The sequence below is a fragment of the Hesperophylax consimilis genome, chromosome 16 (assembly GCF_061612785.1).
Source record: "Hesperophylax consimilis isolate HC1 chromosome 16, BYU_Hcon_1.0, whole genome shotgun sequence".
In the NCBI taxonomy this organism is placed as follows: Eukaryota; Metazoa; Arthropoda; class Insecta; order Trichoptera; family Limnephilidae; genus Hesperophylax; species Hesperophylax consimilis.
This window is the reverse complement of record NC_142851.1, coordinates 2,964,023-3,108,201: the sequence shown is the minus strand read 5'-3', so window position 1 is coordinate 3,108,201 and position 144,179 is coordinate 2,964,023. Positions and strand designations below refer to the sequence as shown.

At 35.3% G+C, this 144,179-nt stretch overlaps 10 protein-coding genes across 12 annotated transcripts; 6 read left to right on the top strand and 4 right to left on the bottom strand.

The window, feature by feature from the left end:
* The first annotated feature begins 13,814 nt into the window (after window positions 1-13,814).
* On the top strand, window positions 13,815-22,824 carry LOC149416562 (uncharacterized). Its single transcript, XM_089641405.1, has 4 exons — window positions 13,815-13,934; window positions 14,071-16,279; window positions 16,980-17,177; window positions 19,266-22,824. Exons 2-4 carry the CDS (start codon window positions 14,096-14,098, stop codon window positions 19,344-19,346), a joined length of 2,463 nt encoding a protein of 820 aa, XP_089497531.1. The 5' UTR covers window positions 13,815-13,934; window positions 14,071-14,095; the 3' UTR covers window positions 19,347-22,824.
* Window positions 22,825-24,296: 1,472 nt separating this feature from the next.
* barc (RRM1_TatSF1_like and RRM2_TatSF1_like domain-containing protein barc) lies at window positions 24,297-26,401 on the bottom strand. Its single transcript, XM_089641404.1, has one exon. It carries the CDS (start codon window positions 26,257-26,259, stop codon window positions 24,460-24,462), a length of 1,800 nt encoding a protein of 599 aa, XP_089497530.1. The 5' UTR covers window positions 26,260-26,401; the 3' UTR covers window positions 24,297-24,459.
* A 148-nt stretch (window positions 26,402-26,549) lies between these two features.
* On the top strand, window positions 26,550-35,764 carry LOC149416560 (uridine diphosphate glucose pyrophosphatase NUDT14-like). The gene is made up of 4 exons (XM_089641403.1): window positions 26,550-26,979; window positions 27,655-27,865; window positions 28,418-28,494; window positions 32,889-35,764. The coding sequence occupies exons 1-4, from the start codon at window positions 26,790-26,792 to the stop codon at window positions 33,050-33,052; spliced, it is 642 nt and encodes a 213-aa protein (XP_089497529.1). The 5' UTR covers window positions 26,550-26,789; the 3' UTR covers window positions 33,053-35,764.
* Window positions 35,765-36,728: 964 nt separating this feature from the next.
* pic (DNA damage-binding protein pic) lies at window positions 36,729-74,021 on the bottom strand. Of its 2 annotated transcripts, none has more exons than XM_089641401.1 (22): window positions 73,886-74,021; window positions 73,078-73,226; window positions 70,311-70,576; window positions 68,176-68,275; window positions 67,142-67,247; window positions 66,949-67,031; window positions 65,875-66,040; window positions 57,981-58,202; window positions 56,240-56,402; window positions 55,997-56,105; window positions 55,452-55,633; window positions 48,605-48,768; window positions 48,067-48,238; window positions 47,659-47,802; window positions 46,010-46,335; window positions 44,247-44,380; window positions 43,710-43,835; window positions 42,964-43,113; window positions 41,678-41,808; window positions 40,807-40,979; window positions 39,823-40,049; window positions 36,729-38,083 (listed from the first exon to the last, which is right to left on the bottom strand). In XM_089641401.1, exons 1-22 carry the CDS (start codon window positions 73,953-73,955, stop codon window positions 38,000-38,002), a joined length of 3,447 nt encoding a protein of 1,148 aa, XP_089497527.1. In that variant the 5' UTR covers window positions 73,956-74,021; the 3' UTR covers window positions 36,729-37,999. The 2 variants fall into 2 exon arrangements, with proteins under 2 accessions (XP_089497527.1, XP_089497528.1); XM_089641402.1 differs by having other exon boundaries at window positions 65,887-66,040.
* A 10,373-nt stretch (window positions 74,022-84,394) lies between these two features.
* On the top strand, window positions 84,395-112,556 carry Srr (Serine racemase). The gene is made up of 10 exons (XM_089640816.1): window positions 84,395-84,578; window positions 87,616-87,736; window positions 92,007-92,077; window positions 92,900-93,187; window positions 94,983-95,145; window positions 103,180-103,335; window positions 104,552-104,688; window positions 106,023-106,248; window positions 111,095-111,248; window positions 112,010-112,556. Exons 1-9 carry the CDS (start codon window positions 84,541-84,543, stop codon window positions 111,200-111,202), a joined length of 1,308 nt encoding a protein of 435 aa, XP_089496942.1. The 5' UTR covers window positions 84,395-84,540; the 3' UTR covers window positions 111,203-111,248; window positions 112,010-112,556.
* An 11-nt stretch (window positions 112,557-112,567) lies between these two features.
* Pcd (pterin-4a-carbinolamine dehydratase) lies at window positions 112,568-115,799 on the bottom strand. The gene is made up of 3 exons (XM_089640817.1): window positions 115,514-115,799; window positions 113,544-113,753; window positions 112,568-112,986 (listed from the first exon to the last, which is right to left on the bottom strand). The coding sequence occupies exons 1-3, from the start codon at window positions 115,655-115,657 to the stop codon at window positions 112,897-112,899; spliced, it is 444 nt and encodes a 147-aa protein (XP_089496943.1). The 5' UTR covers window positions 115,658-115,799; the 3' UTR covers window positions 112,568-112,896.
* Window positions 115,800-115,947: 148 nt separating this feature from the next.
* Ocrl (Oculocerebrorenal syndrome of Lowe) lies at window positions 115,948-119,088 on the top strand. Of its 2 annotated transcripts, none has more exons than XM_089640813.1 (2): window positions 115,948-116,148; window positions 116,397-119,088. In XM_089640813.1, exon 2 carries the CDS (start codon window positions 116,481-116,483, stop codon window positions 119,031-119,033), a length of 2,553 nt encoding a protein of 850 aa, XP_089496939.1. In that variant the 5' UTR covers window positions 115,948-116,148; window positions 116,397-116,480; the 3' UTR covers window positions 119,034-119,088. The 2 variants fall into 2 exon arrangements, with proteins under 2 accessions (XP_089496939.1, XP_089496940.1); XM_089640814.1 differs by lacking the exon at window positions 115,948-116,148 and adding an exon at window positions 116,235-116,310.
* A 5,687-nt stretch (window positions 119,089-124,775) lies between these two features.
* Fntb (Farnesyl transferase beta subunit) lies at window positions 124,776-133,893 on the top strand. The gene is made up of 5 exons (XM_089641400.1): window positions 124,776-125,010; window positions 125,151-125,757; window positions 126,423-126,632; window positions 131,052-131,160; window positions 132,489-133,893. Exons 1-5 carry the CDS (start codon window positions 124,936-124,938, stop codon window positions 132,691-132,693), a joined length of 1,206 nt encoding a protein of 401 aa, XP_089497526.1. The 5' UTR covers window positions 124,776-124,935; the 3' UTR covers window positions 132,694-133,893.
* A 3,747-nt stretch (window positions 133,894-137,640) lies between these two features.
* On the bottom strand, window positions 137,641-141,278 carry Atg4b (Autophagy-related 4b). The gene has a single exon (XM_089641398.1). The coding sequence runs from the start codon at window positions 141,160-141,162 to the stop codon at window positions 139,642-139,644; it is 1,521 nt and encodes a 506-aa protein (XP_089497524.1). The 5' UTR covers window positions 141,163-141,278; the 3' UTR covers window positions 137,641-139,641.
* Window positions 141,279-141,447: 169 nt separating this feature from the next.
* On the top strand, window positions 141,448-143,900 carry LOC149416553 (uncharacterized). Its single transcript, XM_089641397.1, has 2 exons — window positions 141,448-141,728; window positions 143,138-143,900. Exons 1-2 carry the CDS (start codon window positions 141,573-141,575, stop codon window positions 143,183-143,185), a joined length of 204 nt encoding a protein of 67 aa, XP_089497523.1. The 5' UTR covers window positions 141,448-141,572; the 3' UTR covers window positions 143,186-143,900.
* The last annotated feature ends 279 nt before the right edge of the window (window positions 143,901-144,179 follow it).

Below are 144,179 nucleotides of genomic sequence, written 5' to 3'. Positions count from 1 at the left end.
TCCTCAGGCTGAGATGGGCTGGGCATGTACAGAGAATGCCGGATACACGCGTCCCAAAAAGAATTCTGACTGGTCACCCAGGTGGAAAGAGAAAAGTGGGAAGACCGAGACAGAGGTGGGAAGATGAGGTAAGAGGGGATGCAGCACAGCTTCTCCAGGTGACAAACTGAAAGTCAGCCGCTGAGGACAGGAGGAGTTGGAGGCGACTGTTACAAAGCTCGATATGGGCTGTAGCGCCATCGAAGAGAAGTGATTCAGATACTGAGTTAGAATCTGTGTTGGACGACTCTGATAGCCTACCATCTGAAAATAAGGAAAATGCATGCGGTATATGCAATGGAGATTATTTTGACTAGCAAGGACCAAAAGTAGACTGGGTGCAATGTGTGCATTGTCATAAATGGCATCACGAAACCTGTGTAAGCAACCCAGATATTTGTGATAATTTCTTCAAAAAATAAAGCGTTCTCTCGTATTACAATACATTAGGTAATATTAGTAAGGTGGGTCGGGTCAGGTTAGGCTAGTTATTTCATGTTTATTTTTTAGGTAAATAAGGTTACATTCTAACAATAGAATAATCCTAGGTCCAATTTACAAAACCCACAGGTCCAATTTAACAAACCGGTCGGCTAATTTGGAACAAATGCCTAAATGAAGTAAAATATTTTTAATAAAATAACTGTTAACATTTAATATAAAATAATTAACGGCCTTTGTAGTCTGATAACGCACCTTTCATGTCAGTATATTTGAAGTCCTCTAATGTAATGAAATCCCAATAAATTTACTACTTTCCGAAAAGTGGTCCAATTTAACAGACTCTCCCCTACATTTTTATTTATATAGAAGAAGAAGATAGACGATGATCGTGACGACGAATTTCTAAGGTACCTACACCTAGTGCTCATTATATATTTGTAACGTATATTTTTAAAAAATCAATGATTTGTTACCTAATATCATCGTAGTAGTAAATTGTGTTGCGTTTCCTCATTCTAGCATTCGTTTCCCGACTACATCGACCCTCTCGACAGCTGACTCATTATAATGAATTTCGTGAATATAACAAAAGGCATTGTAATATTTAAATAGAATAGTAGCCTCTTTTTTCGCGATGTATAGCTTATTTAGAGCTTAAAAAGCGTAGCACTTTTACAACATTTGGTCGTTAGCGTAGAGTAGTAAAACAAAACCTTCAAGAAACAATTTAAGTCGCATACATACCTAATAATATAAAAGCTTTAATTATTTTCCTCAAGGTTTAGAAAATATCTACTGGGTGTTTTGAATGTCTTCCAGCTGTCAGCGTTGGCGGGAACCCTTTTTCCCGCGCCGTTTTCTGTAGGGCCGTGTTGATTTAGTTCTCTTCATCTTTTTGCCCCGTGTTTCCAGTTCCCCATTCCCACCTCCCGGGCTATTTAATAAGCCTGTGTTCCGTTTCACTTACCTTCCCGCGATACACCACCCGCGCGTGGAAACTCTGTACCTACCTACCCTTACCCTTCCCCGTAGGTAGTCCTAGTACCTACCCACGGGGGCAAATAAACCACGGCTCAGAAACCAGACACTGAACCATAGATAATAAATATTTTAATTTGGGTGGGTAGTAGACAGCACTTACTCTCAATAGACGGTAAAATACATAGTTGTCTATCAGTCTTGATGAAAATATTGTGGAAACACGTACCTATTGATGGAAATAAGACATTTGTCTGAAATCCCCCGTATGGAAAGTTACAGAAGCTTGGGGAGATTTTCGTGCAAAAATGTGTTAAAAGTATTCCTACAGACACACAGATGACATTATTACTCATGTATTTTTTGCCATGTTATCGTAAGTACCTATTATTTATTATTAATTTTGACAGATATAGATAAGATTATAATAAGCAATGGACGAAAACCCAATCTCATTATCAAAGGACAATGTTAAAAATCACTGATTGATGTGTGTTTTTAGAAATATTTTGATGTTTGATTATGGTTAATCAATAATATTATTATTAACCCTCTTACTTATAAACGCGGTACAAATATTACAAAACAGTAAAAAAAAACTTTTTACCATGGCGTTTGTTTGGAAAACGGTCTTAAACCAAGGCTTTACCACGACGTGTAAGAATTTAATCAGTTGGACGGTACGTATGTAGGTAGTGTAGGTACCTACAAAATCTCGTATTTTTTTGAACATTGGATTTCTTATTCATACAAATGTTATTTTAGCAGAAATATTATATTTCAACGAAAACTTTAAACTTGGCTTTCCCCTTTTAAGAGTCTTCGGATTTATATTAGATTTCTGTGAAGATGGACATCTATTTAAATTCAATAAAATGTAACCTACCTATGTATAAAATAGATATTTTCCTGGCTAGTAAAATAATTCTCAATTTGAGAAAAAAAACTTACACACAACACTACTAGCGCCATCCGACGGATGCAGTCGCAAGTAACTTACGACATACGTACACACAACCCTATGTTCATTGTGTGCTTTTAATTTTGAACGTGCAAACCGCCTCTCCGGCTCTCGTGAGGGCAAATGTTTGCGCGGGGAATATTTGCCCGCTGTATAATTCAAACAGATGCGATATTTGCGGAAGAGCAATCATTTTAATATCGTTTCTCTTAGAGTGGACCGCAGCCAGCTTCCAGTTACTTACATAGGGAGGTACTTATTATGTTGGTGCCTACTTACCTGTAATCGGTTCAGCGACTAGGAAGATTTTGGCTTATTTTTGTAGTCTAGTAAATATTATGATAACTTTAGGACATTACTAACATTTGTATAGAGATTGAAAGCACGTTTTTGTCTCCACATAATATATTAGGTATATGATTCCTACTGGATATTATGTGGACAAAAATAATACTGCTACCATAGCGTTGAGGTGAGATTAAATTCTAATTATTTTTAATGAAAAATTGGACTAAATTGGCTAACAGTGAAACATATAACACGATGATATTTATTCATAAAATAATAAACAACCTATTACCAAAATACTTTTCTAAGAATATTATAAACAAAGAGAACACTCACAAACATAATACAAGAAAGTGCAACGAAATCGGGCTACCAAAAAAAGACAAAGCCAATTTACACAAAATAGTTATAGCTATATAAAGGAATGCATTATTATAATACGTTGCCGGAAACCAAAAAGTCTACAAAGCCAATTGATAGATTCAGGCTGGATTGTAGAAACCAAATTGATTGAAAGAAAATGCAATGAATGATAAAAGTGTTATATATGATGAATGTATTTAATTAATCATAAATTAGACATTTGTAATCATCATGTGAAAATGGCTAAAACTAAATTAATAATTTAATACTCTAATTTCGTCACCACCGTAACATCTTCTAGGCAAAATAAGTCAATAACAAATCAAGTAAAATTCTTATGCGTATACATACGCGAGCCGAACTGCCGAACTGAACCTCAAATTGTGGGAAAGGAACAAAAGCACCCGCAAATGGCGCGAAACGCCGCTTGCAGTTGTTTCGTTCCTTTCCCGTAATTCGTGGCTCGGTTCGCTTTTCGGTTCGCAAATATATACGTACCATTAGATTGTAAAAGTATGTAGTACTTTACAATACGATCAAAATTTGGAAAGATTCAATACTACATGTTCCGGTCAACAAATAATAACTAGGTACTATTGTTGAACACAGGTTCTTATTTTTTTATAATTTTGTAATTACTAGAGACCGGATTATATGCAACAAAAATAGCCCAAAATATGCATGCAAATATGCAATAAAAATAGCTAAAATATGCACGAAAATCCATAAAAAGGGTCAAAATATGCAACATGAAATAATACAGGAAGTCGTATTTTTACATATTTTTTTTTTATTTTAGTAAGCTATTTAGTTCTCAAGGATAACAATTATATTTTCGAAAATATCAATTATAAAATGTATTTAACAATAAAATTTAGAATTTACCTTTAAAAACGTATATGACTAAGTACTGTTCTAAATTTTCTGTAGACAAATTGTGTCTACGATCGCTTAATATATTTTTGTAAGCGGAAAAGGAACGTTCTACGTCTACTGATGTGGCTGGACAGATTTTAAATTTGGGTGCGATTTTTGAACTTATTGTTCCGGGCAAAATTTCACCTTCCCCGTTGATGAAGTTATCAATTTGGCACAAAGGTTCAAACCCTGGGTTATTATTCAGTATGTTTTCAAATTTTTTTTTGAGTTTACTCGGGAATAGCTTTGGCAACGAGGAATTCATAAGGCGAATTTCCTTCATAACCTGAATAGATGCATTCAACGCCAATCCATGAGTTTCAAGCGTGTTTATACTTGCAGGTATGTAGGCGAAATGAGTGGTAATCATAGCTAGGTTTTTTTTTAATACTGGCGTCGTCAAACGATTCTTTGCACTGGAAAACTGCCAAAGCCTCTGCACTATAAAAGTCATTGATAACACCCTTGATGGCTTCAAAATGTTCATGGAAAAAAATCGCAGCTTCGATCCATGTACCCCAACGTGTTATTACTGGCTCAGGAGGTAAAGGGATATTTGGCAGTTTTTCTTTGTAGGCCTTTATACGAGCAGGCGCCTTAAGAAACACTTTCTTTTCTGATGAAATCAGGTTATTTACATTCGCAAACGTGGATCTCACTTCTTCGGCGAGTCTGTGAATTCCGTGAGCAAAACACGTCACATGAATCAAATTGGGATAAAATACTTGGAGGGCTTTGCCTGCTTTGATCATATAGGGGGCAGCATTTGAGAGCAACACATACACATTTTCATCCGCAGAAGATTCAGGAAATATTTTTTTTATACCCTCATTCACAAATCTGGCGATCGTAGAATGATTTGCCTTTTCAAGTTCTCTGCAGGCCACCAAATAGTAAGGTGAAGGTACAAGCTTTAATGCACCAACAATCAAATTTGTAATGTAACGGCCGCAAGTGTCGGTGGTTTCGTCAGCTGAAATCCATATGATGTTATCCTTTAGTTCATTGCGTATTTCTTCCAGCACATGTAGATAAATTGATGGTATGTAATTTTTACGTAAAGTAGATTCATCCGGTATATTTTGATTTATGCAATATTTTCTGAGAAAATCCTTCAAGGCAGGATTTGTCAGTTTGTATAGAGGGATATTGCTTGCAAGAAATGCTTCACATAGACCCATGCTAAAGTGATTTTGTTGTTTACCTTTGGAGGTTACTTCACTGTTACTGCTACTTGCCACTGTAAAAACTTGTTGTCATATGAACACTGGTTTTGACATGCTGGTCTATTTGGAACTTTTTTGTGCTAGAAATGTTTTTCTCGCAAACTCGGCAGTATAAAACTTTTCCATCGTATGTAAATATTCCAGGATATTCAGCTATCCACGTATGGGCACTTTTTTATCAGGGGGCATGGTTCACTTTCACAATGTACAACTTCGTGCAAACAAACAAAACACTAGACGAAACTCTAAAGAACGGCGCGTGCGACCAGTCAAAAACAAAATTCGCAATTCACTGAATTACCATAAAAATATACCAAATCACCCCTCATATAAATGAATGAATTGTTTTCGGCAATTAGCCGAATCGAGCCGAGTAGGCGCGAGCGCAGGCGAAGATGAGAGAGGTTCCCCCCCGCTCCGGCCGCCGGCCGTAGCGATCAGTAAGATCAGTTATTAGCTCTTCGCTCAGCTTCGCTGGCCGCGCGCCTTGCCATCTGACGTCTTTAGTGTCGCTATGTGAGGCATTTGAACGATATCAAGCGTAAATATGCAAGATCACAAATTATTTGCTAAAATATGCAACCACCGCTGAAAAGGGTCTAAATATGCATTTGCATATGCAAATATGCAAATGCATATAATCCGGTCTCTAGTAATTACCTACATTTGCCAGGTCTGCACTGTTTATGTTAGTCACTCTTCTACATAGTTTGTTTCATTTACTGTATTTTTTATAAATAAGTTTGTTTCTTCGATGTAATTGTAGTTAATGATAAAAATGTTACTAATTTAAAGAAAAAATCTGATCTTTACATGGCAAAGATCACCTTATTTAAGTTCAAATATAAGATGCACTCGAAATACATGTTTATGAATGTATATTTTAATTTCAAATACATAGCTACCCCACGAGAAGCTGTGGAGATTTTAGACGTCCGAAAGCAAATTTGTCGGGAACCCAAAATAATGATATTCAATGAACTACCGACGGATGTTAAAGAAACTATATAAGTCTCGCTGCTTTTCGTGGGTTATGCCTAAATGCTACAAAGACTAAGTTTAGGATGTATTGTAAAGTGTGATGTAATAAATAACAACTGGCGCAGCCTTTTTACTATAATCTGTGTTGTTTACGTGTGTCAACAATAATTTGTGCTGGACACGGAAGACTAAGTCACTGGAGTGACTTGCAGTTTTGGCAAATAAAAATCCATAGAGATTCCGCTCAGGATTAAGGAGAATCCTCGGAGCATTTGTTTCCGTGGCTACAGACTTTGGAGAAAAGAAGAAATTGTATTCTTTTTTTAATGATCAAGACAATAATCATCAAGGAGACAATCCGGTTGTGGATTATTGGATCTATTTTTGGACAAACTGAGGACTGTTGGATTAGGGTATTGGACTTTGGAATAACTAAGGACTATTGGATTGATGTTATCAGAGGACGAAAAATCCGATCAGGAGAAACCACGGAAGAAGGTTCCTTCCTCCGTGGGAGAAACCAAAGGAACAAGATCCGGTCGGGATCGGGAAAAATTTCAAGAGCTCCTTAAATAAGTTTTCTGTTTTTTTTTAGAGCGATTTGTTGTTCACTGTTATTGTTTATTGCCGCTGTTTTTTTTTTCGTGGGAATCATGAAATCGGGTAAAATTCCACCATTCAACCATCTCTCCGGGGACTGGGGAATTTTTCGACTCAAGATAGAGCAATTTTTTGTGATCAATGATGAGAAAGCGAGTGCGGAGAAAAAACGCGCTTTTTTATTAGAAGAATCAGAAACGTTAATCTTACTAATTAATCTGTGTTTTCCAAGTAAAGTAACGGACTTATCATTTGATAAACTTTTGACGCTGCTAGACAAACATTGCAACAAAAATCGATAAATTTTTAAGGAAAGGGAGAATTTTTTTTAGCGAGGCAAAATCAAAGTGAAGCGATTTCGCTGTCAGACTTCGTTATTTGACAACGTATTGCCAATTTGAAACGAGGCTTGAAAAAAATCTTATAGATATGTTTGCAATCAGTTTGTTATCAGGGCGCGCGAAAGAGAATTTTATTGTGGAAGGGCAAAAGTTATCTTATAACAAACTATAGGAACTTGCAGTTAATATGTCAACTTTGGATAGTGCTAGTAAGTTAGAATCAGAAGTAAATTTTATTAAATAGAGGGTTACTAACTCTGGTTTCAAGGGAGGGCAGAGTAGGGAACGATCGGCAAGTCCCACAAGTAATTTTAGATAAATAGTAAAAGAAACCCTCAGATAATGTTAAAAAACAGTGTTTTATTTGCAAAAGTAATGATCATCTATCATTTGAGTGAAAATTTGTAAATGTTTTAAATGTAATGGCGTGGGGCATTTACAGAAGTTTTGCAAGAATAATTTTATTAATCCCATTTTTGAAAATCAATTAGTTTTAGTTGCGTCAATTAGTCCTATCACTGCAGATATAGAAATTAATAATAGGAAGTTTAAAGCAATGATAGATTCAGGTTCATCTTTATGTGTTATGCCTGATAGTATTTTTAGACGCCATTTCAGTTCAATAATTTTGTCACAAGACAAGCGGATTATTTCGTGCTGGTAGTGGTTTCATGGGGGTAGTCTTTTAAACGTCGTGGGTAAGGCAGTTTTTAATGTGAAATTTAAGAATCGGAACAATAACATTACATATATCGAAGTCATTAAAAGAACAGAATTGATTGTAGGTGGGGACTTTATGGAATGTTTATCAATTAATTAATCAATTAATTCAGTTATACGCCAAGATTGAGGGATGGGGAAAAGTTTTTTCAAGAATATCCGGAAGTGTTTTCGCAAAAATTGGAAAAAATTAACAAATATAAAGTAGAGTATGTTAAGTGATGTCATAATCATGCGGATTTTTTTTATCACGGCTTCCGGTTGAAAATTCTCAAGAAGAATTTGAAGATGATCTATGGATCAGATTTTGTGTGTTATGTAGATAAATGCGAGCACATCGATGTCAAGCTCATTTCCACAGCAACAGAGACAGATATGGTTATTCAGGCAATATTAGCGTAAGGACTGGCTAAAAAAAGTTGGTCGAGACAATGTACTGTGGAGATTCTGGGTAAAGAGGAATGAATTGACTGTAGTCAAGGATTGCCTTTTCTGGCAACATAGAATTGTCATTCCGAGTTCTTTGCTAGATCAAGTGCTAGAGTTATTAAACAGATCTCACCTAGGAATAGTAAAAGATGAAGGGTCTAGCATAAGCATATTTTTGGTGGCTATCACTGAACAATGACATTAAAAAAATAGTTCTAAACTGTGATGCTTGCGCGGCATCGAGGCCGGCACCTCCTAAGAGACATTTGACAGTTTGGCCGAACCCTGGTTCAACTTGGAGTCGGGTTCATGTGGATTACTGTGGGCCTATCACAGGGAAAATGTTCCTAGTAATTTGTGACGCTTTTTCCAGGTGGATTGACTGCCTAGAAGTCCCAAAGGCGGACACGTGTAACACAAGTAAGGAGTTGAGAAAAAAATCTAATTTTGGTAACCCTGATTGCCTAGTATCGGATAATGGAACAGCATTTTCTAGAATTTAAAGAGTTTTTTAAAGAAAGTAACATAAAATTTTTAACTTCACCAGTCAAGCACCCTCAGAGTAATGGGTTAGCTGAAAATGCGGTAAAAACTGTGAAAAGTTTCTTAAAAAAATATATGGTTAGGAATAATTTTCAAGTAAATTATAAAAATAGATTAGGTAATTGATTTTTTATCCGATTATCGGAACTCGCCACATTGTACCACGGGATTAGAACCGGCAATTTTGATGTTTGATAGAAGACTGAAATCAACTTTTAGTAGTTTAATCCCTAAAACCGTTCAGGAAGATTCATCAGAGAAAAATGGCTAACAATACATAATATCAAAATGAGTCAAGATAATCAAAACAGGAATTATGGGGGAGTAAAGTCAGGTGAATAAATTTTACCGATCAGAGGTATTGTAGAGAACAAAGAGGGGAAAAAAGTTTATATCGTTAAGATCTGGGGTACTCAGTTGACTTGGAAGAGGCATATTGATCAGTTAAGGAGTTTATCTGTGAGTTGGGAAGAAGAGAGTGGAGAAAGAGGCCTACCCGTCGCGTCTGAGGTCACGAAATGTGCTCCAGACCAGCTTTGTTGAAGGGGTTAACGTGGAATTCTCCTGATTTCAGATTACCAGTGAAGGATCGAGAGCAACCTAGTATTTAACCAAGACCATGGGACGGCAGACTCCGCTCAAGGCGTCCTGAAGGTCCCTCCCAGAGAAACAGAAATACTTAAGATGAAATATTTAAAATCCTGATTTTTGTTGTTGAATTTAGAATGTAAAATCGTGTTAAATGAAGTATTTAAAAACCTATTTATTTTTTGTATGGCATCAATTGTGATAAAAATGTTTTGTAATTCATGTAGCCTAGGGTTTTAGATTAGGTCGGGGAGGGTGTGATGTATGGTAATTAGGTTGAGTATTTAATCGATAGATGGCGCTAGTCATAAAGCTTACTCCAGAGTCCGTCAGATGTCGCTAAGATATAACAGGTACTTGTAAGATTATATTGACAGAGAGTAAGCTCCTCGGGAGCCAGAGAATTACCTACCCTCGGGTAATGACCAGTGTAGTTTAATCCAGACCTTTTATTCTAACGTAATTAAACACAATTATAAAATAACCTTTTACTAATTTCAAAGAGTTCCCAACAACGAAGTCTGCATAGTAAAGGCAGATATAACCTAAAATGTGCCTAAATGTCACAGAAATAAATTGTACATGCAAGTAACTCTAAAGTTTTATACTCGATATAAAAATGTTATTTTTATAACTAAATAAAAACATACAAAAAACCTTAAATGATGAAAGCTCAATCTAAAACTAAAAAACATAGAAAAATATAATCCACCCTTTTATTCCGTTATTTAGTAAAGTTGCAAACAAAATACCCGTAAGCAATGGATGACGTCACAATATATTTATATATATATATATATATATAAATCTCAAAGTGGTAAGCAAAAAGCACGTCAATTGTACCGCCTACCACGTGTCATTTAGGTCTACCTCTGCTACCTCTAAGGGCCCGTTCCCACTTCCGTTTTCAAATCGGAGGCGGGTCCCGTTTTAAAAACGGATGCCCTAGTGGCTGTAGTGGATGTATGGAGCTGTTCACACTTGTCCGACACGATTTGAAAACGGATCCGACATTTTTTGTCGGATGGCTCGCCTACGCAGCGCGTCCGTTTTCAAATCGTGTCGGAACACGCTCGCTCATAGTGTTGTATGGAGCTGTTCACACTTGTCGTCCAGTCGTTCCGGCAGAGTCCCCGCCAAACCCCGACCCCTCCCCGCCCGCTCCCTGTCGCAAGGAAGCAGGCACGCTGCGTGCTTGTATTTGGTTATTTTGTTAAGTAAATAAATCAAAACTACAATAATGGATAAGGAAATAAATCCCGAAAATTTAATACCACTGGTCGAAGAAAGAGTATGGTAATATTTTATCTTTAACTAAATAAAAACAAAACACTTGGTGTACACAACTTTTGTACATCAAAATATTTATTTTTATTTTTTTAAGTTTACTTTTTTAAAATTTTAAAGCTTCAATGAGATGCACGGAAGAGAGTATTAGTTAAATAAACACATAATAAAAAATATTTGAGTTGTTATTGTTTTCTTATTTTAAAATATCGATAGCCTTTCTTCTTCAGGACAAATGCACTTTCTCAATTTTGTATTTTGATATGTTAAGCTCTCTGAAACTCATTCCAGTTGATGGTTAAAGGAAGTGATAGACATTCTCTTAAGCCATTAAGCGCCCTTGAGATGATTTTTCATGGTGAAAACGGCGCTATATAAATAATCCAATCATTATTATTCTAAAATAATTAAAGAACTTTAGTTCATCACTTCTCAACTCACCAATTAACACTTGGAAAATTCCTACAGAAAATCATTCGGCTATGATTGGGTGTACCCAAAATTTTCTTTTCACTTTTTTCCTTCTTTTTAATAAGTACAACATGACAACAAGAGCTTCATCGTCGTCCATTGCGCACCATTACTGAATAATGAGCAAATAACATGTTTTTGTTGAATCGACAATTATTTTTTTTCGTAGAGTATGGTCCGTTTTTAAAACGGTAGTGTGAACAGGGCCATTGGCCGTCCGTTTTTAAAACGGGACCCGCCTCCGATTTGAAAACGGAAGTGGGAACGGGCCCTTAGGGCCTGTTCCCACTTCCGTTTTAAAACGGAGGCGGGTCCCGTTTTAAAAACGGATGCCCTAGTGGCTGTAGTGGATGTATGGAGCTGTTCACACTTGTCCGACACGATTTGAAAACGGATCCGACATTTTTTGTCGGATGGATCGCCAGCGCAGCGCGTCCGTTTTCAAATCGTGTCGGAACACGCTCGCTCATAGTGTTGTATGGAGCTGTTCATACTTGTCGTCCAGTCGTTCCGGCAGAGTCCCCGCCAAACCCCGACCCCTCCCCGCCCGCTCGCAAGGAAGCAGGCACGCTGCGTGCTTGTATTTGGTTATTTTGTTAAGTAAATAAATCAAAACTACAATAATGGATAAGAAAATAAATCCCGAAAATTTAATACCACTGGTCGAAGAAATAGTATGGTAATATTTTATCTTTAACTAAATAAAAACTAAACATTTGGTGTACACAACTTTTGTACATCAAAATTTTTATTTTTATTTTTTTAAGTTTACTTTTTTGAAATTTTAAAGCTTTAATGAGATGCACGGAAGAGCGTATTAGTTAAATAAACACATAATAGAAAATATTTGAGTTGTTATTGTTTTCTTACTTTAAAATATCGATAGCCTTTCTTCAGGACAAATGCACTTTCTCAATTTTGTATTTTGATATGTTAAGCTCTCTGAAACTCATTCCAGTATATGGTTAAAGGAAATGATAGACATTCTCTTAAGCCATTAAGCGCCTTTGAGGTGATTTTTCATGGTGAAAACGGCGCTATATAAATAATCCAATCATTATTATTCTAAAATAATTAAAGAACTTTAGTTCATCACTTCTCAACTCACCAATTAACACTTGGAAAATTCCTACAGAAAATCTTTCGGCTATGATTGGGTGTACCCAAAATTTTCTTTTCACTTTTTTCTTTCTTTTTAATAAGTACCACATGACAGCAAGAGCTTCATCGTCGTCCATTGGGCACCATTACTGAAGAATGAGCAAATAACATGTTTTTGTTGAATCTACAATTATTTTTTTTCGTAGAGTATGGTCCGTTTTTAAAACGGATTCGTTTTTAAAACGGAAGTGTGAACAGGGCCATTGGCCATCCGTTTTTAAAACGGGACCCGCCTCCGATTTGAAAACGGAAGTGGGAACGGGCCCTAAGTAAAAAATTGCATCAAAAAAGTGACAAAATGCCCTCGTATAAGATGAGAAAATAATTTCATTACCCGACAAACATTAGTAACAGCCAAGGAATAATGTTTCATTTGTGCGTGCACGCGAAATAATACTGTTTTTTCCTGCCCGAAGATTGTATGCGTCATAGAGAAATTACAAGGCCGACTAGAGTACAGGTCTGGGCGCACAACAGACAAATAACGAAGTAAGTGCTGTCGCTAATTAAAATTCACTGTTTCAAATAGTAATATCACTCTTTTTATTTATATGCTTGCGGTAAAACAACACTCAATTCAGCAATAACAACGAGTATGTACAACAATCGCCGCTATTTGAAAACAGTCGTTGCTCTATTATGGTTCGGAACTAACTTAATCAGTTGACACCTTAAAATCCGTCAGGCTCCGTGGTCTGTACTCTAGTTGACTCCAGAGCCGGCCCTGTGCCCAACGACGCCTGACGCGAGTACAATTATGGCGCCCCCTTTCAAAAACCGTAGATCTCCGTTTTAATACTATGGTAATACGTTTCTAATCCTGGATTTAAAAATCTGTCAGTCACTAACACTGCGGTATTACGGCCGGTATACGCAGTACGATTAGCCTGTTTTTATCCCTCCGTATTATCTATTATAAGTAAGACGAATAATGCATTATTTGAACTGAATTATGTGTCAACGTGAGAAGAAACTGAAGAATTTCCAATAATCATTCAAATAAGCGAGGAAATTTCTTTTTTGAAAAAATTAGGAAATTGTTGAAACCATGATTTTGATTGCGAAAGTCCTTTATATATAAAAGGGTAGCAGGCTTCCTTGGATTGAATAGCAATGTTCTAATACTCTGCCCAAACATTTGGTGGATCTATGTTGGGTGGAAAAAATGTCAGATATGGTGATCAACTTAAGCTAAATCAGACATACATTTTTCGGTTTTCGAATTGCAGATATGGTCCCTGGCATGTTATGCCGGTGTCTTGTGCCGCTTTTCTAATTTATTTGCCACCAACACCGGCCAAAGAAAACCGGCCTGTAAAGCCGACGAGTATGCCACCTAAAAATGATTATTAATTTGGTTGGATTATAAAATAACTAGGTTACCTAAATACTTTTAAATTTAAACATATCAATCGTGAGAGGGACTTTAATTGTGATTCTGAATAATATTGTTTATGACTTATATGACGACAGTTCGTTGGCTGCCTGAAACTCTTCTGTTGGCTACACAAGATGGCCACTTGGCGGTTAAATTCATAGACAACTTTGTTTGATTGTTTTGCCTTGTGTTTGTCACAGTTTGTCAGTTCTCTAAATGTAAGAAATAACCGTTTAAATCTCTTGATATTCGGATTGTGACTATTATTCATGACTGTGGTGTTTATTCTGTTTCTAGTGATGTAATAAGTACGTCAATTATACGATATCACATGTTTATTATTGTTTATTACAGATGACAAATTGACCCGAATTTCAATATGCGCTCTTTGCGAAGCACTCGTAAAACTGCTGACCTTTCTAATTGTAAGCCTGCGCGTGGCGCAAAACAAGATGAGAATTCTAATGTGAAAATGTGTACAAAACAGCAAAAACCTGCGGGGAAGAATGGAACAAGAAGCAGAAGGCCGGTCCTTGCTGACAAAACTAACTCAGGTTCTGACTTGAACTCTTCTCCTCCGGCGAGTGTCACGGAAATGTCTACCAAAACGACTATTAATAGGCCTAAAAGAACTCCCAATGTACCTGCGAAGTTTAAAGACCATGTAATGAGTCCAGTTGCATCGAACCAAACAATTATTCCAGATTTTTCGAGCACTCCCCACATCAAAGCAAAACCAGCCAGAATTCCTCCTTCGAGATTAACACCTTCTGAAAGTACTACAGTATCTAAATCAATACCAAGAAAAACTTTAGAAATGCCCGAAATTTCTCCAGTCAAGACGACAAGAGCTAATACAAGGTCCAGAGTAGCAAATAAAGTGACGTCAGCTGTGACTGTTTGTGTTAAACCTGGGAAGAAAAATATTGTGCAAATCTGTGAAGTCTCTGAAGAGAAAACTATCTGTGATAAACCGGCCACGATAAGTACTGTCCAATTCGGTAAATTTACAAAGAAAACTGAAACTCCAGTAGTCCCTAAGTCACCGGTAAAGTCGAATACCCCCAACAAAGTGGAACCCAATGTAAATAAACATAATATGACACCGATTTATAAAAAGAAGATGATCCAACTAGACAAGCACGCCATCCCCACCCCGGACAGGTTGGCGCTGTATGAGTTTGACTTTGATCCCAATGAGGAACCTTCTAAACCGAAAAAGAAGAAAGTTGTCCGAAAGCCAGTGACTAGGAGGAAGAAGGCCAAACCTGCCCTCACTGACGGGGACGCCGCTCTCCAGGATCTCATTGTGCAGCTCAAGAAAATACAAGAGACACAGAAGATTAAAAATTTACTCAAGAAAAAGAAAGCTCAAAAGGCAATACAAAATATTATATTGCAACCAGCTGAACATGTTATTCAGGCGGTAAGACAAGACGAGGGTGAAAGACCAGTCCAAGATCTACCAGTTCCACATCTGGATGATGGTGCACCGTCTCCTATTTCTAAGCCGAGGTTCTGCTACTCTCCTCGACCTTCATCCCCTATGGATAACCATGATGACGATGTTGAGCCCCCGGCAGAGAACAGCAACTCTTCTAGTAACATAGCCGATATCCGCAGTATGAGCTGCTTCTCCGACTTGCCGGCAGCTAGTAGCAGCATGATCCAAGGATCGGCGCGTAAACCTGCCCCGAGCCCGTGGAGAGTTAACTACGACAATGAAGTTAGAAAATGGCCATGCAACTTCTACGTCAAAGCCTCCATGACACCGTCATACGAAAGAGATACATTCCACGTCATCGGATTGGATGACGATATTAACAAAACTGATCACAGTAACGCAAATAATGTGCCCGAACGACCGACCAAATATGTCAATGATTCTCAAAAACTTGCTAACTGGAAGCAAACAAGCATATTGTCATTTTACGAGGAGTCCATGAAGAAAACTGCCAAGAAAAGGTGTCATCCTTCCAAAAACTCTAAGGAACCGTATAATTTCGACGAACTTAATCCGCCTAGTCCTTTAAAGGATTCTTCAAACGAAGTAGTGGTGCCAGTTCAAGTTACACCGGAGAAAACTCCACCAATGGTAGTGGAGGTTGAAAATCCAACTGTTGATAATTGTTTTGGTTTCGATGACTCAGCGGAATTTGATCAAGAAAATGTATCTCCTGTAAAAAAACCAAAACTTCCGAACATTAATGCCATTCGTGGTGGAGCCAAATCTCTGAAGAACCGAGGTATATTGAAGGAAATCAATCCACCAGTCAATCTGCCGACGAGAGCCACTGTTTCCGAAGTCTTAAAAGTTATAGCCAAGAATAAAGTGATTGAAGACTTTGATGAAATTGTAGAAGCGCCTCTTGAAATAGAAAAAGAGGTTGAGCCGGTTATTGAATCGTTGGCCAATGATAGTGATAGCGACTCCAGCAATGTGGAAGAGAATACAACAGCCATGGACAGTGTGGAGACCTCCCAAGTGAGCCTTGAGAATGAGATGGCTCTGTTTGAAGATCCCGTTGATGCCAATGAGCCTAAACTAGTACACTTCAATAAGGTAAGCAGATTGTTTCTTATGATAAAGCAGATACAGTTTACAGATAGTTCCTGTGAGCACTCCCCTTGTGCTATTTCCCATTTTATCTCCTTTAACAGTAACCCGGTCCCTTTGATAAATTTCATCAGGGTTGTCATTGGATATGTGGCTACATCTCATGGTTCCACAATGTGTCTTCCCAGGTATCTGAGCCTTGTTCCCATCAGGGCGGGACATTGGCACCATAGGTCAATTGAAGTATCTTCATCCTCTTCACATTTCCTGCATCTATTAGTCTTTTCCATTCCCAACAACTGCATGTGTCTTCTGAGTATTCCGTTATCAGTCCTACCAGTTCCCTCAGTGACTTTCTGTCCACATTAAGTAGTTTCGTGGTTCGTCTAGGGTTTGGTTCGTTCGAGTACCTTGGATTGTCTCATTCCGGGTGCCCTCTCTCGTTTGTGTGGCAAGCTGTCACTCCTACAGCCGACTCCGATCTCGCGAGTGGTGTTTTCTCCCCTTTCCTTACTGGTCCGTTAGCCCGCTATTGATGGTAGCAAGTTCTTCAAAAATACTCCTGCATAAATAGTAGATTGAATGATTTTTGTTTTTATCGCTGCATTAGTAAAAATGTCATCCTTTTTATCGTAACCAAATGATAACAAATTATGAGCAATTCTGTTGGCTCCTGTATATACATATCATTTAATTCTTTTTCTAGCCATCCCGCAAAAGTTATGAGAAAAAGAAAAAGCCCATGGTGACTTTCCTAAAGCCGAGTGTCACAATAGCTCACTCGAAGATCAGCGACGACGAGGAGTCAGACTACAATTCTGATTCCTCATCAGCCAGCAAGGAGAAGGCAAAGAGACAGGTGAAAAAGAAGAAGAAGAAGCAAACAGCAAAGAGCAAAAAAGAGGTGCGTTAATATTTCCTGAAAATAATAAATAATATCATATTTCACTAGTTTGCTACTATGTACATATTACATTACACTTTTAAATATTACGCTAATAATAAGTGAAACTGTTTTATTATTTTTATGCAACTCGAACCTGCGTAAGCTGCTAAATTTACACTTTGGACTATTCTTTATTTTAATTGTGCAATAAGACACAATAAATCCATAATGCGCCCTACGAATACTGTCGAATTTGGCAGCCATCTCTGGTCCGGAGCCCCTAAATACCTGAAAAAAACCCTTGACTCTGTGCAGAAACGGGCGGTCCGTTTGATAGATTCCCCAATCTTAACAAACGGACTGCAATCTTTTGAGCACAGGCGTCAGGTAGGTATGCTGTCCTTGTTCTATCGGTATTACAATGGAAGATGCTCTGAGGAACTAGCGTCATTGATCCTTTCGGCACCGGTGCGTTGTCGGAATACACGCCAAAAGCGCGCCCAACATTTGTACACGGTTGACATTTGTCACATGAGAATGGGTCGCTTCTACGATTCGTTCTTAAGTTCAACAGCTCGGCTGTGGAACGAACTGCCGGCCTCTGTGTTTCCTCCCTCCTACAACATGGGACTCTTCAAGACCCATGTTCACTCCTTCCTCTCCACAAAAAGACCCTCCACACAGCATCCCCAAAGATGACATAGGCCCTGAGGGAAATTATTTTCTTCAGGGCCTCCTGTGTGGAGTTAATAAAAAAATAATGTAGAAATTTAATCTAATTTAGTTGTCAGTCTGTCTGTGCAGATAAAGAAACAATAGCGCGTGTTGCTTTTACATCCAACAAATGGCACTGTTTTTAAAAAAAGCATGTTTTACATGGCACATATAGATATAAACATGCATATTCAAATGCAACGTTGCGTCAAAATTTCAAAGCAATCTGTTAGGAACTTTCGGAGATTTAAGATTTTGAACAAACGAAAGGAAAATAATTCAAAATACATCTTTTTACCCAAATCAACAGCTAAAAAGAATGACAAAGGAAATAGCTTGTCAGATGAATCTCTGGTCACATTCACGTTGGACTTACAGCAGCATCATATTGATTATTGAAAGTTTATTTACATCCAGTAGTTAACATCAATAATAATAATAAAAATAATATTTGGCTAATTTACATAGCCCCGTTTTCGTGAGAAATCATCTCAAGGGCGCTGTACAAATATATTTCTTAAATAGTTAATACTAGAACTACTGACTTAAAACTAGTGACTTACCTCTGAGACTTACATCTAGTGACTTACGACTAAGGCCTATAACTACTTTCTTAATAAAATATATATTTACATATGTAGAGACTTATAACTAAAATTAACATTAACAATCTATTTTTACAATCGCCAGAAGAAGGAGGAAGTTCTATTATATTATAGTGTTTTTAAAATTAGTTTTTATTATTAGCTGGAAATATATCTTGAATGAATGAAGTGAATGAATGAAATTAATCGTCATCGATGATTCATCTGCCAATAATTAAACCAATTGACGTGTTATGTTTCCGCTGTTGACTTTATCATAAGTAGTTGAACGCAATCGCTAGAAAATATATGCGTGTGAATCATAAATTACAGTATAACAAAAGGAAAAAAATGAAATATTTGGATAGAATGATGGATTTATGGAAATGAGTTTTTAATTTGGATCTAAATTCTGTTGAGCTGGTTATTACATCTCAATTCCATCGGAAGTTTATTCCAAGCCTTAGGGCCGGATACTCCGAATGCACGATCACCAAACATAGTGTTTGGATTTATACATATGTCGTGTATTGTAGTTCAACATTTGGGTAAAAGGATATTAAGTGTGTACCCCGGATGTTGTAGTTTATTCAAAGCATTCTCGAACCCTTCGGGTGCCAAAAATGTGGTCACGTGATTTGCCTCCAGCTTGTCGAAATGATACCCAGATTTTATGTTGGGCAAGTCTATTAATTTGGATGTCTACGAGTTTCACTGAATAACAATATGTGGAAAACCTCATTTTGCTCGTGTCACCGAATATTTATTTATGTAAATGTTAATACATTGTGATTTTTTATACTTTCAGGAAAAGGAAGTAGATGAATGGGCAGCAGGTTTCAACTCCATGCTGGAGGAAGCAGATGAATTTGATTTGTGTGTTGAGTAATCAGCTCATCTACGTAAATTATAGTACTATATTTTAATATAATCTCAAGCCATCGAATCAAAATCCATGTATGTACCTCTTTTTGGACAGAGTTCTGGCCATAAGTATTTGTGTCATGTATCTTGTGTGTGTTTTATACTATCGATATATTTTAATTGTGATCATTTTTATTTTCCCATTTGAAAAGAATTGGGCTGGCCATTTTGTGGTGCCGTAAAATGTATAATTACTTTCGGTGTAATGATTGACAAATGTACCTGAAAACTCATAGCTTTTGTGAAAGTTTGTAGGTTGATAATTGGACTTATTTTTAACAAGTGACAAATTTAACAATTTTCACAACTGAAAAAAATTTATACAAGGTGTATCAGGACCTTCTTTACTTTGACTTCTTGACTTTAACCAATCCAACAATTCCTGAGCTTATTTAGACTTATAAAAGTCAATTTGTTCTGTGACTAGTCACATTTCTTCCGTTAAAAACAACAAATCAGTTGAATTCATTTCACGAGGCGATTTGCCATAGAATGTTAATACACAGACTACTAAAGTTTTAATCTGCATTCTTTAATTAAACTCATGATTTGCCATTTTCTTTAAAATACCTGATAAATAATTATTTTTACTTCATTAATTTTAACACTTCAGTCTAATTTGTTCGCTTTTGGTAACAACTCATATGGTCTTATAGAAATCATTGTATCTCCCTCTTATTGTCATGGTGAGAAATATGATCTAAACATTGTTAGAAAGAGAAAAGACCACACTTTATATTGAAATCTATAAGTTAACCATAGAAGAATTAAAATGTGCACCTTTATGAAACAAAAGGTTCGGAACGCAATTTGAAAAAAAAAAAAAAGAATTTTGAACTTTGAATTTTTTATTAATTATTTTTATATGAAACTACAAAAAACCGAGGTAGCCATTAAGTTTGTAATACATTTGTCTTATAAAATGTGTTTGTTTTTATATATTTTTTCATTATCAGTAATTTTAGTAACAAAAAACATAAGCGTAAACAGATTTAAAAAAAAAATTATGTTCGCCTTCAAAATTTGAATATATCAAAAATTATACTTTTATTTATAATAATATAATGTGAAAACATATTTCATCACTTTTCAAAAGCAGTTTTTAGATTTTAGATATGTTTAGAAATACTCAATTTTTTTTGGAGTTTATTGACTTTCTGTCTAAATATGTCAGAGGCCTGAGGAGTTAATAACAAATGAAAGACGCTCATAATTCTGGACATTAATTTTGTTTAACTTTAACATTTTACATTATAACGATCAAAATAATAACAATGAGAACAAAGATTTTATTTGCAGTCATTTTTTAATATTTGTAGGTACTTACTCATTTTGTAAAAAACATAATGTATTTTTAATAGCATACCTCAATATTGATACAAACCAAAATATGTTTTTATGAATACTTGTACAGTGAATGTTAATATAAACATACTATTATATACTGAATAACATATTTTTAGTACAAAAATTAAGTATGTATCACTAATGGAAATCAGTACAAATCATTTAATGTTTTATCAACTACATATCCTTTTGCCATAAATAGTCATCACACGTTAATTAAGAATAATTTACTCTGTAATTTGTCTAATTTACTAATAATTGAGTGCCAGTGAAATAATAACACATGTTTTTTTTAAATACGTAGTAATTTATAGAATTATGTGAATTGAATATCCTCTTGGAAGCCATGAAAACATTTGTCACATGTAATTTCCTCTTAGAAGCCATGGAAACATTTGCCACATGTAATTTCCTGTTAGAAGCCATGAAAACATTTGCCACATGTAATTTCCTGTTAGAAGCCATGAAAACATTTGCCACATGTAATTTCCTCTTAAGCCATGAAAATATTTGCCACATGTAATTTCCTCTTAGAAGCCATGAAAACATTAGCCACATGTAATTTCCTCTTAGAAGACACAAAAACATTTCCCATATGTAATTTCCTCTTAGAAGCCATGAAAACATTTTCAACATGTAATTTGCTCTTAGAAGCCATGACAATATTTGCCGCGTGTAATTTCCTCTTAGAGGCCATGAAAACATTTTTCAAATGTAATTTCCTCTTAGGGGCCATGAAAACATTTACCACTTGTAATTTCCTCTTAGAGGCCATGAAAACATTTTTCACATGTAATTTCCTCTTAGAAGCCATGAAAACATTTGCCACATGTATTTTTTTTAATCTCTTATAAATCTCACAAGTACATTTATTACTACATAATACTCGTTTTGATTGGGCTATTATGTGAGAGAAAAGATGTATGACAAATGCCATATTTGTATTAGTTGATTCAAATATGATTAGATTATTGAAGTATTGTAATTTCCATGCTTTGGAACTGCCATATTGTTTCATAACAGTTTTTTACACTGATTTATTGCAACATTTTTACACCAATTATTTTTGCACCATTTTCTAAATAACTGCCATTTTTTGAAAGTGTACAGTATCTTTTTAAAATACTAAGTTCCCACCAGAGTTAGAGTTAAACGCTTCTGTTGTCGCCAAATATTGAAATATATATCATGGCCCAAGGGTTGTGGCGCCAATCGGCATCTATATTTTAAAAATAGACCATTGCTTCTTGCTTGGTAGTGCACTTATGTCATAGAGCAGGGAGTGGGGCAGATAAGAGCCTCGAATTTATCGAACACTTTGCTCCCGAACAAAGAATCAGTCATAATTCCGCAACAGAAAGTATGAGATATTCGTGCTTCGTCTTGTAGATATTGGGGTGCTCCAAAAAACAGCTGAGCAGAAAAACATAAATTATCCCCATAGATGAACGAAAGACATTTTCACGTAAAAAGTAACGGCAGTGTAAAGATACTGCCCACCCCAATTTTTTTGAATCTCGATTCTCATTACGGCCATTTTAAATTATTTTATTCTTCCAAAATACTTTATTTAAGCCTGTGCTCATAAAAGACTTATAATATTTGTGTTGGTTTGCTCTCTTTCTGATCTTTATTTCTTATTGTTAAAATAATTATTAAATTAGTTCATTAATGTATTTTCCCTGATCCTCGTTTCTCATTGTCTTTAATTTTTCAAATTGTCATAATGGTCCATAATCAACGTAAATAACTAGGTTTTATGTATTTTTTAATCTTTTGTAAATACTCTCGCCTACTTACCAAGTTAAGCTATGTTTTTTTATTATTTTATTTTAGGTACTTATCGTATCATTTCGAATAATTTTACTCTTAGAGATTATAGATTTTTAATACTTTTTTTACTGCTTATCTTAAATTATTTTCATGTACCTAAGTTTAGTATGCAATAAAAACAACAATTCGGACTGGAATACTTCATTTTTCAATATATGGAGTATTATGACAAAAATATGCCAATATGATTGAGCCATATATTGAATCTGTCATCTTTTAGCCTTACCAATTAAGTTTCTGCTTTCTGTTAGATTTAAGCCTTATCTTGGTTTTTTATATTGTATGTTTTTTATTTGTTATATTTCTAAGATTGTATATTTCATATATTATTTTTCAATAAATATATATATTTATACTAGTGTTTTTTAACCAGTAAGCTATATAACCCGACTCCCGAGAGATTAACCGTGGTGAAATGCAGCGATCACACGAGGATAGAACAATACTGTTTTTTCCCAGCTCCTGATGCACTGTCCTAGTGTGAAGAGTAGTTTGGAAGACAGGACAGTGAATGAAGACACTGTCCCAGAGATAGACAGGCAAGCTATCTCCGCAGGATAGTGTCTTACCCCTACCACCGCACCAGTCCCTGTTGTATGCGTTTAAACGCGTTTTTACAAGACAGTAGAACAATAGCCGGTCGCTCCTGCGCATTTTTTTGGCTTAAAAACGTTGCGTAAATTGACAACGATATATAGTGAACACAAATGTTTATGGAGCATTGATATTCCATATTATAGGGACAATAATAATGTAATGCAATTTGGAGATACCATCACAAACTTCAGGTTCTGGTTTTAACACTAAATGTATTTTGCAGCCATCAGAAGCTCATACCCGTCACTAAAAACGTTATTGTTATTTGCAGTTTGACCAGAGCAGGTATGCTTTCTCTCATTGTATTTTCGCATTGAATTTTTGGAAAAACGAGGTTTAGTAGCAATCAAAGTGCTCTGGTAACATTCTCATGCACATTTTAAACTCGTGAGGATCTTCCACTTATAATTCTTTTAGGATCAGTGAACACAATCCTAGTATCGATCTGCGCCCCATTTAATACCTAATCCACGGTTTTTTTCTTTTTATTTACTTCGTCTTCCAACAATTACCTAATTTTGCGAACTCGCTTGTAACGCGTGTCTTGTATCCATTTTGACATTGTCCTGCCCTGCGCGGTTGAGGCTGTTCACAGAGTAGGGACTTAACACTATTGTATTGTCTCCTGTTATGTCCTTGTGTGATCCCGGCATTAGAAATAGGTTTAAAAATGTTAACCAAATACATCTGCAATTCTTGATTTTGCCAGTCTATCAAACTTATCCGACTTTATCAAATTAATATAATTATTTTTCCAGTTTTATTATTTACTAACTGCACCCCGCCAAGTGTTGCTGTGGCTCAGTCAATCTCTGCAGATAGAAAAACAATAGCGCATGTTACTTTTACGTTCAACAGATGGCGCTGTTGAAAAAAAAAAAGCATGTTTGTCCAACAGATTATGCTGCTTTTTAAAAAAGCATTATTTTACCTCTCGCATGTGACATCTACATAATATAAGTTTATAAAAACACATACATATTCGAATGCAACATTGTGTTAAAATTTCAAAGCAATCGGCGAAAAACTTTTGGAGATTTAAGATTTTGAACAAACAAACATTTTTATTTGTATAGATAATATAAAATAGACATTACAAAAATAAATCATAGGTAAGGAGGTAAGTGTATAAAAAGAATTTACATTAAAATAGTGTGAATTTAATGCAGAAATGTAAATAAAAAAAATTGACAAATAATCTTCATAAATTTCATGTCACTAAATTATCAATGTGGCAGTTTTTCTAATAAAGAATTTATTGCCAATATTGAAAAGCATCAGTGATAAGTACATTTTTGTATTCACACTGTGTCATCAGATGCCTCGGAAGCATCTTGAGGGCCGTCTGTTTGTAGGTTTGTCTGTGATTTATCCTCGGCATCTGGAATATTTTGCGCTACTTCCTCGCTTTCTACTTCCGGTGTGACAAAAACTGCTTGTTCTTTCTTCTCCGCCTCTTCAGCCTCCCTCTTCTTCTTGGCTTCCGGCTCCTCCAAGAAGTCCACCCAGTTGCCCAGCCGCTTGTTCAAGTCTGCGTCTGTCTCTTCCATCTTGTACCTGGTCTTGCCATCCCAGATCTCTGCCGTAAGTTGCCGTTTCCCGAACCATCTTCCGTTGATCAGTTTGACAACCTCGTCGGCTTCTTCTGGTTCCTTCATGCTGACCTGCGCCACTCCCTCGGGATGGCGGTCGTACAGCACCACCTTCTTCACCTCTCCGCACTTGGCGCACTCTTCCCTCAGGTCCTGCTGGTACTCTAGAATCAATTGAACTTCTGCGTCGAATAAAGACGGTTCAAAGACATTTTTAATGATCACAACCTTTTCGTGTTTGGAGCGTTCTCCCCGGAACTTCTCGGGCCTCCAGTCAAACAGTTTTTCTTGCATTTTCTTGATCTTTTCTTTGTCCTTCCTTCTCTTCTTTTTGGGTTTTAAGGTCGGATCATAATCTCCTTTCATTTGAAACTGGGCTTTTTGCACTTGAAGTCTGTGATTTCGCAGTGTGTAGCCATCTATAATATTCAACGCTAATTCGACGGATTCTATTTTGATATATGTGCACAGTGCATCACCTTTCAGTTGGTTGGAGTTAGGTTTTGTGTACAATTTTATTTTCATTTTTTGTGTAGCGGGATCCCTCATCACGAGGCCACATTTTTGCATCACGTCCACAAACTCTTCTTCTGTTATATCTAAGGGTAAATTGGAAACATAGACATTAGTGTTTTGTTCCTCAGATACATCAAACCACTTAGGCGGCTCGGGGGGACCTTTTTTCTTCAAAGCTTTAGCCTCGCTTTCCTCCGCAGCTTTTTCTGCTTCTTTTACAACATCCTTATCAGGGGTTGTGTTGTCTATAAAACCGTACGACATTTGATAGTTAGCGAGGAACTCATCATCAACCTTAGGAAACCATGCCTTTTTTTCATTATCCCACACATAAACGGAACCTTCCTGATCTGTGTAAGTATGTGTATCATTTTCAAAACCACGGTTGCCTGAGTTCTCGTTATCTTGCAAACTTTGTTCCGCATTATCTGATTCATTCGGAACATCTTTATATCTCGAAGTCCATTCGTTATTAGGTGTTGACCAAATGAATTCGTGTTTTGTTACGGGATCGGTATACACAGCTACTTCTCCATCATAATGAATGTGTTCAGCATAACTGTCTGTTGGCTTAGAATTATCAGAAGTCTGCTCACTATCACTCTCTTCCAGTGAATCGGGTTCATTGGGTATTTTTACTGCTACATCTGTATTTTCTGATGGTTTAGGATTATCAGAAATATCTTCACTGTCACTATCTTCTATAGAATCGAGTTCATTGCGATTTTTTTCTTTTACATTGGGATGTCCTGACGGCGTAGATTCAACTTCCATCAAATTTAAACTGTGCGGAACGGGTGAACCCTTTGGTAAGGACTCATCTTCTTCTGGTTTATCTTGAGACAGCAATGTTCCCTTTGCCGAATCCGCTACAGTTGAAGATGTTACAGCTTCCTTTCGAATTGCATTTTCGGTTTCTTCTTTTTTCAGTTTTTCCGATGTTTCGCTACTGAGCTTGATTTTAAAACCAATTTTCGCCGGTCGTCCTGCCATGTTACAAGAAACTAGTTTTTCCCATACTTTATTAAGTTAACATTGATGGACAACGAGTATAAAATGAAAACATAACCACAAAATACTGACGTATCATTTTGCAGCGGCAACGGCTTGTCAAAATATACCGTAGCATAAACAATATAAACATCATACTCTTTGAAACTTGAAACCATAAATATACCACTCTCTTGAAACACATTTACTATATTTTCTACGAAAATTTGCAGCTCCGAAATTTACATCATTATCTATATAATAAGTCTATGGTATTATACGTCAAAAATATGTGACAGTGTTAGAATCATAGTTAGAATTTTGTTCAACGTTCTTTTCAATAAATTGTTTTAGTTTCATTGCAGTAATTCTTATTTCAAGCCGTACAGGAAGATTACTTTGAAATATTTTCCACGTAGACGATTTTTGTATTGAAGTGGAAGGTACTTGAGTTAATCAAGATAATACCAAGATACTAAGTGCCGCTTTGTCATAGTAATAAATCGAATTGTACACAAGTACACAAATTTAAAATGCAGGACGTTAAAGACGTGTTTGTTTCTCCACTCCCCGATTCACCTTACGTGAAACCTTTTAGGTTAAATTACACTCAAAATGGTATGGTCAAGTCTTGGGACCTCCTGGAAGTGCATGATAGCGTAGCTATTATCATCTACAATATAACCCGTAAAGCACTTGTGATGGTTAAACAGTTTCGACCAGGTAAGAATAATTACACTAGTTTTTTAGGGCTAAAATATGAACTTCTTTATAGTGTGGTAAAATTCTCATTCTCCCCTGAATTATTGAAAACACCTCATTTCAACTTAAATACTACAAGAAACAGAGGTAATCTTAAGATAGCTGGACATGCTTAGTACAAATATATTTTTTTAAATAAAACTTAAAAACTATAAACGACGACTATTTACATTGGGAGAAATGGAAAATAGTGCATTTAAGTTCCATTTTTTTTGTCAGTCACAGTTTCAAAAATTCATGCGTTTTGACTGTTTGACCATGTTTTTTTTCTTGTTTGACGTATTGTGCATTTCCAGCGATTCTAAAAGTTTCCATTGTTTCTTGTAGTAATTAAGTTGAAAAGAAGTGTTAATTTATTAATTTGTGCATATTAAGATTGAAGAGAATTTTACCAATGATCGATTTTAATTTTCGATAATTTACTTATGTGCCTTTGTTTCCTTACTTTGTAATACTCAATAAAAAGCTTACGTAAAACATTGTTTTTTATATGTTGCTTCCCAACTTTTCCTGGGACGGCCAACAGGATGTCTTCTCTCTGGAATTGCCACCAGTATTTAGATGGAAGACCGTCTTCTAGTAAAACCCACCTCATATTACTCCCGCCATGTGATCAGTTTTATTATAATTTTTCAGCCATTTACTACAACTCTGTGCCGAAAGAAGTCCGCGCGACCGGCAAGATTGATACTTCCAAGTACCCCGCTTCCCTCGGCATCGCCTTGGAGTTCTGTGCCGGGATAATAGATAAGAACCTGTCCTGGGATGAGATCGCCAGAGAGGAAGTTCTGGAGGAGTGTGGATACAATGTATCCATAGAAGCTCTGGAGTTGATAATGAAATACAGGTAAAATCAACAACACCTTTCTACTAATATGATCTAGCTGTTAAATTCTGGTTTATTAGTTAGGTACCAAAACATTTGATAACTAAACTGTTCAACGAATTCTGCACATTGCTCTACACATTAGAACTGTGTGTAGATTGCACTGCATCCCAATGGCATAAGCTAAAAGTCACCTAACACAATGCTTATCGACAACTATTCCGTCTACCGAGTTACTGCAGCGCCATGGAAATATTACTGGAGGGACGAGTGTGCTATTTCAGAGCACTTCTCCACCACTGGATGATAAGCTTATTATGCAGACTACGCCAAACTAAGAATACTAATAGAATCGCCTTCTGGAGACGCAAATATCCTTCATAAATGACTATTTGCATAATTTATATTTTTCCACTTCTTTTCTGTTTTTTTATATTAGCTGTTTTTATTATTGCTATTTTGTTTTACTCTGAATTATTATGGAATGTATTGATTGCATTGCACTACCCCTGCATACTTTCTGGAATACATTATTATTATTAAAATCAAATGTTGTAATTCCTTTATCTGCAGATCAGGTGTTGGCACCACGGGATCCATGCAGGCGCTGTATTACTGTGAAGTTTCGGATGGTATGAAAGTTAACCAAGGTATTTTACTTAATACATTTCATTCTGATGAAAAGAAGGGTCCCATTTAGGAAAATGGACTTTGTTTTATACAGCTATATCTTTGAAAATAATACATTATAATGAATTTTTTTGCATCGTCTCATCACACCCCGACTATAAAATTAAAATTAAACTCTGCTTTTGTAATACGACTCCATAAAGTGAAGTTAATTGTTGGACCATTTAGTGATGTTTTATTTGTAAAAAATGTACATTATTATTTTTCTTTTGACACAATCCATTACAAAACAAAAACTTCCGCATCTTCGGTGCGATAAGTGCAAGGATGTTATTACCCTATCTACAGGTTTAAATAATAATTTCTTTTGTATAAAATATTCTTCCACACAAAAGATGAGAATTTGAAGATGGGGAAGACTTGGTTCACATTTTTAAATAAAGAAAAGCACTCTTTTTAGGGTGAATTGCCTTATTAAAAAATATCATTTTTTTAATACGTATACAGTCGAACTTGGTTATAACGATCACGGCTATAGCGAGTTCACGCCTATAATGAGCAATTACAAAACAATATTTTAGTTCAGGCTTATCTTCATATTATTGTTGGCTGTTATAACGAGATCGATTCACTGATATACCGTGCAAATAATTTTATACACACAATTTCTGAATACTTGAATGGGTTGTTTGGTCTGGAAAAAAAACGAATAATTGAGAACTATTCTCGAAGTTAGTAACAAACAAAGGGGGGTATAGCGCGGCGGTTTGCTGCCCGGCGCACAACGGCGGCTGGCGGGATTTCCTATCCCGTTAATTACGGATTCATATTTTTATGACACCACCTGTGCAATATTGTCGGCAATGTGAAACATTGCTATCCATCGGACACTATGTAAAATTGTCATGAAATTTGCGAAAGTCATGCGAAATTTAAGGTTCGCAAATTTGTTCCCTTTTTACATCTTTTTTTGTATTACAAGTCATGGTCAATTTTGTTTTAAAAACCAATAAAGGTACCTAGTTACGAGTACCTACATTCCTGCACGGGGTAAATTTATGATAGTGATGAACAACTTTTTCATTACAGGGGCCGCTTTGCCATTCCCCGCGACCTACTTGTATGGATTTTTTTTGTTCTCGTTTGACAGCGAAATTCAAGATTTAGGGTTTCTGTTGATTTTTTAGAATTTGGTGTTACGCAAAGCGGTTCTTCAAATTTAGTTTCATTTAGGTCATGCAGCGTAAATTAACCAAAACTCTATAAAAAAATGTTCTCAGCCAGGGTTTTCCGAAATTACTCCAAACGTTTCGATTTTTCTCTATAGCTAAGTGGGCCGTATGAAATTGAAATGCGGCCTGCTAGAATTGAACTGCGGGTTGTGCATCACTGGTTTGTGATAAGAAAAATTTTACAGCTGAAAACCATAACAATACGCACAAGCTAGTACGATAATACGATAACAATTTAGTGAGATTTTTCTTGGAAGTCTTGAACCAGGTGATGATCGTTACAATGAGTTGATGGTTTTTTTATTTGTATTTCCGTAAGCCAGAAGTTCAATTTTTTACTTATTTCTGACCCTGTCTAGCACAGTGAAATCGATAACTTTACAATATCGAATCGATAGGCATAACTACCGATGATTTTATACCGCTCTCCTGAGCATGGTTGCGCTGTTGATAGCCAAACTGATATTGATAATACTTTAATTTTGAAAATAAACTGTATATTACTAACTTTAGCAAGGCATTTGACAAAGTGTGTCACAAAATATTAATCAATAAATTAGCTAAACTTGGAATTTACTAAATTGGTTTACTAGTTATTTGTTCAAAAGAAGTCTTTGTGTGAAAATAGATGGCACAAATTCATACGAATTTATGTCGTCAAGTGGAGTGCCGCAAGGCTCTCATCTAGGGCCCATTTTGTTTATAATATTCATAAACGACATTGTTGATGTATTTACTGACATAAACGTTCTACTGTTTGCCGATGACATGAAACTATATAAAGAGATTAACCACATTAATGATTGTATTACACTTCAAACTAACTTGAGATATCTTTTTGAATGGTGCTCAATCAACAAATTAGCATTAAACATAAATAAATGTCAGTTCATTTTTCCAAAATAAATAATCCTATATTTTTTCAGTATTCAAAAATTATTGATCTAGGCATTATGTTCGACAGTAAACTCACCTTTGTATGTCATATTAATAATATTATCAACAAGGCCCTAAAGACTCTTGGCTTTGTTTTGAGAGCTGCAAAAGATTTCAATAATTAAGGAACATTTATTATGTTATATAAAACCCTTGTCAGATGCCAACTTGAGTATAACTCTACGTTATGGTCTCCATTTTTCAATATTCATTCATATAACATTGAAAAGATTCAACGGAAGTTTCTAAAGTTTATAAACTATAAATTGCATATTCCTATACAAAACATTGATTACAATTACCTCCCGGATAAAATGTCTATATTGAAACTTTCAGAAAGAAGAATAAGCATAGATTTAATACTGTTACAAAGAATACTACATTTTAAAATTGACTGTCCTGAATTCAATTTATCAATATCCATGTTCCCAAAAAATCATGCCGACATTTCTTACCTTTTTACTTCAATAACACCAGGACACTAGCTTACTAGACTTCACAGTCTCGGAAACAAATATTCTGATCTGGGTGATATATTTCATCTTAAAACTAATCAGTATAAATGTTGTATATTCTATCACTTTTATTCTTCTAGACACAAATAGACCTATGTACCCATATAACTTCTTCGCTCCTACTATTTTGTTTTGTTGAATCTTTTAAATTCAATTATATGTGTGAAGATTCTTAGTTCCTGTTCATATTTTTAACTATGAATTTTGTTCTGTGTTTTTTGCAACCTTTTTTGTCATTATTCATATGTATTTTGTTCTGTGTTTTTTTTTGTTGCATCCTTTTTTGTCATTATCTTTACATTTTCCTTTATTGTATTAATTTTTAAGTGTTTACTTTGAGTTTGATACAAATAGCTTGTAATTTTGTTTTTAAGAAAAGCCCACTAGGGCGCGTAATAAATAAATATATTGATAGTAGAGGTAGGAAGGTAGGTACATATGACTTTAAAAAAAAACCTATTTTGGATATAATGAGTAATGGCTATAAGAAGCAAATTTAGTCAGTCCCCTCATGCTCGTTATAACCAAATTTGACTGTACATATAGTTGGGACCCTTACAAAGAGATAGATATAAAATATTTGTGTAAAATTATTGGACTGCTGGAAGTGTGTTAACCCTTAAATGCATGATTTATTTATTTTTCTGGAAAAAAATATATTTTGTAGATATTTACACGCGCAAGGAAATATAAAGAATTATTTTTTTGTAATTTTTTAATGATATTTGATTAAAAAAACAATTTTTGCAGATTTACAACACCATGTATTTAATAGAAATTAATATGAACAATTTACGTACGACAAAAAAATAAAAAACCTAAAACAATTTCTCAAAACTAATAAGTGTACCGGAAAAAATACGAGTTATTACATATAAGTATTATTTTATTGTATCTACTTACCTAAGAAAATCTAAATAATAACAGCAAAACAAAACTGTAATTCTAACCTCCAACCAATTTTCGAGAATCTTCACTTTGTTAAAGAAAAAGTGACATTTGACATTCTCGCGAAAGAAAAAAAAGGTGATGCCACTCGATAAAATATATTACCGTGAACTTGATAATTCTAAAACGGCATGCATTAAGTATACACCAAAGAGTTAAAGGTGGTTTGAACGGTATGTTGCAGTTTTGCAACAGTATGCATTTAAGGGTTAATATGTATTATGTTTTTTCAAATTATTATAAGCATTAATTACTCACCTGAAATATCCATACAAATTGAAAATATCTCCTGAGTAAAAATAAATGCCGCCAAACGAGAAAATAACCCGCACCTTCTGATGTCCGGTCAGGTGCTTTGGACCACTCTGGACATCAGAAGGTACGGGTTCAATTCCCATCGGCGGCATTTATTTTCACTCTATTTTCATAGAGTGAAAGAGGGGAGATATTTTCAATTTGTATGGATATTAATTTCAAGCGAGTAATAAATGCTTGTAATAATTTGTTATCATTTGTGCTGTGCATAAAAACCTTATCTTATAAACATTAGTTTATTATAAAAAAAAAATCATGTTTATAATAAAAATCTAAAAAATTAAAACTAAAAACTATGTGGAAGTAACACGCATTATAAGCCTTTCTTTTTATTTTTGCGGGTCAAACATCTGAATGAACTATGATTTTATTTTCAAATTATTATTGCCGTAGTAATTAAAAATTAGTGTACCTGATAAAATTTCTTTATTGTTAAATTGTACTCAACTTAACTTTGTCTGTTTCCAGGTGGTGGCGTTGACGACGAACTGATCGACGTGATAGAGATGCCCATAGCGGAAGCAGCCAAGATCCTCGGGTCCAAGGGTCCACACAGCTGCCCTCCCAGCTTCCTGTTTGCTCTGTCCTGGTTCATGTCCAACAAGGCTCCCAAACTCATCTCTGAATTATGATAAACTTCGTAACTAGTCCATTTAAAACTTCCTACGTTATACCGTAGGCTAGTAAATAATACGTAATAAAAGGTATTAAATACGTAATAAAAATAATTTCCTAAACTCTTCTCTGAATTATGATAAACTCCGTAACTAGTCCATTTAAAACTTTCCATGTTACCGTAGGCTAATAAATGTATTAAATACATAATAAAAATAATCAATCTAAAATCACATTTGTTTCCAGTGGTTTTTTCTGTTTTAAAAAAAATAAATATTTAGAAATAAAAAAAAAAATTTCAAGAAATTACATTATGCTCCATATGGGGTCGATAGGCATAACTACCGATGATTTTATACCGCTTTCCCGAGCACGGTCGCACTGTTGATAGCTATACCGATATTGATAATACAATAAATAAGAAATCGATATACGCTGGCAACAATTGACATTCCTAAATGTCAGACGGCTACGTTAATTTAAAAATACTAATAAATTTTCAATTTCGAATTCAAATAATAACTTTAATACAAATTGGCAGTCAGCATGTACTTTTGACACTAAAAAGGGAGTTAATTAGTTAATGATGTCTTTAGTCAAAATTAACAACTTTTGTTTTTCCAAACTGGAACAGAATCATGAATTTATTAAGTCTATGGATTGTGTATATGATTTCTTTCAATTCTAAGAGCTTAGTTAGTACGAAATTATCCAAAATATGCATATTGACAGCTTATCTGACACCTTGGAGTCTACGCTAATAGCAGCTGCTTTTGTCTACCGACTGTCGTAATCATATTCTGATCGTGCTTGCAAATATTGCTAACCGACCATAGATGACGGGTTTCGTTAATATCGTGTTGATAGAGTGTTTTATCGTTCGACTATGCTAGATACACTGGTTTGATTAGAAATGACAAATCAAATAACTTAACTACGGTTAGATTTTAGGAATTAATAATAATCTGCCTTATTTACTGGCTGGGAAATAATTGTTCAACTTTATACACGGTGTCCGGAAACTAGTGGTACAAGCGGGAAATTCGTGAATCTGAATGTGAGTTGTATCCGAGTAAGATTGTCCCTTATGCAGAATATTCCACAATCTTGTAGAGTTATTAATTGTGATGATTATAACGGTGCTATTGAAATTATAATATTCATTATTTCTTGCCATTCCAAATACAGTTGAACTTGGTTATAACGATCACGACAATAGCGAGATCACGGCTATAAAGAGCAATTACAAAACAATATTTTCGTTCAGGCTTATCTTCACACAATTGTTGGTTATTATAACGAGGTTCATTCACTGATATACCGTGAAAATAATTTTGTCAACATAATTTCTGAATACTTAAATGGGTCGTTGGGTCTGAGAAAAAAGGGAATAATTGGGAATTATTCTCGAAGTTAGTAGTAACAAACAAAGGGGCGGTATAGCGCTGCGAACACCAGCTGTTTCCTATCCCGTTAAGGACACACTCATATTTTTATGGCACTACCTATATTGTTATAAAATCTGCGAAAGTCATGTGAAATTTGAGCTTTGCAAATTTGTTCCATTTTTACGTCTTTTGTATTACAACTCATGGTCAATTTTGTTTTAAAAACCAATAAATATGTTTATGAAGGTACCTAGTTATGAGTACCTACATCATAACTATGCATATTTTTTTTTGTAGAGGGGTTACTTTGCCTATTTTTTCAATAACCCGAAACCTAGATGTGCATTTTTTTGTTTTCTCTAGGGGGAGGGGGTTGACAGTGAAATTCAAAATTTAGGGTTTTTGTTGATTGTTTAGAATTTAGTTTCATTTAGGTCATACAGCGTAAATTAACCAAAACTATGAAAAAATGTTCTCAGCCAGGGTTTTCGAGAATTACCCCAAACATTTTGATTTTTCTCTAAAGAGAAGTGAGCCGTATGAAATTGACATGCTGGCTTGTGACAAGTAAAATTTTACAGCCGAAAACTATAGCAATCCAACAAGCTAGTTATTTATGACAAGTGAGATTTTACAAGCGGTACGATACGCACAAGCTAGTGATAATAAGATAGATAATTTAATTATATTTTTCTTGGAAGCCTTGAAACAGGTGATGATAGTTATAATGCGTTAATTATTTTGAGGAGAAAATTGATAAGCATGAAAGCGAAATCTTTATTGATTATAAATGTGATTAATAAAAGTGAATTTTTCTCATTTATATTTTTAGTAATTAATACTTACTCGTATTTTGAAAATATACTGTACATTTGCGAGTATATTGATAGTAGAGGTAGGTACATATGACTTAAAAAACCTATTTTGGATATAATGATTAATGGCTATAAGGAGCAATTTTAGTCAGTCCCTCGTGTTCGTTATAACCAAGTTTGACTGTAGTTGAATATTAAATGTAACTAATATTCATGAGATTGACTCAAAATGATTCAATTCCTGGATCGCCTATCAAATCTGTATTCTTTGCCTTGAAAAAGCATTCTAATAGATTAATGTGATAATGTTAAATAAATATTTATTATTGTTCAAGCACATCTAAAGCTAAAAGTGTATAAATAGTTCAGTCTATGTTTCTGCTTGACATAATGAAGCAATAAAACTATACAATGTACAGTTTCTATAATCAGAATTGTGTGTATTTTTCAATTTATCAACAAAATCAAACATGTTTACACAAATCTCTTGTTGTTCTTTACATAAAGCTTATTCAACATTCAAATTTTGCACATAGTTAATAATAATTGATGCAATAAATTAATTTAAAAAAAATAAATTGTTTTGATTTTTATATACATAGTTGCATAGAAAACCTACCAGCAGTACAAGGTGAGAGATTTTTTATATACAGGGTATACAGCAAACATAATCAAGGGGCCCTTGGGGGGGGGGGGAGTGCGAGTTTTTTGTAAAAGAAATTCACATAAGAGGAATGCTAGTGCGGCCTTTTTCATACAAAAGTTAATTTTAAACCTCATCAAATTTTTAATATTTTTTATTGAAGGGGTTCTTATGCAAGACAGTGCTCTAACACCCAATCGTAAGTTGGAGATTTACGAGCCTTTAAAAGTAAAAATAATTCATATATTGAGGTTTTTTTTAGGGAAAGGAAGGAGAGAAAGTTCTGAGAAGGAAAAAGGTAAGAGGGGTGGGGTAAATGAATCCATCCCTTCCACTGTGGTGCAAGGCGATGGGTCGAGAGAGAGGTCAAAACGTCTCTACCTTAACCAGTTTCTCCCGATCTGATCCGACCCACCACGCAGTAGATGGGTAAACGCATCTGCTGCCAAGACTTAGGCAAACCTCACCCCACAAACCCGGGCACCCCTGCTAAGTCACCAAACGTATTGATCCACTTGGGGTGACCTTTAGCAGGGGTGTTGGTTATCCAATAAATGGTTCCCGGGGCAGGGGTACGCATACCCACCTCCCGAATTGGAATTGGTTGACGCAGATGGGTTATGAACTCATTGGAGTTTAAGATCACAGGGGCCCATCTAGAAAAACGTATGCTCATAAGCCCAACTGTATCTCATAAACTACGAAATAGAGCTTTGTGTCATTAGTAAATATGATTATGGCATTACCGAAACAAAGCTTAACTCAAAGCACCAGTTTTTGTATTTAGGCCCCTGTGATCCTAAGCCCACAAACAGAACGTATGTTTTTTATAAATAATACAATATAATTTTGAATAGGTTTATTTATTTATTATTGGGTATTGGAGAAATGGGTCACATGCGTATTCAATATTTGGGTTTAAATAAACACTTATAGAAAAAGGAGTAAATAATACTAAAGGCATCCTCTCCTGCTACATGAGCTATCCTTTCAAAGGGATCATTGGCCACACATGTAATGCCAAATCTCATAAACTGACAATAAACTTAGTGATGGGTAAATTCCCGGGAATTTATGTTTGGGGAATATTCCCATTATTTTGAAAATTCTCAAAATGAGGAATATGTATTGCAGGAATTTTCATCAAAATGTTGACAGCATGAATGTCACCCTACAATGAAATTTCAGGTTATTTACAATGTATCATTTTAAGTAGAGCATACTAAGAATAACAGAAATTTTCAAGTTTTTTAAAATTTTGATATTTGCGGCCAGCCGATAAGCGTGTGACATCACGAGACACAATTGTATATGTTTTACAAAAGTTCTCTTTGAAACTTCATAACTTCGAAAGATCATTTTTGGAAATATCGAAAAACTAATTTTTAATATCGTTATTAACTTGTTAAATATAATAATTTTTTATAAAAAAAGACAACACCACTCAGAATAACTTTCTTAGCAAAAAAAAAAAAATTCCCGACTTTGGGGAATTCAAATTAGATCAGGGAATAATTCCAGGTGTATATTCACTAGGAACAACAATTGAAAAAAATATACAATTAGTTTTATAAAACTAGAAATACTAAAAACTCAAATTATCTAGCATTCAGTTTAATTGACTAATTTAATTTTTTTGTTTTCTATCTAAAATAAATCACAACTGAATTCAGCGTAAAGCGTACTTGAGGTGAACCTTCACAAAACAGGACTATATAAATGAACTGTTATTATTTAGAACAAAAATTCAATTAAAAAGAAGAGTACCCGGTATTTGCCGGATAACTACGCCGCCAACGAGCAAGTGTTAGCGCTTACAACTGCTGCTTGCTGTTACATATTTCCTTTATGTGTGTGCAAATTTTATTTTATTAATATCAACCACTGTTTCGTACGAAATTCGTGTCAGAATTTACTTAGTTTGCAGCCAGATTATTATTAGGAACTCCTCGCAAAAAATAACACATTATTCGTATGTACGCTGACTGCAAACAACTCATCCCTGAAGTTGTTAGCAGTTTGCTACGAAACGTGTGTCAAGGCTGGTTGAGATCAAACCTACAGAATTGTGACTAACTGTGTATAGCCAGGAGAGGATGTTTAATGTGCAGTACGTTATTAATGTATTCTAGTAAGGTCCTCCACTATTTTTATAAGATCATCCACTGTCGCTTCCCGCTTTACGCCATTCCCGCTGTCCATCTGAAATAAAACGGTTGTTTTTAATACTATTTTGCTCAAATCTTAAAAAATAATAAAACACCTTTTGCACCCAATCCTAAGAAACGCTCCCTTGCAAATAGAGTAGTGAACGCATGGAACAAACTTCCACAACAAATCATCCATGCTACTAATATAATTTTTTTTTTTTCATTATACTTTTTTTATTTAAAATTAGCTGAACCCCGCCGCGCATTGCTGTGGCTTAGTCTGTCTGTGCAGATCGAAAACAGATGGCGATGTTTTTACCTGTCACAGCTATTATATCTATATAATATAGGTATATAAAAACACATGCGTATTCTAATGCAAAGCTGTGTCAAAAATTTAAAGCAAATCGGTGACAAACTTTCGGAAATTTATAATTTTGAAAAAACGAAAAATGACATTTTTACTATAATAAATAAACAAATTAAAATAAACAAAGGAAAACGCCAATCTATACCTGCTTTCTAGATCTAAGCAAAGCATTTGATCGTGTTTGTCACAATAAACTCTGAGAAAAACTCAGGAAAAGAGCAGTTTCGGAAGATATAATAGCAATTCTTCCAATTTGGCGTACGCAGCAAGAAAATGTGGTGAAATGGTCTGGTGAGTTTTCCAACCCATTTTATTTGAAAAGTGACGTAAGGCAAGGAGGAAGCATGTCTCCAGCACTGTTTAATATATATACTGATGAACTAATTCAAAGACTTAATAACAGTAAGATAGGTTGCCATGTTCAAGGAGTATGTGTAAACAATATTAACTACGCAGATGATATGGTTCTTCTAGCACCGTCACTTAGCGCACTGATGAAACTACTCCAAATATGTGAAGATTTTTCAAAAAATCATAACCTTGTATATAATACGTCCAAATCAATAGTTATGGTTTTCAAATGCAAAAACGAAAACATGCTAACACCTTCAGTATGGCTAGATGGAAGGAAAATGGACGTTAGTCGTAGCGTCAAATACCTAGGACATATTATCACAGACGACCTGAAATACATCGAGGATATGGAAAGGCAAAGAAGAGCGATATTCGTTAGAGCAGGTATGCTGTCAAGGCGTTTTCACTTTTGCAGTACAAACGTGAAAAAAATACTTTTCAACGCATTTTGCACTTCGTTGTACATGTCAGAACTGTGGGTGGATTACACTGCATCCCAATGGCATAAGCTACAAGTCGCTTACAATAATGCTTATCGTCAACTATTCCGCCTACCGAGATATTGCAGCGCCATGAAAATGTTCCTGGAGGGACGAGTACACTCTTTCAGAGCGCTTCTCCGCCATCGTATGGGAAGCTTATGGCTCAGACTACGCCAATCTAGTAACAAAATCATCACTGCCATGGTTGCCTGGATGGAGTCCCCTCTGATGGCCCTCTGGAGACGGGAGATGTGAAAATACCCCCCATAAACGGCTGTTCACACTCATTTTTGTGTTTATATTTTATCTTTTTTCACATAAATTCTGCTTTTTTGTGCCTGTCAGAATCACCTATGTTATTACCTACCTTATTATTATTTTTATTACTTATTATGTATATTATTTCAAATATGGAATGTATTGCATTGCACTACCCCTGCATACATTCTGGAATAAATTCTTATTATTTTTATTAATTATATAGATATAAATAGATGAGCAGGCAGCATTCTGCTGATGCGATCATATCTGATTTCACAATAAGTTTGTCAGTAATAGAGTTATGAGTGATTAAATGTTGGTCACCTGCAAGCCCTGCACCGTGTCTATCATGGTCTCTCGGCTGAGGTCGAGGAAGCTTTCGATGAGGTCCCCATCAATGAAGCCCTCGGCGGGCTCCGTCTTCACATCCGTGTTGAAGCTGCGCCAGAACGAGTGGTTGATCTTGCCCACGCTCTTGATGGTGTGCGTGAGACGCTCTTCCAGCTGGTGCAGGAACTCGTACAAGTCCTGCGGGATCTGCGCCACCAGACCTGCACACATAACATTGTCATTTTGTTAATAAAATAAACTATAAACAAACAGGCAACTAGTAAATCTAAAAAAGGACATGAAATGATCCACCACTTTTTAAATATTGATTACAATTCACAATAAAACCACAAACTGCTTCGCATACAATATTACGACTGCAGGCCTTTTTAGGGCAGAAGATGTCTTCCAAATTCAATTGAAGAAAAAATAATTCATTACTATATTATATATAATATCTAAGGACGGGTTGTTTCGGAGAATTTGAACAATTCATCAAATTTCAACGTTCATTTTCCAGTTCTGTGAAAGATTTTTTCAAGTTCTGTTTTAATTTCAGTTTTGTCAAGCAACTAGCCTATAATGATATAATAACAGAACTTGAATAGGACTTTCACAGAACCCGGAAATGAACGTTGAAATTTGATGAATTGTTCAAATTCTCCGAAACAACCCGTCCTAAATCAATCAGTGCACAAGTACCGGATAGATCAAAAAAACAATTCAATAATTATTTTGTTTTGTTTTTGTGCAGAAAGCTGAAGTATGAAAAATAAAACATAACAAGAACAGTGTCGAATTGAATCACAAGTTTAAATTTAAATAGAATTGATAAACGTCGCTACGCACTCAATATCTTTGGGCATTTCGGGATAAAAAACGATGTGTGCACTGAAGTAGCCCAGGACGGCAGGATGGCGACACCTAGAGGCACTTAAATGATATAAGTAAAAGCTAGATGAAAGTAAGGGTGCTTACCGATGGCCCCGGTGACGGTGGCAAAGAGCACGGTATTGGTGACGGGGGCGGTGGTGTCTGCCGAGGAGTGCTGCATGACGAGGGAGCCGTGGCGGAACACGTTGATCATGTCGCCCACGTGGAAGGCGCCCATCTCACTCATCTGCTGGCGCTCTTCATCCGATGTGGCCGCTCTGGAGACGGAGTAAATGTGTTGAATTTAGTGGCGGTACAATTTACAATTAACAATTCCATCATCACAGTGCATTTTTAATGTTTGTGTTTACGCAAACTTTAATGGCACTGTGATTTTGGGTAGAGTTAGTTAACAATGTTGTGTTATATTATAAATATACCGAGTATTCAGATTTCTTCAAAGTCTAACTACAAAACATAAAAAGACACAAGGTTGAAATAAGTATTTTGCAAAATGCCGCCTGCATTATACAAAGATGGATGAGTTTAAAACTACATAATCTAAGCTGACTTCATTTGCTTATACAGCAAAAAAATATTTTAAAGTGTAGTGGTACGCCACTACTTGACTCGAACGTTATTCTAGAAGTTTCCAAACAAGCTTCTTGGATTTTCTTTTATTTTTTTAGTATTTGTTTCTGTAGCAACTGGAATGTTCGAGAATGTTTTATTTTCCACCTAGACAAGTGACAACGTGAACGAAATGTACAGTACCAGCAACCACAACATCGAGATCGAATTATTTTGCCTACATGACGCGCTTCGGAACATTCTCGAACCTTCCTTTCGTGAATCATTTTGTTGTATTTTCTACGTTAATTTATTGTTTTCGGATATATTATTAAAAACCGCTTCAGCCAAATTTCGTAGTTACTTATAAAAAGAATACCGAACATAACTACAAAAGAAAGCTTACCCGTCTTTTTGACAAACAAAAATATTGAAACTATTCTCAGATCCAAGGAATGTATCATCATCTAATATTTCCACAGCCGTCATCCAGTTGGGGCTATAGTCTCGGGCGATCTCTTCAAAGCTTCCCTCCATCTAAAAAACAACACGGTTCATTCATTTTTTGAAAGTTGGCACGGTTGGCAAATTGGTTACAAAATTAAATTACAGTTTGTTTTTCTTCTTCAATTCATTAAAATACATCTAATAAAGGGGCATACACAGCTTTAACACGTTGAGTCCCACGGCAATTTTCAGAATTCTGGTCTCAAAAGCCAATTTCATTTAATCATATTATATTATTAAAAACTCAAATTTTTTACAGTTAAATTTTCTGTTCATTTATTAATAAATTTTCTGTTCTGTAAGCCAGCAATGATATACTACGAATTTTAACGTATTTTAGCGAAAATGGCAAGTAAACACACTACAAGTTATCTCGTAGTCGGCGTTCTAGCAAAGAATACAATCTACGAGTTATCTTGTAGTTGGCAGTCAACGTGTTAATGTACAGCTCGGTCGATAATTTTACACAACCCGCATCCCTCATGACCCACTGGCGAAGTGATCGGATCGAGAGTACCCGCTCTTTGATTGGATACTTTTACAAGTCCAAAAAATGCCATAGAGTAGAGGAGATCGACGCGCACGCTGCTTGCCACTGTAAGTCAAAAGTGTCCATCGTACTAGTTCTTTGATTGGGTATTTTCATTTGACGTAGGTAGGTAGTAGGTAAATGATAGCTTATTTTAGGTTTCAGGTGTCTGCCCAGTTCAAGATGTTCCCAGGTTCGAGATGCCCTGTCTACAAAATTCATACATCTATGGTCGCCCGCCTGGCAGGCACCCATTACGGGAAACGAGAGCTTTTGAAAAGTAACTCATTGGTGGTTTGTGAGCGGGTTACAAAGAGCGGGTAGTTGGCAATCGACCCAGGACTACTTTAAAGCCTTTATGGATTTAACGCCCCCGTTTTTTATCCCAAGAACTCAATTTAAAACCTCACAAGAGACACTCAACTAATTGAAGTCAGTAGGACTAGGACATCCCCAATTTTGGTATAATGTGAGGCTGAAGGAAGTGGGAAGGAGCTGGTGAAGGGGAAGGTCGGAAAGTACTTGGCTATTCGGATCGGATAACAAAATACGGCTAAAGCCATTTTAAGCAGTGTATCCCATTCTGGATGGTACTTTTCGCCATGGGACGATGAATTTATATTTGAAGTTTTAGAATATCACATATGTAACTTTACCTGTTTGTATTGCAAAAGTGTCATGGATCTCATAATGTCTCCCACGAGGATGAAGTCTCCCTTCACTTTTAAGTACAAGGCCATTATATTGTTGAAATGGCTGCATTCTAACCGTAGTTCCTTTTCTGACGTCCATTCAAATAACCTAACCTAAAATTAAATAAAAAGAAACATACAATTTAAAACTTCTTACATAAACTAATGTGTAGAAAGAAATCAGATTTCAGCAGTGGAACAACAAGGTTTCTATCTGACACAGCAAAGATTTGGTTTACTTGATCGTGCAATGTCTTCCTCGGGCGTCCCCGACTTCCACCATTCACATTTGCGTCATATATTTTTCTTGCACTCCTTACTTCGTTCATTCGCGCTACATGCCTAAACCATCTCGTCAAAGTATTAATCTTTCTCATCATGCTTACACCAACCTTGCATTTTTTGCGAATATCCACGGTTCTCACACAATCATACATGGTTTTACCACACATATGCCTCAGGGATCTCATTTTTACAACATTCAGTTTACTTTCACTCTTCCTCTGCCAGTTCCATGCTCCATGTTCCATTCACTGTGTGTTGGAAGGCCTAAAAATAGGTAGTTTAATGATACAGACACTGCATCTTTAGACATGGAGATCTAGAGGAGACAGTAGGAGACCAGCAGGAGTGGAGGCATTTTCAAGAGGCAACCAGAATCCTCCATGAATTATATCATTAATAATGGTGATCAATGAAAAATCACTCACGGTACTATTAATGCTGGCAAGAAGCTTGCCATTGAATTCGACCAGGGTGTAGCAGGCCCCCTTAATCTCCTTCTCCCCTATCAGCAGCAGCCGACCCTCGGTCCAGTGGAACAATAAGATACGACCCTGGAATAGACAATAAATTATCAATGAAAGATAGGAATCAGATAATTGCACGAATAGTTTGAAGAAACCCAAATAAAAAGTTTTTACAGTCAATACGGTCAAATAACAAAAAAACATGGTGTCTTTAATTCCTATTCCATTCCATTGTTATACATATATATAAATTTGAGTAAGTTATGTGTCATAATTAATTTAATTACCGGTGTTAAACTTGCGTCACAAATCGTTAACCGTCAAATCAGTCAACGGGGATCGTTCAGAGATCAAAATGTTGGCAATTATTGTAGATTTAATTACAATGTCAAATGTGCTAAGTAAAGATAGATTTGTTCAATTAATGTACATATTTGGAAGTAATATATTGCAAGTTCTTTAAACAGTTTTAAAATACTACCAATAGTCAGTTAGTACCTGTTTGGGTTCTGCCTCGTCAGGATTAATCATGGCCGTGCCCACTGCATAGTAGTGGAAGGGGTCATCTCCCAGCTTCACCGACACCATGGACATGGCATATTCTGTTGGCATCATCTGGTGGCAATGGAGAACTGGAACCCAACAACATAACCATTTATTAAAAAATGTCAACCGTGTACAGATGTTTTTCATCTTTCTCGACTAAACAACTGGTTCCTGGGCAGTCAGGGGTTTATTCAGGTATTTTGGGGCTCCAGACCAGAGGTGGTCGCAAAATTCAACTAATGATTCTGTTAATACAACAGCGTTATCAATGGTACACTGTTATATGAATTTCACAATATTTTTCTTCATTATGCCCGACTTGCAGAAAAACTATGTTGTTTATTTAAAATGATGATGAAGCTGAATACTTCTTCAGAGAGCAGTTTAGAGTGACGTACCCCACAAGGGAAGAATGGGACACGGTTCCAGGCCCTACCAACAAACAGGAACTAATCTGGTTCACAAATGAGTCCAAGATGGAGGAGGGAACAGGGGCCGGGGTCTGTTTACAGGGTTCCAAGAGGGAACTTACCTCTAGGAACATATTGCACTGTATTTCAAGCCGAGATGGAGGCCATCTTAGCTTGTGCCCAGGAGAACATACGTATCGGGTACAGGAATGAGAACATAGGCATATGCTCTGATAGCCAGACAGCCGTAATGGCACTGGAAAGTAACCTCCACTCCAGACTCCAGACTGGTGATGGAATGCAAAACCATTCTTGAAGAACTTGCTACCATCAATAAAGTAACCCTGCTCTGGGTACCAGGACATAAAGGTATTGACGGTAATGAGCAGGCTGGTGGACTAGCAAGGAAAGGGGCGAAAGCACCACTTGCGGGATCCAAGCCGGCTGTAGGAGTAGCAGCTTGCCACACTAAAATACATATTGAAAGGTGGGTCAAATCCCGGCACTGGGAGGAATGGGAAAGGGCACCCGGAATGAGGCAATCCAAAGTACTCATAAACGGACCAGACAACTACTTAATATGGACAGAAACTCACTGAGGGAACTGGTAGGACTACTAACGGGACACTGCAATCTCAAGAGGCACATGCAGTTGTTGGGAGTGGAAAACACCTACAGATGCAGGAAATTTGAAGAGGGTGAAGAAACTCCAATTCACCTTTGGTGCCAATGTCCTGCTCTGTTAGGAACAAGGCTCAGATACCTGGGAAGACACATTGTAGAACCAGAATACATAGCCACATATCCAATGACGACACTAGTGAACTTTATTGAAGAGACCGAATTACTGTTAAAGGAATTGTGTAAAATGGGAGAAAGCACAATGGGCCTATGGCCTAAGTGATCAAGGGGACCTACAGGTAAACCGTCTTCGCTTTATATAATAAACAAATTTTGCGAACCAACTTGAAAGTGAATTATCAAAAGGATTTCACCAATTTTTTAAAATTAGGGTCTACATACTTTCTTAGTTATGATCGGTACAGAGGTGCAGGAAGTGAAATGAAGCATCCATATTGGCTTAATGAAATGAAATTCATATAATGTTGGTTGTAAACAAAATTTCCACATTACAACACATGATTTAAAAAAAAAAAACTTTTTTATTGCAAGCATTTTTATACAGTCTGTCCCACCACACGACACGTTTTGACACAATGGACGTGTCTCGATAGCCGTCGACGCATCACATACGCGTTAAGTAGATAAAGTTATCAGTGGGGCGGAGGGAATTGTTAGACATACCCTCGAAGGTGTGGTGGTCGATGATAAGTAGGTTGTGCACCTCCTGCTCCGTGCCGGGCTGCAGCGGCTTGGGGCATGGGGGCAGCAGGCCAGCGCCACCCCCGGAGGAAGATGCCGACAGGCTCGAGGCCGAGGCTCGCGGCACACTGGAGCCCCCACCCCCATCCAGTATGTCGAGCCGCATGGTGATCACACCAAATGTCTGCGTTGCCTCCTGGTAGGTTATCCTTCGAGGGGACTCGCCCAGCGGTACGGTCCTGATGTGCAGTTTCTGGATTTCGTCTATTGTGCCGATGGTTACTGTGCTGTCGGTCGCCAGCGCCAAACTAAATCAAAACATTAAATAATAAAATACATGTATCTCTTTATTTCTATAAGGATGAACCTTAACCTTCCTGTTGCTAAATTAAATTACTATCCTCCAAGTATCAGCATAAATAGTGAATTTATTGTATTGGTATTTTTGTATTGTACTAGCCTTATAATGAAAACAAGGGTGGGGTTCTCATTGGCTCCTCATGGTCATATAATTTTTGTTTTCCATCTTTTGGCATTTTGAAGTTTAAGAAAACAAAATTATTGTATTATCCTAAGACCCGCACATAATGTTGTTGAGCGCGCAATACCATACCTCCAATGCGATTTTTTAAAAATTTACAGGAGTGTGAAAAAATGCATTTTTAAGCAGGAAATGAAGGAAGACTCCTATTTTTTATTATGTATATTAATAATCATTATTAATCCTTTGCACCCAAAAGTTTTTTGGTATGTGCATACAGCCAACTCAAAGCCGTTTTTGAGAAAAATAAATCATTTGAATTGTAATTAAATTTATATATATAAAAACTTAAATTTTATTTAATTGTAGTAATATGATTCTGGTTAAATTATATTAAAAAAGTAAGCAATATATTAAAAATATTGAGATATAAGACTTTATTTTCTTGTCGCCATAGCGGCAGCACTCGAGTAATACGGCAAACCATTCAAGCCGCCCCTATGGAGGCACTCGATTGCTAAGGGTTAATGTAAATATTATTTGAATGTCCACCTTTATTTTCCAGTTTCAAAATAGTTTTTTTCACTCGTGTTATTTTTTTTTTTTTTTCCACATTGGAAGTATTACTTGCCCGGTGACGATAATTATCACAATCTAGAGAAAATGTAGAACAATACATAAATATATCGGGGGTAAAGTTTTGAAACTATGTTAAGAAAAGCAGACCTGCCAAAATGAGAGAAGATTTGGATGCAAACTAAGCCGTGTCCAAAAACAAAAGGTTACACGAACACCTTCGGAAGCATGTATACCAGAAGAACTACCATAAAAAATTAAACAACACCCTAAATATTGAGGGAATCTAGTATCTTTTATTAGCCAATCACTGTACATTTGCTGCTGAATGAGGACCCAACATTTTAACATCTGAAATTCATGACCAAGTGGTTGGTTAAGTGGAAGTGATCAAGAGTCACACCGAGGAAGAGGTGGATAGACTGCATGGAAGAGGTTTGGAGCAGGACGGGAAGGACTGAGGACTGGAGGCGAAAGGCAAGGAACAGCAGCCCTGTGATAATGCTGAATCAGCCTACCGCATAATAATGATAATATATAATTTGGTTGGTTGGAATGATTGCAGATTGATTACCTGTCAGGATAGGCTTGCGCATTGAGAGAGCACATGTGCGTGACCTCCTTGAGGTTGACGTTGGAGAACACCAGCTTGTGATTGGATGAATATATAACGGTGGGGCGGTCGGAGCAGGCAAACACGTTGGTTGTCCATAGAGACCTGGAAATTATTTACATTCAATCTTCAGAAAAAAGTAACAAAAAATTATTTTTACTAAATGAAAATTTACAAGACTACAAAAACGATACATAGAATAATTGGATAATTTTATGTTACTATCAACATTTTTTTCTTTGTATATTATATTAATATTTTGATATTTTAAAGCTATAATAGTTGTGTTCGCATATAGGTAAGCTATAAGTAGGATAGAAAAAGCAGTACATTTTATCTCTGTAAGGACAATTGGTACAACTGTCTCACCTGAAAGTCCTCAGTACGGTGGGCTGCGTGCCCAGGGTGACCTTTTTCTTCTGCGACAGTATGCCACTCTTGAGATTTAGGGTGAAGTAGAACATGGAGCCGTCTCCAAGAGCGCACAGCAGGTAGCAGCACCCCTCCAGCACGCAGATTAGCAGGGAGCGTGGGATTATCTCTGGAAGGACAAATATAATATCAGAAAATATTCACATTAAGCTCTTTCAATGTTTCTCAGAGCAGATTTTGAAAAATGCTGATGCCTTGACAGTCTAGTCTAGTCTAGTCAAGGCATCAGCATATCAAATTGATAACTAATAGCATGATCAAATTGATAACTTAACAATATCGGATCGATATACTCAACTTCCGACGATAGACTTAATATCCCGAGCGCGGTTGCGCTGTTGATACCCGAACCGATATTGACACGAAATAAATAAATATCCCCTATGGGGTTTTATCGATCGACAGTGTTACATACACTGGTTAAATAATATATACAGAACAAATCTTTCTTTCTTCTTCTGACAGCCTTTCTTACCTCCGAGCAGCTTTTCGGTGTGCGTGTGCTCCAGATGGGGCAGACTCAACACCCGCACAGAGATGTCAGTCCACAAGCCCACGCCCACCAGCGAGGCCTGACCCGTCTCCTCGTCCGGGGGGCTCAGGTCAATGCAGGCCACCTCTTCATCCATGCATACATGCCTGCAATCCAACAATATAAACAATAATTATTAATAATTGAATCATAGAGAAAACAATTATAATATTTTTGGTGATAAGTTTTGTTTTTGAATCTTTATTTAGATGTATGGAAACTTCTTCATACATCCAGTAGGAAAAATTCCAAAAAAATATTTAAATAAATAAATTTAGTTATATTGATTTAAAAATACAGTTAAATTGGTTTAAGAGTAACTAAAATAATCTTGATAGGTGAAGGTACTCACACAAATCATAATATTTTTTCACATTCATATATAGCACATATCATACGAAAAGTGCCAAGACTTGTGGCTTCCTTTAGATGTGATAAACCTCACAAGAGCGCCCCTGTCTATACAGCGTGTGGGCAGGGGAGCTATGTCGCCATCTGGTTGGACAGCGTTGTGACGGGGATTAAAGTAGGGGCTGTAGAAAGGGATTTATTATTTTTGTAAGTATTGTCGCGACAGAAGACCGTATCGCATCGCTATGTCGTGTAACTCATGTAATATAATTATAAACGAGTGTCTTACGTTCATTCAAAACAAGGCAGACACTCTGGATGAGATTGCAATTACACAATTATGCATCTCTACTTACTCCGAAGAGGAAATAAAGGAGGCGAAAACTATCCTGTTTGAAAAGCTTCCGGATAAACGTACTTTGCGGAAAGGAGATGGCAGAATCAGCCGAGACCTCCAGGACATCCTGAGAGCATTGAAGGAAACCGATCCTGATAAACTACCAGTGTTCGCTGCTAAACAATTGCATAAATTGCCTCCCATCAACTTCGACAGCATAGATGTGTCCAAACTCCTTAAGGAACTCAATGCACTGAAAACGGAAATAACGCATATAAAAACCGAACTAAAAGATTCATCGACCACAAAAAATGAAGACATAAAACAAGAACTGGCACTAATAAGAGAACAAATTGCAAATATTCAGGTACCAAACAAACAAAGTGACTTAACTGGGAATTCGGAAGTAATTATTAACCACTCAATTGTGGGTAAGTCACGATTTTCAGATAGTAAACAAATACCGACGGGCGGCGCATCCTGCTTATCGACTGGTTCTAGTAATACAGTGTCAACCACACACACAAAGACAATGAACGAACACACTCCAAATAGTCCAGTGCAGCCGGGAATGAACTTCGCACACGCTTTAAAACAAAATAATAAACAGGTATCGCGTGACCGCGGTCCGCGGCCTCGGCCTCCTGCGGAAGATGAGAAAGGATTTACATTAGTAACTAGAAAACCCAAACGCAACTTGAGAGGAAAAGCAACCTCTACGACACTGAAGTCGGCAGATTTAATTACGTCAATTTATATTTCACGGTTTACATTGGAAACTACAGAGGACGACGTAAAGACCTACCTTACAGATAATGGTCTCGAAAATACTAAGATCGAAAAAATTAAGCCTTACCGTCCCACGCCATTTAACACCTTTAAACTTTCTGTAAAAGCAACTGAAGGGCCGAAATACCTGGTGGAAGAACTATGGCCGGAAGGAATTGTATTCCGTAAATATATAGAATCGCGTACATCAACCAAAAATCAAAATGACAACCGATAAATTAAGAATTATTTCGATTAACTGCAGATCGGTCCGTAGCTCCGAAAAATTTATTCACGATCTCTGCGAATCATATGACATTATACTAGTCCAAGAAACGTGGCTACTCCCAACCGAGATTGAATTTTTATCTAATATTCACCCGCATTTCAATAGCTTGGGCACCTCTGCCGTCAATATAGCTAACGGTCCCCTACTAGGTCGGCCGTACGGCGGAGTGGGAATAATTTACAAGCAAAACTTAAGGGTTACCACAATCCCGATGGACAATTGTCGTATGGCCGGAATCGAGGTGAGTCTAAATACTGAAAATTTAACCATCTTCACAATCTATATGCCGACTTGCTTAACTGACAACTTTGTGGAGTTTACCAACTGCCTGGCCTCCTTACAAACGATCATTGATGAAAAAGATTATATCAATTCAATTATTATCGGAGACTTCAACGCTAATCCCGACTCACTCTTTGGAATAGAGCTAAAATCTTTTTGTCAAGAATTCGAATACATTTGTGCCGACACCGAAATTTTACCTGAGAATTCTTACACATACGTCAGTGACGCGCATAGTACTACCAGGTGGTTAGACCACTGTCTAGTTACAAAAAATATTTACAAACAAATTATCGATATGAAAATACATTACAATGTTGATTGGACTGACCACCGACCCCTCGAAATAACTTTAAATACGAATGGAATAGTAACATCGGAAGTATTTTCATCTATATTAAGGGATCCAGCATTATGGAATCCGAAAAATATACGTGATATCGGAATTTACAACTCATGTTCGCAAACTTATCTAGCTAAAATCAACCCAAAAAATACATCTCTTGAGGACGGTGGCAACCCTGAACGTGCCAAAATAAAACACCTCTACGGATGTATAGTACAAGCATTACGAGACAGTGCCACTAGTATATTTAGAAATACTACTACACCAAAATATAAGCAAGTTTGTGGATGGAATGAATTTGTCGCAGACAAATACGAAAAATCAAGACAAGCGATGCTCACCTGGATTGATAATGGGAGACCGCACAATGGTCCCATCGCCGAGGATAGAATGACAAAGCGTGCCGCCTTCAAAACAGCTCTAAAACAATGCCAAAAGAATTCGACACAACTCCAGATGGATAAAATAGCAGCGGACTTAGATAATCGGGACTTCAAATCATTTTGGAACAAGTCTAATAAAATGTTGAACATGCGTTCCAAAGTTTCGTGCAACATAAACGGAGAAACAAATCCTGAAGTAATTGCCAATATTTTCAAAAAACATTTCGCGACTACTACGCCGACCATCTCCTCAAACGAAACGCATTTGAACGCCTATGATGATATTGACCCCATAGTCATTGCAAACATGGTGAAAACCGCCATTAAAAACATGAAATCCGGAACATCAGCAGGACATGACGGCTTAAGTATCGAACACGTCAAACATGCAGGGGTAGCGATTCTGAAACTACTGGCAACATTGTTTACCGATATCATAAAGAGTGGTTATCTACCCAAAGACATGACAAAGACAATCATAATACCGATAGTAAAATCTAAACTGACAGACATAACTTTACAGGAAAATTACAGACCGATATCCATCGCCACAGCGACCGCCAGAATATTTGAACGAGTTCTCTTAGACCAAGTCGGACCCCAATTGAAAACGAAAGACAATCAGATGGGTTTCAAAACAGAATGCTCCACGGACTCAGCCATATTCTGCGTAAAACGGACGCTGGAATACTACAGGAAAAGAAAAACAACAACTTACGCATGCTTTTTGGATCTTAGTAAGGCATTCGACAGAGTTTCCCACCCCCTACTATGGAAAAAACTAAAGGAAAGAGGGATACCATGGAAAGTGGTAAAAATTCTCGAATCATGGCATCGCCAACAGGAAAACCTTGTAAAGTGGAAAGATGGATTCTCAGAACCCTATTTCTTGAAAAGCGGGGTCAGACAGGGTGGATGTATGTCCCCAGTACTGTTCAACTTATACATGGACGAATTAACCCACAGGTTAAACAATGCTGGAGTGGGCTGTCACATCGGAGGTCTATGTGTTAACAATATGAGCTACGCAGATGATATGGTTCTGATGGCACCGTCAATACGGGGATTAAGAATTCTCCTGAAAATCTGTGAGGAATTTGCTCACGAAACCAACATGATCTATAATGCGAAAAAAACAGCACTGTTGGTCATAAAACACGGGGAAGGCCCAAAAAACATTCCCCCAGTCTTTTTGAATGGTGAGATTCTGAAAACAGTAGAAACCACAAAATATCTAGGACATATCATCAACAACAAGTTAACGGATGATGAAGATATTGACAGGCAGAGGCGTGTACTGAGTATAAAATGTAACATGCTCAGTAGAAGATTCCGGCTCTGTAGTCCACGAGTGAAAAGGACGCTCTTCTTAGCCTTTTGCACCACCCTGTACACATGCGAGCTCTGGGCTAATTTCAAGAAAAGAACAATGGAAAGGCTTCGGGTTCAATATAATAACGCTTACCGATTGATGTTCGGACTCCCCAGGCACTGCAGTGCCTCCTCGATGTTAACAGAAGGGCGAGTTCCAGGATTTACAGCTCTGTTAAGAACCAGGATTGCAGGACTGAGGGAAAGGATAAACCATTCCAGAAACACTATTATCATAGAATCGCGTCTGACTTCAGGATCGAGCATTGAAGACCATTGGAGAAAGATACTTGCTCCCACAATCTTAGATCCGTTGGATTCCCGTGCTTCTCTGCTTTAACTTAATTTCATTTTTAATTTTTTAATCTCTTTTTATTTATTTTATTTATGTTACTCTATGTAAATATTATTTGTACTTATCTCATCTATGGGATGTGTGGGATTGCACTAACCTCCCCACATCCTGGAATAAAGAATTTATTATTATTATTATTATTATTAATGTGGGTCTTGAAGAGGCCCGGATTATATAAAGGAGGAAAACCAGATGCCGTTAGCTCGTTCCACATACGAGCCGTCTTACACAAAAACAAGTCGAAGAAGCGGCCCGTTCTCATGAAGCCAACGTCAACTGTAAAAGGGTGCTCCGCTCGTGTATGTCGAGTTTCATGCGCATGCACCGGTGCACCAGGAATCTCAGTGCTGCTAGCTCCTTAGAGTTTTTCGTAGGTTTCTTTATAAAACACGCTGTTTTGTGTGCACATAACTTTAGTTTTGGGAAGTCTAAAATCTCGGCAACCACTCATAGGATAATTGTGAACATTTTCATGATACACAATATTAGTTTGCAGATAATTACGGAGCATGTTATTTTTGAGCTTATACGAGGGTGGTCTGAAAAGTTTCCGACATCAACGCAAAGATGGCGGTACTCGTCAATAAAAGCTAGTGAATGTAGTTGTGCATCTTTTGACAGTTACTCACCAAAGTTTCGGCCATTTTGGACGCGCAGTTTTTAGTTGACAGTCGTTTGAGTGAGTCGGTGTGTGTTTTTGTGAAAATGGATAAAATTGAGTACCGAGCAGTTATTAGATTTTTGTGTTTGAAAGGCAATACGCCTACGCAAATCAAAGATGAGTTGGACTCTAAGTATGGGGACTCTGCACCATCATTTACCACAGTGAAATTTTGGGCAGCTGAATTTAAACGTGGCCGTAAGAGCTCGGGAGACGATGAACATTTGGGACGTCCAAAAACTGCAACTACTGACGATAACATAGCTAAACTTCACCAAATAGTGTTAGACGACCGCCGAATTAAAGTGAGAGAGATAGCAGAGGTTATGAAAATGTCCAAAGAACGTGTCTGTCACATATTAAATCAAGATTTAGACATGAGAAAGCTGTCTGGCGTTGGGTGCCGCGTTTGCTCACGTTAGACCAAAAACGTGTTCGGATTAACAATTCCAACGCTCCGTTGGCACAGTTTAGGCGCAATAAATCCGATTTTTGGCGTCAATTAATTACTGTAGATGAAACTTGGATACACCATTAAATGTGGAAACAAAGATATAGTCAAAACAGTGGACTGCAAAGGGGGAACCGGCTCCAAAAAAAGGAAAAACTGTTTTCTCGGCTGGGAAAGTGATGGCGACTGTTTTTTGGGATAGTCATGGAGTTATCTTAATTGATTATCTTCAAAAAGGAAAAACTATTAAAGGAGCATACTACCCATCATTACTTGACAAGCTGAAGGCCGAAATTGCAGAAAAACGGCCACATCTGCAGAAAAAGAAAATCCTGTTTCACCAAGACAACTCGCTGTCTCACACCTCAGCGGTTGCCATGGCAAAAATCTACAAATTACGGTTTGAACTGCTTGACCATCCGCCAGAGAAAAACGCCAAGTACTATTTGGACGGGTTAGAGAGATGGAAGCATCGCTGGGAGAAGTGTGTAGAGTTACAAGGAGACTTGAAAGGACTAAAAACTAGGAGATGTAGAAAAATAAATAAAAAACTTAAGAAAAAAATTCTTGTTTCATTGTTAGGTCGGAAACTTTTCAGACCACACTCGTACATATCATTGTTAAGATATCATATATTATATGTTGTTTAGTTGTCATCATATTCAGGGATCATCATAAAGTGATGCCTGAAGTTAACAATGTTGACACAAACAGGGAAACTGGAGTGATCCAGGGATTTATATCTGATACTCAATACTCCCAACTTGGAGCCAGTAAAATGACAGCATCTCTAATGTGGGGTATTTTTTGAGGCTGACGGAAGTGAAGAGATGACTATTGGGATCTTCTCACTAAATACACTTAACTCTTTAAACGCGTGACGTTTCGATGCTAGGTGCCCCCGTATGCGGCACTACGTCATTGATACATGTTAGCAAGACAACAGTCGTGACGTCCACATTCGCGACACAGCTGCACACAACCCAACTGCTGCGACGTCCAATAACAGGTTAAAGCCATACTAACAGTATTTACCACTCCGAAAGCACTGTTAGTATTGGTTGGTAACCAGATAATACAAGACAGTGAGAAAACAGAATAGTTTAGGTTAGATTTGTTATTTATTGTTTATCTTCACTTTTCATCATGTTCTATTTTTTCATGGAACTGTATTGGTTATAATATGAAGTGGTTACTTTTTTTCTATGAGTTCCCCGTCACCGATCTCGATGTAGTAGAGATGGGGCCCTGCCGCGCACACAACCTGGTGTGAGTTGCACGCCACCACGGCCAACGAGCGTTCCGCACTCCACTCGCCGCGCGCCACCCACGCCCCTTCCGCCCCCCGACGAACCAGCCGCACGCCTACATCTGTCACCTGAGAATTACATCATAATATAGACAGATGACAAAACACGTGGACAAATCTTCAATCAGTTCTAACTGTGACAACAACAAAAAAACAAGAGACAATAAGTTCGAGTCTAGTGAAGTCAATTTACAACAAGAGATTCAAGAAATTTTGCCACCACAGTGGATGTTATATAGTCGACACATTCGCACAAGAGGTTGAGCGAAGGTTGAGTTGGTTCTTTGTAAAAGGAATATGGAAAGTTTCAGGTTTTTTAGTAGATGGTGATTGATATTGATTTTGATAATGGCCAAGAGGGAAGATTCTACATGGATATTTATAATACTTTAAAGATACTTTACCGAAAATAAATAAATATTGTGTTGTTACCTGGATCAATTGATTGTGGCAGACATTTCCAGTGTAGAAAGTTTGGTGATCTGACAAGAATCCACCAATGTCCGTCTCCTCGACTTCTTCTCCATTTAAAGTAAGAACCCTAGAGAAGAGAAAAGAAGAAATACAATCATTATTTTGGGACCATATAAAAGAGCAATAATCAGAAAAGTATGCAATATGAATGTAACTCATTTCATCTGTGTGTATTTGGCTGCTGAACCAACAGCAGCTTACCTTGTCTGTCCAACAAAAGCTAGAACCAGCGTATCGTGATAGGTAGACCCTTCTGCTAGGGTCAGGGCCCACATCCCTTTAATTCCTGGAAGGTCAATGGAGGCGTGTTCTTGAATGCCGATACCATTTCTGATGATACGAAGGGATCCCTGTTTGAATGCTCCTACAAACAATAAATAAAATGTTAAATTTTGTTTAGTAGGTAGTACATAGTGTTGTTAAATAATAGTTAATTTTTAGGTTATTATGCCTTGTTACACTTCCCCCTATAGCCAGCACAAACAAAATGTTCAGGAAGGTCAAAAGACGCAGGCCGCCACATATTCAATCATGCCTACATTAACCTTTTTATTATTATTTAACTTAACCATTACGCATTTACCCTAATTTTACAAGAATTGATTCCATTCAATTTGTAAGTAGGTACTTAAATACCTACCAACTAATTATTATATACCATATTATTTAAGTAATATTTTTTGAAATTCAAATTCAGGAATTATACAATTTGTCCAAAGAAATATCACATTCTCAAAGACAATCTTTTTTTTTTAAACGTTCTTCAGGTAGGTAGGTACCATAACGTTCAGTGATGTGCTTTACTTCCAAAAATGTTCAGTGATGTGCTTTACAAGGGCACACAAGACCATATATTTTAATTACAAAATGAAAGATACGTCACTGAAGCACATGGTGACTTGCAAGGACTTGGGAATTGTGTACGACATTCGCTTAACATTTCACGCTCATATTGAAAAGATCTGTAAATCAGCCACTAAGATGTTGGGTTTTGTCATACACAATTCGAAAGACTTGACCAACCTTGCAGTAATAAGGCTGCTTTACTTTAGCTTAGTGCGTAGCATTCTCGAGAATGGATCTCAGGTATGGGGGCCAGAGGACACTGTCTATGTACTAATGGTCGAGAAGATACAAAAAAAGTTTTTACGATACCTCTACATGAGAGAGTTTGGTTATTACCCATGGCTGTTTCCAACAGCATTTATCTCGGGAATGCTGGGTATATGCAGCCTTAGTTCCAGAAGGGATGTTGCATTACTCCTGATGGCGTATAAGCTACTAAACGGTTTAGTATCAATACCAGACATTCTGGCTAAAATAGGATTTTATGTCCCGGATAATTTCGCGCGAGGCCGCCAACACAGGCTTTTGATTCTTCCTAGGTGCAGAACTAACTTACCAATGGTGATGCCCTTGGGAAGAATCACTAGGTTAATTAACTGCCTCGCAGGAAATGTGGATATTTTCCACATGTCCTACAACGTATTTAAACGTGAAATATTATTACTCAATACTTAAAATTGTAAATCTAAATTTGAAACTTTTTTCTTTGTCCCACTTGTAAATGTACCTATTTGTTATTCACTTTTTTGTAAATGTTAATTATCGATATTGCAATGTTCTGGTTCATACTGTTTTTGCAAATAAACAATAAATAAATACTGAAAAATGCAAATAAAAAAGCTATAAATAAATAATTGAGGTAAAAAAGCACCAAGTCAAGAGAAATTTTCCAATTTTGGTTATGTAGTCAATTTTGCGCATTACTTATTTTAAAATTGGTCAGCCGAGTGTCCATCATCAGGGCTTAGGAGTCGAAAAATGTAAATTAGCAACAATAGGTTTCTTTCAAACTCATATAGATCACACTTCTAGGAATTTTCTGTTGGTTGATCTTAATGAACAAGCTTGAGAACCAACGGAACATATAAAGCCTTACCGGAGCACGTGATCAGCTGGCCCTGGCCCTGCCTCTCAAGGTCCACGATGCACATGTCCACGATGGGCGCCAGGTTGGTGAAGGACTCCATGACTTGCACATACTGCCCCCCCTCCCCCTTAGCCAAGGAAAGGCGCACCAGGGCAGAGTCCCCCACACGTGACCCCACAAACACCACCCCGTTGTCCAGGTAGGTCATGCATTCCGGAATGGGGATTTCACCTGGAATTATATCAAGTTTTATTTACATTCAAAATTTTAAAAACCTATGCAGGTTAAATAAAATCAATCGGTGTACCCACCTACCAACAAATTAAGGCGATTTAACCAGCGGACGAGAATTCAAATTTCGTTAGAAGACGATCTCGCGATCGGACGTTTTTTTAGACCGAGACAGAAATACCGAATTCATTCCGCTGCGAGCCGTCCACTCGCGCGGCAGTGAAAACTACAGCATGGTTCCGATGAAATAACAATTATTGTTGTTTAATTCTTGGTTGTAGCTTTCTTCCTTATAAGTAGTTACATACATATTTGTAAATTATACGTCGGAGTGCGTAAACATAAATAAATACAAATGCAGTTTGTTGACATGGTAGATATAAAATATGTAGGTATATAAATATACATTTAAAAAAATTTCAAATATTTGTTTAATTTGTTTTTTTTTTAAATATTTTACACGAGTTTTCCAAAGGTGAGTAAAAATCTTTTGTTTTACTTATTTATTCGTTTGTCCGAAAGGTATTACCGGTAAGTTTTATTTCTAATACTTATCTTCAAAGTATTACTTGATTTGATATGTATGACATTGAAAAGAGGGTTTATTCCTTACAACTGAAGTAGTTTATATATTAAAACTAGGTTTTATTTCCAACTATTTTCTACGGTACCTACCTACATATGTAGTTATGCGATTGCATAATATTGTATCGCTTTCATGTATTTGTTTTCATGATTAACGGAGCGACCTAACTCGTCTAATTTTCGAAATGTTATTAAATTCATGAGTAAAAATCATAGGTTTGTATGTCAAAAATAACCTTCTTTTTTTTTCCTAAAACAAGAAGCTCAATTCACAATATGACATTATGAAACTGACAAAAAGTAACACAAAAAACATTAAATATGTTGAATTATACCAATGTAATAGTGAATTGGACAATAAAATAGAAATTATGAACAAAAAAATGATTTGAATCGCACATCATGAATCGAAATTCATTTGGTTCGTGTCACTTTTTGACTACCAATCACAAACAGTTTCACGTACTTTGGCATAAGTTTTAACATTTATACATGAAAAAACGATAACAGACATAAACTCCTGTCCATAGTTGATTCTTTTCCCTGGAAATTAAACAACACAAAATTATCGCCAAATGTTATAAAAATATGTGCTTATTCTGACTGATTCTTTCGAACGACCCTGTAGCATATAAGTACGAACAATGTACACGGATAATTAAATATCACTAACCTTTGTTTTTTCTGAAAATATATCTCCCACGTACGTTTTTGATGTCGTAATTTGTGCTATCTAATAAAACTTTTTTTCGAGGGTATTTTCCTCCTCATTTTTAAGCGAGGAATTTCTTTAAAATGTTATCAAGTAGACTGGCGTGGAACAGACGTCCGCTCGCCGCCCTGTCGCAGCGGGGAATGATAAAATTTCGGCTTGCGCCGGGGCAAGACACAAACAACAAACGCGAATCGAAATTAATTACTATTATATACTTTAAGAATATATTTTTTGGTCATAAATTATTTCTAATGTTTCAATTATGTCTTGGTAAATTATTTTTCTAAAAAAATCTGAACTATACCAATTTGTAAGACCATAAATAAATAGTCCAATTGAGGGATTTTCGTCACAAAACGCGTGCTCGGATTTATTTATTAGTAATTTTATTTGAAATAAAAACAAAATTCTTATACATACATATGATAGATAATTTATTGATTGTTTATACATTATTATTCAATGATTTGAAATATTTTGCTGTATAATACAACTTCACCTTTGAAAATGCAACAAATCTGCGCATCGTCCAACGGTAACACTTTATTATGATATGAAAATAATATTATTTTTCAAAATTTTACATCTTACTTTACAAGATAAAATAACGATCTTTCGAAATCAATTTGTGTTTTTTTCTAGAAAAGTGTCCATAGGTCTAAAAGTGGCCTCAAAAATGCCAAATTTCAGGTCAAGTCTACCTATTTCGCCTTAAGATAAGTTTTTTTAACACATTTTAATATAAAAAAAAGTAGATAAATAATTTAAAAAAAATGAAAACTTGAAATAAATACTTGTTTTCATAAAAAAATATTAGTTTAATTTTAAAAGTTTTAAATTTTTACTGCGATTTTACAGCACTTATACTATTTGAGCCAAGCGAAACCAGTTTGACGAATAAATTTAAATGAAGTAGTGATTAAAAACAAAGGTTTTATATAATTTAATAATATGTCAAATCACAAAGTGTTTGCTTTCTTCGGAAAAAAATTTATTAAAACATTAAATGTAGATAGGCGGGGAATGAGCACTCAATATGTACTAAATTCTAAACTACATAACCTGCCTCACTAGGCTAGCGGCTAGCCTGTATTGAAGCAGTCATTTTAATAGTTAATTTAACTACTTGTGAGTATACCTACACTTATATTTTAATATAAACACTCATATTTTTATCAGTAGTTTCAAATTTGGGTGAGGGCCCGTTCCCACTTCCGTTTTCAAATCGGAGGCGGGTCCAGTTTTAAAAACGGATGCTCTACGGCCCTGTTCACACCTCTGTTTTAAAAACGGATCCGTTTTAAAATCGGATCATACTCTACGAAAACAAATAATTGTCAGTTCAGCCAAAACATTTTATTTGCTCATTTTTCAGCAGACGATCGCGCGCAATGGACGATGATGAAGCTCTTGTTGTCATGTGGTACTTATTAAAAAGAAGGAAAAAAATTTAAAGGAAATTTCTGGTGAAAGATTTTCTATAGGAACTTTCCAAGTGTTAATTGGTCAATTGAGAAGTGATTAACTAAAGTTCTTTAATTATTTTAGAACGTCTATCACTTCCTTTAACCATCTACTGGAACAAATTTCAGAGAGCTTAACGCATCAAAATACAAAATTGAGAGAGTGCATTTATCCTGCAGAAAGGCTATCGATATTTTTAAGGTAAGAAAACAATTACAACTCAAATATTTTTTATTATGTGTTTATTAAACTAAAAACTGATCACCAAACACTCTTAAGTGCATGGTGCAGCTCATTTAAGCTTTAAAATAAAGAAAAATAAGTAAAATTTAAAAAATAAAAAATAAATTTTGAAACATGTTGATAATTTTGATACATGTTGATAATTTTGATATAAAAAGTTGTGTACACCAAGCGTTTTGTTTTTATATAATTAAAAACAAAATATTGTAGTTTGTTGGCTACTGGGTCTTCCAGTGGCGGTCCGTGAGTTTTTCGGGCGGGGAGGGGTCGGGGTGTGGCGGGGACTCGGCCGGAACGACTAGGCGACAAGTGTGAACAGCTCCATACAAAACTATGAAAATGGACGAGCTGCACTGGCGACAAAAAATGTCGGATCCGTTTTCAAATCGTGTCGGACAAGTGTGAACAGCTCCATACATCCACTACAGCCGCTAGGGCATCCGTTTTTAAAACGGGACCCGCCTCCGTTTTTAAAATGGAAGTGGGAACAGGCCCTTAGGCCACCGGTAAAGGCCCTATTATTACTTTTTATCCAAATTATAATGTTCTTTTTGAAATTTGTTTGAGTATCACACTGTTCTCTTGAAGAATATTGTACAATCTTGTTGCAATGTACCTAAAATGTCTTTGTCTGAAAGTAGTATGCATTACAGGAATTCGGAGTAAATCTTTGTTATTATTTCGAGTACAGCGAGTATTTATAATATATCAAACTGTGATAACGAACTTTGAATATACGCATATTCTCTATGTACATATCTACACAGTCAAATCAATCAGTGTACCTACCTACCAACAGATTGAAAAGAGTTCAAATAACTTTAAGTCCACTTTCCCATATTAACACATTCTGACTTACGGCAGTTTAGAAGAGGGAGTGAGAAGAGTGTCTACTTAAATGTTTCATAAAAATTAGAAGAAAGGTTTCTGGTTGGAAAAAAAATCAGTTCAAGCACTGCCGCCGTGAGTAAAACCTTCAGTAAAGTCTTCAATGCATAAGAACTTGACACATATTTCAATTCCTGGGGTGCTACGAGTCGCCTAGGACAGTAGGATAGCAACATCAATACGTTTTTACGTGTTGTCGCTTTCATCACCTGGAATCACATTATTGTGAGGCAAAAGCTCAAGTTTTTACGTGTTGTCGCTTTCATCACCTGGAATCACATTATTGTGAGGCAAAAGCTCAAATTGAAGCCATTTTATGCCAAATTCTAAAACTCATTTTTTCTAAAATAACTTTAATCCTGAAAATAGCATCAAGCGGAATGGCTGTGCTACCTTTTTCATGTAAAAATACCTAACAAAACTGAATAATTTAAAAAAAATAGATTACGATAATACTAATAAATCATGAAACAGAACAAGACACAGAAAATAAAGATAATGGTATCAAGAATCGATCCCAGGATCTCTGTCTTACCGGGATGTCTTTAACCACTTGACCATTATGATCTAATTATTATTATTATTTTTTTTTTTTTTTTTAAAAGAAAGACAAACATTCCCGGGTCACGAATAACCCAACAATGTTTGAAAATCTCCTACTACCACCACAGAAAGCCGAAAATGTTGCTTGTGTTGTGATGGAGGACTTAGCCAGCCGAGGAATCGAACACGCGACGCTCGGGTGAGACCCAAGCGCTGTGCCCACTCAACCACTGACCGGTCGAATACGTCATTTTGTCATTCTCATATTTCAAATTAAGAATTAACAATATTATTTTGCAAGTAATTTTTTCCATATTTTTGGCAGCTATTTTTTTGAACAATTAGAAATTTTAAAGAATTGGTTTGTAACCTAGATAGTGTCTCAGATAAACATATCCGATTTTATTTATATGGGATACCCTATTAACTTGTTCTAAAAGTATAAATGAATATTCAATATTTTATTAGAATATCATTGTAGAAGAAGATAATACTAATAAATCTAAACATGAAACCGAACAAGAAAGAGAAAAATAAAAAGATAACGGTCTTAATTGGGATTCGAACCTTGGATTTTTTAATTATATTTGCGTTTCCAATTATAGAATACAGGCCATTAAAATTTTAGAGAGGTAATAGTAATTTTTTATTTTAATAATCTTACCCAACCCAAGTTTTAATATAATGAAATATAAAAATCGGAAAAACTGCGTTTTTTTTGGTCGAAATATTAATTTAAATAGGCTGTTAAAAGTGTTTTTTTTTTTTTTTCAAAGTATTAAATGTTAAAAAGTCAAGGTAAACCACAAAGGCGGTGCCTGTGTGTGGGTAATATATAAAAAATAATAACCAGCCTTTGCTAGACTATCAACACTCTTTAAGAGATGAATGATTTATTGAAAAAGTATTGAAGGTACTATAAATTTTGAATAAAAATGTTTGTTGAGATAAACCATCATTGTTGTGCAATTTTTTGTATATCTGTTTTTTTTATTTTTATTTACATCTATTTGAATTTCACTTTCGTTTTCGTGAATGAATGCAAATATTGGAAGCGGAAATTAACCCACTTTCAGACATCCAATCGAGCTGAAACTCGGCATATAGACTCGTTGTTAATGACAATGCATTCTATCAACTTCTGGTAGCAATCAAGTACACACAATCGTATGACATTACAGCAGCTAATATGCAAAATAAATGTCAGTCCTACCCGATCGGCATTTGGCGAGGTTGGAGTTGTCGACTCCAGTTCCTTGGTAGAGATGTTCAATTGTCAGTCAAACATTGTTTTTTTTTTTAAAAGACATTTAAAAATAGATGTATTGCATTGATGTATTATATTTATATGAGACTTGAAACGAAAAAATATGTTTCTTTTTTTTACCTCCAACTCTCCCAACACTCTAACTAAAACTATCGGATCCGTTCTACGCGCACCGCTTATCGCGTTCTAATAGTGGAACAAGTTTCAACGAGATATTAGTATACAATAGCGCCTATAATTTGTAGCTCTATTATGTATTGTAGTAAACAAAAATGTTTATAAGTTGATTTGTTTATTAGGTAACCTATATTTTTCACTTAAAAACTTTAAAAACCCTTTTTTGGAATCTTTCTTCATGGAAATTTGTCTTATATCTTTATATTAAATGCATATTTCCCCCAGTCCTCCTGTGTGGAGTTAATGTAAAAACAAAAAATATTTCAAAGTTCCATTGCTTATGACGGAAATGACATTGTGAACTGGAGATAGATGTGTGAAATTTTAGACAGGAACGACTGTGAAAATTTCATTACACGAAAACCCCACAGTTGGAGAGACAATCAAAACAGATTTTCTCCTTTATCTATTTGGATATGGCGGTTTCTTCCGGTTTCAAAGACATCATCCACATTAGTATAACACGATTAAGGAAAACATTAATAAATAACATAATTTATAATAAACTACATAATATTAAATTTGTATCTTATAGAACAAGCAGGATATTATATAAATTATCCAAGTAGGATAAATAAATACAAAAATAAAGATGGGATGCTTGACCCCTCCGGCCTCTGGCTTATTCTGTCAGATGGTCCGACAGAATATTTCCGATTTACAATAAAACCCAAATAAAATTAATATTTCTGAATGCATACGAAAACTAAAACCTGTTTTTGAAGGGTGATTGAATACACTTTCAAATTTCATTATTAGAAATAAACATACAAGTTGTGAAATATAAATGCAAACATAAAAAAGGTTTAAAAAAGGCTCACCTTATGTTTTTTGTTAATAAAATTAGAGGTAATGAAAAAAATACAAACACTCACATATTTTATTAGACATGGCCATTTTTTGTACCCCCGCCACTTAGCGCTGTCCATTGACTTTGAATATTTTTTTTATAACTTAAAGTATCTTATTTTATTGAAATGATTACAGATCTGAGAAATGTATTAAATTTGTAATGTATGAAAACAGTATTTTAGTAATTTATGTAACTTTATCTTACATTTAATATTTTTTCAAATAGTTGCTTCTTTTAGTTCATAGTAAAAAAAAAAATTTAATACAATAAACTTAAATATATTTTGATTAATTTGGTAAAAAAAATAATTTAAAAACTTATACTTCATAAAATATGTTACAAAAAATAGGAGGTTCAAAAAAATTTATAATGTCCGTTATAAACATTATAGTCACCTAACTTTTTTTGTCACTTCATGTAAAAATAATTAATAAAAAATTCACAAAATTTCATTTCGTTTCATAAAAACATTTAAATTTTTCTGTGGTTAAATTTTAGGTTTGAATATAAAGCATGGTATGTTCTCTTTCTAACACCGTTTAGATCATATTTCTCACTATGACAGTGGGGGGTCAAAATTGTAATAGCATAATTACATCAATTCGTATGTTACAATATTATCAAGCAATGCACTCAAACATAGATAATAGAAACAAAAGGAGAATGGCATGGAAGCATGCCGAATGTTGACGAGCTACGACCAAACAGCATGGACTATAGTGGATATGCGATGAAAGTTATGCGTTAGAAACAAAGTAGCTCTGCGTAGTACGGGTGAACGAAGATGGTGACACTTTAGTGCGTGCATTCTCATACTAATAATGATACATCTCCCTTTTTTTCTTTTATCTATGCACTCAACCATGTAATTAGCTGACGCGTTAGACTTTTAAGCACAAAGCGCAATAACAACCATAATAGGTAGAAGGATATATACCGATAGACCCACCTAGGAGCTCCACGATGAGATCTTTAACCACCTGGGTCCCGTCGGACCGGTCGCTGAGCTCCAGGAACAGCATGAAGAGTCGGCCCGCCATATCTCCCAGGAGGTAGCGGAGACCCTTGGAGTCCACCTTGCAGTAGCAGCTAATCGTGCTGTACTGAAAGGATTAAATCAACAATATTCGATATAATAATACAGTACAAATAAACAAAACTGAGTGGAAAAGTTTTCAGAGGGCAGTGAATCAGTCAATTTCATCTTGCCAACATTTTTTGACGGCTATTTACCGAAAATAAATGGAGCCACAATCACTCAATATCTAGTTTTGAAAACAAGCCCCATAACCTCCCCTTGGCCGGCCACCCGAGCGGTGAAGATCCTTGACTATGGGTCCAGAGGTGGCGAGTATGAAATCAGGTGTAAGCAAATAAAGTTGATTTATTATTTATTGATTGTTATATTTCACACATAATTTAACTTAAAAATGTAGCAATTTACAAACGTACTTGCAATATAAGGATTGCACTAAAACAGTTAGTGAGCGGTTAACAAGTTAATCTATTGTGTATTCTTTTTTCTTGTTGTCTTAGATTAAATATAATCTTACATTTTTTCCTTTCTTTCCATATTGTACTATGATTTAATGTACTGTTAGTTTATATAATATAAAATAAATATTTGAAAAGCTCGATTGGATTCATATTTGGAGAGAAGGATTAACTTATTTGAAACAACTCAATTACTGACAAATTTATTGTGAAATCAGATATGAGCGCATCAGCAGAATGCACTGATAAATAGTATATTTGCAGTGAGTGGTAAATACATACAGTATAGAATTGAATAGACCACAATTCAGAATTGAAATGCTGCTTGAAATGGTTTTAGCCTTGTTTAGTGAGATCTGAATAGCCAGGCTCTCTTCTCCATATCTTTTCCCTACCCACCCCCTTTAGCCTCACAAAATGCCCTAATTATAGAGGATACCATAGACCCATTTGCTCTGGGCAAATACGACTCTTGCGCAGTATTCACATAAAAAAAGTTCATAGAATTGTGGATTACCTTGATTTGTGGAGGCGCTACAGCGACATAACTTTGCCCATCGTGATAAACTATAGACTCCTGACCTATTACAATTGCACCACCTAGAAAACATTAACCTGTTGTTAAAATATTTTGATAGCAATGAAAACAAAACAAAATTAATGTAATTCATCAAATTATAAATTGCAGTTTTGGTTGAAAATGAAATTACCAAAAGGACTGGGAACGGGAATAAGTAAACAGGCTTCCGTTTCAACATTGTCTTGCTTCCAGGGGATTTTCACAAATTCCTTGTCTCTTAAGCTTATTTCGTGTGTCTGTAAATAGCAAAATTGCAAGATTATTACAAACATAAATACTTCTATAATACCTTCAATAAATTGAAACAATTTTAGGGATTTATTCGAGACATACAGTGAATTCTGTCTTATTTACACCAGTTTTATATAAAACGATCAACAAAGCGTCAGGATACATCTATTATTATAATCCTATATTTTTCCTACCCCAGTGCATAAGCACTACACGATAAATGTGTAGGAATAAACAATAATGTGTTTTATTTATGACATCCTGAAATGAGTTTCATTAAATAGAACCTTTTCTATTTTTCTAAACAATGTGTAATTACAGTTTTTTTTTCCACGGTACTCTGTGGAATGTATCCCCTGTGTAAAAACATAATTAAGGCGAAACACAACCAGTTTAGTAATGCAAAATCATGTGTTTTTGGTATATTTTTTAATTAAATATTGCAAAAAGAACACATCTTGGTCTTCACCATTTTTTTGATGAATCTTTTTATAAGCCTAGACAAAAATAAAATATCAGGCCTATAAAAACTGCTTTGAAGTTCAAAATATTGTGGTTTTGTTGCATATAGAAATTTTTTAAATAGGTATGTATGCCTGATTTCGCAAAATAAAATAAAACACACTTTTCGGCGATGTTTTTAACTTTCATAAATCAAAACAAGCGGATGGTGTTGAGCGGGAATTTAAACCCTACCGACATCTCCTTAAGGAGTATTATTGTTAGCGGCCCGATTCCAAATGTTACACGACGTGGTGCATCGCCTCAAGTGTATGTAATTAACACAATCAGTAGAGCATCTGCCGGCAGGCCGACTATTCTAAGTTTGATCATGAGAATCAATAACACCCCAATCTTTGTTCTTTCTATATAATATGCTTTTCTAATTCATATTGTTTGAATCGTATTAATACTGTTTCAATAAATAATTACCTTAATATGTCTTCCATTGAGGTCTTGGTGGATAAGGATCAAAGTGGGATTAGCACAGCCGTGTAAAAACTCTACATCTTGTACATTTAATTCCTCCAGTCTGTGAAGAAAACAATATAAAAATATATAAATAGACGCAAAGAAAATAATTACAAATGTACAGTAGGTTTTCTCTTTTCTCTTAATTCATCTGGAATAAATATTAGAGTGGTTTTTAATTTGTATTTTATTTTTGCTATGTCTGTCTCACTGGCTACACTTGTTATTTTGCTATGCCCGTGTCACTGGCTACACTTGTTATTTTGCTATGCCTGTCTCACTGGCTACACTTGTTATTTTGCTATGCCTGTCTCACTGGCTACACTTGTTATTTTGCTATGCCTGTCTCACTGGCTACACTTGTTATTTTGCTATGCCTGTGTCACTGGCTACACTTGTTATTTTGCTATGCCTGTCTCACTGGCTAAACATGTTATTTTGCTATGCCTGTATCACTGGCTACACTTGTTATTTTGCTATGCCTGTCTCACTGGCTAAACTTGTTATTTTTTCATTACATTGGGTTAGGTCATTTATTGTAAAGCGCACTTGAGGTTGACCTTCACAAAACTGCGCTATATAAAATTAACTATTTTCATAATTATTACAATTTTATTATGAATAAAAATTCCAAAAAAAATCCCAATTCACTAAAAGTATTGACAAATCTAAGATCACATTAAAGATTTAAGTAAAAACAATCTAAAAAGCAATCTGCAAGCCGAGCATACTATATTAATATTTTTATTTGGATTTACAATGTTTTAAATTCTAATTTATACTAACTAACTAACCATCATGCCGTTCCGCAGGGGTAGGCGGAGAGGACAGACTGCCAAATAACTCGGTCTTGGCACACACTCCTTGCCTCATTCACATTCTTACAACATTTACATGGCCCAACTCAAAGTTCTGGTTCACTTGATCATGCCTTGTCTTATTTGTAATGATAAACTAATGTTTATAAGACAAGGTTTTATGCATAGCATAAAGGATAACAAATAATTAGTCGCCTGAAATATCAATACAAATTGAAAATATCTCCCGAGTAAAAATAAATGACTACTTATTGATTATAATTATTTGTTATCCTTTATGCTATGCATAAAACCTTGTCTTATAAACATTAGTTTATCATTAAAAATAATAATATTTGACAAGTCAAAATATTTCATCAACAAATGTAGATATAATGTCTCGACGCCATCTAGTGAGAAATTTAGCACTAACGAAGCCTTTCCTACAAAAATAAAGTTAGTTGTTTACAGGTGAAAAAATATATAATAAGCTGTAATTGTTGATTGAGGTACTAGTACATATTGAATTATTTGGCGGGTTGGAAATAAGCCGATATGGCTCAGTGGTTCAGAGCACCTGACCAGACATCAGAAGGTACGGGTTCAGTTCCCGTTGGCGGCATTTATTTTTACTCGGGAGATATTTTCAATTTGTATTGATATTTCAGGTGACTAATTATTGCTTATAATTATTTGTGCCATGTCTTCCTCGGGCGTCCCTGTCTTTTCGCATCATATATTCTCCTTACTCCTTTTTTCGTTAATTCGCTCTACATGCCGAAACCATCTAAGCGTCCCTTTCTTAATCTTACTCATTACGCTGCATCAGTCTTGTATTCTTTGCAAATCTCCACATTTCTCACAAGATCATAAATATGCATCAGGGATCTCATTTCTACAGCATTCAGTCTACTTTCGTCCTTCTTCTGCCAGTTCTACACCTCACGGTAGGTCATCAGGGTAGGTACCAGCACTCCATTGTGGACTAGTGCTTCACTTCTTTGGGTAATTTTTTGTTAGCGCCAACCGTGTTCGGTCCTTCATTAAATTTTCCTGTATTTACCCATCTTTAATATCTCTATCAGCCTTTCTAACTCTGGTAAACATACTTCCCAAATACACAACTGCTCCAAGTAGTCATCATTCACAACTATATTGCACATTGACAACATGACTTTTTATATTCGCTGAAAGCCTTAAATTGGACGTCTCAATATATCTAATTCAGTTGGCTAAGATGTTCTTTGTAAGGTATTAGGACTGTTAAGTTGAAAACAACGTTAAATTTAATATCTGTACCTCAAACTGGCGGCTTTCAATTCAGTAGAGTCCTTATCCAGGGGTATGATTTTGAAGAGTCCATCGTACAGCCTCAGTCCTATGACCCTGGCCTGAGGGTCCACCACAGCCAGGATCCCGTTCTCCGAGGGTTTGCCGATGCGGTCGGCGACATTCCCGTGCGCCCTGGTCACCACATCCAACTCTCCGTTGGCTCCGACCCTCCATTCCAGAATCATAGCATTGTAGCGCGTGGTAAGGAGAAACACCAGGTCTTTATTTTCGTGCTGTAAAAATATTATAGAAGTCATTAAGTGGGCTGTCCCAGACAAATTTGAGGAAAGTAACACCAGGGGCTGTGCGAGGAGAGGATGGACCTGTTGTGGACGGAGACTTCTGAAGTAGCATGAGACAGATGCCTGGAGGCGCCTTGTCGAAGCGATGGGTAACCCGACTAAGCAAGGGGAAGGAGGAGATAAAAAAAAACATCAATAATGCATGCTGAAAAGACAACTTTGACTGGATTGTCACTTTTTAAAATATAAACATACATTTTGAGATTGTATGTTTGATCAATGATGCTACATATAGGAGTCTTATTGATTTTAAATAATATATTAGCAATGACGATTGAGGAAAATATGATTTAAGGTCCGTCTACACCAGTCATTCCCAAAGTGGTCTATATGGACCACCAGGTCGACTTCGACTTGCAGAGAGTCCATGTCAATGAAAAAAAAATTGGTTGTACATGAGATGTAAATGGGGGTTTTAAGGGAAGGAAGGAGAGGAAGTCCCGGGAAGGAAAACGTATGAGAGGTGGATAGCAATCTAGGGATTAGTGTATCCAGGAGTGACGGATGAATGATCTATCCCTCTCGCTGCAGCGAAATGCGATGGGTCAAGAGAGACCAGTTAGAGAGGTCAAAGGGTCTCCCCAAACCAGTCTCTCCCGATCCGGTGTGCCACGCAGTTGGTGGGCAGGGGCATCCTGAACACACCTCCCCCTGCTAAATCACCAAACCACTTGGGGTAACCTACAGCAGAGGTGTTGCAATAAACGGTTCCAGGGGCTACGGTACCCAAACCCGTCTCCCAAATGGAGCATATGGATTAGTTTTCAAAGTACAACATAGTAAAGCAATTTTTGCTGATTAAAGCATTGAAATTTGATAGCAAAACAGGCTCAAACATCTCCTTTGTATTTGATTAATGATTTGTATTTTGTCTTTTAACTACTAAATAAATGTTTAACTGTAATACAACAGATATATAGTTTTTTTATTTTCAAATTTTTAACTCTATAGTAAGCCCTAACAATGTTTCAGTTCTGTGTCAAATTCAAAAACACATTTAAGTAGATGAATTTGTAAAAAAAAAAAATCAATATTAGGGAAGCAGGTCTACCCAAAACAGAAAAAATCACCACATGGTCTACGGGAGACAAAAAAAGTTTGAGGACCTCTAGTCTACACGCTCTATCAATTACTTGCACAGACTCAGCTTTGAACAAGTAATCATGTGCCTTATAACAGCTAAATACTATATATGCTATATACTGCACAAACGGATTACATAAACGTTAATTTGGACAGACAAAATTTGCTCTAATTTGCACAAGGAAAATAGTTTAAGATGGCAAAACTGTATAAAGCACACATGGCTTGCATACACTTCAAATGATTGCGATTTTTGCACAAACTGTTTACGCATGTAAGTCATTGTCGTATGGATGCCACATAGTGTACCGTGTTTTTTGTGCAAAATTTTGCACAAAACTGATTGCGCTTGCAGGTTGCTAGGTGTAGACGGACCTTTTAACGGTTTTTTTTTTTCATTCAACCTTCTATGCCATCACGAGAAGTTTCAATCAAGAAGCCTATGTTGTATTTTGTTGAAAAAATTTACTGCATTTCTGTACTTATTTTGGTAAATATTCGGGATCGCTGGCCTAAGCGTAATATGATTTTTTTTTAAATAAAACCTTTTGATTCACCTTAATTACTATAAAAGGCAGCTATCTGCATTTGGGAAATATTTAATTTTAACATTCCAATTATTAATTACGTATATTGAAAATTCGCTTCTTTGTTTGGGATGACAACCATTTCCAATCATTTCTGTCAACGATATTTTCATATGTTGATATTTCTGATACTACACGCGGGGCTAGAAGAAACGTTATTACCATTTAATTCGTACATATTAAGTAGGCAATATTTTGGCGGAACTCTAGAAAAAATTTAATTAAATTAGTTTTAATTATTTATGTTTTTTTGCAACAATTTCTTAATAATTTTGTATGTAAAAAAGCCTAACCTAACCTACCTTATATCAAACTAACCCAACCTTTAAAAAATATATACATTTAAAAAAACATGCCTAAATGCCTTCATTTAATTTTATTTTATTTCCACAGCTCGCCAAGATAGTACCTATCTAATTTGCATAGAGTAAAATGTAATAACGACTCTTCTAGCCACTCGTATAGTATCAGGAATACCAATATAAGAAAATGACACTAACAGATTATTTTAAATGGCTGTCATCCTATATAACGAAAGCGAATGTTCATTATACGCAATTGAAAATTAGAATGCTAAAATTAAAAATTTCCCAAATGCAGATGGTTTCCTTTTATGGTAATTAAGGCGAATCAAAAGGTTTTATTTAAAAATAAATTGTATTAAGTATGGCCAGCAATCCCAAATATTTACCCTTATTTTATTTGATTGACATATTCTTAATTTGTCGACAAAATTATGTCTCGCTCTTAATAAATACTTACAGGCGGTCGGAAATGTTTAATTTTGGCAATTTTTCCATATATTCCAACTTCTTTCATAGGCCGTAACCCTTCTGGCGTTACCAAGTAAACTTCTAACCTAGAGTTCTTTGCTACCAACAGATTCAAATCTGTAGGTGATGTGAAGTTTCCTAGAAAGATAATTTACAATTAAATATTAACATGTATCAGTCACACCCTGTCATGAAATTATCAGTAAAGATTTATAATAATCATTATTTTCTACCGAGAAATCAATATTTTCCCTCCAATTTGAAAAGATATATTGTTAAATAAAAAGGGGTTCGTTAAAAATCATAATATTCAAGGACTAATCGTATTTGAGTTGTGATATTTCAGTCTCGAATGTTATTGCACAATCTACTTGACAACATGCAGCTAAACATGTAGGCATGTACTAAGATGTCTGAAGCAGACTTTTTTAAATACCACGACAAAATGGTTTTTAAATTCACGTTTCTTTAGAAGAATAGCGTGTCCGCCTAATAATTGTTTACAGTGGTCAAGCAGTTTACAACAATCTAGCAAAATTTCACAAAATGCCCTACGCCAGTCATAAGAGGAACATAAGAAAAATGTTGACATTTCTCACTAAAATTAACACGATGTTGAATGAATTCAATATAAAATACAGTCTGTAAATATCGTCCTCGTATTAATATTTGAAACAAGAATAACAACTGCACGTGAAAAAAATTTGCAATTTAAATTGGTCCTAACCTCAAATAGAGCAAATGTCAATACAATAAAATACAAAATCAAATCTTTTATCATTTTTTTTTATTCATACCTGTAACACACGCAATTACCGCAGTGGGTTTTTGAGCAGTAACAACATAATTATAGGCCATATTTGACATTTATTTCGGCTTTCAATCAAGAACTAATAGCCGCCATGTCCGAAAACAATGGAAAATAGAAAACAATTATTTTATTTTCAATCTATCTCCACTCTTCTCTATGGAATTACGGTGGGTACGATAGCTTCAGACAGGGCGATTTTAGTTGATGAACTCTGTATTGAATTACACTTGAAAGCTAATCGACAGGTGTGAATACCTTTCCAGCATAGTTAATCTAGTTTTTAGTTGAGCGACGAAAGCTGAAAGCCCGACTACTTTTACTGTTCAAGTGTGAGTCATCGTTCGAATTTTACACGGAACGATACGTCTGAATACATGTTTCAACTCGCTTGTGATTTTTAGTTCCTAGAGTGGTTTATTTATGGGTTTATTTATGCTTGCGTCCCCTAGAGAAAGAAGACGTTTGTCTTTAGGAACAAGGGTGATTGGCATAGACATATGAATATTAGGTAGACCTGCCCTAAGTGATTAAAAGCGTATTATCCCCACTCCCCATACCGGTTCCATTGAGCCGGCTGGGCTCGCGTACGGCCTCAAGTGATATTTGAAAACGTGACGTCATCATTCTTGTGCGAACTATGGTCGAGGCATCATCGGTTCATTTTACGAAATAACACGGCAAAATGTTTACTTGTACTATGAAAACTGGTAAAAATAGATGCGAAAAAAGAGAATAAACCCAATTGTCGTATTACATTCCATATATAAGCATTATTTTATTTTATTTTAAGCATATTCACATCGTATAATATGGATCAGTTGTTACTATCACATCGAGAAACGTCTGGACGCGAAACACAAAGCTGGTTGGTTGCTGGGAAGTAAATTATGAACATTTATAAAAGTGTCTTAACTAAATACTCTGAAACTAACTACGACTCTGAATATAGAAGCTGCCTTACTTTGCCGAATTTGGACTTCGCAAATTTGTTCATAACGTGGCGAGTAATTTGCGCTCCCATGTAAAAATGTCTATTCATTCAAAGCAGATTTTACTTTTAAGAAGTAAATGGTGATATTATAATGCGAGATGCCTATTTACTGTCAGATTGATTTATTGACGAATCACAGTCATCTTCACTCCCTTCGTTCTTCAACAGTTGATTTTACCCCTCGCCTTTATCTTCTCGTCTATTAATTCCTATGTCTGTGGTGATTGGTTTATTTATGGAACAAGGCATCTTCGTGAAAAACTCGGATGACATAATTTCAGGTTTATTGATCTCTACCAAAGCGATGCCTGTCTTTGAGATCAAAAACAAGAAATAATTAAAAATAAAAATGAGAATAATAAAATATTATTTTCGAAGTGGGACATACAAAATAAAATTAAAACAAACATAACCATGTACAAGAAGGATTTGCGATTTGTATTTATATTTCCAGAGTGGAAGATACTCTTAGTATCACCCTGGTGTAAGGCCACCATTCAGAATTGAAATGTTGCTTGAAATGGCTTTGACCATGTTTGATGACTAGATCTGAATAGCTAGGTACTTCTCCACTTTCCTCTTCCCCATCTCCTTCCTCTTCTCACTACCTTCAGCATCACAACATACCCCAATTGGGGATGCCATAGTCTCACCAGCTCCAGACGGTTGGTAGCAATTGGGGCGCTGATGCGGTTTCACATAAAAAGTAATGAAATCCAAAAACAGTGAATAAAGAAGTAGTGAAGAGTGAAAATGAAACTCCCAGTGTCTATGAATATCTCAATGTTATTTTTAATTTACTTTTTTAAATAAAGTTTTGATGAGGGTAAAGTTGTAAAATTCCGCTGCACGCTCAGTATGCAAAATTTTAAAAAATAACCTTTAGTTTCAACTTAATTACCTACTTAGAGAAACAACTGTTTATTATTTATGGGTGATGGTAATTACAACTCCAGTTTTTATCGCGTTCTGAGTTAATTTTGAAGGTTAGGAAATACGCTTAAATTCTTTCGATTAACCAAAAAATAACCTATTATTCGAATGTATTTTCATCTCCCCCGACTTAAATTCGTAGTTTCCCTAATAATTAAGTTGATATCAAATAATTGTATTTATATATAAATGCGTATTATGCGTGCAGTGCGAATTCCAACTTTACCAACTTTTTTATCCGAATTTAGTAAATGTTTTCGATACCCTTCACTATCTTTAATATTGTAATGCTATCTCTCTCAAAACAGTATTACATGCACCTAATTCAATTCTTCTTAGAATCCATTTTCTAACTCCCACGCACATCATGAAGCACTGCAATTGCAGTGATGAAGAATTGTGTCCACGCACATCATGAAGCACTGCAATTGCAGTGATGAAGAATTGTGTCCACGCACATCATGAAGCACTGCAATTGCAGTGATGAAGAATTGTGTCCACGCACATCATGAAGCACTGCAAAAACGACGTTTTTGTGATTTTTCAATGACATGTTCTCAAGTTCGTTTCGCAAAATGTCGAATATTCACGAATAATTTCTGTTGACGCTATCTTGGTTATCAATATCGGTTCGAGTTGAACTGAAACGTCTGAATTAAATCTTGTTCAATTTTTGTCGTTCGATAAAAGTCGTTCAACTAAAATCACACCGTCTGAACCGCCATACCGGAGACCGCCCGATTCACTGATATCTGTTTTATGTACAATATGACGTAGACAATAAATTATCATTACTACACTTACAGCATCATAATAATATTATTTTAAAATAAATGTGCGAAGTACAAAGATAAGAATTTATAAACAACGATGGGAACAACCAGGGGAATATTATAATAAAATTGTGGTGGAAACATGAACCCCGCAGAAGAGATTATATACTTGTACGTATGTAAGGTATAAACCTTGTATAATGCACCCGATGACCTGATAATTTTGCGGGAAATAATAAAATCTTACTATAAATAAAATGTACCTACCTTTTTTTACAAATAACGGTCTTTGGCTTTTACATTTTATGTAGTTTCCTGTGTCTGGGGAAAAAAATCACATCTGAAATTTGAGCAGTAAAATTTGATGACATTACAGTTTATTATAAATTCCAATTCAAAAGTATTGGACTATGGTCGTGTTCGGTGACCAGAATTGAATAGACAGATACTTCCCAACCATCTCCTCCCCTTTCCCACTTCCTCCAGCCTCACAACATACGTAAATTGGGAATGCCGTAGACTCACTAACTCCGGACAGTCGCTAGTAGTTGGGATTCTTGGGCAGAGTCGACCCTGAGCCAGAGATGTGCAAAATGGGTACCCAAAACCATTTGAAATGCAAAATGGAAATGGGTCAAAATTTTTCCATTTGAAAATGAAAAATGGTTTTTAGAAAAGCATTTCAAATGCAAAATGCAAAATACCTATTTTCAAAATGCATTGAAAATGCAAAATGGTTTCTCAGGTCAAACAATTAAAATAATTATAGAATTTTTAAGGGTCATTCCGCCGTTTCGTTCAAATTTGCCTGTTTCCGCGGATTTTTTTTTTTTGCCTTTTTACTATATATTTTTATAGAAATGGGTTCCCGTACCTATCAGATGTATAAAAATGAAAAGGGCACCTTTGTGCGACACTTGGATTCGAAGAAAATTGATGGAAGGTAATGAAGGTGTGGATGGTAATGAAAAACTGTTGGATGGTAATTTAAACATTTGGATGGTAATGAAGTTTGGTAATGAAATATTAATAGATGGTAGTGAACATGTTTAAGGTTCTTAAAATGTCTGTGAATAATGAAATTTGAATAGAAATTGAATAATAAAATAGATTTCAAATCATGCTAAGTATCATTTGACGTGGTGAGCGGATTAGGAAAAAGAAGAAAAACCTATTATAGTGAAAAACTAAATGCTTTATTCAGACTTTTGAACATTGGAGACAAGAAATACATTTTTTCATACGTAATCAGTTCTGCTTACTTATGCTTTTGCAATATCTGTATGAATTGTTAAAAAATAATGGAAAAAAATATCAAAATACAAATTAAGAAGGCAGCTGGAACATCAAACCCAACACAACTAAAATTTTCCTATTATACTACTTACCCAGAAATTATAAGGAATAGTCAAATTCTTTATAATTACGTTTTATAAGTAGGTTTGTACACAAGATATACAAAATTTTCACATTCCTAAGCAAACATTGTAATATTTGAAAAATAGAAATAATAATTAAAAATAAGAAAAAATCAGAAGTCAATTGAAATGCAGTTTAAAATAAAATCAGAGATACTTAAAACAAACACAACATATGTAACTAATAAGTACAAGATAAAGGTCTTACATCTAAATAGGAACATAATATTTAAGGAACTTGAGATCATTCTTGTGAAAGTTTTTGCTGGAAAACTATTTCAAATCAAAGTTCGGCAAATTTTTGAAAGTGAATTGTCCTCTTTCATTCTCATCTGGATCTTGCAAGCGCTGAAGAATTTGTGATTCCAAAATGAAATCGTCGTCACTAATTGTTGGCCAGACAAATTTTTTGGAATTCCCTTGAGCTTTTTTCAAAAAAATTACTTTGTACTCTAGTGTGTACTCATGTTTTCCAATAATTTTCCCAATGAAATGATGTGTCGTGTTAGTTATTTTATATTGAACCATTATCCAGTCATCTAAGTAGTATTTGAATGGCGCCTCCTTATCCTCTTTGTTGGTTTCCTCGTCAATGTCCATGTGTGGGAGTTCCACAGTTTTGGGGGACTGCTGTTTTGATTCATCGAAATCAGGATATTCTACTCTTAGGGATCGGATGAACTTCTCGAACTCACATTGATCGAAAGGATTGAATTCTTGCGTACTATTTTTATAAAGGGAATAATGCTGATAGTCGAACGGGACGTTTGAGAGTATTTTCACTGTACATTTCTTTTCTATAGTTTTAGCAGGCTCTGGCGTTGAAGCAATAGTATCGTCCAAAAACATGGAGCCGTCGAATTCGCTCAATAGCATATTGTCATCAATATTATTGAAAATAGTAGGCGAGTCAATTTGTAGGCTTAAGTTTTCAATATTCATGTCAACTGTGACATCTACCCGTCTGGCTGTCTACATAGTAAAGTACTCCTGTATGAAGAGAGACTTGTCCTCGGCTGCCACCAAAATGAAAGGACTGAATTTCTTCATGGTATTTCAACCAATAGTTCTCGCTAAAATCAACATGTATGAGAACCTCCGTATCTGTCAGATTATTTTTCAATTCTCTGATAGCGGAGTACTGCATTACGATGTTTCGTGTGTGTTTTAAGAAAACATCCATGGTGGCATCTAACTTTTCGATTATTTTACGAGGGTTGTCCTCGAGCTTCTTTTTAGTTGTTATGGTTTTCATTTTCTGGATTCCATCCTTTCCCCTGTAGGTTTGTTTTTCTATTGTCCACTCATAGTAGTTAATGTTTGTGCTGTTATTAAATTCTCCGTAATTATATCATTGAATAAAAAAATCGATTTTCAAATAAAAATTCGCAGGGTAAATTTTAACAGATTGTTTTTCCATATCAGTAAATAGATAAAACGAAAATATGTATTTCACCAAAACTGAAATTGTCCGACGCTAGAACGCAAGAAACTGCTTTTATTGATAATATTAACTTTTATGAACCCCCAAACATAGTCCCAGATGCACGTAAAAATAACCCTTACAAATTTATCATTACCCTCCACACCTCTAAATTACCATCCGGCAAAAAATTTTACGATACGGAAGGTAATGAGACGGAGGGTAATGAGGTTTTGACAATCTTTCCTTAATAACTCGCTTAATAATGACATTACAAATCTTTATGTTTCAATAAAAAATAGTCCGACTAATTATAGTTTATAGGTTCATGATTCGAATTTTTAAAACATGTACTTACTTTAAAAAATGCTGGAAGGTAATGATGCCTGGTCGGTGACAAAGTCGTTTTCGAGCACGGAGATCGCAGATATTTCTTTATTCAGCGACGCACGTCCTCCTCCGTCCAGATATAGCGGTACACTGATTAGTAACGGAGGCGCGGGGTGGGGTACAGCTGACGAACAGTGACAAACACGGTCACAATTTTAATTACCGCTTTGGCGGAAGACGACAGCGATTTTTTCTGGACAAAAACAAAATCTCAATTCTTTCTATGATACAGTAACTTTAAAAATAAATTAAACACCAATAAATATGCAAAATTAGTTGTACATTCAGGTCGATTAATGAATGTAGTGATTTTACTAGTGTAAAATGTTCTTATTTATTGATCAATTTACCGGTCCCTCATTTACACGGGGAAGGTAATGAGATTTTAGCATGTTTTTTGTATACCATAAAGTTATTAAGTAACAAATGCCTAATCCGGTAAATACTACTTTTTCCTTTTTTAAATAACTACATTTTCCAATAAAACTTTCTTGAAAAACATTATTTTTCATATGACTTTTTTGCAAGAACATGCGATTTGAACGAAACGGCGGAATGACCCTTAAACAATTTTGTCATTTAACCCTCCGTCAGGCACACCTATGGGCGAACCGAAATCGGGCGCACCCGGCCTGAGAGGCCACCAATATATTTTTAGCCCCCACCTTCCACTATATTAATTCTAATACAAAATACTTGTCGGGTAGTCTTTACTAGGATCTATAGAAAGGAATTAAACCAAATATAACACAAAATAACCAGTTTATTAAACATTACCAACCATAAACTAAAATAAACAATTTTCCAAAAACAGTGTTCAAAATAACTGGTCAAACCGAGCTCCATAAAAGTAATAAAAGTTTTAAAGTAATAAAAATTTAAAGGTAAGGTAGGTGGTAGTCTCTACTGACTGCAGCCGTAGCCAGATATGGACGATGAGGTTCCCAAATCAGCAGCCGAAAAACAAGTTTGGCACAGCGCGTTTAGGTGGAGTAAACAGATCGGTTGATGACAACCTAAACATTCGTAATTCGTCATCCTCCTAAATCCTGATTCAAACACGCATATTCCACACTTTTGCCTTTTTTGAGGTGTTGTAGGGGATGTGTTTTATTGGAAGCAAGTTTGCAAATTGCAACTGAATCGGTATTCCACTTGTATTCAGACTTCGCCGAGCTAGTTGTCCGATGTCGCTCTCATCGCCTAAATCTTCAACCAAAGCTGGATCTTCAGAAGCATCATCATCGAAAAGAAACGTCACCATATCATCAGCATCATTGCGTTGAGAGAGATCATCTTTTCTAGCCATTTCGGCAGAAACATATGTTTATAAAATGCCTAAAACTGAAATTATAATTCAATCGGGCGCACTCTGCCTGAAAGGCCAGGGTCCAATACAAAACTTATTTCTCAAGATACTGATAAACTTCATACAGAACAGGCATAATTGAGTATAATGAAAAACTGCAAATAAAAATATCCTGAAAAAGGTCACCTTCAAAATTGTGATGCAATCGGGCGCAGGCGGCCTGTGAAACTGAGTGTAAGGTGTAAGTGAGCTGCGTAAAGACCGACGACTGACTGAAGACGGGCGCCATGTAAGGTTCCTAAAGTTAGGCGAGTAAAATGAAGGAAGGGCGGGAGGCCGCCTTTGAGAATTGGAGAGGGAAAAAATGTCTTTTGTTGGCCTCTGAGGCCGGCTGCGCCCGACGGAGGGTTAATAATGGACATCAATGTAGAACAAACATACTACATGACAATTGACAAATTGACAGATAATTGACAAATGTAAATTATCTCTCATAGCGAGCTTGAGGACCGACTGATATTTGGCGCTTATGAAAAAAAGATGAGTGGAGATAGTAAGAAGAATGTTGCAAAAAAGCATTTAAAATGGAAAATGCATTGAGAAAAGCATTTAAAATGCAAAATGCAAAATGGTTTTTAGAAAAGCATTTAAAATGCAAAATGCAAAATACCTATTTTGCATTTTGCATTTCCATTTGAAATGGATTTATTTGAAATAAAGCACATCTCTGCCCTGAGCCAAACGGCCCCTGGCGCTAGTAAAAACCTGAAAGGCGCTGCATTAGGTGTTGGGACTGCTCCAATTACGCCTGCACAGTACCGGCCCTACTTTTGAGATTCACATAAAATAATGTTTTTGATTAGTTTTATTTGTATTACACCGCGGACTCCTCACGACCCGGAGCAGTGCGAATTATAACGAAGGATTAACTCGTTCATTACGTGTATTACTATAAGAGATCAGTTCATTATGTATAGTGGAAAACTTAATAATAATATAAAAAAACAATGTTTTAAATAAAAATAATTACATTTACTTTAGTACCTTCAATTTCAATCTTTTCTTTGGGGTGTACTTAATTTGTTTTTTTGCACAGTAATGTTTTTGTAAATTTCACTGTTTCACCAGATATTGTGTTTTTACACATATAAAATAGTATATAATCTACCATATGTGTTTTCCTCAGAATAACTAGTTATATTCAGAAAAATTGATTTTTCAAACGTACCCTAAAAGAAAACCCTAATTTATGCAGCAAAACCTATTTCATTATTTATTACAAACTATTCATCATCGCACGTATTGATGACTCTGTTTAGTCTATTGGGGCATTTTCACGCAGAGTTTTTCGAAATCAGATGTAGATAGTGGCATTCCTTTTTGCTGTGAAGATTAAGTGTGCAACATTTTATCGATTTCGGAATAAAACTGTACATGCCAAACTGCCACAGCAGTCTTCTTTCTAATATTTTATAATCTAAATATATAAAAATTCAGCCTCCGTATGTTAGCGCTCGCAAAACTCGAAAAGTAGTGGACCGATATAGCTGAAAATTTCAAAGTTTGTTATTATTAGTGCCAGGAGTCTTTAGACAGTGATTTGAATGGTAAAATAAGTCGGGGACACCCGTGAGATACTCAACGCAATATCTCTGCCTCGGAATGAGATACGGAGTTGAAATAAAGTCGATGTAATGTTGTTTTTCAACAGTAACATTTAATATTTATTTATTTATTCGAGGAACATAAACAGTCTTAGTAAAACAATATGCATAAGAGGATAACAAAAAAACAGACCAATTATTAATGTTCACAGATTCAGAAACATAAAACTAACCTGTAAACTAGAATATTTAATAAAAATAGAAAAAAAAACAGAATAAAGAAGCAAATAAGAAAAATAATAATACGAATGTAAATTCAACAAACGATAAACCTATAATATGCCTACAATAAACAGCAATAAAATAAATGTGATTATAACTATACTTAAATAGAATTGGGTTGGAACGGGAAAGGGGAGGAGAGGGATAAGGAAAAGTTGCCACGCAAGTAATATTAAAATATTAGGTACAATCAATTTAACAGTCGTGAATATGAGTTAGAATGTGATACAATTAAATTCTGTAGTGATAGTAACTAGCAGTGAATATGTCAGCACGAGTGTCTATATTTGCAAATTTATTATTATAGTAGTTACATGTCCTTTGCATAAATTCATTTTGATTGGAATTTGTATTGCATCTATCAATGTAGAAAAGGGTATTTTGTCTGCTGTATCGAATTGGCGCATGGAAATTTATTTTGTTCAGCAACTCCGGGCAGTCAACTTTTGAGTTAATAATATTGGTGGAAGAAGTCAGAGACGAACGAGAAAGACATTAGCAATAGCGAATCATTGCGGGGTCCACTAGTTACAGATAGATAAAAAAGGCACCTACTCATATTAATATTACGATGATATACACCACACTCCACTGATTGCTAGGTAGCACAAATATCACAAAACTGCTCTATAAACAAATGTTACTTGTTATTATTACTAGCTGTACACCGCCACGCGTTGCCGTGGTTCAGTCTGTCTGTACAGATAGAGAAACAATAGTGCGTGTTGCTTTTACGTACAACAGATGAAGCTGTTTAAAAAAAAACATGTTTGTCTAACAGATGGCACTGTTTTTTTAAAGCATGTTTTACCTGTAACAGGTGACATCTACATAATATAGGTATATAAAAACATACGCGTATACGTAAGCAACGTTGTGTCAACATTTCCAAGTCATCGGTGAAGAGCTTTTGGAGATTTAAGATATTTAACAAACGAATATTTAGATTATTATTTATATATAGTATAGATTAAGTACTAAGGACCACATCTTCACTTGGAAGCTGAGATTGTAGAAATATATAACCACATAAATGCTAACTGCACGTTTTTTTAAAACATAATTTTAGTTAATAAGTACATACCAACATTGCCACTGGTAGGTACCTACCTATTTACGCTCTTACTGAAAACTTGAGCTCAAAACTAAAAGTGAATGTTAACCACCTGTAAACAATATAATGACACAGTACTTATATGTATGATAATCTGTAATGTAATGACCATTACCTACTGAAATTTATAACAAATTGAAATTGCAACATAAAACATTCTTCCGCTCCTTTAATAACGAGTTCAGTTGAACGTAATAACACCGAGATTGTAGGTTCCGCATTTTCATTTTGCCAGTAACCAGTTTCATATCGCCATTGAAATTTTTAACGGCTATCCGGGTAGTATCGTGAGACATTTACAGCTGGCTCTCGAATTAAATTATTTTATTTAGTAATACCGATAACTCCGAAGGAATAGGTCATAAAAATAAAGTATACTTTCAAAGTGCCAACTTTTCACAATAATGGAGCCAAGAAGAAGGCAATCTCTAATACCCGCAGTAAGTTTTGTGCAATACTTAAATTTACTATTAGTTAATTAATGTAAAGCAAATAAACATGCACTTATTCCATTTTGTCGTAAAAAATATTCCAAAAGGTCAAGACTAATGTCAACAACATCATTGCGATAAAGGTTTTAAATTATTGCTCATTACACATCAGACGAACGTACAATTATTTTTAATTCATGGTACTTATTTCAGACTTGATATCAATATTATTCTTTTATTGTTTTCCACAAATAATTATTAATTACTTTTCTTCTACTTTTTTAAATGTCATCATAGTAGCGAATGCAATAAGGTAATTTAATGCATTAGCGGGGTAAATGATCTAGTCTACGGGGTAATTTCGATAAAAGATTTGTAATAATATTGAAAATTGCGACAGTACCTACTTTACCTACCAAATTATCAACCTTATAAATTATTTTTTATTGCTAATACGAACATGACCGCATATTTATTGCATTTTGATCCTTGCGTATTATTTTAACATACTTTCACGTTTAATTGCATATTGCGGAAACAATCAGACACTGAAAAACTTTTCAATAGCCGGTAGATGTTAAAAAAACGCATTATAAAGTTCCACATTATGCTTAACTATCTATTTTTTGTAGGTACTTATTATAATCGAGGCGTAACTTTTTAAAATTAACAGACTAATAACCGATTTAATTAATTAAGTTATCAAAACGTAAAATGATTATTACAATCGTAAATGACCTGCGAATTTTGTTTCTAGTTTACCTTATTTTATTTGACAATCCAGGCCGTATTTAGAATCTTTAGACCCCGAGGCTGAACCTGTGGTGCGGGTTCTACCGGCAGTTCTGGGGGATAATCTGTTATCTACGGTAAAACTAATCAGCAAAAATTGCTTTTTCTGAGGAATTTTCCAACTAAAAAGCTAAAAAGAAACATTTAAAGTTTATCATAAAAATTTAAGATTTGAAGATAAGTATTCAACATGATTTATTAAGATTCCTTTGAACAAATAAATTTTTAAAAAAGTGCACATGTAGATTTTATTTGATTTATTTGTGGTATTTCACAAATTACTCATTATAATAATACATAATATATTTGCGGCACGTTCTAGAGTGGAAGATACTCTCAGTATTGCCCTGGTGTAAAAATGGCTTTGTCCGTGTTTGGTGACCAGTTTTCAATAGCCAGGTACTTTTACCACCTTCCTCTTCTCCACCTTACTACCTTCACCCTCACAACATTCCCCATTTGGGGATGACATAGTCTCACAGGCTTCAGACGGTTGGGAACAGTTGGAACTCTTGTGCGGTTTCACAGAAAAAAAAATCCCTTATTTGCAAAAACCCGTTTTTTTAAATAATTCGAAATAAAAAGCATGGAAATTAAATGATAAGATATTGTAGTCATTATATATAACTTTACTTAGAAATAGCTATTTATACTTATAATTTATAATATCTTCACAACTTAACTATACAAATTGTGGTGCGGGCCCATAGGCTGTAGCTTGATAGCCTCCGCGTAAATACGGCCCCTGTCAGATCATAACATCGATTGTATAAATTTAAGGCGAAGTTTAATGCTAAATCACTATTTTGATTAATCTTTATAACAAATTGGTGTACATTATGAATACCAAAAATATGCTTTAGATAAATAGAAGGTTTTCCTATCGTTTCGCTTGAGCTTCTAATACAAATAAAAAATAATTTACTCAATAAAAAATATAAATGTAAACTACCAAAAAAAATATTATTTCTATAGAAATGTATGGACGCGTAAAGGAAACTACTTAAGGCGATGCGCTACGTCGTGTAAAATTTTAAATTGAGCCGCTATCAATAACAACCCTTACGTAGATGGCGATAAGGTTTAAATTCCCGCTTAACGCCATCCGCCTGTTTTGATTTATGCAAGAAAAAACATGGCCAAAAAGTGCCTTTTATTTTATTTTGTGGATGTTCAGGCTTAAATATTTTTTTTTTTCAATCATTTTATAAATAACTTAATTTTCCACATTATACAATAAAATCATAACCGAAAATGGGTTCGTAAGTAGGAGATTTTGAACTTTAAAGCAGTTTTCATAGGCCTTTTACTTATACTCGATTGTTTTTATTTTTTTATGTGACACCTCACAAGAGTGTCCCTGCCTGTGCAGTTTACAGACAGGGGAACTATGTCACCACCCGGTTGGGCGGCGTTGTGAGGCGGAATAAGGTAGGGGCTGTAGGAAGGGAAAGACCAAGATGTATTCTACTCGCAGTATTTAATTAAAGCATGTGAAACATTTCTAGGTGACCAAATTTTCAAACCAAAAACACATGATTTTGCATTACTACGTATGGCATCGCCTTAAAATACAGTATTATAGCTAAGATTATCTGTGACAGTTTCACTTAATTAACTTTTTTTGCTTTCTTATAAAATTGTTTACAAAATAAATAAAAACCAGTTTTGTGCTTGAAATCGAACGGTTCTAGACTCCGTTTGCCAAGCGATTTTAAAGCCTATTACGCACAATATAAGTTATACCAAGAATATACACATTTTTGGCTTGTAGCTTCCTCTTAAACCGAAATTGATTCGATTAGTATTTCACCACCGATATTTCGATTATTCCCATCGTCAGTATTTACAGAATAAACATTGATTAATTAGCACGAATGTTATCGTAGAATTCTGGAAACGCATAAAGTATGTACCTATTTATGTTGTTATTACCCAGATAATGCTTACCTACTCCTCCCCAATCTACCCACTGTTGATTGTTGGCCAAAAACATGACATTTGCATGGTATTTTTCTCAATATGTATGTACTATGTACCCATATTATAATCATGTATACCAATGAACCCAGTGATTTGTCAGGGCTTCAATATTATGACATTCAAATCAAATAATTTCTCATTGCTTTATCGTCGTTCTGCTTGTAAAGTCGCAGGTACCTACTTTTCGTGGAAGATTCTACATTCTGTGCCCTGTTGTGTTTTATATTCTAGTTACATATATATTATTGTATTGTGTTATTTTTTTAAAATGGTTGCGGAACTATCCATCGAGGATCCAATGTGCAATGCAGATAATCCCCTGAAAATATCTTTCGAGGATGTTTCTTCGGCGGCTTTCAGGATTAAAGGAGGAGTGCGGAAAACCCTCTGCGTCGTAAGTACCTACCTATCTACTTATAATTTTTTTTTAATTGTTTAAATAATGCATGAACAATGATCACCAAATTGAAATATCAATAATTGAGCACCAGCCCGATACTATTTAAAATACATTTTAAATGGATATAAAATAATAATTGAAACTTTATATAAGTAATAATTTTAAATTAAAAAAATAGAACAACAAACGGCGATTTTGAAGATGTTTACTGTTTTATTCTACTATTTTTTTGGATTTTAACTATTACTAAGTTATTCTGTAATTAATAATTTTTTTTTTACAAATCAACGCTTAAAAAACCTCAAGTTTAACAAAATAATACATCTTTTTTAAAATGGCTTTTAAAACTTAAAAAAAAAATGGTTTGGCTGAGGATTGAACCATCCTACCCAGGGACCGTAGTCAACTGCGTATTCGAATTTAAATCTGTAAACAGTATAAAATAAAGTCGCTATTCGCGTTTGTCTGTTTGTTCGTAGTTCTTCTAAACTACGAAACGGCTTTTGATAGGGTTTCCACTATCATTTGGAGAATTTCTTCTGGGAGGTTTATGTACATAATAATTGCATATTAATATTTTAGAAGATTGCCTTTTATCTGTTGTTGGATATTTTATGCATTTGACATACTTATTTCGTATTTTAACTGCAGTAATATAATCGTCAGATTTCAGGGATATGTCCGCATGTGTGTACGTGATTTACACCAAAAGTTGATAGAATGCATTGTCATCGACAGCGAGTCAATCTGCCGAGTTTCAGCTCGATCGGAAGTCGGGAGTGGGTTCATTTCCGCTTCCAAGATTTACGTTAATTCATTATCGGCAACAAAATGAAATTCGAATATGTACCTAGGTACATGTAGAAAATTAAAAAAGCAAACGGTCTGGCCAACTCTGACCTCATAAAATCGTTTGGTACCTTAAGCTTCAAATTGCGCTCCAGATTTTTTAAAAATTTAACTGTGTGAATAAAAAAGAAGAATACACACAGACATATGAATATATAGACTAGAAATTAAAGGTGAGGGGTAAAATCAACTGTTGAAGAACGAAGGGGGTAAAGCTGACTGTGATTCGTCAATAAATCAATCTGACAGTATATAGGCATCTCGCATTATAATATCACCATTTAGTTCTTAAAAGTAAAATATGCTTTTGAATGAATAGACATTTTTACATGGGAGCCACAGACATAGGAATTAATAGACGAGAAGATAATGGCGAGGGGTAAAATCAACTGTTGAAGAACGAAGGGGGTAAAGCTGACTGTGATTCGTCAATAAATCAATCTGACAGTAAATAGGCATCTCGCATTATAATATCACCATTTAGTTCTTAAAAGTAAAATCTGCTTTTGAATGAATAGACATTTTTACATGGGAGTGCAAATTACTCGCCACGTTATGAACAAATTTGCGAAGTCCAAATTCGGCAAAAAATTTCTTCTATTTTCAGGGTCGAATATTTCGTTTAAGTATTTAGTTAAGACACTTTTATAAATATTCATAATTTACTTCCCAGCAACCAACCAGCTTTGTGTTTCGCATCCAGACGTTTCTCGATGTGATAGTTATATGTTTCTACAACTGATCCATATTATACGATGTGAATATGCTTAAAATAAAGTAAAATAATGCTTATATATGGAATGTAATACGACAATTGGGTTTATTCTCTTTTTCACATCTATTTTTACAAGTTTTCATAGCACAAGTCGACATTTTTCCGTGTTATTTCGTAAAATGAACCGATGATGCCTCGACCATAGTTCGCACAAGAATGATGACGTCACGTTTTCAAATTTCACTTGAGGCCATACGCGAGCACAGCCGGCTCCAATGGAACCGGTATGGGGAGTGGGGATAATACGCTTTTAATCACTTAGGGCAGGTCTACTAATATTCATGTCTATGATGGGAGCGCAAATTACTCGCCACGTTATGAACAAATTTGCGAAGTCCAAATTCGGCAAAAAAAAAATTCTTCTATTTTCAGAGTTGAATATTTTGTTTACGTATTTAGTTAAGACACTTTTATAAGTGTTCATAATTTACTTCCCAGTAACAACGATGCGCACACTTGAGAATCGCTACATTCGACCAATGTTGGCTCGATGTGATAGTATATGTTTCTACAACTGATTCATATTATAAGACGTGAATAAGCTTAAAATGATGCTTACATATGGAATGTAATACGACAATTGGGTTTATTCTCTTTTTCACATCTATTTTTACAAGTTTTCATATCACAAGCCACTATTTTGCCGTGTTATTTCATAAAATGCCTTGACCATAGCTCGACGCTAGTTCGAACAAGAATGATGACGTCACATTCTCAAGATTCACGGGAAGCCATACGCGAGCCCAGCCGGCTCCAATGGAACCGGTATGGGGAGTGGGGAATAATACGCTTTTAATCACTTACCTAGGGTAGGTCTACTAATATTCATATGTCTATGAGAATACATAATGTAAATACAAGATACTTGAATTTAAGTTAGACGGTAAAAATTGCAAAAAAAAGAGAAAAGTTGACAGAAACTTCCCATTTATTATCAGAACTATCTGACGTGTACCCGGTGTTGCTCGACTTTTCTCTATTTTCTATAAATGCACGTATTATAAATATGTAAACCTTCAAGAAGAAATTTTCTAAATGATAGTGAAAACCCTATCAAAATCCGATGCGTAGTTTAGAAGAACTAACCGCACAAACAGACAAACGCGGATAGCGACTCTATTTTATGCTATTTATTTACTAACTGACAGGAGATAAACATATTATACCACCGCGGAATTTTCTGTAGACCTTTTTAATATTTACAATTCCGTAGTAAATTATTTTGATGTAGCTCATAAGGTTTAGTCAGCGTTAGCAATGTAAACCCGAAAATATATTTTTACGACATGATTATAATACATCGACTACTCTCTACTTTCTATAAATATAATATGCATATATCATGTATGTAAACCTTCCGGAAGAAATTCTCTAAATGATAGTTTATACCCTATCACAATCTGTTGCGTAATTTAGAATAACTAAGCGCACAAACAGACAGACGTGGATAGCGAATTAATTTTATACTATTTAGAGATATAGATTAGATTAGAGATGCCATGATCAGAAATCAGCATTGTAGGTTTAAAAAATATATATTATATTTCCATCATTATTACAACGCAAATATTATTACAATACCAACTTTTTTATAAGTAGGTACCATTTACATTTGAATTGAGAGATGACCCACTGACCCAATAACGATATATTTTAAAAATCATACTAATTTTTATTCTGTATTTTTCGTTTATCTTACTTTTTTTAGGTCGGCTTAAAATAATAAATGTATTTGTTTATTGAAGTAAATATTTATTTATTTAATATCAACGGTACAAATATACCATACACCAAATTACACGTCACAGAATAACAATTAACTGTGGCATTTGATCATAAAAGAAAGAATAAAATTACTAAAAGGAGATACAAGTACATACAAAATATTATCAGCAAGTATGAGTAGACTTAAGTTATATTAGTGATGATTTAGAAGATATGATAAAATAGCCTTCTTGTACCTAGTTTCTGAGCAGTTAAACAGATCCGCTACATCTGAGTACAAATATACCCCAATCGTATAGAATATAGGATGAATCCACACAATGCCAATATGATCTGTTTAAAATATATTTTTAAAGGCAAAATTGTCGATGGGGACGAGAGTATATTTAGAAATTTCCAAATTACTAGTATGAAAAGGGATGAGGTTTATAAGAATTTAGGACACCCACAATCAAATAGATTAGACCATACATTAAAAAGGATATTAGGATTAAATTTCAAACTAGGATCAGGAAAATTTTAAAATGCAATCTATCTGCTAAAAATTTAGTAAAAGCAATAAATACTTGGGCAATACCTCTATTAACGTACTCATTTGGCATAATGAAATGGTCCAATACAGATTTAGATAACTTAGAAAGATTAATTAGACCTACGCTAACAAATTTTAATTGCCATCATCCAAATTCAGCTATAGAACGAATTAATTTACCTAGAAATTTAGGAGGTAGAGGTATAGTCAAAATAACTTCTTTGAAACATAATCAGGTAGAAATGCTAAGAATTTTTTTTCCATAGGAAAGATCATAGCTCAGAAATGCACAAAATAATTTGCAAGGCAGATAGAAACATTACACCTTTAAATTTATTTTCCGGTTACTAGGTACTATTTTAATTCGTTTATATTTCTTGCAGAAATCACATTTGTCTAAAGAAGCAAAAATGGACATTTATCTAAAAAATGACTACCTCCAATTCACCGGCAGGTAAGAACATTGAACTAGAAATTTTAATATTATATGCACAAATATAATATAACTACACTTTTAAGGATTCCTTGTTTACCAGAGTAGAAGGCACTTTCATAAGGACCCTGGTGAGAGACCACCATTCACAGTCGAAACAATGGCTTCAGATGCTTGGATAGGCGGGGACTTCAAAATATTCCCACTCCCAATTGGAGTATGTTGTGTAGCCCTGTCCAGGCGCAATTGGAGCAATCTGCTTAAGGCTCCGACTCGCCAAGACGCCAAGGAGCCAAGGCGCTGATAATACATAACACAGCGCCCTTGAGGTTTTTACTACCGCCAGGCGAAGTTTGGCTCAGGGACGACTTTGTGAGAGGCTGAAGGGAGGGCGGAGAGGAAAGACATGGCTAGAAGAATGCGGTGAAGTACCAGACTAATCAGATCTGGTTATTAAACACGGCTAAAGCCATTTCAAATCATTAAGCGTGAATAGTGGTCCTTCACAAGGGCGATACTGAGTGAATCTACCACTCTGATTGCGGTTCCATTATTTTACTAGCTTTGGGCAGTTGAAATCGAAGTTTAAACAGAGATATCAATTAATATATGAAAAATATTTTCAAATATGTAGCGAAATTCTCATTAAAAATTTCCTAACGTAAACCAACACATCAATAAAAATTGGAATATTTATATAGCACCGTTTTCGTAAAAAAATCATCTCAAGGCGTTTTACAACATAATTTATATAACTTACAACTTATTATCAAGGCCAATATTATCTCCTAAAATCATTTTCCTGACACCCAATCATTATGTGTATTATTTTATATGTTTTAGTTTTAAAGAAAGAGGTGCACGAAATGCCCTTATCTTGTTGTCAAAAGAGAACAAGGCCATCGGGGTCATATCAGCCTCTCTGGGGAACCACTCCCAAGCCCTGAGCTACCACGGAGACCTCCTGGGGATCCCGGTGACTGTGGTGATGCCGATCGTCGCTCCGATTATGAAGATACAGAAGTGCAAAGACTTTAACGCCACCGTCATTGTGGCCGGAGAGAGCATGACTGAGGCGAAAGCCATTGCAATCAAAATGGGGAAGGAAAAAGGGTTGACATACATTAATGGGTAAGTTAATGAGTGAGCATAATGAAGTACTGTTTTAACTTGAACATTTGGCAATGCGTCTGTCTGTAAATCTGTTTGAAACGTTCTGGTGGCCGTATTCGATACTACCTTTTTATCCCGCCAGAGTTCGCATGACCATGGTTACTACTACGGGCTGTCAAATTGGAATAACCAATATTATAATAGCTACCGGCAAATACCCTAGAATCCAAGTACTCCAGTAAATTATTGGCAGTATTTACTTGCATTGACTTGCAACTTTGGCTGCTAGAAACACTAGTGTAGCACGGCATAATCATGCATAAAATCCATTAAAATGTACGAGGCGCTAGTGTAGCACGGCATAATCATGCATAAAATCCAATAAAATGTGTGACGCGCTAGTGTAGCATACTGCCATCAGAATGTTTGGGAAATGTTAGACTCTAAATAAACCACTCACTGTTCGAGGTATTTATAACTATCCTACAGTATTTGCTACCGGCTTGAAAAAACTTTGAAAAAATAATGATCATTAAGATGGTGACATTTCTTCAGACAAATTGTACAATTCCTTATCTTCTATCTATCTTTATAAATAAAAATGTAAATGTTCAAAATCTTAAATCTCCGAAAGTTCTTCACCAATTGCTTTGAAATTTTGACAAAACGTTGCATTCGAATATGCATGTGTTTTAATATACATATGTTAAAACATGTATTTTTTAAAAAAGCAGCGCCATCTGTTGGACAAACATGTATTTTTTTCTAAGGACAGATAGACTTAGCCACAATAACGCGTGGCAGGGTACAGCAAGTTTGAAATAAAAAAAATGTTACAAAAAAGATTTATGGTTTATAATTAAGTCGGTAGATATTTAAGTACCTACTTACAAATCTCATGATTTCTGTCCAAATTTTGGTTTTGATTTATTAAGTAAGAGAAAATTAGAAATATACTGTTTGGTCGCGAGGTCTCTTGCTTGGCGAGGTATACTAATTGTTTATAGTTATATTATGTTGTAAATCTTTTCTAGGTGATGAAATGGTATTTATTACAAGTCAGTTGGTAGTACCAAGATACCATGGAGTCATGTATTATTATGTATTAATATAATTGTTTACAAAGAATGCTTCAAGATGGCAGCACTTCGGTTTGTAGTTAGCATGTGGAGCAATTTAGAGTAAACATGGTGTATTTTATTAACATGGTAATCATGGTATTAACATCTCTTTGCAATACCTAACTAAACAGAAAATCTGTTCTAAAGTACAAACCAACAGAACCAAATAATAAACATAATGTCTTATCTTAAAACCGAAAATCAGGTAGTATACAGGGTGTTAAGGGACGTACTTGACTTTAACCAGTTATTCCTAAAATTATTTGGAGTAAAAAATGTAAATTAAAAATTTTGATCTCCGGTGAAATTTAAAAACAAAAATAATAATAATAATAAGTCACCGGAGACAAAAATTTAATTCACATTTTTTAATCCAAATAATGTCAGGAATCACTGGTTAAAGTAAGCCAAGTACATCCTTTAACACCCTATATATCTTGACCAGTTAGTAGTTGAGTGAACAAATGCGTTGGGTTCCCACCCAGGCGTTGTTGGTTGAATTCAACTCCTAGCAAAGTCCTCCAACATTGCCCAAGCAACATTTAGCGCTTACAGTGATGGTAGTAGGAGTTTTTCAATAAAATCAGATTATTTGTAACACGGGAATGTTTGTCTTATGTAAAAAAAAATATTAGGATTTTCAGCTGATTAAAAACTGTAAACATATTTAAATTGACCTTATTTTTGTTTAGATATGATCACCCACACATAATGGCGGGCCAGGGCACCCTGGGCCTGGAGATCCTTGAGGACTTGCCCGACGTGAACGCAGTGCTGGTGCCCGTGGGTGGAGGGGGACTCATCGCCGGCGTGGCTACCGCCATCAAACACCTTCAACCTAATGTTAAAATATATGTAAGTATTTCATATAATATAGAACTAAAGTAAATGGGAATGAAATATGAACTCCGAAGGTAGCTTGCAACAGGTGTACAAGTAGATTTCAGAATATTTAGATTTTATGAGAGCAGAGAGAGAGAGAGCCATGCACAAACGATGCTGTAACGCAATGTGTAGAGTTGATGATTATTAAGCAAGTAAAATTTTGGATTCCCTTCTCAAAACCAGTAGATTTTGTGTAGCCGTTCTTATGAAAAATAATCTCAAGGGCGATGTTTTAGGACTGTTAGGTATAAAGTATAACAGTGCATTGACGCCCTAGCAAATTGACATCTGGAGCGAACTGGTCCAGTTGCACCTGCATAGGGCCAGCCCTGCAGTGTGACTAGCATATAAACGAGCAAGATAAATTTCCTATTATTGCCTCAGGGTAAGGTATTGGCTGTCATTATTGTAGTAATGTATAAGACAAATTCACAACACAAAAAAACGATCTCCTGCAATAACTCCACCAAACTTGGAAAAAAATTGCTGAAATAGAAATTGTAGAAAAAAGTTTATGCCAGAATAAACTTCTTTCCCAGAGCCTGTAGATACTTGCTACAGAACTGTGCTGAGCATGTGGCACGACTTACAATTGTTAGAATCGCAGTATCATCAGATGGCATCCTTGGTCAGAAAAGAGGATCAGAGGTCGCCACAGACAAGATGAGCTGATGATTAAAAGAGAACTGCACGCTTCAGATGAGTGAGAACAGCCGATAATCGGCAAATCCAGGAAGAATTGAGGCAGGCTACATGCCAGACGGTCATGAAGGAGATGAAGAAGAAGTAGCATTCTAAGTAATTAGAAATAATCACAAATTGAAAATAATTGGACATAATCCACTATACAAAAAAAATCTGTTTCTTGAAAATAAATACATTAATTTTCAAAAAATTTATATACAAATGCTCTGCGCTATGCTAACCCAAGTGAAATAAAATTAATCAATATAGAAAATTTCATTATCATGTTGACAGTGGTAGTATTACATTGTTACGGAAGCATTATCAATATAACTATGAGAGATTAGACAGGTCAATAATAATAATAATAACACGAATAACTATGACACTCTGGAACATTTGGCTAACGCGAGTAAAATAGTTAATAATACAATTTGGAGTCAAGAGGATGAAAGTTTGGTAATTCAAATCAATGTTGCACAATGGAACTATTAATAAAATAATTACCATCGATATCACAACTTACCTATCTAAATTATATTATTACATGCTATATTAATTAGTAATAAAAATAATTGCATTTGTTATCATTTTTGAAGAAAAGGTTTGTTACCCGATAGTACTTTAGCAATGACATTTTAGTGCTCTCTCATTCACAACAATTCGTTTCTGATATACATATATATAACATTTTTTTTTTTTTTTTAAACTTCCGATTTAGTTGTCCGGGTTAAGTCTTCCCCAAAGGAAAAACTTAACCCTTCCACTCACTTTTCCACAAATGATCAGCTAGTCAATCAACACTATGTAAGTGCATTATATAAGTAAAATAAATACAAAACAATACAAGAACAACAACACGTCAAATCACCAGATATCAAATGGGAAAAAAAAAAAAAAAAAAATTCACCGTCTCCAGATATTTTCATATCAGAGGGTTCGGCTCGGTAGAACTTCTAACAGGGCCTATAAATCCTACTGATCCCTCAATATAAATATTTAAAAAATCTTTTGTTATCCTACATGTATTCAAAATGACCGACTTTTGCATCTTTATATATAAATTTTTTGATAGATCTAATACGCCTAAATTTTTAATTAGAGAGCTAGGTATAATGCCAGTAGCCGAAATAACGAATGGTAATATTTTTATAGTCTGAGAATGCCAAATTCTTTTTATTTCATTTCCTAAATCTGTGTATTTTCTTATTTTTTCATTAACAGATTTTTGAATATTACAGGAATTTGGAATAGCAACATCAATGATATAAATATGATTTAAGATTTTCACGGCCAAAAGTATTTTTGTTATTTGTTTTTGGGGTGTTATGCCGTGTTGCGCTAACTCCTTCTTTAGCCAACGTTTCGGACAGCATTGCAGTGTCCATCATCAGGGCAGATGTGTTATTTGAGGTTGTGTTAAAATGTGAGCTTAAGTATGAGGTTGAGATACCGTGTTGCCAGCTCCAACCCTCTGAGCTAACATTAATGTATCATTTTTTTTTATTATTATTTAAAATGGTTTTTATTCGTTTAGCTCTGGTGTATCCGTCAATTACCGGATACCAAGAACTATTGAGCTTAGCTCCATCGTCTCTATTAATGTTTACGGGATTTTTATGAATTTCAATGGCTTCCGTAATCAGCCGTGCTCTATAAGTTTTGGGTCTCCCCAGGATTTCAGGAACAAATCCAAAATAATGCCCGGTGTCAATCAAATGCTCGGCAATTGCCGATTTGTCAGGGTGGCCAAGTTTACAAGCTCTGAAGTGTTCTGAAATCCTTTTGGAGATAGTCCGCTCTGTCTGGCCTATATAGACTTTGTCACATCCGGAACAGCTGAGTTTATACACCCCATCTGTTTCCAGAGGAAACTTAGTCTTTGCAGACCTCAGTAAGTCCTGTATTTTAGTTGTTGTTCCGAAGACAGTCTTGATATTTTCCTTTCTCAATAGCCTGGCAATTCTGTCTGTCACATTGTGCACATAAGGCAGGAAGGCACAGCCTTTCGACTCTTGTTCAATTCTGTCTTCGTTTGGTGCAGATTTGGCTCTTATGATTTGCCTAGTCTGACTTGCTGGGTAACCGTTACGCTCCAGTGCATCGGTCAGCTTCGTAAGTTCCGCTCCGATTTTATGTTCTTCACATATTCTGGTCGCTCGGGTCACCAATGTATGGATAAGTCCTCTCTTCTGCGCTGGGTGGTGGTGTGAATCAGCGTGTAAGTACCGATTCGTATGGGTTGGAGCTGGCAACACGGTATCTCAACCTCATACTTAAGCTCACATTTTAACACAACCTCAAATAACACATCTGCCCTGATGATGGACACTGCAATGCTGTCCGAAACGTTGGCTAAAGAAGGAGTTAGCGCAACACGGCATAACACCCCAAAAACAAATAACAAAAATCAATGATATAAGTTATTTTTTTAATTTTGTCATGTAAAACTATATCTGGTCTATTATGACTAATCGCTCGGTCTGTTAGTATAGTTTTATCATAATATATTTTATAAAATTCGTTTTCTAAAAATGAATTTGGTTCGTATTCATAATATGGTACTACATTACGGCAGTCAATCAAGTTATGTTTAATTACCAAATTTTGGTGAATTATTTTTAAAACTTGATTGTGCCTAAATGTATACTCGGACGGTGCTAATATAGAACATCCCGATATAATATGTTCTATAGTTTCCGGAAAAGCCAAACATTTTCTACACAAATCATCAATTTGATTTGTATCTTTGATTATATGCTTTCTATAATTTTTAGTATTAATGACTCTATCCTGAATTGCAAGCATAAATCCTTCTATTTCTGCGCTCAACTCTCCAATACTCAACCATTTGTTTGACTTAATTTTGTCAACATACGTTTGGTTGAGATAATTGAAGTGTTTTGCGTGTAAAATTTTATTTGACCAGGAATCTAATAATTCCTGGTTGGGATTTATAAAAATGTTGGCATTCTCATCGTATAAATTTAAAGGTGTAATATTTCTATCTGCCTTGCAAATTATTTTGTGCATTTCTGAGCTATGAGCTTTCCTATGGAAAAAAGTTCTTAGCATTTCTACCTGATTATGTTTCAAAGAAGTTATTTTGACTATACCTCTACCTCCTAAATTTCTAGGTAAATTAACTCGTTCTATAGCTGAATTTGGATGATGGCAATTAAACTTTGTTAGCGTAGTTAAATAAATGTTAGTTTAATAAATGCATTATTATGTCTGCCAGTTTTGTCAACAAAACTATTATGTTTATCTGTGAATGATAATTAATTATGTAAAATACTCTAGGAAGACTAGATCTTTCCACGTAAATGGAATACAATGCGATAATAAATACGATCCAGCAACTACGAAATCTTCTGCAAACTTAACATTGTGTCAATTAAACAACTCTATTCTAAAAAAATACTCCTTTATATACAAAGCACAAGAAATAACAACAAACACGCATTATTTTTTAATGATAAACTAATGTTTAAAAGACAAGGTTTTATGCATAACATCAAGGATAACAAATAATTATAAGCAATAATTAGTCGACTAATTATTTGATTTCATTTCAACTAATAATTTCAGGCGACTAATTATTTGTTATCCTTTATGCTATGCATAAAACCTTGTCTTATAAATATTACTTTATCATTAAAAAATAATAATATTTGACAAGTCAAAAATATTTCACCAATAAATGAAGATATTATATGTCTCAACGCCATCTAGTGAGAAATTTAGCACGAACAAAGCCTTTCCTACAAAAATAATGTTGGTTGTTTACAGGAAGAAAAAATTTAATAAGCAGTAATTTTTGATTGAGGTACTAGTACATATTGAATCATTTGGCGGGTTGGAAATAAGCCGACGTAGCTCAGTGGTTTTAGAGCACCTGACCGGACATCAGAAGGCACGGGTTTAAAGTCCGTTGGCGGCATTTATTTTTACTCGGGAGATATTTTCAATTTGTATTGATATTTCAGGCGACTAATTATTGCTTATAATTATTTACAAACACACATATTGCAAAAATTATATCTCAGGGTCAAAAACACATCCAACAAGCAACTATTAATACAATACGTGAATAAAAAGTTGGACAAAAAAGCTTATTTTACTATGTTACTCAACTCTACAATAAAATCCCACTCTCATTCAAAAATCAAAACAACATAGGGCGATCAAAAATAGTAAACAGCCAACACCAAACACAGACAGAAACAGAAACCACACAAGTGCACTAAAAACACTACATAATGTATTTTTAAATCTTTTAGGAACCTTATATTAGTCAAATAATTATTTTTTTATAATATGTAAACGAAATCCTCAGCCTATGAACCCAGTGAGGATATCAATCTTTACTTGTAACAAGAAAAGGAAAACAAAATATTTTTTATTAGTATTTCACAAATCAAACTTTGTAAATATTTTGAACAAACTTATGACGCAAGAATTAACAGGTTTTTACCACTTCTGAAACACGCACAAAAAAAAAACTTAATCTCAAAACCCATTAAAATATAAAGAAACGTCACGGACATCAATATACAAAACTAAATTCCAAAAGTAGTAGGCACAAACTAATATCTTCAGATATAAATATTATCATGCGTATAATACATACTTATAGAATTTGAGATAGCACAGCGGGTATCATGCATAAATAAACCCCTCACGTACCTCACGTATTTTCACAAACTGTGAATACTGTTAAAAATGTGCAGAAGATTTAATGTTAATTTTTCCTTTTACGATAGTCGTACTAAAAATGTGTAATACATATTAATATTTTTATTGAATGATGTTATTATGTTAATTATTTCTACTCTAAATATTATAAAACAAAGCCACTATCTGCGTCTGTCTGTTTGTGCGCTTGGTTCTTCTAAACTACGCAACGGAGTTTGTTAGGGTTTTCATTATCATTTAGAGAATTTCTTCCGAAAGGTTTATATATATTATACATGAATATTATATTTATTGAAAGTAGAGAAAAGTCGAGCAACGCAGGGTAGTTATTTATATGATTTTGAACCATTTAATTGCTACAAGTGGCGAAAGCACCACTTCTAGGATCCGAGCCGGCCGTAGGAGTAGCAGCTTGCCACACAAAATTACATATTGATAGGTGAGTCAAATCCCAGTACTGCAAAGAATGGGAAAGGGATCACCTGGAATGAGACAATCCAAAGTACTCATAAAAGGACCAGACCCTAGACGAACCAAGAAACTACTCAATATGGACAGAAACTCACTGAGGGAACTGGTAGGACTACTAACGGGACACTGCCATCTCAGGAGACACTTGCAGATATTGGCAGTAGAAAACACCAATAGTTGCAGGAAATGTGAAGAGGATGAAGAGACTCCAATTCACCTATGGTGCCAATGTCCTGCCCTGGTGGGAACTAGGTTCAGATACCTGGGGAGACATACAGTAGAACCAGAAGACATAGCCACATACCCAATAACAACCCTGGTGAACTTTATGAAAGGGACTGGGTTGTTGTTAAAGGATTGAGGTAAATGGACGATAGAACAATGGGCCTATGGCCTAAGTGCTCATGGGAACTAGGTACGTGTAAACCGTCTCCACCCTTAAAAAAAAGAACCATTTAATTTCTATTAATACCGCAAAAGAGTCCCAACAGCTCGGAGCCAGTGGGACTATGGCATCTCCAAATAGGGCATGTTCCGAGACTGAAGGGAGTGGGAGGAGAAGGAGATGGGAAAGAAGAAGGTAGGGAAGCACTTGCTAACAGATGCTTCGGCTGAAACAATATTACGTAATCATTTTTTTTTTAAATGCGCAAATATTTTTATAACGATAACTAAAGCTATAAAATTGTTACGACTTTATTTTGACACGACCTCCAGCAGAGATAAATTTACATTATCAACTTCAAAGAATGACAATTTTACTGTGAGAAATTTATTTTTATAACATGGGAATAATAATGTTTCTCGTGACTTTTTATCTTTTTAGAGTAAGTAATTTATTTTGAGATGATAATCCATAATCATTATTCAGTATTTATATATAATTTATTATGTCGCTGTGCATAAAGAAAACATAAATTTAAATTAAAAACAAAATTATGATGATATCATATAATATGTAGGTGGTAGGTTTGTACCTCAGTTTCTTCAAATGATTGTTAAAAATAATTATTAAAAAGGAACTATTCACAGACATCCAAATCGGGGTGACTGATAACTCATCAGAATGACAATTAAACACATCTTTAAACCTCCTAAACTCCCCCCTCTTATATATGGCCCTGTTAAATGTACATAATACTTCAAAACCGGAAGCACGACATTGATAAAAATTACGGAACGTAATTTGGTGGCAATAGCTCAATTGACAGAGACACCAGTCCCGGTAAGACTAGAGTAGTGGTTCTCTATTAGTTTTCCTGGGTACGGGTCCAAACTCGGAGTACAGTGAGTAGCCAAAATGATAAATAAAATAATATCGGACGCACCCGTCCGTACCGCAGTTGAGTGCTTTGCACAACACATATTACAATTTTCTTCCCTACAGTAGTGCAACCCCTTTGATGGCGTTCAATACCGCCACCCTTATACGTACTTACGTTGTCATACGCAAGCAACCTTACGTACCCCACGGCGGTATGCATACCACTGATTGGGAACCACTGGATTAGAGGATCTGGATTGGAATCCTAGTTGCGGCTGTTACCTTTCATTTTCTGTGTCTTTGTCTCTCTCACATTTTAATTAACACTTGTTGATATAGTCTTATTCCATAATTAAATATTATGAGGTTTTATAAGCTTCTAAAAGTTAATAAATTCAGAGATAAGCTTTATTTTATAAGTAACTCTAAGCCCGTAGGTAGTTTCTGTACTAGTTTCCGTAGGCACTAGAGTTACAGAAAGCCAAAAACATTAATAGCAAAGTCATCAACAACCAAATCAACCTAAATAAAATACCAGGTTGTTTCCTATTGACAAAGAGCACTCTTTCCAACTTCTCAACTACTCCTACGACCTCATCCACTGAGCTCAGCCCAATTTTGTGCAATACTATGTGAAAGCTTGATATATTAGTAACACATGTTACTTATAGATTTTAGTAGAGTATTGTACTGCCCTGAAGAAGTGACGGCTGTAGCGAAACCCAGTCAACATTAAGTATTAAAAATAAAAGTCGCGTTTACTAAGTTATTGTTTTATATAAAAATATTTATTGCTGCAATTTGTTTTTATACTGAATGCATCCTTCACTACTCTTCCCGTGTAAAATAATAATTTGTAAAATCATAATGAGTATTTATTTATTTAGGGGGTGGAGTCGGAGAAATGTCCCAGCATGTACGAGGCAATGAAGATGGGAGGACCAGTGACAACCCAGCTGCTGTCCACACTAGCCGATGGCTTGGCCGTGCCCACCGTGGGGTACAATGCTTATGCTACAGTCAGTCCCCTGATAGACAGAATGGTACGCATTGTCATCATTCACAAAACAATGAAATATTATTTACTCTTTGTGGCCAGCTCAATTAAAATTTATAAAAGTTCAGCTTCAACGTGTAACGTCAACGTGCAATCTTCCCAACATACCTTCCATTGATATGTTAACTCGTGTGCACCAATTCATTGATTATGCATTATGAGGATGATAGTACAGCCCATGATACCTTTTTGTTTGACAAGCCCCCAAAGGATACACAACCTACAACAGCTGAGAGGGCTTTGAAGCAGAGAATGGACAGTTACCTCAAGAGGGTTTCCTCTTGTTTCAAGGACCCAATCATGTCGGATTGCGTCTAAAAGGTATCGAATTGACTATCTAGTCTCCTTCAACGGAAACAATCTTCTCAACACACCTTCCATTGATATGCTTGGTGTAACTCCAAGTGACCAGCTCAGGCATGGGGGCTCCACCAAAGCCAGATTCAAGTTAGCCTCTCAGAAGCAGAGCGTACTTGAATAGTACACATCCGCTGACCCTGTACAAATCGGTTCCATGATAAATCAACACAATGACAGTTCAACACACTTCTAAAAAGTGATTTAAAGTCATTAGAAACGATGAAAAAAAAAATTAAACCTAACCTACTTAACCCAGTTAATAAAGTTTTTGTTTCATAGCTTTCCATGACTTTATATAATTTTTTAAAGATGTGATGAATTATCATTTTGATGATTTATCTGGTCACCGTACAAATCACGTGCGCCCCACTGTTGAACTTGGCAACACCTCGTGTCTGAAGGCCCAAAAAAACTCTTGGCTCTGAATTAAACAGAAATAAATTCTGTCAATTTGATAATCTTAACAAACTTTAGAGCAAAGCCGGGATTGCGATTCTCATTCTATCGGTATTCCAATGAAAGATGCTGATGTCATTCATCCCTTCGGCACCTGTGCGTAGTCGAGAAATACGCCAAACGCCCGCCCAACATTTGCACATGCTTCATTTGTCAAATGAGAATAGGTCGTTTTTACGACTCATTCTTGAGTTCAACAACTTGGCTGTGGAACGATTTTCAGGCCTCTATATTTCCTCCCTCCTAATTTTATTTTCGTCACTCCTTCCTCTCCTCAAAAAAATAAACCATAGCATCAAAAAAAAAAAGAATTCTTTGTAAGTAAATAAAAAAAAGTTCCAGCAGGATAGACCAACCTTTTAAATTTTTTTTATTTTTTGTTTCAGATTGTTGTCAAGGAAGAATGGATAGCCCAGGCCATTTTGAGGTTGGTGGAAAATGAGAAATGTGTTGTAGAGGGTGCAGGCGCTTCAGGAGTGGCGGCCATACTGGCTGGGTTGGTTCCGGAGTTGATTGGACAAAAGTAAAAACTTATTTATTTACATATTGCTAATAAATTTACTTGTTAAAACCACACCTCACAATAATACACGGTGCCTGGAAAGTCGTACTGCAACTGGGAAACTGGTGAATCTATATGACATTAATTTGAAGTCGATTTTGTGCATAGAATAAAGAAGATCACAAGAAATACCTTTTGGACGTGTTTCGTGATCTGAATAACTGTCCAATCGGGCCTTGAATTTCCAATGCACAACTGTGTTTACGAAATGAAAAATGGGATGGAAATCTACGATGTCAGGCGAGTGTAGACAGAATGTAAGACAGATATGTTTCTGAAGTAAGAATTAGTATGTATCTATCTGATAAATTTTAATGTAATGACCCAAGAAAACTTGGAAATAATTCGGCAACATTGCCGAAAGGCTGTGCCTACTAATTGAACGGTAAATCGATGCAATCATAAACATTAAAGCATTTATCCCTTTGGAGTTGGTATATTTCTTTAAACATTGGTGGCTATCTTGAATGAAGAATTTTTGCAGCATAAAAGTTGTTTGGTAAATCTGTGAAGAACACTCATTATTACCGTGAGCAAGGAAAAGCATTATGGAAATACAAAAAGATTTTTGTAATTTGTGCATTTTATAATTAGTTCTGGCTGTATTTTAATTATAAGTACTAAAGAGAAGTAAATTATGTGAATGGAACAACTGAGTAAAATGCTTACAAAGTTTTTTGAAATTCATAATATTAACTTGTAACTTACTAGAGTTCAAACTTTTGCATGTGTAATATGTACCAAAGATATTAGAAGAACGAGATGTGCTATGAGCAGTTCATACTGTGTGGAATTGTTTTGCCCAGTGTCGCCGGTTTTGTTCACCAATACTACTGCACACCTTCGCCTACGCTAAGGTATCCGCACTAATACATAGAACAGATTTCTGTGCGTACACGTCCCGATAGTATTCAAAGTACCTAAATTAGGTAGTACTCCGCCAACGGTCCGGCGGCCAACATAGCATATCTCGTTCTTCTAATATCTTTGTGTAAAACCTACAGAAGTAATATGTACCCAGCAGATAGAGATTGGAGATAAAAAAAATACGATTGGAGCAAAAACAGCTTGTTTTCGTTTGAGCCCATCGTCCTAGCTCGGTAATGGTAAGGAATCCACAAAAATTGGAGACCCTGCACAGAAAAGTTCCACAATGGCTGCGTTGCAAGCAGTGAACTTTGATTGAAAGTCGATTCCTTACCGTTACTGAGCCAGTGGGATGACGGGCTAAGTTGTTATTGCATCCAACTTCACAATTTCAACCATTACATTTATAATGACCTCTATGATTTCAGGGTAGTATGTCTTCTGTCTGGCGGAAACATTGACTCAACCATTCTGGGCAGGTGCCTGGAGAGAGGCCTGGCAGCTGAGAGCCGACTTGTCAAATTCAAAGTGACGGTCAGTGATAGGCCGGGCGGCATTGCAGAACTCTGTAAACTCCTTGGCTCCATTGGCGTGTCCATTAAAGACATAATGCACGAACGAGCCTGGGTTACTACAGATATTTTCAGCGTGCAAGTAAGTACTACCTTATCAATGAAAAACTAATTAAAAAATTCTACGATTACAAAACCAATTCAATTACGAAATGGTTCCGAAACCCAGGCAATGCCGAGTAGTAAATATTAGTACAATTTTAGAATAATAATGATGTCTAACTTCTGTTAAAACAAACAACATAAATAAGTAGATAATATCTACCATATTGTTTAGGGAATCCAGCATGCTTGATCGATAAAACCCCATATTGACTAAATCCGTCATCTAAACAATAACTGTAAATATACCCTACTTTTACTGGCTTATTAATGAATGGAGACAGACTAAGGAAGCTTATAGAACTGAAAGACCTTGTACAATCAATCAATCCATTTGAGCTTGGAGAAACCCAATTCAGAAAGTTGTTCAGAATATCACGAATTATGACTAAAGATCTCCATCAATTAACTCCCTTGTCGGTATCAAAAAGTACACATGGGCTGCCAATGTATATTAAAGTGAGCGTATTTCAATGCGACACTGTCAATTTATTTGTATGCTGACATACGTGTTTGATGTTTAGGAATGTTGATCCGTAGACAATACCTGCCAGGGTTGCCATCAGAAGCCAATTTCATATTTATTTCGTTATCAATATCGGCTTGGCTATCGTCATGCCAAACGAGCAAAATTGTGCTCAGGAAATGGATATAAAATCATTGTTAGTTATCGATCTGATATTTATTTATTATTTATTAACGCCCTATCGGGCTTTTACATAGTAAGTTGACAGTTTATGTATTTAAGTGTAACATGTACATGGATAAAATAGCTAAATATAATTTACTCATAAGGTATTTAGAAAATAATATGGTTTAGTAAATCAAAGTATGAAAACAAGATCTTTTTTAAAGCTAATAAATATTACAAGTTAATAACTAGCAAAAAGGTCTAAAATTAGTTGCCTTTTGAAACTCTCAAAGTTATTAACACCAAATATGTCGATAAGTTTACAATATTTGTTTGCAAGGTGATGAATTCTTGGAATTGGTGAGTACAAAGAGTAGTTAGTATTGAGGTTATTGTTACATTTAAAAGTGTCTATGCTTCGAGTTTGTCTGGCAGGTACATTCATATAAATTAATTCCAATAATTCAGGGCTGTCAATGAGATATTTGATAATTTTGAATAAAAATAATATATCAGTTAGAACTCTTCTATCCGATAGTTTGAGAAGTCTGGTTTCGGTACGTAAGTTATTATAATTTATAAATTCGATGGGAATATTCATTTTAAAATTGATGTACCGAAGAAATTTATTTTGTACCTTTTCTAAGGCTTGAGAATGGACTTTGTAGAACGGTGACCATACTGTTGAATTATATTCTATTTTACTTCGTACTAATGAGCAATATAAATGTTTTAAAGTTAACACATTTTTAAACTTTGCCCCCATCCTCAAAATAAAACCGAGCATTCTCATTGCATCGCTAGTAGTTTCATCGATGTGTAAGTTAAACTGTAGACTTTCGTGGAATAAGATACCGAGATCTAGAATCTGTGAAACTCGAAGAAGATTAGCGCCATTAATGAAATAAGAAAAATGAAGAGGATTTTTACCTTTGTAAAAACTAATAATCTGGCATTTACTAATATTTAGTTGCAAATCATTTTCTGAACACCAAGCAAATAGTTTATTCAGATTCGACTGCAAAATAGCGCGATCATTATCATCTTTAATTATTCTGTAGATCTTCAAATCATCGGCAAATAACAGAACTTTGACTTTGCTAAAAATATTTACTATGTCATTGATGAACAAACAAAATAATATTGGGCCCAGATGAGATCCCTGCGGTACTCCACTTGATGCCGCAAATTTGTAAGAAGTGAATGAATCAACCTTTACCGCTAAGTACCTTCCCAACAGATAACTCTTAAACCATTCAAACATGCTCCCTCTCACTCCCAACAATTTTAATTTACGTATTAAGATTCTGTGGTTTACTTTATCAAATGCTTTACTGAAGTCAGTATATATGGAGTCAGTTTGATATGATGTGATAAAGCCATTAACGATATCATTAGTGTATAATATTAAATTGGAAAGCGTTGATCTTCCTTTAATAAATCCATGTTGAATTGGTGAGATTACTCGTTTAAATTGAGATATCAACTTGTCTAGTACTAGGCTTTCGAAAAGTTTGGGTAAAGAAGACATTATGCATATTGGCCTATAATTTGTTACTTCGCTCTTATTTCCTTTTTTGAAAATAGGCGTCAAATGACTAAACTTCCAAAGGTCAGGAAACACACCTGATGAGAGTGACTTCATAAATAACTTATGTATGGGATGTGACAATGAATGCATACAATTAACTAGGAATCTAGGTGGAACTTTATCGGGTCCTGAGGATTTGCGGGAATCGAGACTCTTCAGCTTAGACACAACGTCCTCTATAGTTACTGTACAGTCAGATATATCAAGGTTTTCAACCAAATTAGAACAAGAGTACTTACTGTCTACACTATTACTAACATATACACCTCCAAAAAACTCAGCAAACAGATTAACAGTTTCCTGTAGATTTTGTGATTGTTTACAATCGAATGACATAGTACTAGGTATATGAGTTCCATTTTCTTTTTGGGATTTAACATATTTCCAAAAGAAATTTGAGTCCTCTATGAGAGAGCCTTCGACAACACACATGTAACTGTTATAACATTTAGTAGAGAGCTTATTACATTCTGCCCTAATTTTTTGAAAGGCAATATAATCGATAGCCAGGCGACTTTGTTTGAACCTCTTGTGCGATATTTTTTTGACGTAAATTAAGTCAATCAGTTCTTTTGAGAACCATTTCGGAAATTCAGTTTCCCTATAAACTGTCAAAGGTACAAAATTTTTGATTGCAGAATTAACAATGGAGTAAAATTTTACAAGCTGTACATTAATATCAGCATCAGTGTCTAAAAATGACCAGTCACTCTGTTTAAGAAAGTTAGAAATTTGAACATAGTCTGCTTTTTTGAAATTGCGAGTTTCTTCTATCTTTTTTACAGTGGGAATTGGTTTAAGATTAGACATACATATTTCTAGTGGCGGATGATAAACATCGACGGGCAAAAGTATTTCTGTACTTCTCACAACACATATATCAGACACATTAGACAAGACCAAGTCCAATGTACGGCCACCTATATTATAAACACAATTACACTGAGTTAGTCCCAAGAACAGGGCCATATCTCTAACTTCCCGAATTTTAACATTGGAACAATAATTGTCAGTACTTATATTACACCAGTCGTAATGTGGCAGGTTGTAATCACCAACTAGAAGTAATTTTGTATGAGGGTATTGGGCGCAAATTGATTCAACCTCTTCACAGTGATTGCTGTAGCATTGAACGTCAGAATTTGGAGGTAGGTACGCACATCCCACTATTATTTTTCCGCCAGAAGTGTTCACTTTGACAAAAATTTGCTCGATGCTTGGGTTCTTCGTGGATATTTTTGAGGAACTGAGATTTTTTGAGATAGCAATGGCTACACCACCCCCTCGTGTTTTGGCACTTGTTATAGAATTTCTGTCCGTGCGGTATATATTAAAATTAGGGAAGCCTAATTCAGCAGATTTAATTCCCGAGTCAAGCCATGTTTCGGATAAAAAGAAAATATCACTGCTGATGGTTGCTGCCGATGCTACCAAAATGGGAAGTTTGGTGCGGATCCCTCTCACATTTTGATAATAGCACTTTATTATTTGCTGTCGTAGTTTTTTGGTACACAGTTTATAATTTTTGGGACTGAGTTCACGTATTTGATTGTGATATTTGTTTCACCGTTTTTCTTCCTCGTGTCAAGTTCGTTTCGTAAATCCTGAAGTTGAGCCCTCTGCAAATTAGTTTGATCATTACTGGCCTTGATACCATTTTTGATTCTTGCACTTCTTGATAAAACCTCACGCGCCGATACAGATTCCTTAAATTCGATCTTAATTGGTCTTGTTTTGTTAGCTCTTTGTACACCCAGTCGATACATCTTAACGACATTTGGTATGATTTCGCTATTAATATCACTTATTACTGAAACTACTTTTTCTTTATCCATTGCGATAGTCGTTGCAGTAGATTCCGAGATGCTCTCCGGAACATTAAAGAGAATGATATTCTTCGATCGGATTTTTCTTTCTTCTGCCTCCGCGAGCAAATCATTTATTGGAGAGCAGTTTACTGGAATTTGTTGCTTATCAATTGTCCTTTCATAAGTATCAATTTTACCCACGAGAATCCCCACCTTCACTCCTACGTCTGTCATGTTTCCAGAGACGGTTGATAGTAGTGACAATATTTTTGTCATTTGATCCCTGGTGATTTTAAGTGCAGGATCGGTGATGGCTTTATGGAGGGCACTAATTGATTCTGTCGCCATATTTAATGATGACACGGCACTATCGTTATTATTCATAATGACAATAAAATAAATATTATTTTTTAATTTTAGACAAGAATTTTGACAACCCTGCAGCACTAAGCGGGAACTACTATTATAAATGTATATTCAGCTCACTCAGTGTCGTGAGTAAATGTCACTTTTCGTTTTAAATTTATAATAATGTTTGCACAGAGTACGGTTTAAAAACACCAACGGTTTCGAATGGCAATAGTTATTGAGATACCACCGAGAAATTATTTATTGCAGTGATTTATTGCGGATTAACTCGTTTTATAACGCAGAGTTGAAACAATCGACTGTTACACTTGATACTTAGTATTATTAAATTATCCATTCAAAAATGCCCACTGATGCCGAAAGTTTTTTGTAATCCTTATTTTTGCGATGCCTACATAATGTACATTAAAATATATATTTTTTATAGGTAAAGGTTGTCTGTGAGACTAGAGGATACGACCACACGCTGCAATTGAGAGATTTGTTGACTCAAAATTATCTTGAGATTATGTTTGCTACTCCGGTGAAAAATTAAACTTTTAACTGATTTGACTTTTTTGTTGCTAATATGTAATAATATCCTAACCCTTTCAGTACTGAATTTCAGGCACAAGTCATAAAAAATTGAAAATTGGTGTCTAGACTAATGAAATAATTTCAAAAATATTTTGTTTGAAAACTTTTTTGATAATTGTTATGTTTATTGTTGTACAGAGTGTCCATGTTCATGGACAAATGGTTACAAAGGTATAAAATTTTATTATGGTACTTTTGTATATTGAACCTTGTAAGTCATAAAAAATTGAAAATTGGTGTCTAGACTAATGAAATAATTTCAAAAATATTTTGTTTGAAAACTTTTTTGATAATTGTTATGTTTATTGTTGTACAGAGTGTCCATGTTCATGGACAAATGGTTACAATGGTCCCCTGACCATATTTCTTCGCAACCGTCAAATGCATTTGTCCATGAATATGGACATCGCTTTTCAAACGTAACTTGTAATCATATAACTCAACAGAACTTCGTAACTAAACATTTAAGAACCATCGTAAACATTTAATTTCCATGAAAAAAAATGCTCGGATAAATTAGTTGCTACAAATAATAAAGAAAACTAATTATATTGTAGTGTGTCTTACCAGGCAAGGGATGGTCTGTTTTCTCCATGGCTTGTTTATCATTTTAGTTCTTGAAACTCCGTATGATGGCAGCACCACACTGCTCTACTAATGTCCATGATCATGGACAAGTTGTTGTAATGATCAAAACCTAGCAAATAGCGTAATAACTAAAGATGAAAGTCGATGTCCACGATCATGGACATGGGTACTGAAAGGGTTAAGATGTACAAAATTTAAATACTATTTGTAAAGCATGGAATAAATAATAAAAATATTTTACGTTTAATGAAACCACGAAAATAGTTTTAAAATAATTTTTAAAAGAAAAGCTTATTTTACGAGTCTTGTATTTTTTAAGACATTATTTTTTAATTCGGAAATTATTACTATGTATATACTAGAACAGAAGTCTAAAAGTGAAAAATCTCAATTCATTTTATTAAAAAAAATATTTTGTAGTTTTGTAAATTACCTACATAAAATTATTTGTAAATAAAAGTGCTTTTATTTTATATTATTATGTAATTCATGTGCACTTATGATTACTAATTAACTAATTAAGATTAAATATAGACATAATTTTTATGAATGTTAAAATAACATTAAAATTTAAATGTAAATAAAATGATATCAATAACATTACCTCTTTTTATTCACGTTAATTAATCAATTTACGAATATAAAAATGCATATAACAAAAGTAGATACAAATCGACATACCCCAAATAAAGCAAATCTGTAACAATTCAGAAGCAATCTTGTTATTATAACAAACCTCCTATTGAAACCAGAAGAAGGATAAGTTATTTAATAATGCATTCATAATGGACGCTTTTCAAAAGCAGTTTGGCAATAACTTTTAACGTTTACATAGATAGGTACTTAACACTGAAAAAAAAACTTCCAAGTTTACTCTTCTACGGAATCAGATTTGATACAGTTCTATGGAATCAGATTTAGTCTCTCTTCTATGGAATCAGATTTGTATATTGAATAGGCACTTTATAAAGGGCACATCGATTTATACTTACAAAATATAACTTTGTAATCCATCAAATGAAGATGAAATTAACAAGTAAGCAGCTACGAGGAAACATGGTGAGATTATTTCTTGACAAAAGCTTCATTCATGAAGCTGGCCATCTTTATGTCCCTTCCACTTAGACCGCTAACATCGTGGGAAGAAAGGGTCACCTAGAAGAAAGAAAGAAATTTGATTGTTAATGTGGCAAATACTGGTAGAATAATGAATATGGTAGGTTATTAACCCGGCAGGTTAATTTGTTTGCTTTCGGAAACAGCTCATATAGTACTCATAGAAATTGTTAAATTTCCCTAACGGTCATGATGAGAAATATGATCTAAACTGTGTTAGGAAGAAAAAACACTACGCTTTATATTCGAATATGGAAGTTAATCACAGAAAAATTAAAATCTGCAACTCTATGAATCCAAAGTTTCCCACCACAATTTGAGAAAAGTTTAAGAAACTTTGGGAATTTTTTTTTTTATGAAATGACAAAAAGTGAGGTGACAATAACGTTTATAATACATTTGTCTAATAAAATATGTGCGTTTTTATTTTTTTTATCAGTAATTTTAGTTAGAAAAAAAAAGTTGAGCCATTTTTAAAACTTATTATGTTTGAATTCAAAATTTTAATATTTAAAAGTTATATATGTATTTCTAATAATAAAATATGAAAGCTTATTTCATCACCTTTCAAAAACAGTTTTTAGTTTTAATTCTACCTGAACTTTGTTGTAGACATTGAACCACTCTGGATGATGGTCCATCTTCTCAGCGAGCAGCGCCACTCGGCTCATGAAGCCAAAAGCCTCGTTGAAGTTCTTGAAGAGGAACTCCTTCTCAATTGCATCTCGGTTCTCTTGCACTTTCCATCCACTCGCAAGAAGTGGCTGCAGCTTCTCTGTTCTGTCTGATGCGCTTAGTTTGTCTGCCTGTAAACAAATACAAATTGAATCAATATATTATTATCATGATATGGACAGGCTGGTAATAATATAAAATAATAATAATAAAAAATTATGAAGCTAAATCAATGAACCCAGCTCGTAAGGTCTTTAAAACTCTTCAAACACAAAGTCCGGGAAGATCAGTAACAGGATATTTTGCAAATCTGTTACACTCAATAAGACTTTCACACTGTCGGTTAGTTGGTCTTGAGTCTTCCAAAGCTATGCGTTCCCAACCAGGTGTCTTGGGTTCTATCCTCTGGTCTGATACACAACGATTCAAGAATCTTGGCGACATACATCTGCACGGAGGTTCGTACACAAGCACACTTTGTTGTCATTTTATAAACTCATCGGCGACACCAGTCTTTTGCGACCAGCTGGTCGAAGTTGTTCCGACTCACGTCATCGAGACTCTAAACATGGTGTAACTTGTGTCAGACATTTCGCAACAATGAGTGTGCTTTATATAAATGCTAGTAAAAAAAACGGTCAACAAAGAATGATAGGACATAAAAATGACAGCCACAGCAACTGTTTGTTTGTGAGTGAGGTTATGGAAGCATTCAAGTTTTGATGTTTTGAGAATTCAAAAGTGATTCGTGGCGACGCAGGTCTCGTTATTTCAGTAGTGACATTTACGGACTGTTTGTGACAAATTGTTTGAGTATCTGATACTTGCGTATCCCTTTGGATGAAGGGCCTAAGTTCTCCATCACTATACAAGCAACGTTTTCAGTTTATTATGATGATAGTAGGAGAAATTCAAATATAAAAAAAGAAAGATGAATCCAGCGCAGTCTTCTTACTTAAATCAAATTGAGTCAGGAATAAACATGACTAGATCAAATTAAAAAGATTTGGGCACTACTTATAGAAACTCCTCGTCTCTCGACTCTCTTGTGACAATTTTGTCTAGCAGGATGAAGAACAGCATAAGCCCTTGCAATTCAGAAATCAGCGTGAATCGAAGCTGAACATGTAGCACTTAGAACTCAGAATCAAAACCACAAATTAATGAAACCTCGCGTCACTTTCCAGAGAAGATAATATAGGTAGGTAGCCTGAATATTCAAATATTTCGAGGCAGTGTCAAAGACATGAGTACTATGCTATCCTAAGATTTGGGAGGGATCTCTCAGTGTAAAGCAAACTCAGTCGTTCAAAATCGAATATGAACATTTCAAATACTAAGTACCTATTGAAAATTTTGCACTAAGTGCACAACCTATATAATATCAATAACCTAGTAAGCATATAATTTTTATAAATCTTAAAATTTTTTAGATCATGTAAATTGGAAAGTTTATTTTTACATAGGACTAGGTACCATTTAAAAAATATTAGACAGTAGAATTAATACATATTGTAATTTAAAAACATATTAGGCAAAAAATTACAACATTATGTGAGTCGGAAGCCTCGATATTATTCATAAAAAATAACCACAACCATCCGGTTTTGATGTGGTTTTCTGAATTAATAATCAAAAATAATCGGTAATAATAATAATAATTTCAATGTTATAAGCAGTCTTCCAAGAGTGAAGGAGAAATCAGATCATTTGATAAGCTTTTTTATTAATCTGTTCTTTGGAAAAACGCGTGTTGCAAAGGCGAGATATAACACAACATAAATTCATTCAATTTAGGTGCATAATATCATATTAAGAAGGATAAAATGAATAATATAACAGTTAAAGTTAGTATTTCTCATGCTTTTAAATACGGATCAACAGGTCTTACCATGTTTGCTCTAGTTTTCGCTTTCACGGTATATGTTCTTGTAATACAGCCTTCAATACACGCAAAGTATTGAACGGGGCGGTGAAAGTGAGCGGTTGGAAGGAGGCCCGGCGCAGAATGACAAAATTTCAATAACACGCTCATTATCGAGAGACCTTGTAGAATATTATAACAATCTAGCCGGTAGGGTCATTCATTTGACCCACATTATCTGAATAAAGAAAAGAATTATTGTTCTTATAACAACTTAAAGTGGCGAAGTTGTTTATGAATTTGACAGAAAACAGCTGATTACAAAAAATAAATTTTGCGGTATTATGTCACTTGAACACTTTGTAGCCTTCAATCTTCAATGTAAATTAAAAATAACATATTCTTGTTTATGGTTTCACAGAAAAACGATACATCTTATTGTCTATGAAACATTAGCAACTGTCAACATCACTAAAATATATTGCTGTTTTTCACTGTTTTCTGTCGGTGTTTTATTGCTAATTCGATTAGGCTAATTACTATGAGGTGCTCGCTGGCTGTATTTCACTGAAAGCAGATAAACAGATTAACGGTCCTCAGCCCTGCCTGTGACTAATTTATTTGCCGTAGACAGATAAATACCGAGGAAAAGATAATCCACCGTAAGATAATTTTCAACCCATATAATATTTGATCATCGTCTCACTTATCGACTTGATCTTGTTAGCAGTGTTAGAATCATGGAAAGGAATGTCTTTGTTAACAGCCGATTGAACTCCTCTAAACACAGAAAACTTAAGATAATAAGCTTCATTCCAGCTTAGGTAAAATGAACACGAAAAATGTATATATACTATTTTTGATCAAGTTTCAATTTTAATGGTAATCATTTGCGCATTTTTATTTCTAGGAAATTGGAATTAATACTTGTAAGGATTCAACCAAGATCAATTCAAGTGCATTATGAACTTCAAAAGATAAGGAATACAATAAGATGGCTTCCACTGACAGTTTACTCACAATCGTTCAAGCCAAGTTCTCCATTGGTGAAAATGTGGTGAGTGTACTGGGCGATGCAACATTGGTTTGCCCGGAATGGGAGAGGAGTGAGAGGATTTTAGTCATCGTAGAATGTGGCGACGAAAAGGCCCTATTTGTAATTTTTTCATCAAATTACCCTCCAAAATTCTTCTCAGACCTTTCCATTGAACGCGTGCTGCCAATAGACAAAGAATTCAAATGCGAGATTGACGGTGGAAAACGAAACTCTGAAAATGTTGTTTATTTGAACATAATTTCTCACAAATCAAAGTTTTTATTTGAACTTAAGCCTGGAACAGGTAGTGAACTAGTTGATCAATTGTTTCTGGGAATCGAGCATGTAGATCTCTTGAGAAATCCACAGTCCCATGCGTGGCTCCAGAAGTACATGGGATTCAACAAGGACAGTGCGGAGTTGGACAGTCCCGATATTATAGTCCCTCGTCAGAGCATCGCCCAGGGAGCCACGCCCATCGCTGCCCGGGAAAGCATCATTAAATACCAAATGCAGTTGAAGGAAGATGACTACACCAACTCTCAAGTGTTTCAGATTTACACGGGGACTTGGAATGTAAATGGACAACCTCCCACCGTGTCCTTGCACGATTGGTTGGGAATAGAATCACAGCCTCCGGATATCTATGCAATCGGTTTCCAAGAGCTAGATCTATCCAAGGAGGCATTTCTGTTTGATTTTACTGCTCGCGAAATGGAGTGGTACAACGCCGTGATGGCGGCAGTTGATAGGCGAGTCAAGTATTACAAGGTGGATTTAGTGCGCCTCGTGGGCATGATGCTGATAGTTCTAGTCCGAGACAATCATCGAGAGTTTGTAAAGAATGTGGCTTCGGATACTGTCGGCACGGGCATAATGGGAAAGATGGGAAACAAGGGAGGCGTGTCCATAAGGTTTGAGCTCCACAACACTTCTTTGTGTTTTGTCAACTCCCACTTGGCGGCGCACGTGGAAGAATTCGAAAGAAGAAATCAAGACTTCCACGATATCTGCAGCCGCACTCAGTTTACAAACTTTGTTCCTACAAAGGGAATCAAAGATCACGATCAGATTTTCTGGATAGGTGACTTGAATTATAGGATTACAGAAATGGATCACAATACAGTAAAAAAATATCTAGACCTCAATAATATTAGAGCTGTTCTCGGAGCCGACCAGTTGAGGAAACAATGCGATTTCCAGAATGTCTTTAGCGGTTACTTGGAAGGACCAATAACCTTTATGCCAACCTACAAGTACGATCCTGGAACGGATAACTGGGACTCGAGTGAAAAGACTAGGGCTCCTGCGTGGTGTGACAGAATATTTTGGAAAGGAGAAATCATCAAGCAACTCTGCTACAGAAGCCATCCGAAGCTTAACATAAGCGACCACAAGCCCGTGAGCGCCGTCTTCGAGTCACAGATAAGAGTCATAAATCATAACAAGTACAGAAAGGTGCACGAGGAAGTTATCAAGAAGTTAGATAAATTAGAAAATGAGTTTTTGCCGCATGTAACTGTAGATCCGACCGAAATAGTTTTTAATACCGTCAAATACCTCGAACCGCAAGTTAGAGAAGTGTGTATCGCTAACACTGGCCAGGTGCCAGTGCAGTTTGAGTTTATTAAAAAGTTGGAGGAATCCACCTATTGCAAGGATTGGTTGAACGTAGAACCGTACATGAAGTGTATACGGCCGGGGGAAAAGTGTGACGTCAAGCTCGAAGTATTCGTTAACAAAAAGTCAGCTTATAAGATGAATTCCGGAGAGGACAAGCTATATGATATTCTCGTTCTTCATCTGGACGGGGGCAAAGATATCTTTATTACTGTCACGGGTACTTATGAACGAAGTTGCTTCGGCAGTTCCATAGAAGCGTTAGTACACATCAAGGTACCGATTCGAGAAATTCCTGTGGGGAAACTGATGGAATTAGAAATTAACAGACACCAAAGTGTCTACTGCAACAATGATTGGTATTCAGTGCCTAAAGAAATATGGTTCCTCGTTGATCATATTTATAGACACGGGCTGAAACAGCAGAGTCTGTTTGAACAACCGGGGCTTCATGCGGAACTGCTGCTCATCAGGGACTGGTTAGACAATGGTTCTTCTTCTCCGTTACCGGGAAGTGTACACTCCGTGGCTGAAGCCCTTCTAATCTTGTTGGATAGTACGGCGGAACCTATCATCCCCTACAACCACCACTCGGCCTGCCTGAATGTGTCCACCAACTACTTGCAGTGTAAGGAGATAGTGATGCAGCTTCCGGAACAAAGGAAAAATGTGTTTCTTTATCTTTGTTCCTTCCTTCAAGAAGTTTTAAACTACAGTTCGGATAACGGGGTGGATTCCAAGTCACTGGCCACCTTATTTGGCTCCATATTCCTGAGGGATCCACCAAACGCCAAGTCCCACAGAAAGGACAGTGCCAGCGACAGGAAGAAGTCGAGTTTTGTGCACCATTTTCTAATTAATGACCAAAGTGATTTTATATTAGGTCGTTAATGTAACTATCCTATTTTTACCATTTTATGTTGGGCTATGAGCCAACCACATTTATCTTCAACCATTCTCTTCTATAAAAATAATAAATTCTATTTTGACACAATTTTTTAGGTTTGATCATTTTCAAAATTAAACATTATAAAATCGCACTTAACCTATTCAGAACTAATAACTATCATAGTTTATAGAAACTTTACATGTTTAGATTTAAATCTAGTAATGCTAGTATAATGAAACCTAGAAACTTATTTACCGTAGTCTTATTATTCTTATTTCTTGATTAGTCTTGATTTTATGTAAAAGGTAGACGATTACTTTTCAAACTCAAAACTCGTGTACCTCCAAACAGTATTTATAATAATGTTTTAACCCTTGACCAATCTCATTTCTTTATTTTTGTTTTATAATATTTTCTAAATACGTACTGATAAAATATTCTAGGTCTGTTTTTTTTTGTTTCCTGATACTTAACCCTTAGGAGCTGGAACCCTGCAATTGTAGTGTTGAAGAATTGTGCTCACGCACGTCATGAAGCACTGCAATTGCAGTGTCGACCTTAAACATTATTTTTGCTTTTGGATATCACGGTTGTTTAAATACAAAAATCAAAATCGCACTTCATCGGGGTACGGTATTGTCTTGATGTTGGCCTTAACAATTTTTTATTTATTTAATGAATATTCTCACCGGTTCCTACGGGTTAAGGTAAGAATTTTGGCTCTGACCTCGGAGTTTGCCATAAAAATATTCAAACTTATCACCTCACGTACAGTCAAAATCATCAGTCAGTATCACCCTGGCGAGACACCATTATTACTGTCATTAGAATTGAAATATCTAGCTATACGTATTTAGTATATAAAACTGAAGAACCATCTTTCTCTCCCTCATTTCCTTTTGCTATTATTTCTATGTTTGTTGCAGCCAAAAATAGACAATATTTATTTGCAATATTATAATATATTATAAGCTTATTCAAAATTGAATTAAGACTAAACTAAGATGTGCATTATTACAATAATTTTGTTGATTTCCTTTGTCCGTTATATAGAACTCTGTGATTTTAGTTATACAACTTTTGCTATGGTGCTTACTTGGAATTCAGATATTTCTACCTTGAAATAATACATATTGTGAAATTATGTACCCAATATGAATAACACATACTTCTTTTGCTCTGTATTTTACTATGTATATGTATCTATTTTTTGACCAGTGATTCCTTATGGATTCCGGTTAAAATTAATTTTTGACCCACCGAAGTGTGAAAAATTTCTCAGCAATATCTATGAATATGTTGTGAATTTATTATATTCGTTAAGTTTGACATCTTATAAAAGGTTATTTGTGTTTATCACAATCACCTTTACCTCTTCCCGCATGACGGCATCACCAGGAAACTCAAAATTTTATTTTAATTCCTGCTCTTTATTTTTTGTTGAACAGAGATCATAAAAGTGACGAGGTAGTCTTTCACAAACCTTTCCTTTAGATGTCGCACACTGCCCCTTTTACACAATTCAACTAGCGATGAGTCATGTCTCATTTTATTAAAAGCGGGAGCCAAGGTACCAGCTCAATATTTTCGTATTGCTCAAAGAGTCAGCTCAATTGAACGACGGCTCAGTCGAATGAAGGCTCAGTTGTACGACGGCTCAATTGAACGATGGCTCAGTCGAACGACGGTTCGTACGACGGCTCAATTGAATGGGAGCCGTCAGAGCGTATGAGCAATGACAAGTTTACCGGGATTCGTACAAATACGGCTCTTCAAAAAGAACTAGCTCAATTGCGCGGCTTGTTCATGAACGACTATTGCTAAATTCAACATGAATGAACACAGTATATCCGTAAAAAGTTCCATGCTGTTTTGCTAAACAAATCAATTTTTTTCAAACAAATTTCTATTATAAACACTGTTGTCATAGGTAAGAAATATTTCAAGCATTAATGAGGCCTTTCTTATTTTGTTTTAGATATTTTTTCGACATACATTTATAACACTTGATTAACTCCTCAGGACTAAGAAGGCTATATGTATTCCTACTACTAACTATCCTATATTCTGTCAGATAGTAGGAGTATTTCCCCTTTGCAATAAAATCCAAATAAATGGAATATTTCTGAACGTATCCGAAAACTGTTTTGCTCTCAAATTTTACTATTAGAAAAAATACATGTTTTTTGAAATATTAAAATTTAGATTGCAAACATAAAAAGAAATTTAAATGGCTCACGTTCGTTTTTTGTGTCTAAGATTTCTGATAACGAAAAAATGTACAAAAACACATTTATTTTATTAGACAAAAAGTTTACAAACTTTTTTGTCGTTTTATACGAAAGTAATTTTTTTTTAAATTCACTTTTTTTTTTTGAATTGCGGCTGGAACCTTTGGTTTTATAAAGTTGAACATTTCAATTCTACTGTGGTTAACTTAAATAAATGAATACTAGCTGTACCCCGCCATGTGTTGCTATGGCTCAGTCTGTTTGTGCAGTTAGGGAAACAATAGCGCGTGATCCTTTTACGTCCAACAGATGGCGATGTTTAAAAAAAAACATGTTTTTACCTGTCACATGTGACATCTATATAATATAGGTATATAAAAACACATGCGTATTTTAATGCAATTTGTGTCAAAATTTCAAAGCAATCGGTGAAGAATTTTTAGAGATTTCAGATTTTGAACAAACGAACATTTTTATTTATAAAGATAGAAGTTTTTTTTATTTTATATATTTGTTTCTGTTCTGACATAAAATTTATAGTTGGCTTCTGTGAAAAAAATATTGGTCCATTGATGCAAGACATGCACACACTTTATGATCTCAACTATAATAAGCAAAAATAAATAAATTGTAATTTTAACATCAAAAATATATTTTTTTAAATTTTATTCACGTCATGCGAGAAGAGGTTGATTAATGAGATTCTACTAGATCGATATTTTATTAAGTAACATGATATATAATTTCTATTGTAATTGTTTGGGTGATGTAACTGACCACTGCCATCTGTGCTGGCGGTGGTAAACATATTGATGTTATAGTCACGGACATTTGGTCACTGGAACACTCTGGTCAGTAGCAAATCGTCATTGCATTGAACCTAAACTATGCAAGAGACCTAGTGTCCAAACCCAAACTGAAGGCAAAATTATGGAAAATGAAACACACAGACTCAAGATGAACCATGAACTCGAATCTAATTCATGAAATAAGAAAATTCACAGCTTGAAACTGCCATAAGATTCTGCAAGTGACGAAGACTGGCCTACAATGGTCTGGCCATTTGAAAATTTAACTTCCCAGAAACCCAGAGGCAAACCTAGGAATAGGTGGACTGGCTGCTGCATGGAAGAATGTATATATTTTTTTATGTTAACTCCTCGCAGGAGGCCCTGGGAAAAATAATTTCCCTCAGGGTCTTTATCATCTTTGGGGATGCTGCATGGAGGGTCTTTATGAGGGGAGGAAGGAGTAAACACAGTTCAAGACCCATGTTGTTGGAGAAGATACACAGAGGCCGGCTAATTGTTCCACGACCGAGCTGTTGAACTCAAAAATGTGTCGTAGAAAAGACCCATTCTCATGTGACTGGCGTGTTTCTTAACTATATTCCGGTGCTGAAGGGATTATGCTAGTTCCTCGGAAGATCTTCTATTAAAATACCGGTAGAAGGACAGCATTCCCACCTGACGCCTGTGCTATAAAGGTTGCAATCTGTTTGTTCAGATAGGGGAATCTATTAAATGGATCGCCTGTTTCTGCACAGAATTGATTGTTGGAAAGGTCTAAGGACTGGAGATGAAAGAGCTAGAGACTGGTGTTGTTGAAGGAGGTCACATTCCTCCCTGTGATGATGAAACTACGGTTTTTGTTTTTTCATGCAGCTGAGCAGATGTCACTCAGCTGATGTTTAAAAAATAAGAATTGATGTTTAGTGTGAGACATTTGTTCACAAATTGACCATCTAAAATTCAAAGCTTTTCTTGACACTGCAATGTATATACATATAATGTTCCAAAAAGAAACATAAGGATTTACAAACCTTTCTGCGTAGTCATTTCATTGCTACTGTTTATATTGTGGTTACCTGTTTGTTCCTTTTTTGGCTGCTTACACTATTTGTTAGTTCCTCATTTGGCCACCTGCACAGAAATGTTTGTAAATCTGTATTTGTGTATTATTGTAGAAATTCGGTTAGATAATTAAATTGCGATAATAATTAATTTTTCAGAATGGAGTCAGTTTATCAGACCCTTAAAATAACTCTAATATTAATTATGTTAACGCTTTTGAATTTCGGTATACATTCTTATTATTTTTTTATACAACAGGGGAGAGTGGGGTACAGTAAGTAAATATTATATTTTCATAATGTTTTTTTTTTGTATGAATAATATTTTCAAGTCAGTTGCATTTGGTTGGGTTATAAAACACTACTTCTTGTGCACTATCATTATGAAAATGCGTTTTTAAAAACATGTTTGGCTTACCACCTAGATGGTTATATATTTTCTAGTTAAAATTTTTATTTTGTAGTTTTCTACTTAAAAACATTTATTTTAGTTTATCACTTTTTTAAAATTATCTTAGTAAAAATTCCAATGGCCTCTTTTTTCACTTGTACTAAAAATAAATCTATGTGTTAATTACTGCAGTTTTAATGAAATTCGCTGTTTCTGTTTGTAATTTTGTGAAGGTTTGATTTCTATAGTTTAAAAAAAAATTAAAAACCAATCGACTTGATTTTGTCTAATTTTTGAGGTCGCTGAGGAAACTGATACCACATTTAATTCGAAACATATGTTCGTTTTCTCTTTTTATAATGTTGAAATTACGCATTAGTCACTAATTTAATTTACCATGTTTTTATTTGTTTGATACGAGTACAAAATACTGCTTTTTAGTATTGTGTATTTTTTTATTAAAGGCGTTACTCAAATATTATGTAGATTAATATTTCTTTGATTATTTTTACTTAATCCATAGGTGTAGTTTTAGTTTGTAGGAAAATGATGATTTGCTTTGTAATAAAATGTCTTTTATTTATTGAATTAAACAGCTCCTAATTGATTGTATTCTCGCTTATACCTTTTGAAATTCCTTACAACCGAAGAGCGATATCTATCAATCACAAGCACATAATAATTAATGCGCCGATCAAACCAAACATGGAAATATTCAGAAACAGCAAAATTATTTTTTGCATTCAAGATTCATCTTTTGAATAATTTTACATCCAAAGTAGGTACAGGTACTCGAGTAAAAAAAACCGTTTAAAGATGAATATTGCCTCTTACCTAATATGTGTGTTGTATTTATGTTGTATCTTCTCTAGAGTATTGATAAATATGTAATTAGTCCAAATAAATTAAATACATTTCCGTGACAAACAGTGCTATGAAATATATTTCTTTACTGTTAATTGCGAATAATTTTCGTTAGACATGCGTCTAATAAACCCATGGTGGCATTCCATTGGGTTTGGCAGTGATGCACTTCATTTACGCCGGTGAGAGGCGGCGTGAACTATAATGCCTACCTATTCCTTGTTTGAAAATTGTAAATGTAATTTCATAAATAATGTACATATTTTGTTTTTAAAAAAGAAGTTTTATTTTCCTCGATCTCCTCAGCTATCTATTTCAGCAGGTAGGTACTTATGTAAGTTCAAACCTACGCACAGATAGCTCAACTTGAACAGCCTACCCTAAAAAACATAAATGTCAAATTTTATTTCGGCGTTCTAGGCTTTTGTAAACAGCGGGCATGCCAAAATAAAATGTGCTTTAATTGGAGTTTGGCCAAAGGAACAGTATCCGGATTTTGATGCAGAAGAGCATCAAGTGTCATTCAAACCGAACAAAAATACCGGAAATATACTGTATCTAAAAAAATGTTGAGATCTTATGATGATGTTCTCAACGAACAGACGCCTGTGAAAGACCGCTCGCCGACTGTCAAAGAACAGGTTAGAATATGTAAATTTTAAATACACCATGTACTAACTAATACATGACATCGTCTGTGACACATTTAAATCAGTAATCAGTTTAATCAGAGTATTTATGAACAACAAACCCAACTTTTAAATACTTGTTTTTTTTTCAGGTTCAAGTAGAAAAACTAATATTACAGGCGCACGAATCATTTAGAATACAAGCGTCACTAGACCCCGACCTGCCTCTAATACGAAGGAAAGACCACATTGTGTATTTAAAACAGTCACTAGTCTACCTGGCTGGTTATTACGATTGTCTGGATGCTAGTAGACCATGGCTGTGCTTCTGGATAATCAATTCTCTATGGGTATTAGACAGTATGCCGGAAGATAAGATACTCTCTGATGTAGTCAAGTTCTTAGCTCAGTGTCAACACGAAGAAGGGGGTTATGGCGGGGGTCCAGGACAGTATGCACATCTCGCTCCCACGTATGCGGCTATCAATGTTCTCGCTCTGATTGGAACAGATGAAGCCTATGATTCTATAAACAGAAGCAGCCTTAGAAAGTTCCTATGGAGTCTCAGGTCTCCGAGTGGCTCGTTTGCGATGCACAAAGGGGGGGAGGTGGATGTTCGGGGAGCTTATTGTGCGCTGAATGTTGCGCTGCTTACCAATATCAAGTTCGATGCCCTGTTCGATAAGACGGCCGAATGGATCATCAGCTGCCAGACCTATGAAGGAGGATTTAGTGGTACGCACGGAATGGAGGCACACGGTACACATCATTTTTAAACTTTGATATCCTATAAAATTTATTCATAAGTTTGGTAAATATCCAGATATGCTCTACATCCTTAATATGCACAAATTATTTTAAAAACACTTATTATCAGTTCAATTACAAAGAGGATGATCCATTTCAATCTCCAGAGAATTCGTCGTCTTCATTTGGCGACCATCTTTAATGTTCATTACTATTAATGTGATTTATTAAAATGAGTATATAAATATAAGTATAAGTATTAAAATAGGCTTTGCGTTAGATTACTTTTTTATTTAACCCAAACTAAGAACCTAAAATAGGTTAAAGAAAAAAAAAAGTAGCTTAAAATTCTTTTTTCATAACATGTCCCTTCAGTGCGTTTAATTCGAGTCTGTTACGGAAGCTTGTGCTGTAATGACCACCCGGTGTCCCTCAAGTCCATAATATTGATCGACCATGAGTAAGTCAATTCTATTCTATTAACTACAGCTACCCTAGTAGTTGTGTCATATATTGAATACAGTCCACAATGAAACCGCAAACAATATTGCAACTTATTTTTTGTATAACAGGTCTGTAAGAGAACTGTTAAAATAAGTGCCCAATGAGTTTTATCACGGTGTTTTTTGTTATGCCTCTGTCACTAACTAAACAGTCCATGTTTTCCATATGTGCAGGTGGATATGCATTCTGTGCCGTAGCGGGGCTCACGATCCTGAAGCGCCTGCATTCGTGCGATGTGGACGCACTGGTGCGCTGGTGCGTGAACCGCCAAATGAAGCTGGAGGGCGGCTTCCAGGGGCGCACCAACAAACTGGTGGACGGTTGTTACTCCTTCTGGCAGGGGGCCGTATTCCCGCTACTGCACGCTGTCTTCAATGAAATAGGTACACAATATAGTTATGGTATTTCTGGTTAGTCTGTAGAACTCGTTTTGTAATTTAAGACATTGCACGAACAATTAATTAAAGAATCGTTTTACTTTAGTGCGAGCGAAACTAGGAATATATTTTACATATGTGTAAGAAAATACTTATAGTATTTGTGACATTCATAATTATTATCCTATTCCCTTCTTTTGGTGCAATTACGACTCCTTAGAAGCATATCATGCCAATCATATCCATCAAATTGTGAACAAAGGTATGAAAATACTAGGCTTCGTATTAAGAACAACTAAAAACTTTAATTCTTTACAAGCCATTAAACTATTATACGTATCTCTAGTAAGAAGTCTAATTGAATATAACTCAGTAGTTTGGTCTCCATCTTACAAAATTCACATTTATTCAAAATACTTAACTCTAAATTCGACTGTTGTGAACTCCTGCAACTTATAAACATACATACACCCACAGTAACAACACGACAAAATACAATATTCTACAGCAGCACACATAAGCGTAACTACATTGCCCACTCTCCGATACAACGACTTCACACCATGGGAAATCATTACTTGGGTGATGTTGACATATTCAATACCAACTTGGCAAGTTTTGTGGATCATTTAAAACATTTATTTCAACAATACTCCTAAACACATCATGTAAACCTACAAATAGCTGTAATTTTCTGTTTTTGTTTCTTGTGTTTGTATGACTTGTTGCATAGCTTTTATCAAATGTAATTTTATTCTTATTTTTTATGTTTCAAAGTATCTGTCAAATTAAAATTATACTGCCAACCATGTAAAATCCCTCTGGGCGTTAAATAAATAAATAAAAATAAATAAAATATGATTTCTCAGCATCTTTAATAATAATAACATGGCATTTATATAGTGCAGTTTAGTGTCATTTCACTTCAAGTGCGCTTAACTATAACAAACTTAAGAACGGTTATTTAGTATTAGTGGTCATGTTCTTAAAATTATTCCTACAGTGCGCCTTACCCAATACAGATCTAATATTATAACACTAACTTTACTGTTTATAAAAAAGTGATGACAAAACTTAGAATAATAATAATAGCAAGACAAGGACAAAACAAGAATATTAAAACTAAAAACAGGAGGCAGTTTGTGATCAGAAATGAGAATCTTCTGAGCAGACATTTTAAAAGTTACAAGCAAGCAACCGAAGCCAAAACAATTACCGGAAGTTTGAGAATATGGCTTATTATAAAATATCGAAAAGAAGTTAAGATTTATGAATGGTAAGATTTTTTAAATAATGTTGGTTTTAAAGCCCGTTTAAATTCACCCAAATTCTGGAGATAAGTAAGAGCTGAGGGAAGTCTATTCTAGATGAGCGGGCCTGTTACACGAAAAGAGCGATCATAGTATACAGCTCGATTTGACCTCGAAAGTTCGATTAGACGATTACTATCATCTAGATCTGCCGATCTTAGAGTAAGCTGTCTATTGCTTAAGTTTTGTCGGACACTTAGTTCCGATATATAGGTAGTTTAAGTGTATTTATTTTAACATATTTCCAATTTTTAATATATTTACCTTGCGTTTTCTACTCCTATTTAAACCACCCGATGACAAAAAACATCATCCGTCTCTGCCATTTTTGTACTATTCATCGTAAGTAAAATTCAATATTCATTGTTGTTCGTCAGTAAAGTCATTTTTCTGCTTTATCTGCCATATAGTGATGCCAATTCGATTTTAAAAAATAAAACACATTTATTATGTCTTGCACTAACACGAAATGGGAGTATGTTGAATGCTGAAGAGCGCACATTGAAATAACCCGACCCTGCGCAGAAAAGTAAAGTTCGCCAAAGTAAGGCTATTGTAACGGACGTAGTTGACCACATTATTTAATTTCATAAAAAATTGTTTTACTTTTATAAAATGTGCCTACCCCACGCCACTGGCAAAATCACCACTCCCCGCCACTGGCCATTTTGTCCAATTTTCGGCCCAGGCCGCTTGAAAACTTTGTCTACGAACGGCATCGATACCGCGTCGCCGGCTTACCTGCCGCGTAGATCGATGTCCAGCATTTTTTCTATGTAAAATTTACTAGGAAAAATCAATTTTTAAATGTTACAAATGTATGTATTTTACTTGTTCATCCCCTCGGCGGTAGTCAAATAAACACTATTTTCGAAATACTACCGCTGAGGAGATATTAAAAAAGCTGTTTTTCACCCATATGTAAACCCATTTTTGAACAATATTTTTACCTTTTTTGCGTGTACAAAAATCCAGGAACCTCGTAGCATAGTGAATCTTATCTCTTTCTGAGCGCTATGTTACGGGGGACTTCGGAAAAATACTAACTTAACATGTTTTACAAATTTGATCGCTTGAGATCATTTTTACACATTTATTTTACAAACATTTCTTATTTTTTGTCGTATCTTGACAAACAAAAAATCTAGTTGTCAAGATACACATTCCTATAACTACTATGCATTTAAACTATGTAATTGTCATTCATGTAAGCGCTCAAAATCTTTTCTAACTCGCAAATTTAAGCGACTACTATCACCATTGCTATCGACAAAATGAATATGCAACATTTTGTCGGAGGCTATAAACGCATTGTTGGCGCGGGTACAACCCCCCACCACTTTTGGGCTCCTAGCCCAATGTCGGGCACGAGTCAGGCTAATTAAATATAAGCAGCCACATAATTAAAAATAAATCAGTTCATCTTTACCACCAAAACCAAGCGTTTTATTATCTACAAGTGACTCCTGCCCAACATCTGCCTCACCTCGCCGAGTCTTCTGCTCCAAGATCTTCTGGTGTTACCTCTTCAAGACCAGCCGGCCCTCCTTTGGAAAACCGCCAACACCAGAAGCGAGCAGAGACAACAGCACACCCAGTGCCCACTATTCACCAAGCCTGGGTGCGGGAGGCAGATCTCATCAAATATACAACTATCATCATCATCATCGGCCGTAAAGGAGCATTCTCATCGGTTGAAGACACGGTTTGGACCCGGCGCCTAAATCTACAGTCTTGTGCGGACTCCCGTCCAGTACAGCTATGGTTTGTAGCGCATTACATTGTGCGACTTTTCTGCGCAGGATCGGAAAGTTCGTAAAAACTGTTAAAAAATGGAACCACAAGTGGAAATAACACAAGTGTCTAACTAAATAGTGTAATAAAATATTCAGTTTTGCAAACAAGCCTGAAGTTTTGTTCACCCGATTTGGGATTTTTTCACGCGGTTAGCAATTTGCACGCGAATTTGCAAAAACGACTTGTAATTTGTAAGCAGATTTTGTTTTAGCAGACTAAATGTTGATATTACAATGCGAGTTGCCTGCATACTGTCCGATTGATTTATTTACAAATTACAGAAAGGCAGACAGTTTCGCCCCCTCCGTGTTCCCCTTTCCCTGATGAGCTAGTCTATCAGTTTGGATGTCTATGGATACGATCTATGAATCATTGTTCTATTCATAACTCAACAAAGTCTTCAATTTAATATCAATTTTTTAAAGTTATTAGTTATTATAAAGTTCTGCTTTATTGTTTATTGCATTACTTGTTTCTTGACCACAATGTCACCCTCGTTCATTGTTCGGATTGTTCGGGCGCCGGTGAGTGCAAGACTGAGAGATACACGAGAATACGGACATTTTAACAATTCTACTCATTCTTGTGTTCAACAGCTCGGCTTTGGAATGATTTGCCGGCTTTTGTGTTTAAGGGTCTCTTTAACCCTTTAGGTTCTGTATGCCGATATCATCATGATACTTTGGTCGCCCGCAGACAAGAGATTAAAAAAGTCTCTCTCGTGTGCGCACCTCTATATACCGTAATGGATTTATATGCCTGCAACTGTTGCAATGCAAATGTCGCCGCAACTAAATTATCTTGTCTGCGGGCTGTCTTAATATGCTGATTTACAGGCTAGGCCATAGAAAATGTCTCGTATTATCTATCAGAACGAAATTTGGTCACTGCATGCGGAACACATGACCCTGTCACCTGCTCAATGGACATGGCAATAATAAATATTGTTATTATTGACACGAGAATACATGACGCAAATGTGAATGGTTGAAGAAGTAGAGGAATATCAAGTGAATCAGGTACATACTTGAGTCGGGCCATGTCAAGAGTCAGAATAATAGAAGAGTATGTACGAGACAATTCATGAATGTGAATGAGGCAAGGAGTATGTGCCAAGACCGAGTTGTGTGGCGGTTCGTCCTCTCTGCCTACCCCTGCTTGAAAACGGCGTGATGGTTAGTTAGTTATTGACACTTCTCATGAAACTATGAAAAAACGATAAACGCCCTCTCCTTCCTTTCCTTTATACTAACAGGTGGCCAGTATTAACTAGAAAATCTAATTGTTTATTTAATAAATAAATTTTGAATGTTTGCAGGTGAAGCAGATGGGATAGATGAAGTGTTGTTCAACCAGGAACTTCTGCAGGAATATATTTTATTGTGCTGTGAACACCACAAGGGTGGGTTTTTGGACAAACCGGGGAAGTAAGTAAACATATTATTTTCAAAAGTCCTCTCCTAATTTATCCAGGTCTCGATGAAAAATATCATGTATTCCCCCTTGACATTCAATATCAAATAGATTTGCTAATTTTTAATATATCGCAAAATGAAATACTGTATATGAAAGACTCTTTTAGATTTTATTATTTTAAACGGACATATCGTCGCCCGAGAGTGGGACATCTCACAAAATGTAGTATACAAAATTAAATTGGTTAAATTCACAATAAAATTCATCATTCCTTGTATTTTTATTGAAAGCAATATTTAGAGAAAATTCAAAGGAATTCAGCATAATTTTTTTTTCTTAATACCTGTAGTTATGGCTGAAATTAATAAAATCAAAAATATATTCCATTAAAGCACTCATCCAAATGTCATTTTTCTTTACGTCAAGTTTAGTGGAAATGGGACATTAAAGAATATTCCCATACAATTTGGTACCGCCACTCCGGAAATCATTTATTGGATAACCAACACCTCTGCCATAGGTCACCCCAAGTGGTTCACTACCTTTGGTGGGTTAGCAGGGGTGCCCCGGTTCATAGGGTGAGGTTTCTCTGGGGATTAGTGGCGGAAGCATGAGAGAGCCTGGTTGACCTCTCCAACAGGTCTTCGCCTTGCACCGCAGTGGAAGAGATGAATCCTGACACTGAATTTTCCTTCCCAGAACTTCCTTTCCTTTTCTTAATAAAATCTATCCACACAGCATCCCCAATATAGGCCCCGAGGAGAGCTAATGTAAAACAAATATAATTTTTTTTATTAGTCTTGTGTGTTCTAAAAATATCGACAAAAAGCATTCAAACAGCAAATAAAAATGAAAACTAATACTTTCTGGCATTTCTTATTACCCACTATTTATTACCAGCAAAACATTTCTATGGGCTTATCTCTTTAAATATAATGTGCGTTATAATCTATGCGTAGATGGAGTTTAATTTAATTATTTTACTAAAATACACTTTATTTTTTAAAATATTAAGATTAATTATTTGTTTGTGCCCGTAAATACGCAATATGAATGTGAATAAATAGTTTTATCCATTTAAAAACTCAATTCTTTCAAGAAAGAATCATCGATATTGACAAAGCACTTCACAATCCTCTACTCACTCCTCCACGAGCTCAGCCCATTTTTTTTGCAACCCTTTGTGTAAGCTTAATATATTGGTAATGCATGTTTATATAATATGTCTAACCATAATAGAAAAGAGATACATATTACGAATTTTATGAGGATATTTCAATTGGTGATAGATATAGCACCGAGTGTATGTATATATTACAATGTAGTTTGGTTGTTCCAGGAAGCGGGATTTGTACCACACCAACTACGTGCTGTGCGGACTGTCGATAGCCCAGAACGGTTTGGGCAACAAGTCCATCATAATGGGCTCTAGACAAAACAGACTTAACCGGATCCACCCCATCCACTGTGTGGCCCCGCACCTGGCCTACAACATGGGGCACCACTTCTCCGCAAGACCTTTACCCGAAGACGAAGATACTTAATCTCAATCGCCGTTTATTTGTTCATGGACAGTATTTTTTTGTAAACTCACCTGCCTTAACTAACTATAAGATCAAATGTCACAGATATCTCTTATTCTAGCTATTTGTCAAAATAATTGTCTTTTTCCAAAATTATTATACGAATTTGAAAATCTATTGTTGCTTCCTCGCCTCATCTGAGTTCCGTCGTTCCATTAGAGTTATGACCCACTCTTAAATCTCTTCTTCATGTCATAGGGTAAAATTAATTAGTTAAGAAGTGTTTTATTACAGCTATATATATATTTATTTAATAAATTTAAGTAAGTTTGGAATTATTTTTCCAAGAGATCATTACATATTAGGTAAAGTTGCGATTATTGTTTTATACTTCTCGTTAAGTGGAAAATATAATTCATACAAAGTGTTAACCGTTTTATACATTTTCATCCTTTTCATATTGATTGGCATTTGTAACTATGAATAACTTAACAATATCACTAAAACATTCCTATTCATCAAGAATAAAGTGCAAAACACAGTGAAACCTCCGTCTATCTTCAGCTAATAATATAACATTAGCAAAAAAAACACCCAATTTGGTGCAATACACGAAAATTTCACTGTCTTTATTTACAGGGTTATTTATTTAAGCAAATATATCACACTTAAACATAAGCATACACTCAAGATAAGGAAACTCAGTTTGTTTTTAGTGAATATTTACACTTGTTGTCAGTGCAAATTATTATAATATTGAAATTTGACATCCAACACCGCAAATGTTCGGTGCCACTTTGTAACTGCATTAACTTCTTAATGCCCGGCAGTTTTATCTAAAAATGGTCACAGAATGAGTCGGCACATAAAACACAACAATATTATGTTTCTATCTCTTGAGCAAGTTGGTTTATGTCACATTTGCGATATTGGATACCGAATGACAGTATTTTTACAGTCTTGTGTTTCTTAAATATAATTCTTCAGATTTCCTGAGGTGGTGCAGCAATCCAAGAATTAATTCATATGGGTGAGCAAAAACATAATACATGCGTAACCACATTCATTACTTTTGTCCTTAAATGTTACACACTTGTTTTACCATACAAAGCTCGATAATTAATACGGTGACTGGGTATCTCATCAAAATGACAGTTCAACACACCTACAAAAAGTGATATAAAGTAATGAAAAATTATGAAACAAAAACTAGGTTAAATAGGTTACATAGGTAACCTATTTAACCTAGTTTTTGTTTTATCACTTTTAATGACTATATCACTTTTTAAAGGTGTGTTTAATTGTCATTTTGCTGAAATATCATGGAACCAATTATGTAATACAAACCACAGTCCTAAGGTTCAAATTGAATGAAGAAATCTCAAACAAGGATAGTGCGTATTATTATCATACAAATGTTACACCTTGAATGATAATAATATGAATGAATGAGTGGGATCGTTGCAGATAAAACCCGTTCTAAAAGTTACTTGGGACGGTGGTGGCCTCGAAGGCAACAGAGGGCAGTAAGGGAACGGCGAGGGCAATAGGAAGGCATTTAAAACAATCCTTCGGCTAAAATATTTTTTCAAAATTCATGCATTATCACAAGAATTATACTTATAAACCGCGCATGTATGTTCAAACACACTATACTTTCAAACAAACAACCGACATTTATGACGGTAAGTTTTAGCAAATGCTCTTTTGACGAGTTACTTGTCTACTTTATTAAATTAATGAAATGCGAGAGGGGGCATTAAAAGTTGGAGAAAGTCCATTTTAAAGCAACACTTGAAATGGACAAAGCTATATCCTATGATGGCCATGCACTAAAAATCTTCTGAACCATTAGCAATATTTATTTCACTTTTGCTTCCTATATGAGCCAAACATTAGAGTACAATATTTTGTATTATTATTAATTAACTTTTTTAAGAGTCGTGATGATTTTAACTGATTTATTTGAAGTTATAAGCATTTAAAATCTCAAAGTAGAGAATATAAACATTGATCAATGCATTTCCAATAAATCTTTGGATTATTCTAAATGTGTCTAATAAACTCATTTGCAGTGGTGGCTCGAGCACTTTTCGATGGTGGGGAAAGATATTTCGGTACCCCGAGAATATATAAAATAGAGTTCTATGAGATCCAGATAAAATGTGGTAGGGCGGAATGCCTGGGAAAAACGTATGCATATCACATAAAAATATGAATTTCAAATGATGTCAGTTTATCTGTGGTAACTGTTCAAATATCGAGCTTGAAAATAATTCAAAATAATTTTTTATATTACATATATCTCTGCTAATGTTAATTGCTTTTATGTCTAAAGAATTCATTCATTTTGATGAAGACAAAGCTTTGACTATTTTGTCGTTTAGTAGGTTTCAGAAATATCTGGTGGGGATTGTCCCCATGTTAAGAACCACCACTGCAAATAGTACCTAAGCCAAATTCTTTTTAAAGCTCTTGTTAAGGGGATGCCATACGTAGTAATGCAAAATCATGTGTTTTTGGTTTGAAAATTTGGACGCCTAGAAATGTTTCAGATGCTTTAATTAAATACTGCGAGTAGAATACATCTTGGCCTTTGAAATAATCGAGTATTTTTTAGAAAGTCTTTTTATAAGCCCAGAAAAAAATAATGTAAAGGCCTATGAAAACTGCTTTAAAGTTCAAAATCTCCTACTTACGAACCCATTTTCGGTTATGATTTTATTGAATAATGTGGAAAAGTAAGTTATTTATAAAATGATCGAAAAAAATTTTAATATTTATGCCTGAACATCCACAAAATAAAATAAAAGGCACTTTTTGGCCATGTTTTTTTCTTGCATAAATCATGGTGTTAAGTGGGAATTTAAACCTTATCGCCATCTACGTAAGGGTTGTTATTGATAGCGGCTCAATTTAAAATATTACACGACGTAGTGCATCGCCTTAATTCAACAATATTACTAACCCAAAATAAAGCTATCATTGAAAACGATTTGGTTGACAACAATAATTTTGATAGGTTTAAACATTATTTCATGGAGAAAGATATAATTCAATAATGAATGTTCGTTACATATTATTGCTAATGTTATTTGAGCCTACGTACAGGTCAATATATTGCGTGATAAACAGACATAGTATTTTATAAAATTAAAAACATACAAGAATAGATAAAGCGAAAACATCAATATAATTATGGATGATAGAAATAAGCCGCAAATAATTCAAAAGGAAGTAGTGAAGCAAATTTTATCATAAATAAGTGGGTCGCGGATGTTTTTATCTTATTTATAGTAAATATACAAGGAGAATAGAATAATAGAAGAGTATGTATGAGACAATTTATGAATGTGAATGAGGCATGGAGTATGTGCCAAGACCGAGTTGCTCGGCAGTTCGTCCTCTCTGCCTACCCCTGCGGTAAAGGCGTAATGATAATAATATTTGGATGATTTGTACAGCGCCGTTTTTGTTCAAAATCACCTCAAGGGCGCTGGTTAAGGGTGATGGTAAGTTAGTTACTTAGTTATACAGGGAGCTGGTAAATGATGGGACATATTACAAGTATCTAAAAAAGATTTGAAGATTTGAATAAGTTGTAAAGAAGTCATGAAAATGCATGAACCTAAAAAGCTTTGGACGGAGCTATTCGAGAACAATTTGAAGTCGCGGGGTGAGGGGGGAGACGTATGAAAAATACCAAAACCTACAATTATTTTTAAGGATATATCCCATTCCTCGTCTCATCAAACACAGAAAACATCATAAGCCGTTATAACACAAAATAAAATTACAATAGTTCATTCTTGTGTGTCTTTTACTTTTGCATATTTAGCTAATTATTTTATTTTTATTATTACTTTGTTTTAGAACATCCATGTATGTAATTTTTTAAGAATCATGCCTGTTTTATGTACTGAAATAAAATAAAAATAGATTAAGCACCACTTTTGCATACAAATCATTTCAAAAGTTTGTCGTACAAGATGGCTGCCAGGCAATTTCCCCTCACCCAAGATTCGGCTTCAATGCTGTTTAAACAAAATCGCACTAATACTCTGTCCATGGGAAAAAGTAAAAAAACAATGCTTCCAAAATTAAAAACAATAATACATGTTTATACAATGCATGAGTTTTGAGGCTTTTGATGAACACTGAATACATGAATATTCAGTCTAAAAATATTTTTATAGATACCAAGCTGTATTATGTTCTAAAACTAATTTGACTAATGTCTGCAGTTTATTTAAGTTTTATAGCACACAATAATCATACTAATCTATCAATTTGATAAATACTTTTATAAAAAGTTATGTTCTTTATTAATTTGTTCTTTCAGTTACAGGAAGAAAATATCTTTGTAAATTTATTAACAAATTAATAGAAAATAGAATATAAAATTACGTAAAATCATGAAGTATACGATTTTTTTAATTTGTTTTATTATGGTTAGAGATAATGCCTCATGTTGTGAGACAAATAAATATTAAATTAAACTATCTAATCAAAGCCAATAAGTGTGCGCCCGCAAAATTAATTACAAACATATTTACATAATTATTATTATTTTAGTCTTTTTTATAGCAATAGATACCAATAAAACATTTTGGAATACAATTTGGTAAGTAGTAAGTTTGGTAGTAATTTATTAAACTATTGTATTTGCCTCTTAACCCATTGACTACTGAATTTTTTGGAAAAATATTTCAACAAAGGATAAATTTACCGTAGAGATAAAAGTTATTTGTCGCTAATATATTCATATTGCAGCTTTAGCCTGATCTGAAAGAGAGGGGTCTGTAAGTTGTACCATTGTCGTACACCGTGTACACTGTCAGAGAGGTCGTATAAAATTACATTTATTTAAAGATTCACAAGTTTTCTCAGATATGTATAGCAATCCCTTATAATCTGCAGTTTATTTAGGCAAAAAAGTAAAACAGTCTGCGATAAATGCTTGTTGGCTAAAGTTATAAGGATGTCTCAAACAGTAGCTCAAATTCTGGACATTGCATAGATAGTCATTTGAAATCATAAATGGGACTAAGAATAAATTATCGTAAAGAGTTACTTTGGAGGGGAGAGAAGATTGTTTTAATGCGATTCCAAAAAAACTTTGTTAGAGGACAACAAATGAAACTATTAAGCCAGATTTCTCAAAAACATTAAACTTTTTTACTGGCAACAGCTGACAGACTTTTCGACTTAAACCCTCTCATATGAATAGGATTGAAGTTTAAAAGAGTAAATCAACGTTTATTGGAGCTCTGATGAAAGATCTTAAAAGATATCTTTAAACTAACCTTAAGAGGCTCAGAGACAATCAATTATCAATAGTTAGGACATTGATGTGGTTGATGCTAATTGATCGTTTACAGAGTCAATTGAGATTGCGATTGCGAGACATTCGTGATTTCCCATTGACAAACGCCGTTGATGCAGTGGCATGATAGTTTCACTGTACGATTGACATCTGTTTGTTAAATCGCTCTATCTATCAAGCCCTTTTGGATTATACCGCTACTGTCCTGAAGTTTTGGAACGTTAAGTCAAAAGATTTTCACTATAAGGTGAAAATATTGACAGGTTGATTGAGGTTGCATCAATCGCACTTTAGTGCACAATGTAAATGACTTAGCACATCGACAATTAACATTGATCGTCTCTGGATCTCTTAGAGCTTTGTATAACTATTCTTATTAACCTCAATCTTTTACAAAGGTTTTACTATATGCGTTATTATTTTAACTACACAATTTTATATTCAGTTTAAAATCTATGGTATTGTGTGGAACCCATCATCCTATTATCATCTCGTTATGAGCCTAACACATGCTGATAATAAGGGATTACAGCACTTTAAATTAACATAAAAATTTACCATAAAAAACAAATAGTTCACTTGGAAGACTTGCATTAGAAATCACTAAATGCAGAGTGTCTGGTAGTCAATTCCAATAATGGGATGTGATTCTTGATGATAGTATGAGCAAAAAAGTAAAGAGCTTTTTAGAAGGCCAGAGTGTCAACTAAACCAACTACATTTTTACAAATCTTATTACTTGAATATACATGAAAACATCATCTAGAACCACTGTTTGAACCAATGTTTTGCTTTTTACAACCAGTCACCCTGTATTTATATTTTTCAAAATAAATACAATACTCTCTCAGTAATCTGCTGCTCGATTATCTGATAACTATTATAATCTGCCGTTATTATTATTAGTTGAAAGCAAAAAATTAAGCTCTATAATTTGTCAGTATTCATTTATCAAATTCAGTAGTCTGCCGCGTTCCTAGACTCGTGCTCCAAGCTTTGTACAATGGCAGAATTGGTTATCTTATTCTTACACACTCAGTTATTACCGCCGTCTAGTTTTCTAGAGCTGACCATTTTTCCAGTCAGCTGTTTTAGGACATATCGAATAATCCTCTGTGCATTCTAGCAACTGTTTCTGTTAGTTTGTTTGTCAATAACTGTTTAAATTATTAGCACGTTTAGTATGTACGTGCTATAATCCACCGCTAATTGGACACTTGCTCGGTTTTTGGAGTGGCAGATTAGTGAGAGGGCATTGCAGATCAATTTAATTTTAGAACTAATATTTATGAATAAGGCAAATAATAGGTTCTACGGTTATTATTTTCTAAACGCACTGAGAATATGCATAAAGCCGTCTTCAATAATAATTTTTGTAAAGCTTTAACTTAATTAACTAGGTTAGGTTAAGAATCAGTTATGCTCTGAAGTATAAATATTTTGTACATTATATTATTTAAACATTGTAACTGAGGCTCATAAACGTAACTCCGGCGAGTCAAGTATTCTCGAGGCGGGTTTGTCATTTTTGCTTGTAAACTTAGAGGCGCATAGTCACTCTGCGTGTCTAATTGGCTTTCAGATACACTCGATATTTATTTGGAATAGCTTTATCTTTACATAGATAATTAGTTTCTTTGTATTTAAAGAATGACAAATTCTTCACACTCCATATCCGTATCACTGTCGTTCACATCTCTGGACACCCATCGCTCATCCGTCTCTAGGATGGAGTAGCGCATGGAGGGAACCTGTGCATCTGAACCTTTTCCATTGGTAAATACAAACATGGGGTACTCCGAGTTACTGGCTGCATTTGGGGGAATCAGGAACGGCTGAACTGTGTCTCTGAAATTGTTAAATTCATTCTGATCAGCGCAGTAGAAGCCGATGCAGCAAGAGGGATCCATCTTTAAGAGGGGCATTTTCCTGGGAGACCTGCAGTGAAATGAACCAACGGGGAAGTTGGGCTGCCAGACATCCACAACTTCCTGACAGTAGTGCGGGTCCAGGTGTATCAACTTGTCATCTTGGTAACCTACGAAATACAAGGAATGTTTTGGCTTTCCTCCTATGATTCCGATGCAATATTCCAAACTGAGAACAGCCGTGAGACAGGCCCCGTATATGGGATTCAACTTCTCCGCCCCGAGTCTCACGGGCACAAGGATAATGAGAGCTTTCCAGGCCCCGTTGGGTTTAGTGCACTGTTCTTTGATATCTTGCAAGTATATTGCGCAATCCTGCGCCACATACACACATAAATCGTCAAATTCATAATTTTCTTTAGATGCCTCTATGACTGCAGAACGAAGGAGATATGCCACCGAACCTGGGCCGTACCAGTCCCCGGGCTTCTTGCCCATTGTCTCCCCCAAGGTCACCAGCTGGTGGATGGAGAGAGGACTGTTGAATGAAGGTTTGTCTCCGAACCATTTGATGATCATCCGGTGACAGCAGTCTTCTTGGTAAGTACGCGCAGAGAGAATAGTTTGATCCGATGTCCATCTCCAAGAGCGCCCCAGGAAGTGGCACATCAAGGCTTGCCCGAGTAACATCTGGCCACTCCTCAGCATGCAGCCCCAGCCGCAGTCGGAGGTGAAGTTGGATCCGTTTAACAGAGGGAACTCTCGCCGGTAGGTGAGCCATAGGCGACTCATGAAATCTACTTTGAATCCTTCGAGGCCTTCTCCCTCCAGCTGTTCAGCGACTTGTTGCGCTGTGGCGTCTGTGCCTATTTCTGTGGAACTTTCTACTGAATCTGTGGGGCTAAGTTTCCTATGATAGCACCTTCCCAATAACCAAACTGGGGATTCTTTAGAAAAATTAGTCTTAATTTTCACTGTCCAACCATATTTCATATTATTCCAAAGGGAAAGTAAGCGAGACTCAACCTTCCCTTTCAGATCGGACCCATCATCTGTTTTGTCTTGAGATACTTGGGGGTCCTGAGAAAATCCAGTGGAAACTCCACTTCTCCAGTTGCCGTAAAATGAAACCATGTTACTGTTTGGTTGTGAAGTAGACGCGTGAGGAACATTACTGGCGGAGGTGAACGGGTAAGAGACCGTTCTATTGTGAGAGTTTGACCTCGTCTGTTTTACATTTTCTAACCTCTCACTCGGTTTTACCTCGGAATTATTAGGCTCCATATTTAAGTGCATATTATATCATTTTCAGTTTAAATTTATAAATTGAGGTTGACAGAATGTATTTCTTTGAATTATTCATCTGACGAAAAGACTTATCAAATGCGAGAACTTATTTACTGACAGCGCAGATGACATCTGACATAATTATTTCAGAGATAAAGTGGGATAAAGTAAATATTTTTATATTTATCTTTGGGCGTATGTTTATAAGGCTACTGCAGAAATAATAACCTAATAGGTACCTACACAAAGCTATTGGTTTTCAATAATATGTTGTCCTCGAAACTGGCAATACAAACACCTGTCAAATTAATGTGAAACGTAAATATTGGGAATATCCAGAATAACCAAGAATAACGTTTAGGTTATGTAATTTGATTTATATTTATTATTGTTTTGCCGGTTGATAAAAGTTCAATAAAATGGAAAGAGTAACGAATTTTTTAAATAAAAATTTGGTTTTAGTAGTAATGATTCCTGGCATAGTAGGTTTACACTGGGGGTGGTACAAGTTGCAGCATAACGAAAAATTTGTCAAGAAGGAGGATCAGATAATAGATGACCAACCAATTTTTGTTGTAAGTTATTAAAATCATCGACCATCCGTTTCCTCTTTATCACTGTATTTTTTAATCGACATGTTATATTATCGTCATACTTTTATTATGTACCTGTCGATTTTGTTAATTATGTATTATAATTTTATTTTGTTATTTTATATAGCAATACTACTTTCATTTAACTTCTTCCACAATGCTATAAGACTTATTTACAACCTCCTAATGACATTACAAAACTTGTAGAGATCTCAAAGTGACAATCAGAATAATAATAACAGGTAATTGCCGCCCTTTCGTTTTAGTATTCTATCCATAAAAAAAACACTCATATTCAACCATATTCAACTGTCATTCGTCACTTGAGGGTGAGGTCTTGTGCTAACTCTAACCAAATTGCATAAATGAGCCTAAAATGCTCTCATGTGTGATGAGGAAGTGTTTCCATTACATGGCCAACACTAGTAAAAGCCATGGAATCACCTTTTAATCGCAAATACACTCATTATTATAAATAATAAAATAATTTCGATTGTTTCCTGAAGATTTAGAGAAAGCGAACATAGCCACACATAATTATAAGGACAACTATTTGACACTCCGCTCACAATTAACGCTCTCTAGAAACCAACGCCATTTGGTTTGTGTAAATAATTTTTTAGTGACGTGATGTCATCCACCGCTACATTGCGGCCGCTAGATAACGGTAACGCTTTTTTAAGAAACCATAGCTTTAGAAGAAGGAAATATTTAATTTATTTTAATACAGGAGGTTGCAATAACGTTACAAACATATAGACACGTTATTGTCTCACAAAATTAACAAAAAATGTGGCAAGTAACAACACACTTACGTTTCCAGTAAATTCTTAATTCAAACGTTTCTCATGCATGAAAAATATAGACATTCCAAGATTATGTGTGTGTGAATGAAATAAATATAGGACCTTGCAGCTTTTACATATTTAAAGGCTGCAAAGAATACTATATTCTACAGAATGGGCGTGATTGAGACGACGCCATGCTTACTCGCTTACACTAAAGGCGAATACAAAGCATGAACAATGACCTACTGCTAATAGGTTGTCCTTATAATTATGTGTTGCTACGTTCACTTTCTATACAAACCAGATGGCGTTGGTTTCCTGGAGAGCGTTGATGGACCACCATTTGCACGGCCGTTGTAGCGGTGACAGACAGTTGTGAATAGCTTTTTCTCATGTAGCGGTGAACACTAGTGAACGATAATAATGATCAGTTTAGATCGTCCATTCTCCACTGCAGTACTTCATTTTACGTTTACATTTCTGGTCACTGTCAAGACGCCTGCCGCATCAAGAATATCATTATCTCTAGATAACAGCACGCTTTCTTAGTGAAGCATAAGCTTTATAGAATTATTAATTAATAATTTATTTTTTAATTTTCAGATTTTTAAACGTGTGAAGAATAGAATAATGGGAGGCGGATCGGAATGATAAACTGGAATAGAATTGTTTTATTTTATTTAAAATAATCCTTTCCTACGGAGTTACATTGGTGAATAAGATAGTCATGTGTTGTTAATTTACATTTGTTAATTTTTTGTTAAAAATAAACAATAAAAACTTTTATTTTACTGCCTAACTTATTTTTAATAAAAAAATTACATGTACATTTTAAAATTTTCACTGAATTTTTGAAAGATGGAAACTGTCACAAAACTTGGGCTGGCACTTATAGGTAAGTATTTCCTATTTCAACCAGAGTAAATCCGAACGCACTACTCATACAGATGCATTGCTCGCATACAACATGTTTCAAACTTGTTCATAAAAAAAATTCCGGTGAAATTGAAAAAAAGTTAATTTTTAACCCTTCCTTGCCAGTGCTGTTAACTGATTTGACATTTGACGTGTCTCTAATTATTTCAATAGCTCTGAAAATATGTACACTGAACACAGAGTTAATATTTTAGGTATTCCTTAGCGATATATTTATGTATTGAATAAAATAATTAAAATATATGAGTAGAATGCAACATAAAAAAATGTTTTGTCAAACAATTGGGAAAAAATTGCCACTATACATTTGTTAGGGTACAGACTTTCGGCCGTTTTATGCGTGGTCGGTATTTTTTCCTCATTTTGGTCCATATTACGTGCTATTAAAAATATTATTTACATAAGTAATGAATGTAAACTATTCATTTTTATTTAATTTTTAATTTTTTTTTTTTTTTATATTAACTCCACACAGGGGGCCTTGAAGAAAATAATTTCCCTCAGGGCCTATGTCATCTTTGGGGATGCTGTGTGGAGGGTCTTTTTTGTGGTGAATGCAAACATTACAAAATCCTGAATGTGTACACTGAATATTCAATACCGGAGCTCGGAGATTTTCTAGCACCGTAAGGGAAGGGTTAATATAATTACTTTAGTTCACATTGGAATTATTTGTTTGTTGATAAAATGTAATTGAAAATAATATTTT

What these genes read in the sequence shown, in the direction of transcription:
- LOC149416562 (XM_089641405.1), top strand. Translation starts at nt 14,096, where the DNA reads ATGCGCTCTTTGCGAAGCACTCGTAAAACTGCTGACCTTTCTAATTGT. An exon ending in AACTAGTACACTTCAATAAG is followed by an intron (nt 16,280 to 16,979) that starts GTAAGCAGATTG and finishes TTCTTTTTCTAG; the next exon opens with CCATCCCGCAAAAGTTATGA. An exon ending in CAGCAAAGAGCAAAAAAGAG is followed by an intron (nt 17,178 to 19,265) that starts GTGCGTTAATAT and finishes TTATACTTTCAG; the next exon opens with GAAAAGGAAGTAGATGAATG.
- barc (XM_089641404.1), bottom strand. Translation starts at nt 26,259, where the DNA reads ATGGCAGGACGACCGGCGAAAATTGGTTTTAAAATCAAGCTCAGTAGC.
- LOC149416560 (XM_089641403.1), top strand. Translation starts at nt 26,790, where the DNA reads ATGCAGGACGTTAAAGACGTGTTTGTTTCTCCACTCCCCGATTCACCT. An exon ending in GGTTAAACAGTTTCGACCAG is followed by an intron (nt 26,980 to 27,654) that starts GTAAGAATAATT and finishes ATAATTTTTCAG; the next exon opens with CCATTTACTACAACTCTGTG. An exon ending in GAGTTGATAATGAAATACAG is followed by an intron (nt 27,866 to 28,417) that starts GTAAAATCAACA and finishes CTTTATCTGCAG; the next exon opens with ATCAGGTGTTGGCACCACGG.
- pic (XM_089641401.1), bottom strand. Translation starts at nt 73,955, where the DNA reads ATGTCAAATATGGCCTATAATTATGTTGTTACTGCTCAAAAACCCACT. An exon ending in TTAAACATTTCCGACCGCCT is followed by an intron (nt 70,577 to 73,077) that starts GTAAGTATTTAT and finishes ATATTTTTACAG; the next exon opens with CACGAAAATAAAGACCTGGT. An exon ending in GCGCAAGCCTATCCTGACAG is followed by an intron (nt 46,336 to 47,658) that starts GTAATCAATCTG and finishes GTTTTGATTTAG; the next exon opens with TTTGGCGCTGGCGACCGACA.
- Srr (XM_089640816.1), top strand. Translation starts at nt 84,541, where the DNA reads ATGGAGCCAAGAAGAAGGCAATCTCTAATACCCGCAGT. An exon ending in CAATCTCTAATACCCGCAGT is followed by an intron (nt 84,579 to 87,615) that starts AAGTTTTGTGCA and finishes TTTTAAAATGGT; the next exon opens with TGCGGAACTATCCATCGAGG. An exon ending in CAGATATTTTCAGCGTGCAA is followed by an intron (nt 106,249 to 111,094) that starts GTAAGTACTACC and finishes TATTTTTTATAG; the next exon opens with GTAAAGGTTGTCTGTGAGAC.
- Pcd (XM_089640817.1), bottom strand. Translation starts at nt 115,657, where the DNA reads ATGAGCGTGTTATTGAAATTTTGTCATTCTGCGCCGGGCCTCCTTCCA. An exon ending in CGAAAACTAGAGCAAACATG is followed by an intron (nt 113,754 to 115,513) that starts GTAAGACCTGTT and finishes ATTTGTTTACAG; the next exon opens with GCAGACAAACTAAGCGCATC. An exon ending in ATGTCTACAACAAAGTTCAG is followed by an intron (nt 112,987 to 113,543) that starts GTAGAATTAAAA and finishes TCTTTCTTCTAG; the next exon opens with GTGACCCTTTCTTCCCACGA.
- Ocrl (XM_089640813.1), top strand. Translation starts at nt 116,481, where the DNA reads ATGGCTTCCACTGACAGTTTACTCACAATCGTTCAAGCCAAGTTCTCC.
- Fntb (XM_089641400.1), top strand. Translation starts at nt 124,936, where the DNA reads ATGTTGAGATCTTATGATGATGTTCTCAACGAACAGACGCCTGTGAAA. An exon ending in GCACGGAATGGAGGCACACG is followed by an intron (nt 125,758 to 126,422) that starts GTACACATCATT and finishes CCATATGTGCAG; the next exon opens with GTGGATATGCATTCTGTGCC. An exon ending in CGCTGTCTTCAATGAAATAG is followed by an intron (nt 126,633 to 131,051) that starts GTACACAATATA and finishes GAATGTTTGCAG; the next exon opens with GTGAAGCAGATGGGATAGAT.
- Atg4b (XM_089641398.1), bottom strand. Translation starts at nt 141,162, where the DNA reads ATGCACTTAAATATGGAGCCTAATAATTCCGAGGTAAAACCGAGTGAG.
- LOC149416553 (XM_089641397.1), top strand. Translation starts at nt 141,573, where the DNA reads ATGGAAAGAGTAACGAATTTTTTAAATAAAAATTTGGTTTTAGTAGTA. An exon ending in ATGACCAACCAATTTTTGTT is followed by an intron (nt 141,729 to 143,137) that starts GTAAGTTATTAA and finishes TTTAATTTTCAG; the next exon opens with ATTTTTAAACGTGTGAAGAA.